We start from the raw sequence: 143,782 nt of genomic DNA on the forward strand, positions 1-143,782 counted from the left end.
AAGCCATTGGCTATATCAGATTCCTCCAGAGTCAAATTGAGGTCTGTGTGTGTGTGTGTGTTTGTGTTTGTGTACGTGTTGTCAGTGGCAGAGAGAAAGAGAGCTAAACTTAAATATCGTTTTGAGACTGTTTAAGAGCACGCAGTAAAAGCTGTTACATTCGCAACATGTTGTCTTCTCTTTCTTTCTTTTTTTCCTGGGCAAACCGGTGGGATAACAACCTGTGTGCTGTTTAGTGTATTATCTTCTATGGGTGTCATGTATTCTCGTGTTTTACGTCTTATACTCCTTACCAACTTGTTATCCCTTCCTTTCATGCAGGCTCTGAGCTCCCCGTACTTAGGCAGTGGAACAAGGAACACGAGGCAGTGTGTAAGTAACTATAAACACCATCCCTTCTCATGTACCCCCCCCCCCCTTAAAAAATAAAGAAGGGGGTCGATTTAGGCTCCTTCCCTTCCACTGCATAGCTGCGCTATCAGGTACTACGAGCCCTCTGTCCGGGGGGGAAACCATCCTTTCTCATTCCTTGTTCCCAATGCTACCATGCCTTCTCTCTCTCTCTCTCTCTCTCTCTCTCTCTCTCTCTCTCTCTCTCTATCTCTATCTCTCTCTCTCTATCTATCTATTTATGTATCTCTAACAACTAGGCATCTAACATCACCAACTGAAACTAAGATTGCTGCTTTTCTTATGTTGCCAAGTTCTGTACACATGCATGATGGGTCTCCCCATCTTGTGCATCAAAAATGAGAAACAGAAAAAAAAAGCATGCCCATATCAAGCTCCTTCTTATGAGCTCTGAAGTCATGAGATTAGTTGCTTTTCGTTAATTTTTTTGAGGGTAAAGGGGAAAAGGAATAGTATGTTAGCCGAAGACCCTAGCCAGGTATGCTTCATTGGATCCAAGACCACTTAAAAAACAAACTTAACTAGTCTTGTAACTGAAACCCCATATATTCTTCTTTTTTTACAACCAAAGTTGTTGAAAGAACAAAGTTTCAACTTTACAGCCTTTAGGGCCACTTTAAAATGGTATAGAAACCATGATCTTTGATATTCCTAATCCCTCTTTGTTATGTTCCCTTGGGCTGTTATTAAATGATATTCGTATGAAGAGAAGGGGAGCACCTGATCAAGTACCATTGAGTAGCTGTAAAGTGGCTTTGTCGATCAATCGATGGTTATGATTGCATGTTAATTATGATATCTTTGCCATCATTGATACTAAAGATGCTATATTTTGTTGCATCATCCATAACATCAGGATGCTGATGATGAACCAACAAAGAAGGACCTGAGGAGTAGAGGATTGTGCCTGGTTCCAGTATCCTTCACTTTGCATGTTGGCGGTGACAATGGAGCGGATTACTGGGCTCCCACTTTCGGTGGGGGTTTTCGTTAGACTGCACCAAATCCGCAGCACGGTTGGCCTTAAGGGTGGATATACCATCATGAGCGGTCACTCTGCTAATTAAACCCAAGGCTGATTGCTCATGATGCTATATATGCGCACTTAAATGGATGGCATCGACTTCAAGTCAGGATGGCAGGATTCTTATACTTCCATGATTCAGAACCCTCTTCCTTACATCCTCCTGCATGTGTGTTTGATCTGGTATGTAAGCATCAGGAGATGGTTTCACACCCCACTTAATCAACATAGAGTCCGATCATCTCCTTGATTTGTTGTAAGCATGTCATTGAGCTTCATTGTAAGGCCACTGAAGTTGCTTAATTTGAAGCAATAGCAGGAACAGCATGTCAATGTTAATATCGACATTATTTTTATATTCATGTAAAGGTTGATTAATAGTTTGTGAGTTGCATGCATGTTGTGATAAAAAATCATTCAAATGGGCGGCAGATCTGTTGTCTATAGAAATATACTGACCATGTTCGAGCATAGTTATAGCCCAGAGATTGCAGCCAGCCTCCTCAATTAGGAGGTTGCATGATCAAATTTCGAGTGGGGTTTACCCAAGTGTCTGGTATTATTCTTTCATCCTTTATGCCAAATGATTGATGGCAAGCAAAGGAAAGATAGATCACCTAGCAAATCCACAGTAGCGTTTATTGTCTTTTTTTCCTTTTAGTCCAGAGAGAAATAATTATAAGATCACCTAGCAAATCCATAGTAGCGTTTATTGTCTTTCTTTCCTTTTAGTCCAGAGAGAAATAATTATAGGATCCCCCATGTAGCTAGGTCAGAAACAATATTCCTTGATTACGCCTTCTACATATGCTTTGATAGCCGATCAGCAGTAGTGGGTTGGGAGTCTATCCTCTGATCAAGCGACGGGAGATCCTTGCGACCAGATTGGCAGTCAGGTTTCTTCTGGAGCCGGAGAGTCTCTGGGGCACTCTGATAAGGACCAAGTATGGGGATCCGGCTGACCCGATAGTCTTCCACACTGGCCGATGCAACTCCTTCATTAGAGAGAGACTTGCGCCCGCGCCCTGGAGGTTATCCCGGCGATCAGATTGGAGATTGGGATTGGACAGGCTATCGACGTCTTGTAGGACAGATGGCTTTCTGAGGTGTCACTGCATGGTTGGCCCACCTTGATTGACCATGGCTGGTTGGAGAGGCACAGAGTCTGCAATTTGTTCGTAGTGGGAGAGCGGAAGTGGAATGAGGACCTCGTTCGGCGGGCATTTGGGGAGCAGCTGGCTGAGCGGGTCCTGTCATTGCTGATTTCTGTAGGAAGATGGTGAACAAGAGGGTCTTGAACGAGGCTGGGAGGTCAGAGGTGAGAGCCCGAGACTTATTCGAGGTGGTCAAGAGGACTTCGACTCGATAGATTGATGGGGGTTGGATCTGAAGGCTGTGCATCCACCTCTGAGTGGCCTTGTCTGAAAGGTGGCATAAGGGTACTTGTCTACTAGAGGTGTGCTGGCTCGGTGAGGGATGAGAATCCCCATAAAGTGTGTGGTTTGCCTGGAGGTAGAGGAGTCTATTTTTCATGTCCTCATCGGTTGTCTACGGGTCGCTCAAATCTGGAGGTGCGCCTCAGACTCCCCTAACCCTCGGCAGGGGTGGATGTCGCCTGAGAATTTTCTAAACTTCCTGGAGGTCTCCTCACGGAGGCCTGGCCTTGAGGAGCGAGGGATCAGGGCTGCCTATTTAATCTATCATTGTTGGCTAGATAGGAATATTCGGGTCTTCGAGGACAACAGAGCATATTCGAGGATGATGGCGAATAGAGCTCTACTTCATGCGGTGGAGGTAATTGGTACTACTGTGTTGTCGTCCTTCGAAATGATTGAAAAAATTTGGGGTTCCTACTCTGCTCCTGCTATCACGCCCCAAGCCCGAGGCATGGTAGACGCCGCACGCCCACACGGCGGACCGCACAGGCATGTAAGGCAGCAGATCATATCAAAGCAAATATAAATGCTTAAAATGACGTAATTATTTAAGTTGTTCAAAGGCAGTTTTACAAAATTTCAAAATAGCATATGCCAACATAATTCAAATGTCTAAGCTAATCTAACTAAAATGTCAATAACTGAAGGAATCATCGAAAAATCTAATGCACTCCCCAATCTCGTGCGATCAAGCCTCTGGATCTGAAAAACAGAGTTAATAAAATAATGAGCTACACTAGCCCAGTAAGTAACAAAATACCCCAAAGTGGGGTTAGAGCATATCAGATCAAAATATAGGATAATGTCTGGAATAAATCATAAATAACATCGTTTTACTGTTTTCAAAACTTATTATCATTTTTTCAAAAACTTTGATACCAGAATCTCAACATAATAGGCTACGGCCACGTAACCCAGTGGCATGGGTTGCACAGAGTGCCAGAAACCACTATTGTTAGTCACTGGTGGCAACGGTGTCCAGAAACCACTATTTTAATTACTGGTGGCGCGGTGTCGAAACCGGTTCCTCATAGATTACAAGTCGACAGGTCCAACGTATAATCCCAATTGGCGGGGCCAGAACAGAACATAACAGGTCATAGCCATGCTGATAATGCATATATATAAAAATAGATTTCATAAATTATCTAATCATATTTTACGGATTTTAGAGCATATAACATAATTTTCAAATAAAATTTAACATGCCTGACCCATTTTACTGAATACAAAACATATATCAAAATTTAATCAATTTATCAAATAATTTGGAAATCACACTTGAAGTATTAAGTTACTTACCTCTTCTCGCTTAACCCCTACTTGAGATAGGCGGATCAGGTTCATCTGTTTAAATTTAATTAATTTCTTGTTAATTTCAGAGCTAAGCAAAATCCAGAAATAACACTACTGGGCACAGCCCAACAGGGCCCAGAGTTAGTCCATAATGACATGGCCCAATAGGGCCCATATCGGATGCGGCCTAATGGGCCCATATAGACCCGGCCCAATAGGGCCCCCAAGGTTGGCCTCTAATTGGTTCATTTATACAATAAAAATTCATTTTAGAGGCCAATACCTAATTATATAGTACTATTTCATAATAAAGCTTGAGTAAAGGGACCAAACAAATATAGTTGGGGACCTTTATGTAATAAATCTTTTCTATAGGGATCAAATATAAATTACAAAAGATCCTTTTGTGAAATAATATACTGCCAAAGGCTTAACTGCAAAATTTCATTTATTGGCCAAACGGGTTCTGGTTTCGGGTTTCGGATCTGAACTGGGTTTCGGGTCTAAACTGAGTTTCGGGTTTCGGATTTTGGATTTGGGTTTCGGGTTTCGGATTCGAGTTTCAAATAGGCCCAAGTTGAGCCCATATAGGATATGGCCCAACTAGACCCAACCGGGCTAGACTGGGCCCAAGTTGGGCCTGTAATGGACAGGGCCCAACAGGCCCCGTTTGGCCCATGATGGGCCTCCTCCTTCCACAACCCCCCCCCCCCCACGGACAGGAAACCGAGAGGGAGAGCGGAAGAGGAGGAGGGCGGCAGGGTGGCCGGCCTAGGTGGCCAGGGGCAGTCGCCTGGTCGACGGCCAGCCGGCCGCAGTGGCGGCCGTCGGCCGTTGCGGTGCCCGGCGTCGGAGGGAAACCGAGTGATCTCGGTTGGGGCCAAAGCAAAGGGAGGAAAATAGCATGGTTAAGGTTGAGATCGAAGAGCGGAAGAAGCTTACCGGTGGTGGTAGAGGTGGTGGGAGGAAGATCTCGGCCGTGGAAGGCTCGATCAGGCGGTCAAGCGGCGGCGGCGGCGGCGCTCGGAACCGAGGTGATGTGAATCTTCAAAACAGGGGAAGGCGTATGGGTGATGGCGATTGATCGGGCAGCATGCCGGCCACTTGAGAAGCAAGAGGAGAGGGAGGAGAAGAAGAAGGGAAAGGAAGAGGAGGAGACGGATGAGAGGGGGGAGGGCTCGAAGGTGTTCTTAGGAAGAGGAAGAATAGGGATTTTATCGCCCCATTTCAACGGCTCTCCACCGCAATTTTCGCGGTGGTGGGGTGAGATCAGCGGCCGCTCATGCGGCCGCGGGGTGGACGCAAAACCACCGCAGTGTAGCCGCGGAGTGTCTGCGGCGTCCTTGTGCCCAGAGAAGTTGGAGGGGCGTCCTTGTGCCCGGAGAAGTTGGAGGGGATCGCGTCTGCGATCCCCTGTTCTTCCCCTTCCAAAAGGGGTGTTGGGCTGAAGTCGGCTGGGGCTGCCGGCTTCAACCCAGTATCTCACATTTTCTTCCCCTTAAGAAAATTTTGTCCTCGAAATTTGAGAGATCTGGGCCTTTCAAATTTAAAGATACTCAGCCCATTGAGTAATATAAATTTAAGATTGTATTCTTCTCGATAAAAATCAGTGTGATAGATAACTTTGAATCAATTATCAAAACTTTCATATAAACTCGCAAGATTAACACTAAATAAGTGACTAACTAAAATCTCAGATTGAAATTATCATCTTGATGCATGTTCACTCGAGATCGGATCAGGATCGATTCACAATAGGATTGATTAAAATTAGTTGTGTTTGGGATAGAACTTGAAATGAAATAGATCTCATACACTTATCATGGTAGTGTGCTGATCCCTCAAACGATAATGACCAAACTTAGAGTCAAATCATTAAATGGCTAGAAATGTAATTCACAAAATGAACATGTACTGATTATCATTAGATAGCAACGGTCTATCTCAAAAATGATTTGCATCAAATCACAAGAGCATGTCTGAGAAGGCAAAGTATTGATACCATGATTCAATATGCCACAAAGCTTTTAACTTAAACTTATAAATCATAAGATGGGAGCAAATAATGCATGGTTTATTTAGATACTTAACAAAATAGACTGTATTTAATCAATAATCAACCAATCCTGGTCATAATATACTCAATTTTTTTTTAGCATACCCAAAAATAGCAAAGTCTATCCAAGAGATAACATAATCATATCATGATTGACCTGAGAATCAATAGTATTCACCTCCCCTTATTAACAAAATCTTTCATTATTGAACAATATAGTCTTTCATCATAACATGTTACCAAAACATAGTCAGTATTTTTATCCAATTTAAAATTGACTCAGTCCATCATACTTTCACTGATCAATATTTTCCAAAATTTCTTAATGATCCCAGATCATCAACATTTTTTTTTCATATATAATATCTAAATAAAATTTTTATTCTTACTTTCCATGCATATTTATCAAGATTAACCCTCGAGATAATTACCATATTTACACCATCATATGATCAAGTAATCATATTCTAGATCCAAATTTGAACTAATGCAATTCTAGTTTCCCTTGATAATTCCATTATATAAGTTGATATTTATTCCAAGCTTCGATTAAAAGATTCTAGATTAACTTACTCAGGAGCTTACTCAATCATCCTGAATCTTTTCTTTTAGGTTAAACTCATTTGGGCCTCTCATGATATCCCACTTGCATTTCTCATATGATGATACAAAATCCATAATCAACTCATGGCCTTGATTTATAAATATTTAACTCACAAGATCTAATAATCTGATTCAAATATTTACAAGAAATTATACTAAGATATAAGCTCTATGATTTTACATTAAGATCAACTCCTCAAATAAGTAAAATATTTTTTATTTGCAATACTGCAAACATTTCGGCCTTGTAAATCTACTAGACTTAGAGAATCTACTAATAACACAATGATATCCATATTGATCAAAATCAAAAATATTATTCTTTTCTTTGACATTGAAATTCTCCTTAATAAGAAAAACCATCAGAAACTATTTCCAAATCACAGAGTTAATATCGTTGATCAGCTTAAAGTAATTTAAACAACCAATATTCTCATAATTTACTAAATCACTTCCAATTAAAATACCAATCTGCATTGTAATTTGAAAAGATCTAAAATTTCAAATTCTAGGTAAAGCCAAAGGAAAATTCTAGAATTTCATCCCAATTATGTTTTCTATCTACACAAGAGTTTCATACATGATCCACATATAGATTTCAATCCTCGAAGAATATTTCAATGAATATTATAAAATATTTTCTAGTCCAAACTTTAAACAACTTTTTATAAATGAACCTTAACTTGCAACCAAAATAATTAACTTGAACTAGAGGCAATATCCACAGTGCTTGATATCAAGTTAAACTTTTAAAATAATTACGTTGCACGATAATATCCTATGACTAATATTCCTTCACTTAGTTTAGTCAAAATTTGATTAATCATAATTTGAAATACAAATTGCTCCACCAAGAAAACTCTCAGAATAGCTTATTCACACTTTGGTTATACCATAATTAGGTTGCATTCTAATTTTAGCATTTCAAAATTCAGATAAAATAACATAAATTTATCAATAGCAAAAGCAAATAATTCGTCTAATGGCCTAATGTCTACCCATCTCTCAAACTTTCCAAATCCTAAAGATCCTAAAACTTAAGCTCCATCCAACTATTTCAAACACAATCCCTAGGAATCTAAAATCTGAGCTCTGATACCACCAAATCTGTCACGCCCCGAGCCCGAGGCGCGGCAGACTAGGCCTGTTAACGAGCCGAGCTGCTCGGGCTCGGCTCGGGCTCGGCCCGGTAAAAGCTCGGCTCGAGCTTGGCTCGTTAGTCAAACGAGCCCGAGCCCGAGCCTAAAATGAAGCTCGTTTAAATTCGAGCTCGGGCCCGAGCTCGAGCCCGAACAGCTCACGAGCCCGTTTGGGCTCGCAACTTCACTGCTTGGTATCAAGCTCCACACGGTTTTGGATTTGGGTCTCTGGGTAGAAGAGGCCGTAGTTCCTCTCTAAGGTGGGCTCCGGCTTCTGGTCCTCGTTGAAGAGGGCGACCAGGTAGACGTCCACATCCGCCGCGACGTCCCGGCATTCCCTGACAGCACGCGCCGCACCAGGTAGCCGTTGTAAGCCGCCGCGTTCGCCGCCCCCGCCTCCGTCTCGTTCGCATCCCCCTTCGACAGCCACCCCGTCTCGGAGACCATGGCTTTGACGTCGCTGTACTTGAGGGCCGATATGGCTGTGAACACGGCATCGATTTGGGCATCGAACGGCGTTCCTGACCTTATCTTTTTTTTTTCTTTCCCTCTTCCCTCCCCCCACCAACCCACCCGCACTTGCCAGCTTTTAAAAGCTCACACCCAGTTGCCGTACGGAACCAGAGCTTGGATATTCGTGTATCGATGGGAAACTCTGGCGCTCCCCCCTCTTCTCTCAAGCAAAAGATCTGCCACTGTTACTCGCCGCAGCAAAAAAGCAATCAAACACACTGCACTCTCCCATCTCCTGCACCCCTCAGCCTAGCTATGGTAGGATGTAATGGCGTCCTCGGCCGTGCTGGTGCTCGCGGCCGAAGCCGGCGGCCGCCGCACGCCGACGAGGTGAGTCCATTCTCCCTTTTTTTTTCTTTCCTTCCTTCGTTCTTCTCTTTTTCTTTCTTCCTTTCTTTCTCTCTCCCCCGCTCGCCCCATTCCCATCTCCATTCCCATCCCGGAGCTCGGGCTCGAGCAAACGGGCTTTACGAGCCCGAGCCCGAGCCTTTGCTGTGCCTACCGAGCCCAAGCCCGAGCCTGAAATTTGGTAAAACGAGCCGAGCCCGAGGAGGCTCGGGCTCGGCTCGGCTCGTTAACAGCCCTACGGCAGACGCTGCACGCCTGCACGGCGGACCACATAGGCATGCAAGGCAGCAGATCATATCAAAACAAATACAAATGCTTAAAATGACGTAATTATTTAAGTTGTTCAAAGGCAGTTTTACAAAATTTCAAAATAGCATATGCCAACATAATTCAAATGTCCAAGCTAATCTAACTAAAATATCAATAACTGAAGGAATCATCGGAAAATCTAATGCACTCTCCAATCCCGTGCGATCAAGCCTCCGGATCTAAAAAATAGAGAAAATAAAATAATGAGCTATACTAGTCCAGTAAGCAACAAAATACCCTAAAATGAGGTCAGAGCATATCAGATCAAAATACAGGATAATGCCTAGAATAAATCATAAATAATATCGTTTTACTGTTTTCAAAACTTATTATCATTTTTTCAAAAACTCTGATACCAGAATCTTAACATAATAGGCTACGGCCACGTAACCCAGTGGCATGGGTTGCACAGAGTGCCAGAAACTACAATTGTTAGTCACCGGTGGTAATGGTGTCCAGAAACCACTATTCTAATCACCGGTGGCGCGGTGTCGAAACCGTTTTCTCACATATTACAAGTCGACAGGTCCAACGTATAATCCCCATTGGCGGGGCCAGAACAGAACAAAACAGGTCATAGCCATGCTGAGAATGCATATATATAAAAATAGATTTCATAAATTGTCTAATCATATTTTACGAATTTCAGAGCATATAACATAATTTTCAAATAAAATTTAACATGCCTGACCCATTTTACTGAATACAAAACATATATCAAAATTTAATCAATTTATCAAATAATTTGGAAATCACATTTGAAGTTTTAAGTTACTTACCTCTTCTCGCTTAACCCCTACTTGAGATAGGCGGATTAGGTTCACCTGTTTAAATTTAATTAATTTCTTGTTAATTTCAGAGCTAAGCAAAATTCAGAAATAACACTACTGGGCACAGCCCAACAGGGCCCAGAGTTAGTCCATAATGAACATGGCCCAATAGGGCCCACATCGGACGCGGCCTAATGGGCCCATATAGACCCGACCCAATAGGGCCCCCAAGGTTGGATCTAATTGGTTCATTTATACAATAAAAATTCATTTTAGGGGCCAATACCTAATTATATAGTACTATTTCGTAATAAAGCTTGAGTAAAGGGACCAAATACATATAGTTGGGGATCTTTATGTAATAAATCTTTTCTATAGGGATCAAATACAAATTACAAAAGATCCTTGTGTGAAATAATATACTGTCAAAGGCTTAACTGCAAAATTTCATTTATTGGCCAAACGGGTTCGGGGTTCGGGTTTCGGATTTCGGATCTAGGGCCGGCCCGAGCCCTAGGCGACCGAGGCGGTCGCCTAAGGCCCCGGAAGGCGGTCGCCAATGGAAGGCCCCCAGGAGGCTGACCAAAAGGAAGCAAAGGCCCCATATAAAACGGGATCTGGAGCTGGCTACGAGTCTTCCCCCTTGATGGAAGGGAGGTGGAGAGTTTCCTGGCCTGCAGAGGGGCAATTTGGAAAGTTGGGGACAGTAGTTTTGTTTTGGGTGGGGAGAGAGAGAGAGAGAGAGAGAGAGAGAGAGAGAGAGAGAGAGGAGGGATTTGGTTGGCTTGATAGACGCCTGAAGCAACTCTTATCTTTCAGCCCTTCTCTTTTTTGGTTTTGGTCTTGGTTTTCCTTCCCTCACATTACTCCTGATCCAGCTGGGCCATCGGGAAGAAAGATAGGGGGATTGGAGATGGACTTCTTGGAGGGTGGAGATTCTTTTAGTTTTCTCCTCTCGGTTTCTTCTCCCCTCTTGGGTGGTAGGGAGAGAAAAGGAGGGAGGGGGTTGAATGGCTGCTGCGCTGTGATGTTTCAGCTGCCGCTTGGGTACTCACTTGAAGGGGAGATGGTGGGATGGGACTTTTATTAATTAGATGAAGTGAATTTCCCATAATGACCCTACTTTCTTTTATAGAGAGGTTCCTTTATCGACAAATTCTTTTATTTACCTTGACCATGAAGTGCTATGGGATGACCTTTTCCTATTCGGCTCTTGCTTGACATGGTAAACAGTATTGCCAAAAATTATCTCGGTTATTTAATCAGTTTCATGACCCTTCATTTAGAGTAATTACTTTTATGTGCTTCCATTCAAGAATAATATTAAATTGAAAAGGCTTCTTGTCTATCTTTGTTAGATATCTTTGTTGAAATAGTGTACTTGATAGCTATCTATTTTTATATATTTTTTAAATATTTTATATTTATTAAAAAAATTATTATTAAAAAAAAGGAGGCCTAGTTCATTAGATTCGCCTTAGGCCCTAGAATGTATTGAGCCGCCCTTGTTTGGTATATGCGGGTTTGACATGGTTGGTAAAAGATTTTGGGCGCTACTTTGTTCCAAGGCACTCAGAAGTCAAGATTCATGTGAGATGAGTGGATTGCTTGGTGATGGTTTTAAGATTAAGTAACTATACATCTTGTGCACTAACTTTAAAAAAATTAGTTCATTGACGTAGATACTTACATATTTTGAATCAATTTTTTCTTTGTTCTTTTCGAAGAGAGAGACTAAACTAAGACAAATAGAGACTATAATTACGTGCAGTGCTGACAGGAGCAAAGCACCCTGGTTGCGACCTTGCTTGCCCGTCCCCGACCCCATCCCAGCTTGACCTGCTGTTCTGTGGCTTTTGCCTTGTGGGTATTGGAGAAGGCGGTGTTAGGCCATGTTCTATAGCCTTTGGTGCTGATCACTTTAGCCAGTGGAAGGGCTCTGAGAAGCAGAAGATCCTGCAGACCTACTTCAACTGGTATTATGCTTCGGTCGGGTTCTCGTTCATGGTCGGATCAACTGTCATTGTGGCCATATGTACAAGATAATTTTGGATGGAAGGTGGGATATAAGGTTCCACTGGTGCTTATACTATTAGCTACTATCATGTTCGTGTTGGCCTTCTCTCTCCACATCAAGGTGGAGCAAAGATCTTGGTGGGTAGGATGCAGCCCCTTTGCCCTCGTCTTTCTTGCCCGAAGCATGAGGATTTTATCGGTGGATAGAGTATTACCGATAATATCATGATAGCCTAGGAGATGATGTGGGACTTGCAGCGAGCTTCACGGCGGAGGTGTTACATCGCTGTGAAGCTTGACATGGAGCGAGCCTACGACAGGGTCCGTTGGCCTTTCTTGTGGAGGGTGCTGGCGAGCCTCGGTTTCCACAAGACCTGGATCTCCTGGGTCATGGGGTGTGTGCAGGGGCCGTCTTTCTCGATCGTGGTCAACGGCACGCCGTCACCTTTCTTCCGGTCGACTGTCGGGCTGTGCCAGGGTTGTCCCCTATCTCCATATCTTTCCATCATCTGTACTGATGTTTTGCCTCGTGCTTTGCGACAAACATGTGGGAAGCGGGCGCTGGAGGTCTATGTCCTTGCGCCTGGTGCCCTGCCGATCACTCACCTCCTTTTTGCAGATGATTATCTTCTTTTGGCTAGGGCCAGACCCAGGGACACCATATTCTTCGGAGGGTCCTAGAAGATTATTGCTTGGCTTCGGGGCAGAGGGTGAATCTCTAGAAATCAATCATTGCTTTTAGCCCGAAGACTGAGGTGCGGGTGCGACAGGAGATCTGGAATCTTTTTGGTATGAGGGAGCATCTGTGGAGCTATCTGGGTGTCCCTATCATTGGGAGGAGGGCACGGATCTCGGACTGCCAGGATATGGTGCACCGGGTGCAGCAGAGGTTGGAGGGTTGGAGGGCGGCCTTGCTTTCTATGATGGGGAGGGTCACCCTAGTTAGTTATGTTCCATATTCCATGCCTGTGTGCTTGATATCAAACATTGTTGTCCCCAAGATGGTGTTGTCGGGGATTAAGAGGCTAGCTCGGGCCTTCATTTGGGGGTCGCGGGGTGGCGGTCGGGGGTGCACCTGGTGGATTGGGAGTCGGTTTGCCGACGGACTAGGGCTGGGGGGCTGGGCATCTAGTCCTTGCTAACCAGGAGAGAGGCTTTGATTGCTCAGCATGCTACCAGGGTCCTCTTGGAGTCGCAGTCTCTTTGGAGTCGGATGATCGTTGCCCGGTATGGCCCCCTTGGGAGCGGTGGGACGCCATCTAGGGGTGGGAAAGTGTTGTGGTGCAAATTTGGCCTGAGGGTGACCACACCGGTGGAGTCGAGGGAGCCGCCGGTAGTTGGAAGGAGAAGACGGGAGCCACCTCCTATGCGACGGCCATGGACCTGCACAAAGCCTCACTGGTATTTTTGGTGAGGGCCTTCCGACGATCAAGTTAGAGTGGGATAAATTTGGTCCAGCCAAAAGTCCCTTAGAAGTTACTTGATCGAACTATTTATAATCCCAATGGAGAGGCCCAGGTGGCAGAGGCACTGTCAGCCCTCATCATGAGGGGGCGTGGCTCTGAGCCGGATGGCGCGCGGCTTAGGCTGGTTGGTGACGTGTAGTACTGTCCGTTCTTGAAAACGGTAGGATGTTGACAGTCACAGCAGGGTATAGCCGGAGTAGTCAAGGTGCCGTCTGACTATTGAAGGTCGGCTATGGAGACGTGGCATGGTAGTGTTGCAATGTACGATCACATTGGTGGGCGCAGGCGCGCACATGGGTGCGGTTGTTGGTGAGACCGAGCTCGTTGAAAGGTCGCATCATGCGTTTTGATGAGGTCGGCTTAATGGATGCTAAGAGTAGCTCGGCTTCTCAGTTTTTGAGGTGTGTTCGGTGGAGCGCCCCGAGCTCGAAGGTCGGGGCGTACCGCTGAGGTAAGCGCCCCGAACTTGATCGGGGTTGGTCGGCGAATACTGGAGACACCCCGAACTTGGTCAGAAGAGTCGGCGAATATTTGAAGTTGGTGGAGCTTTTGGCGGAGTTCCGAAATCGAGCTAACTCTGGGCTGAAGTGAGGGTTCAACCGATTGGCATTGACGCTTATTGGGCCGAAACTGAGCGGCCTTTTAGTTGCGGGCTGGACGATCCATTTTGCCCCCCATCAGAGGGCTTCTCCAGTGTGGCGCGAGATCAGCATATACATACCTATGGTCCTTTCAAGATGCAGGTGGTTGATCGGTGATGGCCAGAGGGTGGATGTGGTGGGGGATGCATGGGTGGACGAGCTCCCGATGATGCATTGGCCGACCCTAGTTAGCTTGGAGTCAGGGGACGGAGTCCGGGTTTGTGACATTCTTCTACCAGGAGGTGGAGGGTAGGACACCCACCGGATCGATCAGTTGTTCGGGGAGCCACTTGCGGAGCGGATTCGATCGCTACTAGTTCCGGGGCACCCTTGCCCTGATGTCAGGTTGTGGAGCTCTTCCTACAGCCCTAGGGTCAGAGTAGCCGATGTTTGCAGTGTTGTCCAGGATGGGGGGCAGTTGGGGCTGGACCTTGGATGGATCTGGCGATTTGGCTTGCACCCCAAAGTGGCCTTATTTCTCTGGAAGGTTGCTTGGAGGAGGCTACCGACTAGACTCCTGCCGTTCGGGAGGGGCATGGGTATCCAGCCCCAGTGTCTTGAATGTCAGAGTGAGGAGTTGCCGGACCATGCTATCTTCCAGTGCCACCGGGCTAGAAGGGTTTGGAGGCAGTCGGGGCATCCCACGGTGCTTTCGTGTCATGTGGCAGTCTTTCTCCAGGTTATTTGCCAATTGGCGAGGACCTTGCAGTCTAGACCGGAGGCAGTGCAGGCGACCTATACTACTTATTAGATCTTGCTTACAAGGAATGTGTGGACTTTTGGAGAGAGATGCCCCCTATCGGGGGTGCTGGTGGAGAGGGCGCGATTGTTGGCGGTGGAGGCCTCTTAAGCGATCAGGTCAGATAGATCTTTTATAGCTCGGAACATCTGGGGCTCGTCATCTGCTCGTGGAGCATCCTGCTTGGTGTTTTTCACTTGGGAGACCTCACCTCCGAGCTCCCTCAAGGTCAACTTCGATGGATGTGTCCTGGAGGGCGGCAGGAGGGGTGGTGTGGGCTTCGTTGTTAGGGGCCTGGACTCCATGGTGCCTGATCTGGTTTGTGCTACGTACGGCGGGCCTTGCAGGAAAAAAAGAAGAAACGACAATAAATCTCATCGTTAAATTGGAGGGCGATTCTGCGACAGTCATCGGATGGATTCTATAGGTTTCAAGGGGTCGGCGATTACTACCCACTTTTGAGAGATATTCGGACCATGATGAATGAGGGAATGGTGCTTCAGACGAAGCATGTGTTTAGAGAGGCTAATGGGGCCGCAGATTGGGTGACGTTTTTTGTTGTCAACCACTCCGGATACCACCTCTGGGTAGGAGAGGCGGAGTTGCCTAGTGCTCTCCGGAATATCTTATTTTTTGACTTCTTGACTGTATCCATACACATTATGTACGGTACTTCTGTTTCCAGCACAAAAAAAAAAAAAAACACAGCCTGCTGCAAGCGATTTTCGTTTGTCCGTGTTGTTACGATTTACAATAATTAAGACTGAGCTTGTCATGTATATGATAAGACAACTTACCTATTCTATGTTGGGGGTTAGCTTGGCTATCGGGCTTATGGGACGCTGGTCCTTTGGCTTTAGGTTCTGAGTTTTAATCCTCTGCTTATAAGACAACCATCCATCTCTAAGATGGATGATATCGCGGCTATCCAAGACGGTATAGCACGCTATGGTACAAAAAGCGCACAGCAGAGGATCCTAGGTCTTCAAATTCCTAGCTGTAACTAAGTCGGTTTTAATGCAGCTCCCCATCATTTTTAGCAGCCAAGTGTTCACGTCGATTTTTTTCATATAACCATAAGGCCCACGTCTAATAATATTTGGGAGAGTTGGATTTGGGGCCTAGAAATTTGCAGGATAGATAGCTTGAAGGTATGCGTAAACAAAGGGAGTTTGCGCCTTCTTTGAAGGTAGAGCCACCTGGTCTGCGACCTAGTCATGCCATCAACCAGCAAAATAATTGGAATCAGATATTCTTGCCATGAGAATGTTTTTTTTGCCTATGCGAATTGATTTATTCATTTTTCTTCTCACTTTTTAACAGCACATAGCAAGTGACTTAGCGGAGTTGTGCTTGGTGAAACCAAAAAAATAAAAGGTCTATTTGAATGGGAACCACAGACCATTAGCGGTTTCAACAAGAGCTCCCACATCCTATGAAACAAGTTCCATCGAGTCCATCAAGTTTTTTGTATTTATGAAGAAATTATTTTGACATTCATTGGCCTCCTAGTTGCTTGGCTGAAGAGTGAGTGCTAATCAATAATAAGCATTGCATACATTATAAGATGCCTGGTTGCCTCCATGTACAAGTCCATCTTTTATTAGAATCTAGACACCATAACTAACCCATCAAGCAATCTTCAGATCATTAATAGATCAATGAGATCCCCCTTATAAAGGCTAGTTAAAAATAAAAGTATGTGGACAAGAGTGATCCGTTGGCAATATTTATACGGGAGCATCAAACCATGCTACGTGGGTAGCATGCAATCCATACCCTGTAAACAATTTCAAGGTAAGGAATATGAAGCCGAATTAGTTTATGGAAGCCACTTTCGTAGCATATGGAGATTGTTTCTTGCTTAGAACTTGCAGATCATTTTAGAGTCACTTCATCAGTTTCAACAACAAATGCATACTGCTCAAGTATCCGTTCCTAGAATCATCTATTTGTACACATAACATGGTACAATTACAATTAGAGGCTGTATTATTGCGAGTCCGAAATTTTGATTTTACAAAAATACAAATAGTTCTGTAACGTAGCCTACTGAACCACATAATTCATCAAGCACCATGACTCACCAAGTTGAGGCACATTGTTGAAGCACTAAAACAATGTTCATTTCCAAGATAACTTGCTTGGAACTTAAACAGCTTTAAGTTGGTATCAGTAACCATTTAAGGATTGCGTCAAGCTGATCCAGGAGGTTCACCATTCTTCTTCTTCTTCTTTTGACTTTTGGACATGAATATTGCCTCAACGGAAGATGACACACTGTGTACATTACTGAGGGATGCAACTTGGATTGGAATCAACTCAAACCTGCCTACTTAACCCACTCACTGAGTAGAGCTACACTGAAGTTTTAAAAATTTCAGTTGTGCATGGATTCAAAAATCCCAACCAAACCTCAAGTAAGGTTGCATTAAGGTTGACCTTTAACCTAAACCAAACACTAACCCAAACCACACCCGACCTAACGGACTAAACCCGACACAACAAGTATATAAATAAGAGGTGGGTTTGGGTTAAGGTTAACCCTTAACCCTACCTAGACCCAACACAAACCCCACCCAGCTGGACTTAACCGAACCAAACCAGTATATAAATAAGAGGTGGGGTTGGGTTAAGGTTGACCCTTAACCCTACCTAAACCCAACACAAACCCTACCTAGCTGGACTTAACCCAACCCAACCAGTGATACAAATAAATAATTCATATTTTATATTTGCAACTCATATCTATATATATGTTCGCATACTTATATCTTTAGTTTTGGTAAATTATTTGTAACCGCACCATCAGATTTGATCGAAGGCTGAGCCTAAATCAACAAATATTAATCCAAAAAGAACGTCCTAACCCTTTTTTCTATTAATCTATCTTAAAATTTATATTTAATCCAATCTACCCCAATTGACATGGCACAGCCCACCTCAATTGATGAATCCCAAATTCAACTTGAGACAGGGTTGGGCTAGAAAACTCCCAGCCCAAGACTGGGTTGATTGGGTTAGGGTTTGCTTTTAACAAGACCTAACCCGCCCATGCGCAGCCCTAACACTACATAAACCAATTGTTCAGTAAGGTGAAACTTTGTGTTCAAAGATCAGTTGTATTGTGTGAATTGGGGTTGCCTCTGCGGTAACACCCTCTGCTTAGCAATTCAAGGTTTTGTTTCCAAGTCCTGGGTATTTGAACCTAATGGGCACTTCCCTCCCTCTCTCAATCCAAAAAGTAAAAAAAAAAACTTTGCAGACCACAGCAAGGAAGAAAGCCTGTCAATCAAAAAGTTATTGAATCGAAGTTTTTTCCAAAAAGAAGAAAGGAAAATTGTTAGGATGTCATAACTAAATTGAAAACAAGTTTTAAACAAGTTCCAGATTGTAAAAAAAATGCACTAGAAGATCTTCCAAAGTAATCTATTATTGCACATTTATATCAGATTTAGCACATGAAGAAGCACAATTTAGTGGAAAAGGTTACAATTTGAGTTCTTTTTGGCAGATCACACAGTAATGGTCTAATATGGTCAAATGAATGTGCCCAAATAAATTAGGAAATCACAAGTTTTATTTATGCTTGTAATAACGTCAATAACCAGTATTATAGCTGATGTCAAAACTTAGTGTCAGTGATACATGAGTATGGATAAATTACAAAGCTTAAACAATCTGCAAGTTTATAAGTATCTCAATTATATGACAAGAAAATTGGAGAGGGCTAATTTTAAAAGATAGTAACAGTCATGGCATTGATTTGTTCAGTTTTCGGTCCAAAAATTGGAACTAATTTGGATTGGGTTGGTTCCAGGTTAGCCTCTAATTAGGAAACCCTGTCATTCCCTAATAAGCATGATTAAAACTTCTATTTGTATCCTAATTACCATTACAGACCGTACTAGCATGAATCCACTACTTCCATCAGTTCATTGCTTTAGCATCAAAACATATAACCATCTACATTCATGATTGTATCCAAATAAGATACCATTTGAAAATCATATATATGCAAATTGTTATAACACATAGATCATCAAAGTATCAAAATCTTTCATATGCATTATCAATAGGATCTGAATGTACAAAATTAACACAATTCTACAGATGCATCACAATGTAAATTCTTAATGCAATTTCTTTAATGGAGATTTTGAACAATTATTTTTGTACAACCATAATAACTGAATACTCTAGAATGTGCTAGCAAATTTGCAAGGAACTACTGAATAAGCAAAAGAACATAATAGAATAGTCTACATTACATGAGTAAATTCACAAGTAAATTCTATAAAAGCAAAACATAATAACCAAATAATCTAGAATGCATGAGTAAATTCACAAGGAACTAGCCATAAAAGCAAAACACAGTAATTAAATAGTCTAGAATGTCCGCGCAAATTTCACAAGGACTATTGTAAAAGCAGAAGGTTGGGAGGCATTATCACCATGAGTTTGAACATTATATTGGTGAAAAATAGAAGCTAGAGCCAATGCCTCCCCCTTTTCCTCCTCTCCACCCTTGGTGCGCATCAACATCCTTGAAACCCTTCGATGTGATCTACCCCCTCCCCAGAAGTTCCATATCATCCATACCGAAAGTTGTAAGCACCTACCTTCACCTCTCCCTTGCGCTGAGAGACCTTCATATTATTTCTCAACCACTTCAAAGACGTGAGAAGAGCCTTTCAAGCCTCTCAAAAACTTTGTACATGGTAGAACTTTCACCGGAAAGAAATAGGGGGAAGGTCATTCATGGGTTGTTGGAACAAGAAGAGCAGAAGGTAGGAAAGAAGCTCCCAAGCTTTGTCAAGCTTATGTGGGCACTCAAAACTTGATCTCTAACACCAATAGGGCAGCAGCTCATCGAGTATCTGAAACTTGATGAGCTATGACCAAGTGCGCTAGTGGAACATTAACGAGCTCCCAAGCAGTATTCTCAATCTCAAGGAGAAAACTAGGAAGTATTTTGCCTGATCCACAAAGCCACAGATACCTTTTTTCTACATTTGTTCTTCTTTGCTCGTCTTTTCTACAATGGGTCTTATATATATATATATAATATCCTCCAAAATAAATACATATATATATACATACATATATGTATGTATGTATGTGTGTGTGTGTGCGTGCGTATTTATGTGTTTTCTTCCACTTCTGTGCGGCATGTGGCGCAATAATAATATCCTCCAAAATGTTTATTTGGATAAGTTTAATGATTCAATAATACTATGAAATATTCACAATTTGTGCAAGAAAGAATTTTAGATTGCAAATTCATAATTTTATCTATTGTTCTGCCATGTAGTCATTGTTGTTACTATCTTTTCCCTTTTTCTCATGCTTATAAATATGTCAAATGATAAACTATATCAACATTCCTTTTTTTATTGTTTCCCTAATTTTTTCAAACTCCAAATTCTTTTCTCACTTTTGAAATGCTATATTTTTCCCCCAACTATGAATCTTTCCTAGTGATCCAATTGTTCGCAAATGTCATACCTCAACTAGCATGCAGAAGGTTTGGGATAGTCTTCTTTTATTATTTTTTTTTTCTTAACAAGACTCTTCTAGTTTTAATATGCCTATTGTGTACAACCAGGTGGGCGTGGTGCCCCCAACCATGAAGAAATGCTCCTCCGTAACGGTGCTTAGACAGTAGCAATGGTTATTGGAAATAATTATGCTGTGCTTAAACAAGGGAGATATAGCTTTTCCAAGCGTTATGCCTCCCAAGTTCTACTCTATAATATGACTAGAAGTTGTAGTGCATTCAATGATTAAAGTATGAAATCAGGTTTTGCTATCAATGAATGGTTAAAACAAGAGAAACATACGACAGACAGTTCTGATTTAATCAATAAAATGATTGGGCCTACAGTACTTCAATCAATTTTTTTTATGGGAATGCATAATAAACTGACATTTTTTTATGCATGTGATTTAAGCTGCTAGTAGATGATGTCAGATTTACCTTAAATACCAATTTAAAATCATTCTGAAACCAACCTGTCAATTTCATTAGTGCATGCGAACTGCTCAAGAATTAGTCTGCTAACAGTATCCTTGTGAAGTTTGACTAGATTATCATTTGAATATAACTCTGAACATGCAAAATTAGAGCCTAAGAATTAATTATCTTCACAATGAGCAATTTCCACAGTTGAATGGTACTATAGGGTCGCATTAAACAAAAAGCAGAATCTTACATTTGTAATACCATTTATCCATTATTCTATTGCGAATAAGTTGACCATTCAAAACCCATTACTGACACAAATCAGTAAGACAAAATCATTCTCGAAGCAGCAAGAAAATCATGCACATTCATCATTAGCTTATGTATATACAAAATTTTATGCAACTCTGCTGATTCTGTCCAAAGGCAAAATTTATAAGTGCTATTTCGTTTATCCTTGAAACACCAATTATCTCAAACTTCGCAAGCATACACCATATTTTCAACAATTATGTGCATCATGAATGCACCAGAACGAGAAATATAAAAATTCAATTCCTTCTATGCGTGAAACACTCAATTCTCTTAAACCTTCACAATCATTCAAGAGATTTCAAACCATTAAGTGCATTAAGAATTGAACAACCTCTAACTGAACTGAAAGAATATATTATAAAAGCACAGTCTAGGGAAGCCTTACCTGCAACCTGATAAGTTCATTAGCAAAGGGGGGATACGAGAGCAAAATGTAGCTCTGCCCTAGTGAACAGGCATTGCCATGGTTCAAGACCTTCAATATGATTCCAACCACCATCTAATGGTTTATCTCCTGCCACCCTTATGTGATGTTGGGAGTCTGCAACTCCACCCCCTCTCCCAGCTCCAAGGGGGACCAAATAGAAGAGATGACATCAAAGCAGAAGCGCATCCCCGAGCAGGTCCACCCATCCAACTGGATACAGCTACAAGTCAGCTAATGGGAGCAGGATGAAGTAGATGATGGAGTGCTTAGCATGAAGGGTCCAACCCCACAGATTGAGTGGAGGATTTGGTTGGAGTCAGTGTATATGTAGAAGATACTGACAGCAATATGGACGTTCTCAATTAGGGAGCTGCGGGAGGCAAGGATGGTGAAAATGCGGAAGATGATTTCATCTGGGAGCTGGCTGATTCAGTCAGGTGGATGGCTTGAGGAGGAATATTCTCCGTTGCTCACTCTCTTGTCTGTGTCTCCATGTTTTAGTCTTTATCTCTGTCCCTTTGGCCCTGCTTATCATGAATAGCAGACTTCAATATTCAGAAGTGACATTATATGTTAAGCAATGCACTGAAAAATAACAGATTCAACTTTATACAAGTATTATGTGTGGTTCACTAGAAGGAAAATAAAGATTATTCTAATTCTTTCATTAGATAAGGATATTTTACATTTTTTTCATTATTTAAGAATACATTGCACTTCTATCACTTCTTTCCTTCTTTTGTCAGGAGTTTTGAAACATCCAGGAGAGGAATGTGGTCGGTTCTCATTAACCATCTCCTAGATTAATTAAAAAGAAAATAAAGATATCACATAATAGGATAGGACTTAGGGGAATTTCTATAACTAAACCGATGGTCTCATGCCTAATATGGACCTTTCTACAAGCAGAACTTTCATTGGACATGGAGATTCGCAGAAGTAAATGTTCAAGTTGTGCCTTGTCATGAGTTGTTTTTAGAAAATGGTTGTATACTATGATGATCGCCTTCTATCTGGCTCAAGGAAACAAGAGTTAAGCAATATATCTATAGTCCATACAGTTTATGCTAAATATTAAAAGAAGAATAACTAGCCCTGCTTGGTTATGATGGCAAATTGTGAAAGCTATTTAAGGGTTATGCAGTTTCAAGATTGAAGGGATATGTGAAGGTGTTGTTTGCATGCTTAAGTGATTTCTAGATGAACAATAAGATTTGAGAGCCAGTTCTGGGAGTACCTAGTATCATAGAAAACAAGTGGATCCATGCTTAAAGCTAGTGTTGGCAATTAATACTCTTGTCAAAGCTGGGCTTTGTGGCAAATGCTTAACTACAAGTATTATTAAAATAGGACCTGATAATATAAGAAGTAATTTACAGACAGAAAAGAGGTGTAATTGAAAAAAATTGAACATTGAATTTGTCTGACAAAAAAAAAACAGAAAAGAGGTGTAATTGAAAAAATTGAACATTGAATTTGTCTGACAAGAAAAAAAAACAGAAAAGATGTTGACTTTTGAGAAGAGGTGCAAAAAAGATTGATACCAGATTGATACCGCTATCAAGTAATCATAACATTAACTTAATCTTTAAAAAATCCATTAGTATCATCAATTGATATCAGACCATTTATAAAAAACACAAGATGAAAGGACCATAGTATGTATCACACTAAAGTTGACCAAGTAATTTCTTCCCAATCACTTCTTACTGGATAATTTGGTAAACAATTTTACAACGTAATGTGGTTGGTAGATAAATGATGATCCGTAAGAGGCACTGCTCACCATAAAAATAAATAAATAAAAATAAAATTGTTACAGTAAACACTTAGTTAATCACTAGAGTTACTGTTAACAGATCATTACACATGGGAATTTTTAGCCCTTATAAAGATAAAATCTGTCATTATGCAGCCTATAGTTATCAAACATATTGCTCAAGGAAAAATGTTGACTTTTGGGTCAAAAACAAAACTGAGAAAAGAATCAGTCAAACACAATCTTCCCTAGTCGATGAATCATGAAACAAATCCCTTTCATTAAGTACCTATCCCGGCTTGAATTTGGGGTAGTCTCACCACCGTATAGTAGAATGGAGCCTTTATTTATTTATTTATTTATTTTTTATTTTTTGCTTAAAACGGGTATTTTATATATTACGTGAATGAATACACCCAGTAGAATCTGCAAAAACTAAGTCAGACAGTGCCCTAGGCAATCCCTTCTCCCTTGCCCATAGAGAGTCTCCTAAGTGGCACGCAACATACGCCGCCACCTAGTCCGCAGCTCCGTTGGCCTCTCGATACACATGTTTAGCCTGAAAGGCTACTACATCACTCACCATATCCCAAATATCTCGAAGTAAGGGATGTACCCTTCCTCCTCTGCTCGGGCCTTTTTGGACCCAACTAATTACGGTGGCTGAGTCACCCTCCAATATGATCAAGGTAGCCTGGAATGCTCGCCTGGCGTGGCATAATCCGATCTAGGCCGCCTGCAGCTCTACACCTGGCACAGAGATGTCAAAGATTATGGGTAAAAAAAGAGCAGCCCCATGCATGAGGCTCCAATACTATTGTAGGGTCTAGGGAGGGTCAGCTATATGCAAATTTACCCCTACATGCAAAGGTTGTTTCTATGTTTTGAAGCCATGACCTCTCGGTCACAATGGAGCAATCTTATCATAGCACCAAGGCTCCCCCTCTATTCACCCATTACAGATGCAAAATAATAATACATGAACATTCTCGAAGCATCAAGATCAATCATACACACTCATCAGTAGATTTCTGTATGTACGAAGTTTATGCAATTCTGCTTATGTGCGCCACTAGAAACTTACAAATGCAATTCCATATGAAATGCCAATTCTCTCAAATCTTTGTGGTCATGCAAAAGATTCTGAGCAATTATGTGCATCATGAATGTGCCAAAAAGGAAATATGCATTAATGCAATTCCTTTTATTTGAGAAAGGACATACCCCTTGAACCTTCGAGATCATGCAAGATATTTCAAGTTGTTACATGCATTTAACATCGAATAATCCCGAAACTGCAAGAAAATATTATGTTTTGGAGAACAATGTGCATCATGGATGCGCTACAAAGAAAAATACATAAATGCAATTTCCTTTACTTGAGAAGTGGTGTTTCTCTTGAACCTTCAAGATCATGTTCAAGATTTCGAATCATTATGTGCATTTAAAATTGAATAATCTTGGAACTGCAAGAAAATATAGGTTTTGAACAACTGCATGCATAAGGAATGTGCTGCAAAGGAAAATACATAAATGCTCGAACCTTCCAGATCATGCAAGAAATTGCGAACCATTATGTGCATTTAAAATCGAACAACCTCGAAGCTCCAAGGAAACTCTATAAAAGCAATGGCTAAGGAAGCCTTATAAGTAAAAATAAGTTCATCGGCAAAGGGAAGATGCCGGAGCCGGACACCGCCCCACCCTGGCGTGCACGCATCCCCATTTTTGAAATCCTTCAATTTGATTCCATCCACCATGTTATGTTTTGTCCCATGCCACCCTTACCTAATGTTGGGAGCCTGCAACTCTACCCCCTACCCCTGCAGAACTGAGAGGCATCCTTGAGTGGCTTCATCCATCCAATCCCCCTCTACAGCCTCCAATAGCCCATGGCAGTGCACATGGACCACCTAACTAGGTGATCGGACTGCCACCCAGCTCCGACAAGATGCAAGAAGAGCATGATCGCTAGAGTAGCCCAAAGAAGGGCTAAGGGGCATACCGACCCTTCTCTTCTGACAAGGATCCAAAAGCAAGAGAAGGGGGCTGTACAAGCATTCGGTAATGCCATGTTTTGGGGTGCTCGGCAAGGATGTAACCGTATCTCTATCAACCTCCTTGATCTTGCAGAGCCAGCCGCGGATCTTCTTCTCTTTTATTTGTCGACATGCAAGGTTTGATATTCTTCTTGTTCCTTCACCTTCAATTCTTGTAGATGCCTCTTATTCTCCTTTTTCATGCATATATCGTGTTGTGATGCGTGGGCTATTCTGCTAATTCCTAACGTGCTCAAAGCATTTAGGGGAACAAGAGGGATTAGAGATCAAAAAAAAGGGCGATTGTAGAAGGGAGATAGAAGGAAGATGGCGAGGGCATCAAGTTCTGGTGCATGATTTGTGAGGGGCAAAGAAGAGAACAAAGGCTCCCACACTGTACTGCAACTCCAAGAAGCACCCGATCTTGAAGAAATGATAGTAGAGATGGCGCGCCACAAGTGAAATCCGAGCATGCCAGATTCAGGCCATGTGGAGGTCGTCGGCGATTGGAGATGGATGAAACCAGAAACAAGGTCAAGCTCAAGATGGGCCAAGGATTTATTTTAATTAAAAATCTCTTGGGTAACCCTACATTATCTATGACTCTATGAGTTCATTTTTAACTTGTAATAAAGCATTTTGCTGAAAAGACCGTTGTATTTTTATTTTTCTAGAATACAGTCAGATTTGTTCATATGTGTATCTCTCATAATTCACATTATATTAGAATTATATAAGTAGTCCCTGGTTGGCCCATAATATCAGAATTCTAGTATTAGAATTATATAAGTAGTCCCCAAGTGTCAAGCCTCATATAACCAGGCAACCAGCAGAGTTTGCAGACTTTATAGGCAAATATGTTGAGGATATAAAATATCTATATGATCCCTGGTCAGTTGATTCAAGGAGGCTTTTGTAGGTGGCTTTGACCCATCAACCAACAAAAAGCATGAGTTAGGTCTTTGGCTTTTTTAATCTTTTGTAAAAGCAGACGATGCCTTTCAATATTAATCCCATCCACCCTCTTATGGTTTGTCCGATTACATTTACCTAATGCTAGGAGTTCGCAACTCTGCCCTTCCCCCAGCAGTACTAATATAGGATCAAATGGCATGTACCTGCAAGCGATTGACTGGAGAGGAAGGATAATCTGCAACCTTTGTGGTTGTCAACATTTCATGAATGATCGATGTTATCATAAGTTGAAAAACCAAATCAAACAAAGTCACTCAGCTGATGTAGAACCTTCCTATTTGTCCCTTTGAACTGGCAACCATGGAGGCTGCAAACATTTTTCTGAGAGAATTAGATCCTGCAGATCCTACGAAGACAAATCAAGAGATGACTAAATATCCTAAGATTCCCTAGTAGATAATGCAGATTTTGATAACTCCAAAACCAATTAAACAGTTTCACCAACACATGCATTTTCCTGAAAATCTAATGTACATCATAACATACTTTTACATCAGTTGCTGAATCTTGATGTACAGAATGTACCAAAGTGGTGTAAGGTGTCAGTTCCACAAGAAACCTAATCCGCAGGGAAACCTAACAGGCCATTTAGGTGGTGAATAAAACCAGAATTCATGGAGCTCGTGAAATATCTACAGCTGTAAATTGTAGCCGTGAAGTCACAAGTTTCATTGACACATGCACTTTGCTTGGGCATTGAAATCAAGGTTCATTTCCAATATTAGAATGCATCAACACAATTCGATGTCACTAGTTCCATTGACATTTCTGGGTTGTATCAGCTTGAAGTCACATGGTTCATTCATTTATTGACCTTTAGACAAGCAGCATCTGAGAGCAATCAGTAGAAACTCTGGCTCAAAACAGAAGTGGAGGAAGATGACTCCTTTTAAAGCTCCAAAATAATACAGATACAAGGGACCTGCTCCAGAGAGCCTTATTGAAGATGACTCTCAGCTGTTTGTACATACAGGAGTCTTATTGAAAGGGAATGTTTGCACCAAACAAGGAGCAACACAACAATGATATAAATTATGAAGATTACACATTCGGTGATCTTGCTATGTTGAAGGGCAATGTTTTCTTTGCTTAGGGGAACAACAGCATAATGATCTATTGAGGAAGATTATGTATTCAGTGATCTTGCTAGATGATCCTTATAATGCATTTTCTATATTAGTAAGATGCACATGTAAAACACATCAAAAAAGGGATCGCGCCTTCAACTCCTTACATAAGAGAACATTCAAAAGTGAATATCTAAATATAAATACTTTTCCAAAATCACACTACTCATCAAATTACCCACTTAAGCAGATGAGCAAATACTTTCACAAACCTTAGAGAGCTGTCATCAAAAATTGTAGCTTAGATTGCCCAAAACTAAAAGAAGATAATAAATAAAAGAAGTGCTAAACACACAAACCTCATATTCAGTGGTGGGGAATAAACTCTAGAAGTGCCCAGAGTATTATCGAAATCAACACCGACTTGCTGCTGATTGTTGATGAAAAAAAGAATACTACCATTCGACTCTCTGTTGGAGACATCAATGACCACCTAAATTTAGTAAAGAGCATAATTTTGGACATCAGAATTCACAGCTCTATGAATTCCAGTTCTAAAAATTAGCATATCAATAGTCACTCAAATAAGAGTGTGAGACGAGCTGAAGTCAATAAATTGACAGTACCGATGGCTAACCACCAAACTTTAATAGACCACAACCACGGCCATCAAGCCTTGCGCAAGCCATTTCAGGTTGGCTAATTCTTCAATAAAAGTAACATGCCCTTAGCTGAGTGTAAAGATCAATGCTGCTGAGCCACTGGCTGACAGTAAAGACTGACTAGACTGATATCCTCCTACAAATGGAGAACTAAGAGTTAAATTAAGTAGGACATAAGACTTAAATATATATCATATAGTGTTTGAACCATGTCCAAAGGACTTGACCATCCTCAATGAAAATTTGGTGTTTTACAAGCTGAATAGGAAGAAAAAAAGAAAAAGCAAAAGTAGGCCCCAAAGACAAGAGATGACACAGGAGGCAGCATGGTCTTCTGAACCATGCTGAACTGGCCGGTTCAGGGTATAACGAATCAAACGAGTCGGCTCCCGGCACGGTTCAATTAAATGGTTCGATATATAAATCACCCCAGCCCCACTGTGCCTTTGGCTTTATTTTTTTTTCGGTTTGATTGTAACGCTCGTTCCCCTCCCTCGAAGCCCTAAGAGCTTCCATCCCTGGTGCTCGACAATGATGCCAAACGATGTTGCACCGCCGACGAGATATGTCCTTCCTCTATCTCCCTCTCCCTCCCTCCCTCTCACTCTATCTCCCTCCCTCTCTCTCTCTCACTCTATCTCCCTCCCTCTCCCAATTCCACTATAGAACGACAATGTATCTCCCTCCCATCCTCTCCCTCTCTCCCTCTTCCTCTCACTCCTCTCCCTCTTTGTCCAACTCGACATGACAGCCTCTTGGCCCTCTCCTTCTCTCCCTCCCTCTTCTCTCTCTCTTTTCCTCTCTCTACTCCCTCTCCGGCTCTTTGTATCGGTACATCCCGAAGCAATACGGTACGGATCTATACCGTGCCGAACTGATCACCAGCAGTTACCACCTCCAGTACTGGTTCGACGAACCTTGGGCGGCAGATTTAATTTGCGAGAAGTGCAAATAAGAAATCTTAAGAGTAAGATAGTGCTCAATTGGAACTTTTACTGAGTATGCAACTAGCGAGAATGTGAGATTGGTTAACAACTGCCCTAGTGGTGACATCAAACTGATGTTGGCATAATTGTCTTGCACAATCATTTGTTTTGACATCACAAACAAAAGCATTCACCCAATGAGAAGCTCCATGTTCCTGTCAATTTAGAAACTACAAGATTCTAAAAGGAATCAGGTAATTGTGATCACAAGATATGCTAAATCTCATGTACCAGTTGTATATTCAATACTCAGAAATATTATGTCATCCATTCTTTTATAAGAAAAATACTGTGTTATTCAATAGGTGAGTACAGCTTAATAAATTTCTTTGAGCAGAACCATATATAAAACACCTCTTGAACTTAGTAGTTCAGATACATATGTAATCATCTCCTTCAATAATGACATAAGCATTAATTAACTAAGTTGGTGAACCTACCAAAACATATGAGTGAGCTCCAACATCTCTCGCTAAACAAGCAGGGGATTCAAAATCCAGGTAAAATTCTACAACTCACTAAGGTATTGTGTAACCATTTTCTAAAAGTATGATAATGGCAATAAGATTTTACAGTACCACAACTAATTAATTTCTAAATCTTGGCCTCCTGCACTTCAAAAGGCTTTATTCATTTGTAAGTTCAGAACAAGAACTTAAACATTTGATATTAAACCAATATGCCCTCTGTCAAAGATAGCATGTTGCAGGACCACATTCAAAAACCATGACTATGAAAATAAAAGTAAATGCAAGCCTGATGTACCACAAAAGAGGATTGACTTTTGTAGTTTGTACAGTTCAGTGCAAAAACCTGATCATTTGTCTATGTACATGAGAGAGAGAGAATAATAGATTAAGTAATTCCAAAGGCATAAACTTCTCAAGACCATGTTTATTCAAAGAATTGCATCAGGGAGAATAGGACAGGGGCGAGAGAGAGAGAGAGAGAGAGAGAGAGAGAGCCAGTTGAAGGGTGAGATTCACAGGGTTTTTTGAATTATCTAAGAGGCTCATGCTTTGGCATCTGGAAAAGTCAATATTTAAAAATAAAAAAAGCATGTTGGCTTATAAATTCCATTACAAAAAGAATTTTGGCTTATAAATTCCATTGCAAAAAAAAATCCAAATACCATGTAAAGGCCTCCCTTGCTTAATTATGACCCTTGGGCCCTTGCTGATAATAAGAAAATCTCCATAACCCTCAACACCATCAAAAGACTTCACCAGGAAGGTCAGTGTTTGCAGGCTTCACCAAGAAACATTCAAATAAAATGTGCAGACTAATTTTGGGTCATCTGTGAAAACAGACAAAAGGACCCTTGAAATATCCCATCATCAGATATAATTCTTGAAGAAAATTAACACTAAAAGAATCTGGAATGATCCAATTATCAGATGATCTGCACTCAAAGATCAATCAGGCAGAGACACAATCAAGAAGAGTATCCAGACGATCTCGTTTATCAACAGAAAATGACAGTATATTTGTCATTAATTTTAAAAAAAGAATAAAGCAAGCATACATCAACATAACCAAAAAGTGATAAAAAGCCTGCATTCAAACATCAATCAGGCGGAGACACAATCAAGAAGAGCATCCAAAAGACCTCGATTATCGAAGTAAATGAGGGTGAATTTGTCATTAATTTCAAAAGAGAATAAAGCAAGTATAAATCAACAAAATTAAAAAAACACAAGGAATTACCATTTAAGAAACTTATGTCAGAACTCAGAAGTACCGATCAAGGTATTGCGCTGTGTAAAGCACTGTTGGTAAGTTACTGACAGGCAACAACTAGCAAGGAACATAGGAATCTTGCAGTTGATGTCCAACGAGACATCAGCTTTCTGATTACATATTTCCCCTGCAAGATACTTGGGTTAATAAAGTACCTGTCTTAACAGCTATAAAGACTACAGGTTATAAATTATAAGGGACTCGGAAAAGTTTGTGCCTAGTTTTTCCCTACAAAAACTTAGAGACTGCGACAATCCAAGTTACCAAAAAATCTGCTTAAATTGGAAAACTGCATATTCTAGGAAATCAATGTCTAATCAACTCAAACCAGCACCACAGTTTCGTAGTACTAATCAACCTTGTTAGCATTACAAAGCACGCAGCAAAGCCTGGTGAAAGTCCCTGAACCACCACTTGCCTTCTTGCTAGCCGAAATTATTGCTACTAGATCTTTTGCTTGAACCAATAATTGCTGAACCGAGCCGAACCGGCTGGTTTAGCCCGAACCGAGCGGACCCAAACTCCGACCGGGTCGGTTCTCCAATGAACCCGAACTGAGTGGACCCAGACTCCGACCGGGTCGGTTCTCCAATGAAAAACGGTTCCAACCCCTTAGGGGTCGGAACCTGGTTGGATGTGGCCGGAACCAGCTGGAAATTGACGGAACCGGACAATTCTGAATCTCAGTACCAGTTCGACAAACCTTGGCCTGAACCACTTCTTGCCTTCTCACCATGCAGAACTATCCCTACCAGATCTTTTGCTGTAAATTTGAAGCAAGTACAGAAAATTTTAGCACTCAAGAGAATGTCTTCAGACCAAAACTTTCCATTCAAATATAGATCTATCCATATGGGCACATTTCACTCAATCATGAGATAGTTACAGAAGAATGGATCATCGGAATTACAAGACAAAACATGGGAAAACTAGTCTACCAAGTTAAGCTCCTGAAGTACCCCTCCAAGGCTTCAGCTGTATTAAAAGACCAAGTCCTAATAGCTGATATTAGCAAAAGTCCATACCTGAACAAAGTGCAATTGCAAGAGGTGAGAAAACACAAGCATGCACAATAAACATCAGAAAAGGCTGCTAAAAATGGGAAGAGAGAGCTTCCAGCTCCACAACCAAGATGGGATAAATTCAGCATCAAATAAAGTGAGCAACAACCTGAGAGACCACACAAAAATAAAAAGCAAACGCATCAAAGAGAAGCATTGAAAATCTTTGTTATTATAAACTAAAGAACTGAGTTGTACCAGGTAATCATCTGGGAAGCTGACCAACAAGATCCCACTTTGTTGAGATATTATTCTCTCTTCGGAAACAGATATATTAAATACAAATCCAATAATGCAGAAGTGCTTATTTAGAAACCCTCAGTAAGACCAAGTAACCTCAATTTAATCATAGCCATCATATGAGAGCAGGTATACTAGTACATGCCTGATGCTAGTTTGACTTATTAAAGCATTATAAACACATCTAATTCCATTACTTTTAGGATATCTACAAGACCTACTTCACCATTAATTCCAGTCCAAGGCCAACTTATGTTAAAGTAACAATAGAAAAAAATCGAGGTTCGCCAAACTGGTGCCAGAGGGTGCATCGATTCGACATAGTATGGGTCTATACCATGCCGCTCTGAAGCATATCAACAAGGGAAAGCCAGAGAGGAAGGAGAGAGAGGAAAAGAGAGAGGAGGACTCGAAAGCCCTCGTTGAAATAGAGGATCCTCTATTCAAAATCGGCAAAATAAAAAAGGGATCCCCAATTTCAACGAGGGCTTTCGAGCCCTCCCTCGCTCTCTCCCTCTCTCTCTCCTCCCTCTCCCTCCGTTTTGAACCGAGGTAATGAACCGTGCCGATAACCGACCGGTCCGGCTTGATGCGCCCCTAACCGGCCGATTTGGCACTGTTCAACAGACCTTGGATAGATTGCTATAAAGAAACACATCCATCCAAATAATTGCAGAATACTATAATTTCTTATAACTAATTATTGCTCATATTGTATCTCGAGAAGGGGGAAAGGTGAACAATAAAGAAGTAATCAGTAAAATGAAAAGAAAGATGGTAGTTCACAAGCATCGCTGCAGCACGTACAACTACCTTTAATGTGCTCATAAATAAATATTTAAACCTCGAATCACATCGTAATCATCATCATACAAACCTTTGCTCCTCATAAATAATAACAGCTAATAGGGGACAAAATGGATCGTCCTGCTCAAGATAGGGGACCACCCTGTTCCGGCCAAGCAGACCTCAACGCCGACCAAGCCGACCTCGGCCAGATCTCTCCGCTGCTATGACCTGCAGCAACCTCCTCTGGAGTCTACAATGACGACGCGCCCCGGCCCAAGGTCAGGGCATCCTGTAGTGCCGACCAAGAGCCGAAGAGGCTTTGTCGATCGTAGGCAATGATGCCCCGACTCGAGCTCGGGGCACCCTACTGAGCAGACTTCAAAGCCAAGAAGGCTAGGCCAATCTCAGAACTCGCCAAGCCGACCTCACCGAACATATATTGTGGCCCCCAAACTGGCCCAACCTCAGCACCCTGCCAAGCGGGCAAGGCCGACCTCGGCCCCCGTCGAAGGCCGAGCTAATCTCGATCCCCGCCAATGGCCGAGCTAACCTCACCCAGTACGCGCCGCAGCCATGCTCTGCGGTAACCTCACCGCACCATGCTTCGCTTGATGGCCACGCTAAGACGCATCGACAAAGGACTACACATTGTTGCCCCAGCCATGCCTGCTGACAAGGGCCATACCCTACGGCACATGCCAGTGTCATACCGCGCGCAGGGACAGCTCAAACCATGTGCCTCAAGCAAGCCGTGGTCGCACGTCACCTGGTTTGCGCCATCTCCTCTCATGATGAGGACAGGCCATACCTCCACCACTTGGGCACCTTTGCGGAGACTATAAATAACCCCATCAGGTAACAACTAAGAACTTTTTGGCCAACAAATACTCCACGCTAACTTAAGCATTGGAGGGCCCTCACCGAAAACACCGGTGAGGCTTTGTGCAGGTACGCTGGTGCGCGGGAGGTGGCATCTTTTCTTCGTCTCAACCGGTAGATTCTCCGACTCCTCTGGCGTGGTCACCCTTGGGCCAAATTTGAACCACAATATCTAGCGCTAGAGGAAAGGCCCGAGTCGTGGACATGAAGTTGAGGAGCCAAGCAGCTTCAAATGCATCGAGGAGCCGGGCACCAATTCCCAGCAACTCGCTCCAAAGTCCTCCCAGCAGAGTCGGGGGACCGAATTTCTCAGGTCCAGCCAGAGCAGTTCAACCTGCTTGTCCAGCAAGTCTAAGCACTCACTACAGTCGTTCAAGGCCTGCAGCAAGTAGTAGACCAGCCTGTGCTCCCTCCTCACGAGCATGAGTCTTCAGGACGCCGCTTGCAGCGTCATTCTCTTGTAAAGCATTGTTGCCACCGAAGCTTCTGCCGAGTTCGGTCCCCAAGCCAGGAGGGCCCGTCGCGTAGCCACTATCTTGAGAGCTTGCACCGAAGTTTGATGCCCCGAGCACAGGAGCAACCCTCAAAGGCGGGGTCTGCCCTAGGACGGGCACCCTGCAGTGCCGACCAAGAGCCGAAGAGGCCCTGTCGACCGCAGGCGATGACATCCCCGCCCGAGCTCGACAGAAAAGTCGAGGAGTTAGAGCGACAGATCCAAACGCTCCAAGATCAAGCCCCAAAACGGGACGCCGACCTCAAGTTCACAACCGAGTCTCCCTTCCCTCGATGGGTTGTCGACGAACCGATCCCTCAGAGGTTTAAAATGCCGCAGATCGAGTCGTATGATGGCTCGTCTGATCCTCTGGATCATCTGGGAGAAGGAACTTCCTCAAAGCACTCGCGCAATACGGAAGTTATCTCCTTCGATGAAGAACTGAAGGGTGTTAAGACCCCTATGACGACGCTGTAGTTATTTCTCTCACCATTGCAAACTTCGATGTAAAAAGAGTTTTGGTGGATAATGAAAGTTCTGCAGACGTCTTATTTTATGATATCTTTCAAATAATGGGAATGACGGCAGAGCAACTTGAAAAAATGAGTACCTTCTGGTCGGGTTCACAGAAGATTCCGTGCCAATAGAGGGAGTCATCGGCCTGCCAATCACGGCCAGGCGTGCACCTCGAGAGAGCACTGTGAAGTTAAACTTTCTCATGGTCAAGGTCGGCTCGGCCTACAACGCCATCCTTAGCCGACCAGGACTAAAAGCCTTTCGGGCTGTGGTTTCCACCTACCACCTGCTCATGAGGTTCTCCACAAGTCGAGGAGTCGGCAAAGTCCGAGGAGATCAGATAGCAGCCAAGCAGTGTAACATGGTTACACTCAAAGGGAAGCAGTCGACCGAGCTCCCGGCTCAAGCACTACCCATTGAAGGGTTGGATGTACGGGATGAACCAAGATAGCAACGAGGTGGACCTGGCGAGCGCCTCCTCTACATTCCCTTGAGGGATGACCGACCCGAGCAGACCGTGCAGATCGGATCTGGCCTGGGTGTAGAGATGCAAGCTCGTATCATCGAGTTCCTTTGGGCCAATACTGACATGTTCGCCTGGTCGCCTGCTGATATGCTAAGAATAGACCCTGAGGTGATGATCCAGCAACTCAAGGTGCAGCCAGCCTATAAGCCTGTCAGGCAGAAAAAATGAACTCTCGCAACAGACCGGCAATAGGTGGTGGCTGAAGAAGTCTACAAGCTCTTCAAAGTCGGCTTCATCAGGGAGGTCACTTACCCCGATTGGCTTGCCAATGTTGTCCTGGTGAAAAAAAGCCAAGTGCATGTGCGTGGACTACACCGACCTGATCAAGGCCTGCCCAAAGGACAGCTTTTCTCTTCCAAGCATCAACCAGCTCGTCGACGCCACCTCCGGACATCAACTCCTGACCTTTATGGATGTCTTTTCGGGGTACAACCAAATTCAGATGGCACCAAAAGACGAGAAGACCGCCTTCATTACTAACAAGGGCCTCCATTGCTATAACATCATGCCTTTCGGGTTAAAGAATGCCGAGGCAACCTATCAGCGGCTTGTCAGTAAGATCTTCAAGAATCAGATCGGGCGGAATATGAAGTTCTACGTGGATGACATACTAGCGAAGAGCCAGGCGGCCGAGCAGCACATCGCCGACCTGAACGAGGCATTCTCCACCCTCCAGAGGTACCAAATGAAGCTCAACCCCACGAAGTGCGCCTTTGGAATCACTTCTGAAAAGTTCCTTGGCTTCGTTGTGACACAACGAGGGATTGAAGCAAACCCCGAGAAGACTCAGGCGTTGCAAAATATGACACCGCCAAAGACAGTCAAAGAGGTGTAGCGGCTCGCTGGACGGGTAGCTGCCCTCAGAAGATTTGTGCCAAATCAACGGAACGATGCCTCCCCTTCTTCAAGGTTCTCAAGAGGCTGAAGGATTTTGTGTGGTCCGAGTGCCAATGAGCTTTTGACGAGCTCAAGCGCTATCTTGCCTCTTCTCCGCTGCTTACAAAGCCCCAGTGCGGAGAACTTCTCTACCTGTACCTCGCGGCTTCCCCGACGGCCATAAGTTCGGTACTGGTCAGAGAAGAAGAAAGATGCCAGAGGCCTGTCTACTACACCAGCCAAATCCTGCGAGATGCAGAGACCAGATATTCCAAGCTGAAGAAAATAATCTACGCACTCGTCACCTCGGCTTACAGGCTTCGACCTTACTTTCAGGCGTATACCATAGCAGTGCTAACCGACCAGCCCATAAAACAAATCTTGCAACGATTCGACTGGGCCGAAAAGATCGCAAAATGGACAGTTGAACTTGGAGAATTTGACATCGGGTATCGCCCGAGGCCGGCGATCAAAGCACAGATGCTGGCTAACTTCCTAGTGGAGTCTACTCTGCTGGACGACCCTCAAACCGAGCTCAGTCTGGAGGAAGAAAAAGGTGTCCCCAAACAACCCTGGATTCTAAATGTAGATGGCTCTTCGACCTTGGAGGGCAGCGGCGCAGGCCTCATTCTACCAGCCCGAATGGAGTGGTGGCAAAGCAAGCCCTGCGCTTCGAGTTCCTCACTTCCAACAACGAGGTAGAGTATGAAGTGCTAATTGCCGGGCTGAAATTAGCCAAGGAGCTTAATGTCCCCCGTCTGAAGGTCTTCGACGACTGCCAGCTCGTGGTGAGCCAGATCTTGAAAGATTTCTAAGCTCGAAAGCCATCAATGATGAAGTACCTCCAAAAGGTACAGGACATCACTTCAACTATGAGCAACTTCGACATCCAGCATATCCCCAAGATGGAGAATGCAAGAGCCGACCTGCTGTCGAAGTTAGCAATGTCTAGCTCGGCCGAACTCCCAAAAAGCACCTTCCTCGAGTGCTTGAAGGCACCGAGCACAGGAGACCCTGAACTGGTACTGTGCACAGAAACCGAGCCGAGCTGGATGGACTCATTCATCGACTTCTTACAACACGGAGTTCTTTCTACGGACAAGCTTGAAGCTCGACGTCTTGAACGTCAAGCCACTCGGTACCTCATGTACGGGAGCAAGCTGTACCGCTGATCATTCATATCGCTACTCCTCAGATGCCTCCGCCCTTCAGAGGCGGACTATGCGATGCAAGAGGTACATGAAGGAATCTGCGGAAGTCATCAAGAGAGTAGAGCCCTAACGCATAAGATTCTGCGGCAAGGATACTACTGGCCCATACTGCAAAAGGATATGGCGGACTTCGTCTGAAGATGTGACCGGTGCCAACGCCACACCAATGTCCAATGCAGACCTTCGGTCCCATTGACGCCGATCAGTGCCCCCTGGCCATTTGCACAATAGAAAATTTATATATTGGGGCCCTTCCCTCCAGCTATAGGACAGAAAATTTTTTATCGTCATTGTCGACTACTTCACAAAGTAGGTCGAGGCAGAACCTGCAGCCCAAATCACCAAACCGAAGGTGCAGAGCTTCGTCTGGAGGATGATAATCTGCCGGTTTGGGCTTCCCCAAGTTATCATATTCAACAATGGCCGCCCATTTGATAATGCTTGGTTCAAGAAATTCTGCTCCGAGCTTGGTATTGACCATCGCTTCACATCAGTGGCTCATCCCTAAACCAACGAAAAAGCAGAAGGGACCAACCACACAATCTTGCAAGGGCTCAAAGCCAGACTGGACCGAGCAAAAGGGCAATGGGTCGATAATCTCTACAATGTCTTGTGGGCATATCAAACGACCTTCCGAGTTTCCACTGGAGAGACCCCCTCCACCTATCTTATGGCACAGAGGTGGTCATTCCCCTTGAGGTCGGGTTACCCTCGCCCCAGGTTGAAGGCTTTGATGCCATAACCAACTCGGCACGGCTTCGGAGTAACCTCGACCTACTTGAAGAAACAAGGGAGGCAGCTCAAATTCGGATGGCGAGATGCCAGGGAAAAGCAGCGTAATACTACAACTCCAGAATTAAAGTCAAATCTTTCCAGATCCGGACCTCGTCTTGAGGAAGGCTGAAGCCTCCCCCGACCTCTAAAGCAAGAAAAGCTCGCCCCGAACTGGAAGGACCATACCGAGTCGTCCGGGTCCAGCGACTTGGAGCTTACAAGCTGGAATCCCTAGACGGTACTTTAGTTCCTAGAAGCTGGAATTCTGCAAATCTTAGAAGATATTATCAATGAAAACAGCCTTTGAGGATTTTTTTGAAGTATCTCTGGAATGTCGTGTCTGAATCGGCATATCTTGGTCATTCTCACGACACGAGCCCACGACCACAATATAATGACGTCCCGGGCCCGAACTCGAAGCGCCTTGCAAGATCGACCGAGAGTCGAAGAGGCCATGTCGACCGCAGGTATCTACAATAACGCCCCTCAAGCCGGGCTCGAGGCGCCCTGCAGGAACGACCGAGAGCCGAAGAGGCCTTGCTGACCGCAGGTATCTACAATGACGCCCCTCGAGCCGGGCTCGGGGCGCTCTGCAGGATAGCTCCTCGAGCCGAAGAGGCTCCGTCGACCGCAAGTATCTACAATGACGCCCCTCGAGACGGGCTCGGAGCACCCTGCAGAATCACCCTTCAAGCTGTGGAGGCTCCGTCGACCGCAGGTATCTACAATGACATCCCTCGAGCCGGGCTCGGGGCGCCCTGCAAGATCGACCGACAGCCGTAAAGGCCCCGTCGACCGCAGGTATCTACAATGACGCCCATCGAGCCGGGCTCAGGGCGCCTTGCAGGATCAGGCTCGAAAGGCGCCATGCGGGATCGACCAAGAGCCGAAGAGGCCCTATCGACCGTAGGTACCTACAATGACGCCCCTCGAGCTGAGCTCGAGGCGCCCTGCAGGATCGACCAAGAGCCGAAGAGGCTCCGTCGACTGCATGTATCTATAATGACGCCCCGATCTGAGTAGGGGCGCCCTGCAATGTCAACCAAGAGCCGAAGAGGTCTCGTCGACCGCCAGTATTTATAATGACGCACCGATCTGAGCGGGGGCGCCCTGCAGCGTTGACCAAGAGCCAAAAAGGCTCTCTTGACCTCGGCTTCGGAAAAAATTTAAGAGCAACCCGAGCTTAAATCAAGCGCCCCAGTTAAAGTTTACAAAGATCTACAACGCAAGAAGGCGCCAAAGCTCATGACGACCTTTTACCTAAAAGGTCTCCCAGCACACTACAGTGCGAAAAGAGGATCACGAGCTCAGTTCTCGCAAAGAGGTCCAAAGCAGACCTAATGCTCGACCTGGGTGCCTAAAGTGCCCCAGCGGACAAGCTTGGGAGCAGCGAGCTCTTCGCCAACTTTGCGAAGTTGGGAGCAAGGGCCGAGCACAGCGACTTGGCCAAAGTTATCTGGCAGTATGAAGGCTAAGCCAGTACCCAAACTATGCAGTTCGGACCTTGTTAGCTGAATACAAAGCTCCAAGCAAGATAAGTTCAAATACTTTGTCAGATTTCAAAATGCAAAGTGTTGAAGAAAATGCACTTTATTAATATTGAAAGGCCAAGGGCCGAGTACAAAACGAGTCGACCTTAAGATCGGGCTGAATACAAAAAGGCCTAAGTGATCGATCTAGCAAGAGCAAAAGGATAAAGAAAACAAGTTGAAAAGAATTGTCAGCTTGAGCAGCTTCTGACCCAACCTTAGTGGCGGCCCCCGCAGCATCCCCAGACTATCACCTTGGCGACGAGCTCGTGTGCCTCGGCAAGCTCGCTTACTCCAGACATCACTCACCCTGGCGTTGGCGAGCCAAGACGAAGCGTATCTTATAGTGGAACCCCTTGGTGATGCCAGTGATGAGATTCTTCAACCTCTCCTCAGACCGAGCTCCATCCGACGCAACCACCCCTTTATTGTGTCGGGCCATCGAGGTATTATTGCTGAAAATCATCCCTGCAACTTCTCATAACGAAGATGACAGCCGGAAAAAAGAAGGATGGAAGCAAGAGAAACCAAATGAGGGCCCTAGGGTCTCCCCAAGACCTTATATATCCTATCCCAACCCCTGATTGGCTAACCTGGGCAGCCGCATAGCCAGGTCTTGCCGCATGGCAGCTCTAGAAGCTCTCCCAGTGGATCTTTATGGATCGTAACATTAAAGACCAAAACGGTCATAAGAGCCGCTTCGGAGAACAGGGCATTAATGATTGACCCCTCGCGTTCCATCCAGCGACGCCTCGAAAAAGAGCGTGCACGCATGTAATAACCCCAAATTTTTTTTTATATAAAAAGGAATAGAATAGTGCTTTAAAATTGATATAACGGGTAAAATTGGAAGGAATCAAAAGATAATGGCATAGTTGCAGATGCGTTCAAGTGGTAAGGGTAAAATTGGAAAGAAATCAAAAGTTAATGGCATAACAGTAGATATGTTGAAGTGTTAGGGGCAAAACGAAAAATATAGCATTGTGATGTGACTTAATTCATGGGTTTGGCTCAGACGTTGGATTTGAGGCAAAGAGGGAGAGGAGTCTCAGGCGGTGGGTTTTTTCACAGAGAAGGAGAGTCACAGAGAGAAAAGAAAGGAAGGAAAAGAAGAAGGAAAAAGAGAGAAGAAGAGAAGTAAAAAAAAGAAAAAGAGAGAAGAAGAGAAGGAGAGGGAGAGTCCGAAAGAAAAAAGAAGAGAAGGGAAGGGGGGATCTCGGTTGTGTGTCGGCTGAAACAAAAAGGGAAGGATCGGTCTCCTTTCCCTCGGTGCAAAAACCCAATCCTCCGAAGAGAAAAAGGTAAATACCCATCCCTACCTAGTTTTTTTTATAAAATTAGGCTATACAAAGGATGGATGTAGTCTAGAGGGGTCGGATAAGGGTTGTAGAGGTGGTTAAAAGATGAAGAATTGGATTTCGACAAGTTTTTCCGGCACTACGGAAAAACTGTGTCGAAGTCCCAACTTCAGCGAATTATTTTGGGGGTCAAACGGCCTCCGATAGTAATGCATGATACCTCTTTGGAATCCTCTCTATGAGTGTAGAATGTTAGGTAAAAATTTCATAAAATTTGGAGTTCGAAAAGTAGATCAAAATCGGAATTAAGTGACCCACTGTCAGTCCGGGTTACTGTTCATCCGAGATGAAAAAAAGTGAGAAAATGGTGGGAGTCGCTTCAAAACATGCCGGAGTTGACTCAAGGTCAACTGGAATCGACTCGGGGCAGATTAGGGGTCGACTCTCTCTGAGAGTCCAGAAAATGAAGTTTTACGGCTCTGTGGTCGGGGTCGACTCTTGAGGTTGGGGTCGACTCACGCTTCAGTGAAATTTTTATTGAAGGAGGATTTTGACTCTTTCTCGCACCTTGACCCTATGACAGTGACCTAAGGTGTGTGTGTGATGCTTTTGCATCATAATACATATAAGAGGAAGATTAATTGATAGGAAAAAAGAAAAAAAGGGAAAAAGGAAAGGATTTAAAAAAGAGAGAGTTGAATCAATTAAAGTTTCCTATATTTATGATTGGCACGTAGATTATGGCCCTTTATACAAAACTAAATGTATTGTAAATGCATGTATCAGTTGGGCTAAAAGCTAGGGAACAAGAGGAAGAAGTTCCTCACTGCCTGCTGTAGATTTTTGGAGGCGTATCAGGGCTGTGCCGGATTGACAGGTGAGTGGGAGTTTGTACTTTGCACCATGAGCACATTCCTTATTCATTTTTATGAATGTTGCTAAGTGTGATTTGATTCCACCTAAGTTTATTGATTAATTGTTGTGGTAGATTTCTCTATGTTTTGTTCTCCATGCTTGATTATTCTGTATATGCATTTGAGGGAACAATGAGAGTAATTACGAGGGGTAGATGAATAATTAAATTGATTTCGAATTGTGAAATGACTTCTTTTGTAAATTGATTTCATTTCCTCTATTTCAAAGACTTGTAGAGCCCCTTTTAATGGTATATTGAGTTGCATTGCACTCCCTTGACCCCTCACTCCCAACCCTGATGTTAATTTATGATTGGGTCGTGATCGAGTGAGTGGTAGTCTTGATTATACTCCTTTTTGGTAGAGTATTGAGAAGGTGCATTATGGCATTTACGCCTGGCTTGGCAGTATCTGCAGGACACCTATAGTCGATGGGGGTTGGACATCGGCCTGTGTGCACATAGTAGCCTTCTGGGTGGGCAGAACCCAGTCCCTTCCTAGGGGGGACACGGCCCTAGGCGTAGGATCGGCCAATCCTATGACTTATATTCTGCTTGCCGACGGGCATAGTAAGACCCCGCGAGGTGCAGTATGGCTTTCCGCGGATGTAGAATTCCCGCGAGGTGCCGTATAGTATATAGATGTGAGATATTTCTATGAATTTCTGTTCTAGATACTGGCCAGCATTTACATTATCAGTATGGTGTCTTATCCTGCATATGCATGTGACAGTAGGAAGTTGTTGTGGTTCGCCTGGGGCGTAAAACCCACCTCCCGATAACTGTCTGGTGATGACTTAGCATATTGACACCCGATTTGCATATTTCAGTGTTATGATCTATTGAGCGTATTCATGATGTATCATTCATGTTTATTTGATTATTCTATATATGATCCCGATGAGTTGATTATGATTGTGGCGATACGGTGATGATTTACTCCATATTTCTTATGTTGAGTTGTGTGCACCCTGTTATTGATGACTGCTCATATACTCTTGAGATTTCACCTCAAGCCATAATTGTATCTTGTCTTATGTGCATAGTACTCTCTACTCCACTCACTGAGTATCCATATACTCACTACCCAGTTTGGTGTTTTTGATTGCATGGCAGGTGTTGTATAGAGAGGAGCAGGATTAGAAATTGCCTGCTAGCTGTACCGCTCCATAGTATAATATAGATAAAGGTTTATACTTTATACATTTTGGTGCATTATAAACTTTCTGTTGTATATAGCGTATAGTTACAGTCATAGATCCTGTTGTGGATATGGGTTTGACCATGGATGGAATGGAAACCAGATTTTTATACAGATGAGTTATATGCCTGAGATGATGTATTGATATATATTGTCCAGGTTCATTATGTGACAGATTATGTAATTACTGCTCTGACAGGTAGTATTGTTGTATGTATTGAGATAATCCTGACAGGTCACTATAGGAAAAGTGATCATTTTGTGCATGTTTCATGCCAAAATTTTTAAAATTTATTGATGATTGATAGATAGTAGGGTTTTACGCGGTGGCTGGTGGCCTTATGCCTACCCGCACCCTAGGATTGTCGCGGCGGCCCGCCGGAACGGGGCGGGGGTCGTGACAACGCAATACTTTAAAGAGCTCCCGCAGCTGTTCTCACTTGAAATGATGTGGCAGCCTGATCCACTCAAGTTCGGCTTGCGGAACTCGTCCTGCAGCCACCAGCCCCTAATGATGGTGTACCCAGCTTGGTGCACACATCTTCATGAGCACTTGGCTACAGCGTAGGATGACCAACAGTCCAGCTACTTCCTTCGCCCGAGCCAAAGAGCAACTCGACCTTGGAAGTCAGAGGGCAAATAATAAGGGACAAAATGGATCGTCCTGCTCAGAACAGGGGACCACCCCATTCCGGCCAAGCAGACAACGCCAACCAAGCCGGCCTCGGCCAGATCTCTCCACTGCTACGACCTGTGGCAACCTCCTTGGGAGTCTACAACGATGATGCGCCCCAGCCCGAGGTTAGAGCATCCTATAATGCCGACCAACAGTCGAAGAGGCTCCATCGACCGCAGGCAATGATGCCCCGACTCGAGCTCGGGGCACCCTACTGAGCAGACTTCAAAGTCAAGGAGGCTAGGCCAATCTCAGAACCCGCCAAGCCGACCTCACTGAACATATATCGTGGCTCCTAAGCCGGCCCGACCTCAGCACCCTACCAAGCGGGCAAGGCCGACCTCGGCCCCCGTCGAAGGCTGAGCTGAACTCGATCCCCGCCAATAGCCGAGCTAACCTCGCCCAGTACGCGCCGCGGCCATGCCCTGCGGCAACCTCACCGCACCATGCTTCGCATGATGGCCCCTCCAAGACACGTCGACAAAAGACTATGCCTTGCTGCCCCAACTATGCCTGCTGACAAAGGCCATACCCTACAGCACACGCCAGCGCCATATCGCGCATAGGGACAGCTCAAACTGTGTGCCTCAAGCAAGCCGTGGCCGGCGCCACCTGGCCAGCGCCATCTCCTCTCATGATGAGGACAGACCATACCTCCGCTACCTGGGCATATCTACGGAGACTATAAATAGCCCCATCAAATAACGCTTAAGGACTTTTTGGCCAACAAATATACTACATGCTAACTTAAGCATTGGAGGGCCCTCACCGAAAACACCGGTGAGGCTGTGCGGGTACACCGGCGCGCGGGAGATGGCGTCCTTTCTCCGTCTCGACAGGCAACTCCCTCGACTCCTCCGGCGTGGTCACCCTCGGGCCAAATTTGAACCACAACAACAACTATAAGCACAAAACTAACAAGATTACAAAGCTATATTAAATTAAAAACTGAAGAAATGAATATATGCATAAAGATAGATAACAAAAATAAAAGAAAATAAACTATAAAACAGAAAACAAAACTGAATTTTGTGAAAGTAAAAGTATAGACCGGAAATTAAATAGAAAATAAGAATCAAAACCAAGAAAGTATAAAACAGAGTTTAAGAATGCCACGGTGAGCCACCCTACCACAAAATATTTCCCATGCCCATGTAGAACCAGCATGGCATACAATTACTTGACAAATGATGAGATATCAAATAAAGATTGAGAAATGGTAAAAGATCTATAAGTGAAAACAAACTCTATGCCTATAAATACATCTTCCATAAAATAACTGGGATGGAAGAAAGAAAGCAATAAAGAAAGGTCAATAATTGGAAGCACTCCACTGATAAGATATCAAATAAAGATTGTCGAATGGTTTCAAACAACAATAAAGAAAAAGGTATGGGAGTATATCTATAGAAGATGTATTTATAGGCAGGGAGTTTGTTGTCCAAACAAAAAAGTTTGCACCACAATAATATCAATAAGACACATGGTATCTGTCTCTATTAGATGCAGGACTATCGAATGGAGAGTTAAGACGATGATTTAAGATAAAGAGAGACAACAGCCCTTGAAAATCCCAAGTCAAGCACAATATTGTACATAACATGATGGGGACATCAGAGCCGTTCGTTCAGATGATCGAGCCATCAGAGTCGCTCGCTCGCACCCGCACCAGGGGATGACATCATTATGGCTACGAGAGGATCCTGAGCCACCGGATTGAGTCAGGCCCAGATCGGGTCCATTCGAGTCTGCGTCATGTTTCTTTTATTGCCTTATTAGTTATTTTTGTTTGAGTCGATTTGGTTGTGTTTCTGTTATTTTGGAGTCGATTTGGTTGTTGAGTCAAGTGATTGGATCAATTGATCAATGTAAAACCTAATTATAAAGGTCCAATTTTGGGTGTGATCAATTGGTTTAGTGGTCTAATGTTAGTAAGGTTTAATTTGGTATGTAATCAATTAATTGACTTAGTCACTTAATTGAACTTAATTGAAGGATCCAAGTTTGGTTAGTTGTTAATTGTTTGACTTGATCAATTCATGATGTAAGGCCTATATAAGGGCCACCCCGCTCATGAATTAGGAGAATTGAATGATTGAATAAAAAACCCTAGCCTCCTTTCAGCTTCTTCTTCTTCTCCCTCCTCCTCTTCTCTTCTTCCTGTGTCTCTATAACCTCTTCTTCCTGCGTCTCTGTAACCTCTTCTTCCTCCTCCTTCCCTTCTTCTTTCTCTTTCTCTCTTCTCTCCTGCGGTGGTCCGCCATCATAATATCCATGATCAAACAAATGATTCAAGGACATAAGAGAAAGATCAATGAAACTTATGGGGAACAAAGAATGCTCATTGTCTTAGAGAGAGAACTGAGGTTTAATAAAGCCTGCATAATAGTCGTGTGTGTGTGTGGGGGGGGGGGTGTTGTGCGTGTGTGTGTGTGTGTGAGAGAGAGAGAGAGAGTGCATGCATTGCATAAGCTAAGTAACACACCACCAGATCATAAGGTTGCAGCCATTCAAATATATCCGAGCGGGCACATGTTTGCCGGATATAAGACGGTTATAGAACAATAGAACATTGCGTGTACAAAATTAAGGGAAAAGAATATACTTTATGAAATTAAAGCTGCTGAAAGACCCCTGCAATGCTCCAACTGTATTAAAAAACCAAGAGTACTAATGAAAGTTCATACCTTAACAAGCACAATTGCAAGAGGTGAGAAATCGCAAGCATGAATAAAGACATTTGGAATTGCTGATAGAAGTGGGAAGGGGGTTTTCCAGCTGCAAAACCAACCTGCGATGAAGTGAGCATCAACCTGACAAAATGGCAGCCCAGTGCATGAGGTTCCCTTCATTGAAAATTTTTATTATTATAAACCACCTGACAAACCAAACTTAAACAAGTAAAGGTATCATACAAAAGCAGTGAAAATCTCCACTATTATAAACCAGAACTTGCAATACTATTATGCAATCATCTACACACCGCCTGCCTTGGTAAATGGAAAGCTGATAAACAAAATTCAGTTTTATTAAGTTATCGCTATCTCATTTGAAAGATATAGCAATACTAAATGCACATCCAATAAAAGAAAACGTGCTTACCAAGAAACCCTCAAAAGAACCACAATAACCTTAATATAATAGAGAAGAGATTGAATACCTAGATTAATGAAATACACGCAATCAATCATAGATAGACAATAAATTTCTAATTGTTAATTATTGCTAATGCTGTTTAAGAAGGGGAGAATTGAACTGTGAAGAAGTTTCAGTGAAACAAAAAGAAAGATGGCAGTTCACAAGCACCTTGCAACATTCGCAGCTTCTTATGGTGTACTCTTCAACAAATATCTACACACATATATACACATAGATACATGCATGCATACATACATATATACATACATATATAATAAAAAACCTAAAAAAGAAATAGAAAACTGAACTTGTGCAGGTAGAAAATGCAAGACTGGAGTAAACAGAAAGCAACAAATATAGAATAAACAAAATATAAAACTAAGTTTTAAAGAAGAAAAATACTATGCAGAGCCACCTTGCCACAAAATTTGTCATGCCAATGTAGCATCAGCATCACAAATCATTACTTGACCAACCTCTTGTTAACGAACCAGCCCCTAAAAATTGCACCAATCCCATCTGCCATGTGGCATAAGGATGTGGTTGAGTGGTAGCCCACATCATTGCTCTTTCAAAAACTGGAATTCCAAGCAAATATACAAAACCAAATACATAAAACCAGATAACAAATTAAATGATAAAATAAAATAGAATATACTAAAAAATTTGAATATATATAAATAGAGACAATAAAGACAAAAGAAAATAAACTAACAGAAAAAACAAAAACAATAGTCATGAAGGTAAATTAAAAGGAAAATGAACAGAAAATAAAGACAAGATTGAACAGAAAAGAAGAATATAAAACTAAATTTCAAAACGGAAAATGCTATGCCACCATCACACAACAAAGTTTACTAGATGACGCAAGAAAAAAGGAGGAGAAGGAGAAAGAAGAGGAGGAGAGAAGAGAAGAGGAGAAGAAGGCAGAGGAAGAGAGCAACTCAATATTCTGTATTCTCAGATCTCAATAATGCAAACTATGTTCTCAATTAACATAGTAATGCATTTACATAGACAACCAAAAACCCTCATAAGAATCTGTATAGAAATCAAATACTAGAGTCTTCATAAAATTCTAGTTCTAGAGTCCACATAAAAATAAAAATATTTTTTAATTTTTATATTTGCACCAAACAGAAGTATGCCCAGATTTTTTATTAGACAGTCCTCCGTCACTAGAAATAACACAATGGTAGCATGAAATGTCATTGTTTGACCCTTCACAAACAGCACAACATGCCCCACAAAGCACACCAATTTCCTCATCTATGGTGCAAGGAACTTTTCATGTGACTAAATGATACCCATAGCATTCCTCTTTAAAATAATAAAATAAAATAAACTCCAAAGAAATGTATAAAACCAGTTCAAAAAATTAAATAACAAACAAACTAAAAAAATGAAGAACTAAATACAAAAACTAATAACTAAAATATACAAAAATAAAATTAAAAAAAAAAAAGATGCAACACTAAATAGTGAAAGTTATAATAAATACCAAAAAACACAGAAAAGAAATTAAATTCAATAAAGAATAATACACAACCCCCAAATTTCAAAATGCAAATTGCTATAGGGTACCACTATCATCCAAAATGTTCTCTAAGCTGACACCATGCTACCATGGCACATCATTATCTGACCAATTCCACTATCAATTGCAGCAGCCCCCTTGAATGATCACAATCTCCTCTACAACATGGAACAAGAAACTCTTTATGAGTTTGATGGGCAACCAAAAGAAATATTCTTTCAATAAATAAAAAAATGAAACTTCAAAGAAGTCTAAACAACCATATCGCAAAAGTGAAATATAAAACAAAATAAACAAAGAAAACTGAATATATATAAAATCATAACAAGAATAAAAATATAAGAAAAGGTGGACACAAACTGAATTTGAGAAATAGTTTGAAAAATAAATAGAAAATAGGGACAGAATAGAATAAAAAGGTAATTATAAAAACTGAATTCTCAAAAAGGAAATGCCATGAAGTGCCCCTCTGTCCCACAAAAAAATCCCCCAACCTGACATGGCACCAGGCATGGCATAAAATAATTCAACCTCCCCCTTCTGAATTGCACCAGCCCATATGAATCACAGACCAATCCTCTCTATGATGTGGGCAAGGGAATTCTGTGTAACTAACTTCGAATTACTCTTTCAAGAAACAAAAAAAAAGGAATTCCAAGCAAATATATAAAAATGGATTGCAAAATAGTCAACAAAAATAAACTCAAGACTATGAATATGAAACACACGATAAAACACAAAAAAATTACAAAACAGAAAATGCAAACAGATTTGTGAAGCAGAGATAAAGACAAAATAACAAGCAAATTTAATAAAAATCCATGTTGCGACATGTATGAAGTTTCCTGTGCCGATGTGCCACAAGCATGATATGACATTGTTTGACCAACCACTCATAAATCGTCCTTAGCCAACAAATCACGCCAATTCATTCACCAAATGATGAGAAATCTTTTGTGTTAATGAGTGGCCTGCCGCAGTATTTTTCCTTCATAAAGTAAGATAAAATGAAATACCAGATAAATATAGGAAACCAGATTACGTAACAATATGTGAAACTAACTTTAAAATGAATATATAGAAACAGATGATACAAAGAAAAGGGAAAAATGAACATCTGAAAGTAGAAAATAAAGATGAAAAGTAAATAGAAAATACAAACAGAGAATAAAAAAAAAATATGACAATGAAAACTTAAAAGTACAAATGTTGTAAGCAATGTTAGCCAAATCATGCTGAAATGGCCGATTCGGGGCATACTGAACCGGACCGGTCGGTTACCGGCATAGTTCAACTAAACCGGACCAGTGAGTTACTGGCATAGTCCAACTCTTCGATTTGATATATAATGCTCGCCCACAATCACCGCTTTGCTTCGCCCATCCCCTGTTTCGCAACTCTACCCCAAAGCCTCCGTGCCTAGCCGGTTCAACGACAACGCCATGATGATGATGAGGTCCATAGCCAGGTAAGTCTCTCTCTCCCCCCCCCTCAATGACGATGATGAGGACTATTCGAGCCCTCCTTCTCTCCCCCTCGACGACGACGAGGGTTGTTCAAGCCCTCTCTCGACCTCTCTCCCTCCCTCTCCCCCTCCCCCTCCCTCTCTCTTTTCCTCTCTCCTCTCTCCCTCTCCCTCTCCCTCTCTAGCTCTTCCTGTTTTGGTACACTCTGGAACGGCACAGTACGGACCTATATCGCACTGAACTGGTAGCCGATTAGTACAACCTCCGATACCGGTATCGATTTGGTAAACCTTGCTCATTAGAAACCACTTAATCACATAAAAAGATTTCTTGCACCAACATGGCATGGGCAATTTGGTGTGGCACGTCATTATTTGACCAACCCCCAGAAATACCACTAACCTCCCAGAATCACACCAATTCCCTTCTACCATGTGGCATATGGGACTTTCTATGACCGAGGGGCACAAAAGCATTTTCTTTCAAAAAAAATTAAAATCAAATCAAATTCCAAACAAACATGCAAAGCTATATATATGTGAAATTACAAAACTAAAAGAAATAGAACAATCAAAAATACAAGGTGATATACATAACTAGATTATAGAAGAAATAAAATAATAAAACAAAAGAAAGAATTTTTAATTTGAGAAAATGAAAAAGAATGAAAAAATACGAGGATGAATTTATGAGGGGATAATAAAGATGGAAAATGAACAAAAAATGGCAACAAAATAAAAATAAAAGAAAATAAAAAGGAATTTTTGAAATAAAAATGCTGGAGGGTACCATATTGTTGCACAAAAGATTCCCCATGATGCTATCTATGAACATTTTTATTTGACCAAACCCTCAAAAATCAAGCCAATTCCTTCTGCAATGTGGTACAAAGATCTTTTAGTGTGTCTAACAGGCACATTGCTCTCTCACAAAACAAAAACAAAACAAAATTTAGAACAAGCATATAAAACCAAAATTAATAAAAAAAATCCACGAAACTAAATAAAAACCGAAAAAATGGATACATAGAAACAATAAAAAATAAAAGAATATAAACTGAAAAACACTAAACTGAATTTTTTGAAGCAAAAAACAAGAAACACAAATTGAAATACAAATGATAATAATGAACAAAGTATAAAACCAAAAATAAAAATACAAAACAAGAAATAAAAAATGAAACGAAAAAAAATATAGAGATATCAGACGGCAGAAAGCATGTGCCATGGACTAAACAAATGCAAAATAAGATAGAAAATAAAGTTGCAGTACAACTAAAAATAGATACAAATAGAGATTCTTGAACCCATCCTTCTACTCTTCTTCCATCGCTAGTCCTAAAACACATTATTTGGTAAAAGAGGAGGAAGGAGTGAAATAACTGCAGTAAAGAGATATCAAATAAAGATTGTTGAATGGTTTTAGACAGAAGTAAGAAGAGGAGAAAACATATGATAATTATAATAATTGGAATATGATAATAGATGTCTGGAATTGCAATGAGGCAATATTTTTTTTGTTTTATGCGCTTAACATGTTTCTTCCCCTTAAAAATAGAGCAAGATCTTAAAGTTAGAGAGATGTATTTATGAAAGATGTATTTATAAACATGGATTGTCCAAAGTCCAAACCAAGGAGTTTTAGTATAATACTAGTTAAAAGGATAAACATTATCTTCACTAGATATGGAACTGCAGAATGGAGAGTTAAGATGATGATTTAAGAACAGAGTTCGCATAATAGCCCTTAAAACCCAACTCATACACCACACTGCCCATCACATACATGGCAAGAAAATGATTTAGAGATATAATATAAATAAAAGGTCAATGGAACTCATGAAGGCATGGAGAAAAGTAATGTTCATTGTCATAGAGAATGTGTGAGTGAGAGAGAGAGAGAGGAGAGAGAGTTGAGATTTAATAAAGGCTGCATAAGGAGATGGAATAATGTGCACGTGTAAGATAGAGGAAGGAGGGAGGGATGGAGGGGAGAAGGGGGGGAGAGAGAGATCCTGACTACAACTGGTCAACAAGTTGGTCGGAAAGAAGCCTATCATATAAATCATTACTAAATATATTATCTGAGTGAGAGCAAAACAGAATTGTGAAAGTGTATATATATGTGCGCGGGCGTAATCACAACAACCCATCAAATTAGTCCTTACATAACTTATTTGCATTACACGAGCTGATTTACATCTCATCAGACTATAAGATCACTGCCATTTATGAACTTATGACTTCTTCATCAGACAACAAAGGTGCTGGGTTCAAATTTACAAAAGCTAACCTCATTTAAGAAGTTCTTTTCACAAATTAAAGTTTGCCATACTTTAATGGTTTTTCAGATGGAATCTTTGACAGGGAAAGTCTTCAAGATGCAATGTTACAAAACATTAAAATAATTTAAATCTTTAGATGAAATCGATGAATCTTATGCTTTTGTATTATTTTTAACATATTTTTCCTTTTCTACATTAGATGTTCCTGTGAAGCAGTAGTTACAATTTAAGATAATCTAAAGCAAGCATACTAACAGGTACCAAAAATATCATAACTAAACCTTAACACCAACTGACACATTAAAAACAAAACAATTACATAAAATAATCAGATAAGTCAATTTACTAAAGGAAAACTATAAGACCTTGTCAGTTCCAATAATCACATGCATCAAGAAAAAACAAGTATTCAATATCAATAACCACAGGATCCCGGATGTTCTAATGAACAGATCATTCTAACAATAAAACAACAACATGAAAGACAGATCAGGAAGAGAATATACAATTAATTTTTAGATATGTCCCCAAACCAACATCCAAAAGCACAAAGTTACGATCTAAAGTATCCTACAATTAGGTTAACACGTAACACATTATACTGACCAACACAACGGGATGCAAAGCAATATAATAAACTCAGATCAGTGTGGGTTAGGGTTAGGTCCCAAAGCATCAGCTGTTTTGCTTTAGACTCAGCCCTATAGCCACCCTTGGTTCACCTAATAAATCAAATCAAGATTTCCACAAAAATTACTGTCAAGATGGAAAAGCTCAAAGCGATGCAGAGGAGAGAGACGATCTTCAAAGAACTATGCCAAGAACTTGACAAGTTGATTGTTACTCACCAAGAACCCTTTGATCTTTAAAAAGCTGCGCCAAGAACCCTTTGATCTTTAAAAAGCTGCGCCAAGAACCCTTTGATCTAATCGAGAACGCAAGAATCGCAGAAAAAGAAAGGAGAAGAGAGAGTGAGGGAGATAGAGGCCTTATTCTGGTGGTTCTTGTAGATGGCATTCCAATGCTAGGTAGGGTATCTCTCGTGCTTGTGGTACTTCGCATATCCGATTGTTCAAGGCGATGAAAGGCTTGAAGCGAAGCGGCTGAGAGGGCGAGGTCTAGAGGCGGCAACTGAGGAGAAGATCCCCGGACCCGGCAGCAATGACGGACGAGGACAAGGGACAAGGGACCACCCAGATGGAGAAATAGATCGCCGGCACTGGCACAAATGCGAGATCGCCGGTGGAGAAGGAGGGAGATCGCCACCAAAACGGAGAGGGAGATCGCTACGCCGCCAGCAATGACAGTGGAGGAGAACGGAACGGGCGTCATATAGGGTTTCGCCCTCATCGCTTTGCCGTTCGCTCCAACGTTCGTTTCGACCGGCGAGTGCTATATAAATAGGCGCCCTCATCGCTGGGCTTTGTGGTACAAATCCTTTAACTTTATATAAATACTTTTTAAAATTTAATATTTGCATATATATATTTTATAATATATTTACTTTCTACTTTTTTTAAAATTTATAAATACATTTTAAAAAATAAGAATTTAATTGCCGGTCCCTTCATAGACTTCACTTGTAATCCATTGACTGACTGCGTGATTATCGCCCCATAGGACAAATGGACAATTGCTTCTTTAACATCCGGTCCTTATCCTTTCCGTCCCCATTCCGAAATCCCAACTCTACCCTTCTCCATCCACCCCCTCGCCAGCGTGAAAAAAAAAAAAAAAAAATCTATCATCGTGTGCTCAACTTCTGCATCCCATCCATCTTCTTCTTCAATTCTTTACTCACCAACTCCGAAGGAAACGGATCTCTCTCCATGAAGTAGGAATGGATCAACGTTGCAGCCGATCGAGAAAACGCAACGCCATGTGCTGGGCTTTGTTCCCTCTCATCACGTTGCAGGCTTGCAGCCGATCGAGAAAACGCATATGTAATCTCCATGATCGGCCAATCATGCCTCAACGTCGTCCGCCCACTGCATGGGATGATGTTGGCTTTGGCCACTAATTAAAGAAGTGAAGTAGTCATCACTTTGGAAATTATTTATCTAGAAAGGGCCTCATCCGCTCTCGATAAACATGAGCAACCTGGATAGAACGACATTCAGACACTAATCTCTGGTATCCCTGAGTAATAGATGGCCATCACCCTGTCGTTCAACCGCTGAATCCAGTCAATCACCATAGTAGAGTCGCCCTCCAGGATGATGCACTTAGCCCCTAGGACACTCCTCGCATAGGTGATCCCCTCTCATGCTGCCCTGAGATCGGCTCCAATAACAGTCATATCACAAGTATGTCGCCCACCTGCCACAACTAGCTTAGAGCTGTGGTTCCAGATCACAAATTCTATCCCTCCACTGTCTTCGCTGTTAAGACGCTACCGTCAAAGTTCATCTTGAGGTAGCCACGGGTGGGGGCTTCTAAGAGACAAGAGTCACTCGGGGTGATGTAGAAGCGATGTGGATGTCCCAGATGTCCCTAATCCACTCTAGTGAAGGTGACTGGATAACGGCGATAATCTCGGTCGCATGGCGAATGGCTCTATCCCCCACTGCCCTCGAGGATGTCCTCATTCCCTCAAAAGTATGGGCATTCCTGTCTAGCCAGATATGATGCGCCATATAAGCAACAATGATGCCCCGCACCACAGTCCTCGATCTACTTACAAGCATCCGCAGGTGGTCCAGCAAAGCCTCCGCCGACCTCACGTTCCATGATAGGGTACCAAGCACACACCGCCAGATCTGCGCAGCCCGGGGACACCCAGAAGAAAGTGGCTGATGGTCTCCTCCGTAGTAGTGCATGCTGCACACATCGGAGTAACCTTGACATCCCTCTGTGGCAACAAACCCTGGGTCGGTAGACATTCCCAAGCCACCTTCCAGATGAATAAGGCCATTTGGGGATGTACACGCAGTCTCCATATCCACCTGGCCTCAATCTGCTGGGTAGCCTCCCTACCCATCAATGCCTACAAATCTTTGGCACGCACCCCTCACCCCTCTTGTTGGGACCCATAGTAGTCTATCACTCACCTCGCCACCAGGCAGCGGGATATCCAGGACCCTCTCTGCCAGCTGCTCTCCGAAGGTGTCCCGAACTAGTGCCTTATTTCATATGCCCCCCTCAGGAATAAATAGGTCCCAGACTTTGCACCCGGTCAGTCTCACCGAATCTACCATCGTGGGTGTCCTATTCAATAGCCGATCAGACACCCAGGCATCCCGGAGAACATCAATTGACTGCCCATCGCCAATCGTCCACCTAATTGTTGGAAGTACCATCGGGGCGTGGTCGCATATCTTCTTCCAGATGAAGAAGGCATGTTGGCCCACCCGGAAGTTAGATATCACTGAGCACTCCCCATACTTACCTCTCATGAGGGCACACCACAGACTATCCGACTCCAGCAGGTATCTAGCCACATGTCTCGCTGCCAGGGCCTCCCATCTCGTTGCTAGAGAGTACACTCTCAATTCGTCTGTCTTGATCGGCTGGCATATCACCTCCCATGCCAGTAGATGGATGCCTCCTCTGCCCTGTTTCCTACCCCAGACGAAGTTTCTGAACATCTGCTCTAAGGACCTCATCGGCGCCACTAGCACTATGGAGTTCGCTAACAGGTATATTAGCATAGAGCTGAGAACCGACCGAACCAGTGTCACTCTGCCCATCATCAAAAGAGCATCCATCTGTCACCCCTCGAGCCTGTGTCTGATATCGTGCTCAATATCATGGCAGTCGTTGCATCGCAGTTGGCGGCCAGTGATCGGAACTCCCAGATAATGTAGTGTGCCCTCTTGCTCACCCACTCCCATAATCTGCTTGATGGCAGTCTTCACCTGAGGCTTGGTCTTTGGGCTGAAGTAGATGGCCGACTTGGCCAGTTAACCCATTGGCCTGAGGTGGCACAATACTCCCCCATGACCTTCCAAATAACCAAAGTCGCTTGCAAGGTAGCCCGAGCCAATATCATGCAGTCATCAGCAAAAAAGAGATGCGATACATGTATAGACTCCGGCTCCGGTCTATAGACCTCTAGCAATTGAGATTCTACAACATGTCGAAGAGCTCTGGACAGTGCGTCGGCACACAAGATAAATAACAAGGGGGACAATGGGCATCCCTACCGAAGACCCATTGAGGAGGCAAAGAAACGAGAGGGTGTTACATTCACCATAATGGCGAAGGACGGAGAACCGACACACCTCATGACCCAACTGATCCACCTCTCATGGAATCTAAAGCTAATAAGCATGGTCCTCAGAAAGCTTCAGCTCACTCTATCATATGTCTTTTCCATATCCAGCTTGATACCCATCAGACTCCTTCAAGAAGGAGCCCTTCGGAGGTCGCACATAAACTTTTATGCAATCAGTACATCGTCGGAAATGCTTTGCTCCCCTGCGAATGCACCTTGCTCCGAGCTAATGATCCTCAGAAGAATACTCCTCAATCTAGCTACCAAAACCTTTGCCGTCACTTTGTATAAGGTGGTGCATAGGCTGATTAGACGGAAGTGGCCTGCCTCCGTAGCATCCACCCTCATTGGAATCAGGGTGACGTAGGTCCGTTTTCAATCATCTGCCATCACAGCTGTGTTGAAGAAGTGCTGCACGGCCTCGATCACATTTCGACGGACCACCTCCCAATATCTACTAAAAAAAAGTGGGAGAAATCCATCCGGCCCCAGGGCCTTATCCACAGCTAGGGATTAGACTGCCTCCTAGATTTCTGCATCAGTCATTGGCCTGATCAGGGCTTCATTCTCCCTCTCGAACACTGAAGTCTGGGGCATCGGCATGGTGGGGGGGCTCTCACTATCTGTCTACTCTATCCACTTGCCTGAAGAACTATTCCAGCACCCATCTAATAGCACTTGGGTCTTCCGTCAGGTGCCCATCAGTTCTCCTAATCACTCTAATCTCGTTCCTCTGCCTTCAGATGACCGTTGCCTAATGGAAGAATCTGGTGTTCCGGTCTCTCTCTGTAATCTACTAAATTTGAGATTTCTGTCTTCACAGGGTCTCCTGCTGCCAAAGAAAAGAGTCATGGCTGGCCAACTAGAATCTAAACTCTCTCAGATCCTCTGCCATCAATCCTCCATTCTGCTCCTCTTGGGCTTGTAGCTTTCCAATAGTAGCTTCGACCTCCTTGAGCCTCCTGAAGATGTTCCCCACCTCCTCCCTGTTCCAGTGCCTCAGCTGCCGCTTGGTAAGCTCAAGTTTACATGAGGCTCTATACATGGCATCCCCTCTCACTAGCACTCGCCATACCTCCTGCACAATCTCCCCTGCCCGGGTGTAGGATAACCAAAATTTTTCAAATCTAAAAGGGCACTGATAAGGAAGAGAGTTGGAGGTACTGATCAGGATTGAACAATGGTTCGAAGCTATTCGGGGCAGATAACTCACGCTGAAGTCTAGATGGTCCTGTACCCACCCCGCCCTGGCAAATACTCTATCCAGCCTCTTCCAGACTCTGGCGCCACCCCGTCGGTTGTTACACTAGGTGAATCTCAGGCCCGTGAAACCAAGATCGACCAGTTCATTAGCCATTATGAACTCCTGGAACTCCCTGATCTCCTTCTTGTGGGTGAAAGCCTTCCCCCCAGCTTCTCCTGTGGGTGATCTATACAGTTGAAGTCCCCTGCTACCACCGTGGGGATGCCTTGCTGTAGCAGCTTGGATGCCTCGCCCCATAATATCCTTCTTTTTCTGAACTCCGTGCTAGCATATACCGTAGCTAGGAGCCATGGTGCCCCACTCCCTTCAGACACCACCATGATAATCTGCTAATCACACACATTGAAGCTATCAATGCTACAACCATCCTGTCTCCAAGTTGCTATGATGCCTCTAGATAGACCTTGGGACTCCATTGCATGAAACCCCCAAGACCTCAAGATGGCTCGTCTAGCTCTCTGAAGACTTCTTCCGGAGAGCCGGGTCTCAAATAGCATACACACCACTAGATTGTGTAGGTGGACCAACCTATGGAAAGCTGGAGCAAAGGAGGGTTTCCCCAGCCCCAGCAATTCCAAAGTAGGACCTTCATCCTTCAATCAGTGGTGCATCCTAGACCTTGCCCCCAGGTCTAGGGTCTTCTCTCTCCTGAAGCATCCTCCTTCCCTCTGTCTCCTGCAACATCCTCCCTGCAAAGCAGCCCTTGAAGTTGAGTCCTTTCGATAGCTCTTGTTACATTCAGTTGCCGGATGCTTATGCATTGATGGGTAGATGGGATGATGCAAGGAACGTGAGGGAGATGATAAAGGGGTAATAAGTGAAAAAGGAACCGGGTTGTAGAACAATTGAAGTGGACGAAGCCATTCATGAGTTTTTTGTGGGTGATTGAACATATCCTAATACCAAGCTAATCTATAGTGATATATAACTAGGTCGTGTAAAGGATTTGAGGTATTCCTAACCATTTGTCAAAATTAACAATTTCACTGAGAGATCCAAGCCTTTTCCAACACATGCCATTTATGGGTGCACAAATTTTGCATATCAGCCGATCAACCATGCATATAAAGTGAATATGCAATAAAATGGTAATCTTATTCACATGTAAACTCTAGAATTAATTAGCTCTGATATGCAACAGAATGTTAAACATGTGCAGACATTACACAATGCAATTCACTACAGCAAAATTGGTTTTCACCGACGCTTTTTTGCCGACGTTTTATACAAGCGTCGGCGATTTCCTTTTTAGCGCCTAAAACGCCCGACGCTTTTAAAAAGCGTCGGCAATATACGACGCTAATGTTGGGAATTGTATCCTAAATGTCAATCGTCAGCATATTGATGATTGAATTTTGTAAATGAATTGACAAATTAATAAAGTATTATTTGGCATGATTCATCATTTCATCTTCAAATGAACTCTTATATGATGAAGTCTTTAGGACTTATATTATGATAAAGGAGGATTTATCTTTGAGTCCTTAAACTTGTTCGCGACCAAATGATATGTTGTTACTAGGACGACAACATTATCGAGATTAGGTCGTTGTGTGACATATACGTTGGTTGTCCTCTTAACCAAGGAGTGTGGAGACACTGGTATGCCATACAGATGAAGTGTAGGAGTACATTTCACTGAACGTGACCAATTCCGGAATGCTCTACTATCGAGAGATGTTCCGAGTGGATATGGGTATAAGTTTGGCCCTCTGACCTGAGACCGCAACCTATGACTAGCAAGCAACTCACTGTACTTTGGTACCGGACTACCTGAATTTCTAATTCAGTGACGGAAGGTCACTGGGTGCAGTCAAGTACTTGCGTAGTCAGTTGTGAGTCAAGATGGAATTGACCCCTCCTGGAAACAGGAATAATGTCTTGTGATTAATTTAGCAAAACCTTGGCCAGGGTAATCCCAGTGAGGAGTCACGGGATATCTAAAGTTAATCACATAATGGATGTACTAATTATAGGGTTGACAGTGAGCTCTAAGTCATCCTGGCATTAAGAGTCAAAGGGATTGAATTATACAGTAACCATAGTTCAGGGTTCCAGAATATTTGCTTCGCATATATTCAGCCTATTCGGACGTCGGGTACCATTGCTAGATGGTCACATCGATTAGTGTAGGAAGTCGTTCCTATACTACTGGCTTAGGTTCGAACCTATGAGGTCACACGCATAGAAGATTCCTGATTGATCAAGAAGGCTGATAAATGATTAAAAATCATTCAGGGATAATTTGGTCAATTCGATTGGCAAATTATCTTATAAAATAATTAAAGTAATTATCAGAGGATTAATTAGTAATTAGATTGCTAATGAACTCAATTAGATTGAGTAATTAGACTAAGGATGAGCCAAATTGAATTAGATTCAATTCTGGGCTCAATCAGGGTTTTTGACCTGATTGGATTAGGTCTGAATCAAGAGGACTTAGGTTGACCAAATTAAATTAGATTAAATTTGTGCTTAATTAGAGATTGACCTAATTGGATTAGGTTCAACCCATGGTAATTGAATCATTCTAATTGTTAGGATTTAATTAAATTAAATGGGTTTGATCTGAAACTGTTCGGATCTTGAAATCCACTTGTCACATATCCATGCATGGCGCCATAAATTGATTTTTAATATGATTAAAAATTAATTTAATTTATTTAATGGTGCCATGGGACACTTGGCAACATCAGGGACCTCTTTCATCATTAGATGGGTCGAAATGGAGAGATAAATTCATGAAAAGAATTGGATAAGATCAAATTCTCTCTCTTCATGACATATGCCATCCTTATCTTTATCTCACTTCTAATTAAGGTTGAATTTCGAATTTAATCACCACAAAATCACCACGTGACCCTCTAATCTGATTAGGGGCATGGGAATTTCGAAATTGAAAGAGGGAAGTGGCAACATGATGAATGGTTTAGATTAGATCAAGCTTCATCATGTAATGGCACATGAACTTGAATTTTGAATTCAAAATTCAAAACCCCACAAAATCCTCCACAAATATGGGATGGTTGGCATGAAGTTAGGTAGGAGAGCAACATTAAAAGGACCTCCATCATCTGGTGGTCGAATTCAAGGAAAAAAGAGAGAAAAAGAAGAAGAAAAAAGGGAAAAGAAAAGAGAGGAACCCTAGTTCATGCATGGAAAAATTCTGCATTCAATCTAGCTGACTTCTTCCTCCTCTAAGTCCATCACGCCATTAGTGTTAGGGGTCCCTGATAAGAGTCTTTAGATCAGATCTAAGTCCTCTTCAATCCCTTTAAACCTTTCCTCCAAGTTCTTCCAAGAAGGCGGATCAAAAGTTGATAGCGTTTGGAAGATCAAATTTCAGCCTCAAGAAATTCTGCGCAAGCTAGCACTTCCACAGGATTGGATCTCTTCAGGAACTTCGCGTGGACTTCTCATAGAGGCCATTCGTGTGCGTGGCTGCGAAGTCGAGGATCAGATCCACAAGTTTCATCCATCATAAAAGGTATTAATCCTACATTAATCTTTTATTATGGTGTCAAGATCTAGGTCTGATTCCCCGAGGTTTTACCCTCTTTTGGGGCTCCTCACGGAGATATCTCCAGAATCCATTCAATGGATATTCGGAGATTAATCGGAATAGAGTTCTTAAGTTTCAGATCTGATAGTTAATCATGCATGAAAGTTTTAGCATAATTGTTTAAACGATTCCGGCATAATCCTATGTGTTCTTAATGTGCTGATTTCTAGATTTGATCTTGTAAGCATGCATGAATTAAATTGTTTGATTTGATTTTTCCGCTGCATTTTAAAACTTAAAAAGAACTACGTATGGCTTGATCCCCCTTATGAAGGGGTACGTAGGCAACTCGATCAGGTTCAGCCATGGTTTTAAAAAAAAAAAAAAATCAGCATGCTTAACACCGAAGAACCTAGGATTCACTTTCAGCTAATTAGCATCGTTGTATTGTAGAACCTAAGACGACGCGTATTCGTGTCGTCGAAAACCTAATTCTAAACAAAACCCAGCGGCCGCCCCCCTTCTCCCCCATCCTCGATCGATATCAAGCCCTAGCCGACCCTAGCTCCTTCCTCCTCCGCCTCCACGCTCTCCAAAACCTAGGGTTTCTAGGGTTTCCTGAGCGCCGACCCTTGTCCCCTCCTCCTCCCTCCTCTCCGGTGGCGGCGGTCCAGCATTCGGCGTCCTCCGCACCCTCTCCTCCAACCGCTTCTCCCGACGAATCTTCGGCCGAAGGTATGGAAGATATTTTTCTTGTTCTGTTCTAATTTCGCAGTTTTGATCTCGTGATAGCGTTATAATCTCTAAATGTTTTTCTTGTTGTTTAGATGGTAAATTTTGCGATCTTTATCAAACTGCAATGTAGTGCTATTTTGCTTATTAAAAGGAAAAGTTCACTGAAGGCGATGAAAACATGAGATTTCTTTTCATGATGAAGAAGCAACAATGCAAATTTATATTCAACTTTTAACTAATAGATTTATTTTTTCTTGGCTAGCAGTAAAGCCAGCATGCAAACATTTATGCCTTCCATTTGCTTTTGTCAAACAAAAAGCAAATGATCTTTCTGAAGATGATGCTCAGTTGATAACTTACCAATCCAATCCATTGCATACACTTTAAATCCATTATCATTCAGTTGCTTCGCAAAATAATTATATCTTCTACTGCAGACCACAAAACATTTTCCTTCAGCAGCATTTCAAAATTTATGCATAAGCTCTTGTAGTTGCCTTAATAAATTTCAGTGGAATGAGATGTTAACACACCTGTGCTCATTCAAGCCATGCAAAAGAACCACCAGTCCCCTGCACCAGGTAAACAATAATCAGCAGGTGTCTTGAATTGAGAGATTTAAGAAATTCCGAATTCTGTAATTTAGATAGGGCGACAAAAGGCAAACCATACAACCCTGCACAATTGTTAGTGCAAGACACAATGGGCATATACAAGGATTCTAAATCGTACATCCTCCATGATTCAGAGCCATAAAAATTCAATGATGATGGTGATTTACATTGAGAACTTTAAATACAAGGACTAAATGTCAGCACAACTTCTAGAACTCGTAGCAAGCTAACAAACCATGCACTGTTGCATCTTGTAAAGTTTTTGCATCAACATGACATATTCTCTGAAAAAGATTATATGGTTTAGTAATTTCTAGGAGATACAGTGTAGTTCCTGTAGTCTGAAGTTGTTACATCCTTCCACTATATATTGGTATTCAAGCATCAAATGACCTTCCCAGTTTCAAGGAATGACATAGAAGTGAAAATTTTCCTATTTTAATTTGGAATTTATTGTCTGATGTAGCTCGAATTGTAGGGCTTATAAGTATCAGTTATGCACATAGAATTATTGCATTAATATGTGCTTTCTACTTAGGACTATTTGCTTATTCTGTATTTTGTCCTTGGGCAATCACTCTCTCCATGTGCATTATGCACACCTGCACATTATTGAATACTATGCATATCATCTGCTTATAGTTTGCTTTGTCCTAATCACAGGTATAGATTGAGAGTTTATTTGCTGAATACCTGTTAATACTATGATGATACACCATTGAAAAGAGTTGGTTATTACCGTTACCTGCTTAGACAGTAGATAGCAGAGGCATCTGTTCTGAGAGAAAGCCTGATGTCACTGCCTTCAGAAATTAAGATGGATCCAGTAAATTCATTTTTGGGAAGATTGCTTCTGGAAGAGCTAACTCCTGTTGTCATGGTCCTCTCAACTCCTCTTGCTGAAGATGCTTGCCAAAAGAATGGACTAAATTTTGTTGCAAGAGCATTAGATTGTTAACAAAGTTTTCAAAACTAGCAGAGGTTGAAAAAGATCTCTCTGAAGATCTTGATACACACGAAACATCGTGTACTGAAATTATGCAGCATACTCATGAATTTTTCCAAAACTAGCATCACTAGTATATCTAATGATAAAATCTTGTATATGGCCTATGAGGTGTCTCACCAAAAGGCCAGCCAAGCTTGATAAAATTGAACTGTGACCAACTGATCAACACTTATCTCTTGAAATAGCAGATGTTGCTAATTTTTATGGAGTCCTCAGTTAGCGGTTCAGAGGGAAAGCCATATTATCTAAATGCATATTTTAGGGGGGATGCCACAGTAAACATCTGAAATTGTGATTTACAAGCATTTTAGTGACAAAAATGATCTATGCTGCCATTTATATGCATAACTTCAAAACAAGATTACTGGCATTTACTTGAGAAAGTTCAGTGAGAGGGGAAGTTAATAAAAGTTTTCAGAGATGAGTGAAACAGACATATTCTATTGCAATTCATTTAGACTTTATTTATTATTTGACTAATATTGCTTCCTTTTGTGCATACTAGGTAACAACATGCCGCGAGGAAAACGATTCAGAGATGTTGAGTTTCAGCACACATCCGTGGGATCTTCTTCCGATCAGTCCCTACGGTCCCAACAGCCCGACGAGCCCCAGCAGCACGAGTCTCAGTCCGCGCACGTGCCACCTATTGATTGTCCAGACATGGATGACGTGCACATCCAGGGTCATTTGATTTACATTTTTTATATTAATTTTTCTTACAATCCATGGATATTTTATTTTATTTTTATAGATGGACTGGGGAGAGTGAGGAGGACACGAGGATCCACTCGAGCACAGCATGTATGGAGCCTACGTGAGGATGAGAAGATTGTCGTCCAATGCAATGAACTGGAGCAGCCTATCAAGAGGGCTGCAAGCATGTTATCGACTTTTCTAGGATCGGTTGCGCAGAAGGGTCAATTGTGTCCGCTCAACTATACGAAATGGAATGAAATGCTTCCTTCGTATAAGGTTGAGCTTCTTAAAGTTATTGAGGTAAAGAATTGAATTTGCTTACTATCACAATTTTATTTTTTGATTTATCATTGTTATAACATTCTTGACTTTTTGTAGAAAAAGTTTGTCCTTCCTAAAGAGAGCTATGATTGGGTGCTGAAGTCCGTCAACCGCAAGTGGAAAGAATATAGGGCCAAGTTAAAGGCGGACTGGAAGCACGATGGTATGACAGAAGAGGAGGTTGCCCATGTTTGTCCTCCTGATGTAATCCCTCATCAGTGGAGGAAGCTTGTTCACTACTGGTTTTCCGAGAAAGCTCAGGTTGTGTATATTTTTTCAATACTTTAGATTGTATTTACTAATAATATAGATTACAAATTTATATATTAAATATATTATATTGTTTATTCTTTTTTTGGGAAGACATATTCCAATATTGGTAGAGCTGCACGAGCCTCTCAGACTGTTCCTCATACTTCAGGCTCGATGAGTTATGCTAGGCGTAGAGCTGAATTCGTAAGTTTTTTTTGAAACTCTTTGAAACTATTTGTAACTATTCTATCATATAGCATGTATCAAGATAACTAGCTTGCCAATATACTTTTTGTTGTAGATGGATGATAATGGGAGGGAGCCTAGTAAGGTGGAGTTTTATAAGATGACTCACACCCACCGAGATTGCAGTTTTGTTCGGGAGGAGTCAAGAGATATAGTTGTATGTATTCATCTTTGAATCTTTCAACGATATTATTATTAGTTCTATTATTGGCATACATTAATTTGACTTTTTTTTTTTAGAGATATAGGACAGGGCAACAACTCTTATTTCAGAGAGCGTCGGAGAGTCATCATCATCCGACACGACCAGTCATATTGAAGCTCGGGTGCTCGCTGAATTATTGGGCCCAGAGCGTTATGGTCGAGTGAGGGGTTATGGTGTTGGAGTTACCCCCACTCAGTTATCTGCAGTGGGCATGTATACAAGAAATGCTGGAGAAGGCAGTAACAATGCAGAAGTTAGAAGACTTCGGGCAACAATTGAAGATATGAAGGATCGCCATCAGGCAGAGTTGGCGGAGCTGAAGCAGAACCAACAAACTTTGCAGTCTCAGCTTGAGCATATTTCATCTATGTTACAGCGATTTCTCCCTCCTCAGGTAAATAACTATATGTATTTGATGACTACATAATTATTATCTTGCATGAATTTATGATTTTCATATTCCTAACTTCTAAAGTTTTTTTTTTTTTTTTGTAGATTCCTGATACTTCAACAGCTCGCAGAGATGATGATGGGGCTGAATCCGGTCCCTGATACTTTTTAGACTGTTATCTAAGGAGTTTAATATGTATCTTTCTTATATTTTTCAAAATACATTGTAATTCTAAACTTATGTAAATTTAATCTTATATGACAATATGAATGTTTCGAATGATCTGTATGTTTGTCTTGATGTAAATGTAATGCAGGTTCATATTGCTATAATATATTTCTTAATATGCTTTTGTTTTTCTTTTTTTTAAAAAAAATCCACTCCCGACGCTTTAAAGCGTCGTTAAAAACCCGCTTTGAAATGTTATCGCCGACGCTTTCAAAGCGTCGTAAAAACATGGCTTTAGACGACGCTATATAAGCGTCGGTAAAAACCCAGCTCGGACGCTGAATTAGCAGTTTACGCCGACGCTTTATTGCGTCGGCAAAACAATGTACGCCGACGCTTTAGGAAGCGTCGGTAAAGCATAGGTTAAGGAAAGCGTCGGCAAAAACTTTCTCTACTCGGGTATCGACAACGCTTTTGTGACGCTTGCCGTTGCGTCGGTGGGGTTTTTGCCGACGCTAAATAGCGTCGGGAAAGGTTATAAAAAACGCCGGAAAAAACTATTTTTCTTGTAGTGATTGTTTGGAAGTAATAGTTTGCAGAGTTGAGCCAATAATTGCAACTTAAAGAAAAGGAGAACATCATTGTAGCATAGTACAAAAAATGTAAATATAATCTTCATGGTGCACATTTAATATACTACAGTACATAGTTTATATATCACAATATATAGTTACTAGATATATGTACATACTTAATAACCATAGTATATAACTAATATAACATAGTACACAGTTAATATCCCATGTATATTGTTATTAGACACATGTACACACTTAATATACCACAAGATACAGTTAATATACCACAATACATACTTAATATAGTAAAGTACATAGTTAATATAACATAGTATACACTTACAAGATGAGTGTATACACTTAATATACCATAGTATACAATTAATACACCACAGCACACATTTAATATACCATAATACATAATGAATATAAGACAATATGCATCTAATATCCCTAGTGCACAATTATTGGATACGTCTATACATTTAATATACCATTATACATACTTTATATATCATAACGCATAATTAATATACCATAATATATAGTTAAGATAATATAGTACACGGTTAATATCATCCTATATACAGTGTACATACTTAATATACCATGAATGATGGACTTTTTTTTATATTTATTTAGCAGTAGGTGTGGCAGATGGGTTAGGATGGAAAGGTGGAAGAAGATATGGAAGAGGGAGAGAAAATAAAGTGAAAAGGGGTATATTAGTCATTTCAAACTTAGAGAAAGTGGGTAGGGACTTGGAGTTTTAAAAATTGCAATTATTGAACTGAGTGTTATAGCTTTGTCATCAGAGATTAAAAGTTAGAGCACCAACTGAATGCTAGTTTTTTATAAAAAAAAATCATTGCTATTGATCTGCATGACAACAAACAAAGTGAGAGAATTCGCCGGAGCTTTCCCTATAATGCTTAAGTCAGGATCCGCATGACAACTCACGCATTTAGTCGGGATTTGAGGTGAGAGGATCCTGATCAGATCGGTGTTGAGCTGAGCGATTATCTAGTCGAATTAAAAGCTCGATCATAGAGGTTGGCAAGGAATGACTCCACCTGATCATGTTGATGAAGTGTCGAAGCTGCCATATTAGCTGTGTTCGGGTCATATCTGACATCACCATGTTTATTTAATGCTACATCGAAGACAATGTAGCTTATTTGGGTTTCATTTTCATCGCTGAGGTTTGCCTGGCCGTCATCCCAACAATTTTATGGGAAGGACAATAGCTACTTGGACCCAGTAAAGTTATTTTGGTGATAAACAAAACTTAGGTCCATGAAGACTCCGCATTTGAAAGCCTATGCCGGCATTTGATATGCACTTGCTTTGTTTTGTAAAACCATCCCAAATGACTAAACATCAGTCTTAATCAATCAAATGAAGTATATCTTCAGACATTGAAAGCAAGTTTATGGATGACGAGGCTTGTTGCAGAGAGGGCAATGGTGCAAGCTGCTGAGATTTTTTTTTTTTTTTTTTTTTTTTTTAAACTGCCGATGTAACTAAGACAGCTTGGGATACATGGGACTCCCTATCTGCTCCCGCAATATCACCTGGGAGCTCCCATTATCAAACTTTCTCAAGGTCAATTTTGATGGCGTTTTGACTGGTAGAGATAGCAAAGGTGGAGTTGAGCTCGTGATCCGAAGCACGGACTCAAGGCCGATCACAGTGGGTGGGTCACCTATTTTTGAAGTCTAAGTTTCGAGAGCGGAGTTGAGAACGGCCTGGGCAGGTGTCACCAATACGAAACAGATTTTGAGGGCGACCATATTGCCATTGATAGAGTTTCAACGACGTTAATTGGCTGAATCCCAATCTAGCTCACAAGGGACTCACCCACTATTACTTGATACTTGGAGGAGCATACGGGAGTATGTCTCCTAGGTGGTCAGGCACATCTATCATGAGGCAAACAGCCAACTGTGTTGCCTCTAATATTTTTCGTAATATTTTATTTTTCTAATTTTATGGAATACATTTATATTAGATATATATGATCTATCTATTATATACATATATATATATATATATATGTATGTATGTATGTATATATATATATATATATGTATATATATACACCCATATATATATATATATATATATATATATATATATATATATATATATATATATATATATATATATATATATATATATATATATATATATATGCGCGCGCGCGCGCGTGTAACTTTCAAGTCTATTCAACGCACAAGCGAAGTCATCCAAGCGGACGAGGGCATTTGCGCTCAACCGAGCCATGTCTTGGCGACCTGGTCATTGGTTGGTTTGGCACAGACCAGGCCCATGTACCTGAGGGCGCGACTAGCCAAAATGTAGGAAGCACACGACAAAAAGCATCGCGAGCGAAACGTTCGGTGCTGTCACCTACGCCGGCCATGATCACCTTTTTCTTTTGAAATGTAATCAAATAAAATCTTTCCATGCCACCTACACTTAGAAAGAGTCACATAAATTAGCCAAAAAGCAAACATTGAACCAGCCTCAGTCTCCGCGTGACAATAGATTCATCGATCAGACGGTAAGCGATCAATGGATCTTACAAAGCAAGAATCATGATTGTCGAGATGCTTTTCGGGTCTGGAAACGGAGTCGAAAAAGACTCCAGCATCCAGCTGGAGCCGGCGTCCGGATTATTACCATTTTCCTTTTTTTTTTTTTTTGTCATGGGGCGGTGGTGGTTTTATTGCATATTTGCATTAGAACATTCAAGAAGAGAGGGAATGGCAGTAGGCCACTGAGTCCATAAATAGTGACCGTCCTCTCCCAAAACCTGGCACAGGCGAATCCTATCCTATTGGAAGAGAAGAGAGAGAGAGCGAGCGAGAGAGAGAGAGAGAGAAGGGAGAGATGGCTCCGATCGCAGTGGGGGATTCGCTTCCGGACGGGACGTTGGGATGGTTCGATGAGAACGATCAGCTGCAGCAGGTGTCGATCCACGGCGTCTGCGCCGGCAAGAAGATCGTCCTTGTCGGCGTCCCCGGCGCCTTCACCCCCACCTGCAGGTCCCTCCTTCACGTCTTCTTCCGCTTTGATTTCCCCCAATCTTACCCTTTTTTTTTGCTTCTAAATTTTTGTTGCCATTATCATTATTATTATTATTCTTGGTTCTCATGGGTGATTTTTCTTGAAGGAGCGATGATAAGAAAAGTATTCGTGGTCTGCGTTTATATACTCGCCTTTTATTTATTTTTCTTTTTTATTATGTTATATTGAATTCTAAAAGCAAGATTAAAAAAAGGGTCCTCTACGGGCTTAGGTTTTACTGGAAGGAACAAAAAGGGAATAATCCTTTCCGAACATTTTTCCGATCGATTTTTTTTTTTGTGTGTGTAAGATGATAGTACGATTTTGGCCTTCTGATTTGATTTAGATGGCCCGATCTAGTTTTTTGGGCGTTGGAGTCAGTTTGAAGTTTTGGATTTTTTTCTGTTTTTATTCGATAAGGAAGTTTTGGGTCTTTTAATTATGCGGTTATTGTTTTATGTGATGCAGCATGCAACATGTGCCGGGCTTCATCCAGAGTGCCGAGGAGCTCAAATCAAAGGGCGTCAATGAGATCTTTGTTATTAGTGGTATATATATTTTTTTAAAATTTCTATTTTTCGTCCTTTTTTCCCCCTCTTATTATTAGTTGGTTTTTGATGAATACCCGGTCTTTTATTATCCATCTTTTTTGTTTCGATTTATTTTTTCTGGTTAAGTTCCTAAAGTTCTTACCTTAAGAATGAAACATCAATTTCAGAGTTTACATTGAACTGAACAACTGAAGATTGAATCATGAGCTTTTGACGGGCATGACCATTCTGTGGCTGTTGTGCTCACTCGTCTATTTATGTTTTTGAAGACTCATTTTAACCAACAGCATTGATTTATTGGTTTCAACCAATTTACTTGGCATGTGCTCTTGTTAGATTTTTATTAAATAATGATTAAAAGTTTTCATACTTAAAATATATATGTTATACATATATGTTAAGAAGGGAGTTTGGCTTGATGGTTGGTGCGTTGGTTGGGTGGGGATGAGGTAATAGGTTCGATTCCCCATTCCCTCCTTTTTATGTCTATTACGTAAAGCTCGGTTCTCTGTGCCTGTGCTTGTCCGACCCGAGGTTCTTTGCGGCCGAGCTGTACTGTGCTTGTCCGACCCGAGGCTCTTTGCGCCTGTGCCTGTGCTCGTCCGACCCACCTCCTCAACCGAAGCACGAGGAGCCGAGGCCGAGGTCGGACCATAGGTGTGATGAGCCCAGAGGACCGAGGTCGGACAACGAGTGCGATAAGCCAAGAGGTGCGTGGGCCGTGCCTCGCACCCATGGCACGAGGAGCCACGTCGCTTCCTCGTTAGCACCTCTTCGCAACCGACCTCGCATCTGCTGGCCCTACTCCCAGTGTTTTTTCAAACTTTCTTACCGGTTTTGACCGTTGGATCGGTTTTGGGTTGCGTCTGTCCCGAAGATGTCTATAAATAGACCTCTTCGGATTAGATAGGATACACAATTGAAAACAGAGAACTTCTATTCTCCCTGTTTGCTAATTTTTCTTTCAATCAACGGGCTTGCTGCATATTGATTCTGGGTTCGAAGGCTTCTTTGATCCGTGCAAATCATTGAGGCAGAAGGAACAGTGCGAGAGGCTGTTGTATCTCAGGAGTAGAACGCCATCTAAGCCTAGTGCACTGTAAGGCGGCGAAATCTACTTCAAGGAAAGTGACCAACATACCACGCCTCAGCATCTCGGGTTCCATTTTTCCACTTTTTCTATTTATTTTCTTTAAGCCTATTTCTGCCTATTATTTGTTGAAGTAGAGTATTATAGATTTAAAATTTTCTAGGACAGTTTATTCCCAACATTCTTGAAGTAGATTATTCCTACATATAATAGGCTAGTACTTAGAGTTACCCCAATGGCCAATGCAAGTGACCCGGTTCCTCCTGAAAAATTTAATGGAAATAACTTTAAGCGTTGGAGACAGAAGATAGAAATCTTCTTAACCACACTTGGGTTATTTTCCATAATCTTTGACTCTCCTCCAAATGAGGAAGAGAATGAACCAGCTAGAACTTGTAATTTGGAGGAATTTAAGAAGAAAGACTACCTGTGTAGGGGAAGGATTCTGTCCTATCTTACTGATTCCCTTTTTGATGTCTACTGCACTTTTAAAACCTCCAAGGAGATTTGGGATGATCTTAATAAGAAATATGGTATCCAAGATGCCGGAATGGACAAGTATGCTGCTAGTCAATTCCTGTCTTATAAGATGGTTGACACCAAGCCCGTAGTTGACCAAGCCCATGAGTTAACAGTGATTTGTCATGAATTAGGCTTAAGGGGAATGGGTATAACTGAGAGCCTTCAAGTTGCTTGTACCATTGACAAACTTCCACCTTCTTGGAAAGACTTTGGATTATCCCTGAAACATAAAATCGAGGATATGACAATGAAAACTCTATTGTCTGCCATTAGGATCCAAGAACAACACCTTGAGAAAGATAATGAGCAACTCATGAATCCCGAGCTTCTAACCAAGGTGAACTTTGTAGAAGGCCAGAATAAGACCCATAAGTTCAAGAACTCCAAATTTGAAAAGGGTGGACCTAGAAACAAAAGAAAACCTATGAAGCCAAAACACCATATCAATAAGAATGATCGGAAGCCGATTTGCTACAATTGTGGGAAACTCGGTCATATGGCTTGAGTATGCCGGATGAAGAGGAAGAAGTATCAGAACTATGAATATGCGCCTTCTCAACCCGTAAATCCACAAACCAACATGGTGCTATCCAGTACTGGTCCTACTAGTACTGATGATCGGTATGTAACTTTAAGTCCAGAATTAAATTTGGCAATTTGCTCTACCGATTGGTTAGTGGATACAGGTGCGAATGTTCATATGTGTACTAATCATACCCTTTTTACTACTTATCAGGTCCGGAACGGCCTAACAGTAACTATGGGGAACTCCACCTCGGCATGAGTGCTTGGAATTGGAAAAGTACTTCTAAGGCTTACGTCTGGAAATGTGCTTACACTATTTAATGTGTACCATGTGCCCGATGGAAGGAGGAATCTGATCAGTGGATCTCTTCTAAATAGGAGTGGTTATTCTTTGTTATTTCAATCTAAGAAAGTGATTATAACAAAGAATGAAACATTTGTAGGCAAAGGCTATGAGTGTGATGGCTTGTATGTAATAAATAATGTATCTTTGGATTTTTCTTCTGATAACAATAATAAAATTGTGCTTTCAATATGTTCTTCATCTCTTTGGCATGCTAGATTAGGACATGTGAATAATAATACTATTAAAAGAATGATTAGCTCTGGTTTATTGCCTAATGTTTCATTAAATGAAAAGGAAAGGTGCCAAATTTGTGTTCAATCTAAACAACCTAGAAAACCATTTAAAATAGTAAAGAGAAATTCAACTTTATTAGAATTAATACATTCAGATGTATGTGATCTAAATGGAACTTTGACTAAAGGGGGTAGAAGGTATTTCATTACCTTCATAGATGATTATTCTAAGTATTGTCAAGTTTATTTAATGAAATCTAAAGATGAAGCATTTGAGATGTTTAAGACTTATAAATCTTTAGTAGAAAATCAACTTGACAAGAGAATAAAGATTCTCAGGTCAGATAGAGGAGGAGAATACACCTCTAATGACTTGAATGAATTCTGTAGAGTTAATGGAATTCTACATGAAGTTACACCTTCCTATTCACCTCAGTCTAATGGAGTGGCCGAAAGGAAAAATAGGACTCTGCAAGATATGGTAAGATCTTTGCTTGCCAACTCAGGTTTACCTGAGGTTTGGTGGGGGGAAGCAATGCTTACTGCATGTTTCCTGCTTAATAGGGTTCCATTTAAAGGTTCTAATGAATCTCCTTATGAACTTTGGAAAGGAAGAAAACCTAACCTAAACTTTGTAAAAGTTTGGGGTTGTTTGGCTAAGGTTAATATTCCTTTAATCAAGAAAAGAAAATTAGGACCTAATACTTTTGATGCTGTGTTTCTTGGTTATTCTCTTAATAGTGTTACTTATAGGTTCTTAGTCATTAGTTCTGATATTAATGGCATAGATAAGAATACTATAATTGAATCTAAAGATGCTTCTTTCTTTGAAGACTTTTTTCCATTTAAGGATAAAATAGAAAAGCATGTAATAGATAGATCTAATGATGCATCTTGTAGTTCGCCATCTAATTCTCTAATTATTCCTAAAAATGAAAATGAAAATGAACTTAATGATATTAATGAACTTGGTAAAGGAAAAAGAATTAGGAAAAAGAAAGATTTTGGATCTGATTTCTATACTTTTATGGTTGAAGATGATCCTAAAACTTATAAAGATGCTATGAACTCATTAGATTCTATGTTTTGGAAGGAAGCTATTAATAGTGAAATGAATTCACTTATGACTAATAAAACATGGTTTTTAACTGACTTACCACCTGGTAGTAAGGCTATAGGTTGTAAATGGATATTTAAGAAGAAATTAAGACCTGATGGTTCTATTGAAAAATATAAAGCAAGATTAGTTGCTAAGGGCTTTTCTCAGAAAGAGGGTATTGACTACTTTGATACATATTCTCCTGTGACTAGGATAACCACAATTCGTACTTTGATTGCACTGGCTTCAATCCATAATTTGATAATTCATCAAATAGATGTCAAGACTGCCTTCCTTCATGGTGATTTAGAGGAAGAGATCTATATGGATCAGCCAGAGGGATATGTGGCTCAAGGACAGGAAAGAAAAGTTTGTAGGTTAGTCAAATCCCTCTATGGTTTAAAACAAGCTCCTAAGCAATGGCATAGAAAATTTGATAAAATAATTGTTTCTTATGGCTTTAAAGCAAATGAATCAGATAAGTGCTTATATTCTAAGTTAGAAAATGATTCATGTATTATCTTGTGTTTATATGTTGATGATATTTTAATTTTTGGTACTGATATGAATATGGTGACTGATATCAAAACTTTCTTGTTTAATAATTTTGATATGAAAGATTTAGGTCAGGCAGAGGTAATTCTTGGTAACAGGATTACCAGAACACCTAATGGTATAATCTTTGATCAATCACAATATATTGAGAAAATATTGAAGAAATTTGATAAGTGCAACTGTAAACCAGTGAGTTCACCTTATGAGCATGGTTTGAACTTGAAGTGCAATAAAGGTGATCCAGTGGCCCAAGAGAAATATGCTCAAATTATTGGGACACTGATGTATGTTGCAAATACAAGTAGACCTGACATTTCTTATGCTATAGGAAAGCTTAGTAGGTTTAATAGTTGCCCTAGTCTTAGTCACTGGGAAGCACTGGATGGAGTACTTAGATACTTGAGAGGTACAATGTATTATGGTTTACATTACTCAAGATTTCCCACTGTACTTGAAGGATACAGTGATGCTAGTTGGATCACTGATTCAGTGAATCGAAAAGGAACTAGTGGATACATATTCATGTTGGGTGGTGCAGCTATTGCTTGGAGATCATCCAAACAAACTGTGATCACAAGATCCACTATGGAGGCTGAGATTGTAGCCTTAGATTCTGCAAGTCAAGAAGCAGAATGGTTTAAGAATCTTATGTCTGAAATACCTATTATGGAAAAGCCTATACCTGCTATTTCTTTGTTATGGGATAATGAAGCTGCAATTAATACTTGTAGAAATACTGAGTATAACAAGAGAAACAGAAGACACATTAGTGTGAGACATAAGATTATTAGATACCTAATTAAAAATGGTATCATAACTTTGGAATTTGTTGGATCTAAAGATAACCTAGCAGATCCTTTAACTAAAGGACTGGCTAGAAGCAAAGTCATAGAAACATCAAAGGGGATGGGACTGAAACCCATAAGGAATCATTGACAATGGCAACCCAACCTATTCTGACTGGAGATCCCAAGATGAAAGGTTCAACGGAAAAACAAGTTGTTTAATGATTAGTTAGCACTATTATAAAAATGACTTTATGTCATTTGGTCTCTCCCTGTGATGTGAGTGCTAAATACAGCAGAGGTATACGGAAGAGTTTAAAACTCTGAATGAGTCCGAGTCTATGGCAAGGTGCTGTGCTGCGAGCACCCTTGAAGGACTCACCTATGTGAGTGTGACTGTGTGGCCGCAGTCTATGGGGATAAGGGTTTAACCCCTAGAGCACTCATGAAACTGAGATATTGGTGCATAAGGCCAGAAAAAGCACCACCTATGATGAACCCAGTATTTGCATTTGTCATGGGTGAAGTATTATAGAAATCTGAACCAAAGGATTTGGTTCAAAGCTTTGTAGCTACCACTATACCTTTCAGATAAAAATATACTTTCGCTAGGTAAAGGTTCAAAGCCGCAAGCTACCTTTATTGAAGTCGTGACATAAACAAGCCCGATTTGACTATTTTCTGATTTTATAAAGTTTTAAAAAACATTTTAATCAGGTGGGGGAATGTTAGATTTTTATTAAATAATGATTAAAAGTTTTTATACTTAAAATATATATGTTATACATATATGTTAAGAAGGGAGTTTGGCTTGATGGTTGGTGCATTGGTTGGGTGGGGATGAGGTAATAGGTTCGATTCCCCATTCCCTCCTTTTTATGTCTATTACATAAAGCTCGGTTCTCTGTGCTTGTGCTTGTCCGACCCAAGGTTCTTTGCGGCCAAGCTGTCCTGTGCTTGTCCGACCCGAGGTTTTTTGCGGCCGAGCCTGTGCTCGCTCGGCCCTGCTCGTCCGAGGCTCTTTGCGCCTGTGCCTGTGCTCGTCCGACCCACCTCCTCAATCGAAGCACGAGGAGCCGAGGCCGAGGTCGGACCACAGGTGTGATGAGCCCAGAGGAGCCGAGGTCGGACAACGGGTGCGATAAGCCATAGCACGAGGAGCCACGTCGCTTCCTCGTTAGCACCTCTTCGCAACCGACCTCGCATCCGCTGGCCCTACTCCCAGTGTTTTTTCAAACTTTCTTACCGGTTTTGACCGTTGGATCGGTTTTGGGTCGCGTCTGTCCCGAAGAAGTCTATAAATAGACCTTTTCGGATTAGACAGGATACACAATTGAAAACAGAGAACTTCTATTCCCCCTGTTTGCTATTTTTCTTTCAATCAACGGGCTTGCTGCATATTGATTCTGGGTTCGAAGGCTTCTTTGATCCGTGCAAATCATTGAGGCAGAAGGAACAGTGCGAGAGACTGTTGTATCTCAGGAGTAGAACGCCATCTAAGCCTAGTGCACTGTAAGGCGGCGAAATCTACTTCAAGGAAAGTGACCAACATACCACGCCTCAGCATCTCGGATTCCATTTTTCCACTTTCTCTATTTATTTTCTCTAAGCCTATTTCTGCCTATTATTTGTTGAGGTAGAGTATTATAGATTTAAAATTTTCTGAGACAGTTTATTCCCAACAGCTCTAACTTGTAAAGGCCATGTCCATGGTTCTAAACAAATATTGCCCATATAACCATCCATCAACTTCAATATCATCAATTTTCTCTCTTCTTTTTTCTTCACTTGCTTTTAGATCTTTTATGTACTTGTTATAATTCTCAGAAAGTCATCCAAATTGTAGCTGCATAGGCAAATGGGTTCAAAACATGAAAACAATCTCTCCGAATGCCCTCTCTAAATGCGGGGGTAAGGCTTGCATATATGTCCCTCTCGACATCCCATTTTTCTCCAACATCCCCTCCTTTTTTTTCCCTCTTCCTCCTTTTCTTTCTGGTGATATCTTCTTAGCAAAAGGGTCAGAATTTAAGTTTAAATTGCAAGCATGTTACAAGTTGCAATTGTAGAAATACACTAGAAATGATCAAGAATGCACTCTTCGAGTTGTTTAGAATATCTTTGAGCTTGGCATAGTAGATTATGCTGTTTTATAGACCTAGTGGACTCTTAACACAATCTGTCATTTATCATTTTGGTCGCTAATTCTTGTGTGGCACTTTGTGGCTTTAGCAAAGATATATCTAGCTTGCCATTATTTAAACTTAACCGCTAGATGGTAAATTTGTCACTAACTTTTCACTCCTGTTATATCCTGTGCAGTCAATGATCCCTTTGTCATGAAGGCATGGGCAAAGACATATGCTGAGAACAAGTACGTAAAATTCCTGGCTGATGGGTCTGGAGCTTACACCCATGCTCTTGGCCTTGAGCTTGATCTCTCAGGGAAAGGGCTTGGTACCCGCTCGCGGAGGTATGCTATCTTTGCTGATGACCTGAAGGTCAAGGTTGCTAACATCGAGGAGGGTGGAGCCTTCACCATATCAGGAGCTGATGAGATTCTCAAGGCACTCTAAGATATCTATTTCTTGTCAGTTAACCGTACTTTCCCCAGTTTCTCATGGTGTTCTGATCATCAGGGACATTTTGAGAATTGGTCTTTAATATGTGCTTTGTTTAGAGTTTGCATCTCTGTGGTTGTATCTGGGATTTAAAGAAGTTGCTGTTTGTTGAAATTTTCTCACATAAACTTGGTGAAACAGGCTTATCTTGAAGAGATGAACTTATTGCAATCTTCACTCTGCCATGCTTGTATTCAAGTTCCCTTGGCTGAGCATATTGCAATCTTCACCCTCTCCTTGTCTTGCATCAAGACCAGCTATCTAATGTCGGTATTTAAGCAGGCACAGGTCCAACCATAAAGCCTACCAACACACATCAATGTGGGGAGAGGATGCTTCTGTGCTGAGAATCATGCTTGAGTTGTAAATTGAGTTTCAGGTTAGTTTTCTGGAACGAGAAATTAAGTTCAAAATGGAATAATCTGGATAAAATCTTAAGCAGAGATGTGGTTGATGTTGCATGCCTTGTGCCTGAGTTTTGAATTGAATTACGGATTGTCTCAACCGCATCGCTCCTGAACGCTTAACCATATCCAACCAATTCCTGTCTATTTGTTAGGCTTTCCTTGCTTTAGTATGATATTGTAGTGCTTTAGTATGATTTTTGAACTCTTTGATCAAATCTCAAAGAATAGGCCGGTTTTGTCTCTCTATCGCATGTGTGTGTGTCAATGCGTGCATGTGTGTATATATAGCACACAGACATGCGCGCACACTTCATCTCTGATAATTCTGCAAAAAGAGGCATGACCATGGGGTGGGAAACTAATGCCTTCTGAGCAACAAATTGCTAACAGGAAATTGAAAAAGATTCGCAACATATAGTTGGAAAAATAAATGCCTTTCGTAGGTATTTTGGCAAAAAACGAACTCTTTACGTACACACACTGTAATGAAGAAGTACAAACAAAAATAAAGGGCACTGTTGATAAATTATTTCTTTCTAAAACAGCGACTTTCCTATCAAGCTAACCCAAGTGGATGGGTAATTAATTATTTAATATAATTATAGCTATAGTTCTTTTACATAAAAGCATATATGACCAAAATTATGGCCGCCTTAAGACTATGAACCTAGAAAGATCCTCCTAGTAATTTTTTCAGCTCCTTTTTGTTCACCTGAAATAGAAAATGATGTGAGTTGTACAGCAGAGGAAGTTGATATATGGATGTTGAAATGAAGAATTTGACAGAGAATATGTCACCTTTCCCATGGCATTTCGAGGAAGGGAATCCCATAAGAACAATTTAGTTGGAATCTGAAAATTGCAATTAAAAACTCACTGATAAGAAATGGATCTTGAGAAATGCAACTAAGCAGAAGTGCAAAATCAAAGAGAGATGCAAATAGATATGAGAAATGTTCTGAAGAATAACCTTATATGGAGCTAGCTTCTCCTTGGACCAGTTCTGTAGCTCTTCTAAGCTAATAGCTGGTTTCAGTTCTTGTTCTGATCTTCTCTTTGCGTCCGCCTGAGGTACAATTATAGCACATACAACTTCCCCATAGTCCTTGTCAGGTAAGCCCAGAACGCAACACTCTGCGATAACTTCATGCTGCATAGAAAGAATACAACTGTGTCGGGTCACTATATTAAAAAAAGGACCTGTTCAAGTAATCTCTGACAATTTCAGTATGACCCCGTGCTTTTCAGTAGCCATCCACAAGTTGTAGATGTTATCGTCAATTCAAATGTGTTCTTTTTTCATGCGAATTGAATGCCTTGCAAGTATTTTGCTTCAATAAGCAGGAACCATATATATGATGATGCATTTGTTAAAATCAACATTCATCTCAAGCCCCAAAAACTGATCTGCAAGCCTGATCTTGCAAAATAACATCTCGTTTTTAAGTGTACTAGGGGAAAAATATTAAACCTGGGTTTGATTTCTTAGGTATCAAGTATGAAAATTTCCAGTTAGACATGACAATGCTAAAAGACAACATGACTACAATCATTCATATATAACAACTGTATGATAATAGAGTTTCTGCAAGTAAATTACAAAGGAGTGGATATCTATTGCACAATTTGTGACAAAAAGGAGTAGGGGTGAATGTAATGATGCTCATTTTTCTAAGTAGAGACAGACTTGGAGAACAAAATGGAAAGATACTTGCCTCTAAAAGCACTGCTTCAATATCTAATGCTGACAGCTTATAACCACCAACTTTCATGATATCAGCATTTGTGCCTGCGAGTGACAAGTACAAGCCCATAGGTGGACGTCAGCACTATCAACTGTATAAGAATAAGAGACTTTGAGATTCAACTAACTGATCTTAATAAACAAGACTAGTAATATATCTTTTGAAGAATCACAAGAACATATCACCGAACCAAATTCTCAAAAATATCACATTTTTTCACTCCCAAACCAGAACCCCGCTAACCATGCCATGGTGCTAAAATTTTGTGGTTATTAATTAAAATCATAAATCCATCACTGATTACAAATGTAAACATTATGAACCACATCAGAACCAACAATTTGAGCTGGTTGGAAGCATCCACATCATGAATAAGATCAAACCAGTATCATATGATTAAAAAAGCTTTTAATATCAGAAGGGAACAAAGGTCGCCGACTAGCTGGCCATCCACGCCACTCAGAGAGGCTTTGATTATACAGATTGATATTGATAGTCCACAGTTAGCTTTACTTGTTCAGGCTGATGCCATAGCATCTACTTATGTCAGACTGGAACAAGATGGGTTGTACCCCCTGCTTCATCCAAAAAAAAAGTTTTCTGATATTCTTCTTGGAAGAATGCCGTCGAAACTTCTCAGAGCTTCTAGCAGTTTGGAGTTTCTGATAGTGAGCACTCTTATGTCTTCTTGATGTAGAACATGCACCGTTTTGTTCACACTAAGAAACACATTCTGTTTCCTCCCTTTTGGAAGCATAGAACATTTTAAACAATCTTATGGTGCTTATTGACTTAAATAATTTTGAAACTGGATTTACGATGCTAAGATGGACCATGCCCACATGTCAGGCATTGATTACTAACAAATTCGTAAGAATGGTCACCAATGAACATACTCTACAAAATCCTGAGTGAGGCAATAATTACTAAAAAATTCATAAAAATGGTTCCCAATGAACATACACGAAATCCTGAGTGTGACATCGGCAGGTCCAAATGCCATAATTCAACATTCAAATGCACCATACCTCTACACAATAAACACAAGCCCAATCCCCCCCCCCCCCAAAAAAAAAAAAAAAAAAAACCACCACAGAAGAAAAAAAACAATAAAATGAGCTATGATGATTATATAAGTGCTATAATGGTCATGTAGAATTTACCTCACTGAATTATATATACATTAGATATATTAAAGAGTTTGCACAAGCTGATACAATATCAGTAATTATTCTCACGTGATTAATAACAAATAAGCAGTGTAAATTAGATTTTAGGCTATTTTGTGTATTTTTTAAATGCTGAAATAAGTAATAAGTAAAGTGCTTAGAGAATCAATGTCTTGGAACTCCTCAAAATTAGGATTTTAAATCTTAGCAGGTAAGGAAGTCATTTTGACCAGGAAAGCCAATACTTTTGACTCACTGGAAGTTGTATTTTATGTTGAGCTGTGTCAAACAAAAAAGAATAATAAAATTGATTAGCAAGGATAAATGAATCATGATATTGGATGATATGCAACAGGAGATCAATCTTTTCCTCTTTCTAGCTTCATAATTTGAATTCCTGTATCCATTACCTTTAAGGATACATCAAAGAGGCTATACACTGTTTTCTTTGGTCCTTTCACATAAAGCTTTACTACAATTTTATGCATTCTGAACCATTTTAATTTAAGCATAAAACTCAGTAACAACATGTTGTTGGATTATCCACAAGGAAGAGTCACGTGGTTCTTCCAATCTTCAAGAACATGGATAGAATGCTTTTAAATTCAGCTTTACAGTTTAATCACCTCTGAAAAACGAAAAAAAACTGATATGCTAACAAATACTGTTGTAAATACTTTTTCAATAGATATGCCAATCAAGATCAGCAGGACATTGAAGCTAGAAATTTGTAAATTACTTCCTTCTTTCCATTCTCTTTGGCAAGTTGCCACAAAAATAAATATGAAGTATAAGCAAGCAAAAAAATTTAAATTGAGAATGAAGTTAAAGCATGGAAATAATATTTTCTTACGTCCCAAGATTATATAGTATCCATCCTCATCCACTGTAACAGTATCACCAGTCTTGAAAAATCCACCATCAACAAATGATTCCTCTGTAATCTATAACCAAAAATGGGAAAAAAGTAAAGAAAAATAACAAAAATACTAAAAAGTTATTGCTTATTCTTACAAAACCTAATTTCACATAATTGAAATCAAGTCCAATTTACACAATTTTGGAATTCTTAATTCCATCGAATTAGCTCACAACCAAAATTACAGAGGATTTTTGTAATGTCAACATGACCAAATAAGTATTCTATTACAAAAAAAACATGAGTTTGTGACACTTTTTCTTTAAATAACCATAGGAGCACCACCAATTAAAGTTACCTGGGTCAAATGCTTCAGTAACAACACCACCATGGTTCAAATCCAGAACCTCCTGCCATTTGGTTGTGGTGTACAATCTCTGGGATATAGTGCAGTTTGCAACTTAAGAAGCAGGAGTAGAATGGCGTTGCAACAAAATCCAATATTGGGAGCAATGCCTTGGAACTCAGGGCTCGAATTGGAGCAGGGATACAGAGGTGGGAACAATTTTGTCGGGAAGTATGATAAGTTTGATTTTACCGTCAAGTGGCACATGGGACAAGGATGTGAGGAGAACACCGCATCAATGAGATTGGCAAGAGTTGGAAAGCTTGTAGGAAATGAGGGAACAAGGTAAGATTTTCCTTACAGAACAGCATACTTCTCCAGGGAGCTAATGAATATTATACAACAAAGAGCAAGAAGCACATCCCTAGATATTAAGTGGGAACATTGAGTGGCTATAGCCGTATCCATACAATATACAGCCACATACATTAGTATATCTGATCTCTGTTTCCCGCATCTACTACGAGCTCAAGTAGAACCAACCTTCAAGAAATTGCCAAGTGAACTTTGAAAGATGCTTCTGGTACCAATTTTCTTCTAGTGTATGAACAGCCTAATGTTCTGTAATCTTCTGTTCTATCTTTGAGTACGTACAAATAAAATATGGCATGTACAAGATGAACTGGATGTATGTTCATTACTTTTTCTTAGTAAGAGAATATCAGTTTTTATTTGGCTTTTACCAGTCACATAAGCATTTTTTTTTCCCATTTTTTCAGTACTGCTATTGGAAGTGCCTATTGATCAATACAAAATTTAAAAGATTACATGTACATGTATAAAACTAATCATACCTTAGGCTGTTTCCAGTATTCCTTGAACAGTGAAGGACTTCTAACACAAAGCTCACCCACTTCAGTTGTTCCAGTTCTACCCTCGTATTCTGCAATGATCTTGACCTGGCAAAAAAAATCCAGGGAGATATAATTGAACCTTTAGATCCATTTTTAAGAAACTGAAAGATTCAATAGTGAATAAGAATTTAAATAATGGTGGAAAGTGGAAACAAATAGTTACTTCCAAAATTATATACAATAACCATCCAGCATGTTACATGTTGCTAAAGATACTAGCACACCAATAAAAATGATTTGGAGTTATCCCATATATTGACTATTCAGAAACCACTTGGCAAAGAATAACAAGTGAAGAATGAAACAAGGAACTATAGAACTAGAAGAATGTATGGGAGGGAGGGAAGCCATTAAGAAGTTGTGTTACAAAACCGGGTGAATTTGTGATCTAACTGCTTAATTTCAAGATAACACCAACAGTGTCCATTATTAACAAAAAATTCAGCCACCACATCAAAGGCATCGATTTCAGAGTTGAAATAAAAGCACTCACATAAAGAGCTCTAGGTTTTCAACAGCCTATGAAGTATGAAATCTTGGTATCATGAAGGTTATTCAATTTAAGTTTGACAATCAGTCTGTGACAGCATGAGCAGCCACCAAATTTCCCTAAACTAATAGGGATCAAATCCACCAGGCTCCGAGTTCCTGCTCGCATGCATGCAAGATTCAAAAGCTCAAAATTTTGCGAAGTTGAGTGCACTAAGTTAGCAAACTAAAAAGCATGACTAACATGATAAATAATCTGCAACAGTGAACTGTAATGATGAAGACCTTTTGAATCACATTGAATCAGAGGAAGAGCAAGTGAACTGAATTAAGTGATGCCTAGATAGTAATTAACATACCTCTACTTGAGGAAGAGGTTTTCCAACCGTGCCTCCCTTTCGAGTACCATGCAAGGGATTGGACAGCGCCATGACAAACTGGAAATCATCATGTCACAACAAAGAATATACGACCAAAGCTTAAATATGTATGCCAGGACAAGGCATGTGTTATGTGTTAACTCGGTACATCCAACAGCATAACTAAGTAGTTAAAATTTGAATTCAGATTATAACCAATGACCCTGACCTCTGTCATGCCATAGCGTTCCAAAAGACGATGACCTGTTATTTCTTCCCACTGTTTCAGGACTGGGAAAGGAAGTGCTGATGACCCACACATCTAGGGGGAAAAAATACTTCCAATTAATAATGAAACGTATCCATTTATCACTAAAAGGCACAAGGTTTGTTCCCAATTAAAAAAAGACAACATTCAAAGAGCTGAAATTTCAACACAAATTACTGCAGCATTTTGATATTACTAAGAAAGATCTACAAAGCAGAGATATTCAGATGGCGTTAAAGCAACCTCAACTCGAGTAAGAATTCGCATTAAGAGCTTTAGGGTTCTTAAAGTTGCCGCCTTTCAGATGTTGCATTCTTATAGTACCAGAATATATAATCACAAGATACTATTGTTAGTTCATTCTTACTTTGAAGAAAATAGAAGCTACTGTGTAATTATTAGAAAGGAAAAGAAGATAAGAATAAAATAATGTAAGAATCAATCAATGTTAAGATCTACTGAAGTGTCTTCCAAAGTAGAACAAAAGGCATGTTGGACCTGAACAAGAATCTATGCCAGTCCATTTGAAAGGAAATCAGTAAATCAGTGTCCGCAATTTCAATTTTATAATTGCACTCTTGAAAGAAAAAACATAACTTTGCCTTCTGCCTCCTCCATCTAAACTATTTTAGTATATCCACATCTAGGGGATTCTTGGAATCTTGATGTGCGCCATGAACTTTAATGGATCATACTTTGACCCATAAACCAAAATCCAGACACAAAAAAAGGTTCGAATGTCAGAAATTAAGGATTTCTGATATTCAAATAAAATGAAAACTGGTTATTGCTTGTTCCTTTATGTACCTCTACACAAAATAATGATTATAGTAGCAACTTAATTTGGTTGTTTCATATTAAACTTTAAAAATAACTATTAATTAAATAAATAGGAACCCCCGAACTATTGAATTAAAGTAATCAAACATTGTTTAATTGAATTGAAATTGATTAAGATTTGTGATAGTCACGAAATACTAAATTGAGTTAATAAAAGCATTACTTTGAAAGTTCAAGTACAAAATAAGTTCAGATTTTTATTCATTAAATTTGTTGAAATATGGATCTTGGGCTTATAAATTTATGTTGTAGAAATGAATGCAATCTCCAAGTTATAACTTTGCCTTCTGCCTCCTCCATCTAAACTATTTTAGTATATCCACATCTAGGAGAATCTTGGAATCTTGATGTGCACCATGAACTGTAATGGATCATACTTTGACCCATAAACCAAAATCCAGACACAAAAAAAGAAGGTTTGAATATCAGAAATTAAGGATTTCTGATATTCAAATAAAATGAAAACTGGTTATTGCTTGTTCCTTTATGTACCTCTACACAAAATAATGATTATAGTAGCAACTTAATTTGCTTGTGTCATATTAAACTTTAAAATAACTATTGATTAAATAAATAGGAACCCTTGAACTATTGAATTAAAGCAATCAAACATTGTTTAATTGAATTGGAATTGATTAAGATTTGTGATAGTCACAAAATACTAAATTGAGTTAATAAAAACATTACTTTGAAAGTTCATTTACAAAATAAAATAAGTTCAGATTTTTATTCATTAAGTTTGTTGAAATATGGATCTTTGACTTATAAATTTATGATGTAGAAATGAATGCAATCTCCAATAGCAAACCTAGCATTCTTCCCTCTTTGTTTAGACTCTTTCAAAATCTAACCTTAAGGGTAGCTCCCAAATGGACGAGCTTAAGAAGCATTACCAGCAAGGTAAGCATCCTATCTACGCCACCGACCTTATAGCATACTTGCCTAAACAAAGAAAACAACACAAATGAGAGATTGAAGTCAGGTTGCAAATGAGCCATGACGTTCTCAAACGTCAAATGAACATCCCTTGACCCATTAAGCTTAACTCCAAATACATAGAATAGGACTTGTTGGTCATAGTTACAGTAATTATTAAAATATGTCAGTTTTCATGCCTATTTTAAACTATATATATAGATGTGCGAGCATGTTTTTATACATAAAATAGCACAATATAATTATCAGTCATTATATTTACGTACAACCACAGCATATAAAACAGTATACAGAAGCAGCTTAACTAGCATTTTGAATCTAGCTTTAAATCCTTACAAGCAGTATATGCAACAAGTATTATAAATAATATTCATTAAAACAACTATAAAGTACCAAGCTTCATACATGCACATCACTTGAGAAGTTGCAAGAGGATCATCAGCGTAGTTACCATGAGACGTAATTTATTTGCAGCAGAAGCAGAAGCTGCTTGTAGATCTGAGTCCATTGTTTCATAACCTTGTAGCAGTCGAGTGTACATTGTTGGAACCTAAAAAAAATCTTAGAAATTCTCAAATTGACTCAATGAAAAGTTGGTATGATACATCATTAATATGGAAGTCAAATAATCCATCAAAATAACTGTAAAATATGCAACTCGAAGAGATCATAGTGGAACCCACAAATCACATATCAGAGACTACATCATTTCCATAGGACCATGATTTTGATATTATCTTTCATAACTATCACATCTGAAAACCTTCTACGCGGTCGATCTTACCAGGACACAGGGTCCGCAGCAGGTAATTGCTCTAAGAGGCAACCAATTGTTGCATTAGGGCAACTACTACATCTAACCACAGTCCACTTATGACTTCCTGTTATGTTTTGGCCTTATTTATTAACTAAGAGATGTTCTAATCTCTTAATATTGTATTGTTTCAAATTTGAAAGTTGAGGCAAATCGTAACTCAGGCAGGAATACGGGCAAGAATTTCATCCAACATTCTAGGAATAGAAATTTTTATATATTACCGAAATACAGAGCTTACTCCTGTGAACAAAGTGATAGCATCATCTGCTTTACTTCCATCTCTTGGGTATGATTCACGCCATCTCTGCCACACACCACGAACGCTAAACTTTGGCATGAACTCAACCTGCAACAAGCACCAGCAGAGCATAGACATCCAAGAAAAAGATATCGCATCATAAAAAGTTATCTGATTAAACCAATGTACTGAACTGCATTGAGTGATGTAACTTCACAGCAAATGTTTGACTAATAGAAATCAATTAAGAATTCCAGAAAAAATAGTTCAAACAACTGCAGTGAACTAATCTCTAACCAACATTTATCTTCTAATGAAAAAAATAACATGTTATTTTGTAAACTGTAAAGACTATTATCAAAAGTCAGATTCATACCACAGATCCTGCATATAGAGGTGCAAGTAAGGCATTAAAAAGACCATGCACATGTAAACCGGAGGTTAAGGATCTCAACTCACTAAAAAAATGAATTATTCCCATAAACCAACAAATGCCTTAATATATATTACTTCCCAAATTTAAACATCTAGCCGTACATAAACCGATTAAGCTCATATGTTGCATTCTAGGTGGATATGGTGTAAAGGTAGACAATGCAGAAACTGATCCGAACATGTATATTCCCATGCCTCTGCCAGAATTTGGACCTGAAAACAAGCCAAGAACAGGGGTAAGCACCACATCATAGGGCAAATATTTTTGCGGACAAAATCTGAAAAATCTTTTACAATTCTCACTTATCCAAAACAAGAAAAGAATAATTTTGCATCAATTCTACATTTCAGAAAGTTGTACATACCACAAAGAAGCAGAACAAACAGAAAGGCAGAAGAAAAAGCTTGGTCCCTAACAAGTCAAAGTGCAAGCAGGATCCAGATATGTACCTGAGCAGTTATGCTTTTGTGTGTGTGCACGACACCTTTTGGTTTACCAGTCGTACCACTCGTATAAAGAATCAGAGCAGGGTCATCTCCTGCATAATAAGAATTGCACTCATTGTAAAATTCATATATATCCACAATACAGAAGCCAAATGTGCAGGGATTCAAATATAGTTACCACTGTCATTTTTTGTGCCATGACGCTACATATGGTAAAGAGTACAGTGGATATCATGAAAGTTCTTTTGCTTCATGAATCATGCCCGGTTTGATAATAAAACATTAAGGTACATCATTTTGTGATTTGACATTGATCGGTGAAAGGGTAACAATTCACCCAACAAATGGAGCAATGTGAAGTTGAATTCAAAGTTATTCTTATGAAAAAATAAGGGCACATTACCTGAAATTGTATATATCTAATATGATTCACTTCTTCTGTCAAATGTATCTTATATATAATTACATAAAAATAGCAGAACATTTGACAGCTTCATAGAATCAAATGGAAAGTTGAAAATTATATAATTTGGGTGACCTCGTATTCTATAACTTTGAGGAAATACAGTATATGTTATTAATTTTCAAATGATTTATAATGATGAAAGTGTGTAATGGTCTAATTACTACTAGGAAATTTTGACATGATTTTCTGAAGATTGAGTACAGTAGAGGCTTAACAGCTAGAATCAAACACACAGATTACCTTCAGCTATTCTTGATTCCTCAATTTCCCCAGTCAACTTAGTAATCATATTGGCTGCTGCACTACCTGACTGCTCCATACTGGTGACAGCAGGAATAAGAGATAAATGAGCAGAACATTTAGAAGCCACATTCTCCATAAGCTGTTGATGCTCTTGAGTGCTCAGGATCATGGAAATATCCTACAAGTAAGAATAACTCAGCATACACACACACACACACACACACACACATATATATATACATATGTATATATATAAATTGCATTATATACAGTCCACAAGAACACACAAACACGGAAAATTAAGAAACATACGAGCCACCCATAGCATAGAGATCATATGAATTTAGTTTTACTTCAGTAATGCTCAATGTACTCTTCATAATGTTTCTCTCAGAGAATAACAAAGTTGCAGATTACATATACCCACAAGATTTTCAGTCTCTACTCACTTCTAGGAGGCTATATGTAAAATGGGTCATAAGAAAAGATAAAAACTCATGCCTATTTCTATAAGTCAAAATCATTTTTTTTGTTAGATGTTAATAATGGTTTCAGAGCCCATTATTGTGTTACTGAAAATCAAAATGTACCTCTGATTAATGAATATGCATATGAATCTCTCTCTCTCTCTCTCTCTCTCTCTCCCCCTCCCTCCCTCTCCTCTATACACACACATATATGTAAGATATGAGCTGCAGATGGGAATATATTTTAAACTTTAGCCTTGTATATGATTTTCACCCAGCATCCTTGTTCTTAACCTCATTTATCTTATAAAACAACCAGGAAGATGGCTGTGCAGGTGCTAGATATCCTCCACCAAAATTGTAGGAATCAACAAATCAGCATCTACTATCAAGAATCCAAATGAAGTATCATAAAAATGCACGTACTGTTCTGGACAGAATGAGATATAAAACTTTTAACTGGATGATGGAAATCTGAGGGTTCCAATAACTATCTCATGGCCGCAGTTTTCCAAGTCTGAACAAGATAGATAATACATGTATAATCACCAATAATACAACGTTGGAACTAAAAAGAAAAAAAGCCAAAGATCTCTTCCACTCCATCTGAAAGTTGGATGCAATAAAGGAAAAGACAAAGCAAAAATTAGGAGAATACTGAACTACTGTCATTTTCTATACATAATTGTACTTGCCCAGTCCAAAAAGAGGTTTGAACAAAAAGCTCATTTGATAAGGTGAGTAAACAAATGCCTGACGTGGTGAGTGATATAGGACAAACCGAATCATTCATCACATGCAAAAGCTCTGCCTCTGGATAACTGAGTGCAAGTGGAACTGCAACACCTCCACAAAGCCAAGTTCCTAGGACCGCAGCAACGAATTCAGAAGAAGGTTTAGCCACAATTCCTACCCGAGCTCCATCAAGGTATCTTGTTCCATTGGTGCCCTGAACAGAAGAGCTTTCATTAATGCACCTCTTGTGTATCTGTATAATTTGAAAAACCATTTCATCAAAATGATCTTGATTAAACAAAAGTACATCACAAAGCATTATCAACATCCTACAGGACTTTAACCATATATTGACTTTCCACCTCGTGTTTTGGCTGTACTCCTACAACATTCAGAGTTTGTTGAATACTGTAGGTAGAAGATTAAAGCCCCATGTAATGATGAGATATCTAAAAGTACTAAAAGGCAGGGGATAGAGTGCAAAAGTGCTTCCAGGATCTTGTATGATAGCCAAAAGCATTTGAGATTTGTGGAAAAAGTACCTGAAAATAGCAATCATGTTCTATGCCATGGAATGTTGGCTAGGATAAAGAGAGTCCATGCAATTAGATGGAGTCTCAGAGACATGAGAACACAGTGGTGGATGTATTGTCAAAAAGAAATAAATAATGAATATGATAGACGTGATGTTGCACCTGCACGAACTAAGGATAGTGGTAATTGACCAATTGAGCTGGGATGGACATGTTGACATCAACAAAAATCCAAGGAGACCCTAGTAAGGAGACAAGCTAAGGTAGTGAAGAAAGAACCGCAGGAAAGAAGAAGACCCAGGTAATGAGTGTCACAGCAAAATATGATTTGAAAAGCTTGAATTAAAAAGGATTTAGCCCTCAATATAAATGAATGCTAAATAGTAACATATAAAGGCATCTTGATAATTACAGTAAGGCTTGTGATTATGCTACGAGGCTAGGGAACAGATTTGTATGAACTTTGTATGCAAACAGCACATCCATAATATGTTATATATGTATAAAAAGTATTTGACGGTAAATCTTCAACATATACATAGCATGGGATGTGGAAGCAGAAGGTACATAAATACAAAATATAAAAAGAGCAGTTAGCATTTGTGTAAGCGATAGCAATATGTATCAATTTTATAACCTGCAAGCGAAACAATACACTGAAGTTTGATATGGCCTATATTAGTTAATAGAAACACTATATATAATTAGATCTAAGAAAAGGAAGCATCTAATATATTATACAGAGACAGCTGGTAACATATGTGTGTCTATGTGTGAACATTAAAAATTAAACTTACTTCAATATCTTTGCTGCGCAATAAGTTAGAAATGTTCAAAGCAGACACACTGAGTTGAAGATAGCTATAGCTCTTATATTCAGCTCTTATGGCAACACGTTCATTAGTTGCTGAAGCTTGTCTAAGAACTGCTTTGACAACTTCCATGAATGTATGAAATGAGGGTCCTGCAGTATTGGCTATAAAGCAAAGAAAATAAGATGTCTCAGAAAATATTAGTTATTTTCCTATAAGAAAAGTGGGATGTACTATGACGAATATGTAAATCTGATAATCATCAGTATAAGTAATTCAACCCTACAGCTTTCACAATCACTCATTCAACATATGAAATGATTACTCTTGCTTCACATGCTTATATTTATTGTTCAAACCACAGCACAGCTATTGGCTTTTGCCACAACAAGTCTACTGACTGATTGGGATGTGATTTTCTCAAAAAGGCTTAAAAAGGCATGCTGATTTTCATGATGAAATAATTATTATAGAGTTACTTTACCTATAGAAATAGTGTTGGTTGAAATCATTTTAATCATTTTGGAAGATAAGGAAACCAACCTGCATGAGATACATGCCACCCTGATTTTCATGAAAACATGATCTTGAACAAGAGAAGTTACAACAGCCTTTGTTAGCAAAAAAAATTACTTGTGATTTCGTAGAACCTTAATACAAAAGATCATAGTCCTAACGTATAACTGCTACTCATATATGATCCATATCCAGAGCATTCGATGATGGCCAGTAACAGTTGATTTCTGTCTGTGCTCCCAATTTAAACTAGCCTTACTAGAACTATTTGGACAACAAGAAAACCTCGATCCACACAAAATATCAAAATAAAAAGTTAAGATCTGATTGTGCAATTTTAAACTCAACTAAAACCTGGGCAGCGCTGATGATTAACCATAAGATGTATTTAATCCCTATGTTGGCATCAGTTGTTTCATTTCACCAGAATCACAATGTAATCCCGTCGTTAAAATATTTTTCTTTAACATATAATTTAGCACCTATTCCAATTTTCAAGTACAAACATAAAAATCTTTAAAAGTAGATAACAAATCAACAAAGTCTTTAAATGTAGTCATAGATATATTATCCTTCTTCCAGAAAACATTATTTAAAAGAAATTAACCTATCTTGCAAAGAGGTGTTGCGTAATCACCATCTTTTCAGTCTGAACTGCCTCCGTACCAATTAACTTGATATAACCTTAAGGGAAAACATTAACAAGAAATTCTTGATCTTTTTCATTAGACTAAAGATATTGTTATATCTCTTCTGTGCTCAACGCAATATACTGTCCAGGTGCGGATGAACTGGTTATCAATATATGTTATTTATTGGCAAGATCATTACCTAACCAGAGCCTGATTTCCTATCAAAATGTCAGCTTTGTTCTTGCAAGATCGTCTTATATATAATAATCCTTATAATTCTTGTCCCGTCCTTGATAACGCGTGAATAAAAAAACTAAAAACCTTGGTGAAATTTATTGTTGAAGAAAATGTTAGGCAAGAGAATGCTCTCAATCAGAATAAACGACTTCTATCAAACCACCGGCCATTATCAGTGATCGGATGCTTCAATTCGATGATACGAATCTTGATCAAAGTTATCTAAAAGAATTCTTGAAGAATAACCACATATCAAGATACAAACTGGACCAAGAAACAGAAACCAATGCAAAACTCCTAGGAAATAAGAAGTCCCAGCCCGCTTCAACTTCTCGATGAAACCTTAACCAAGGGAGCTAGAAGACATCGAGACCAAGAAAAGGAGCTAACCTGAGAAGAGACGAGATGGAGGGAGTGAAAACCCTAGAATTCCCGGAGGCGGAGAGGCTCTCTTTCCATGGGAGGAGAGGAGGCGAATAAGAGGGAGGAGAAAGCAGTTGGAGGCGTAAATGAGCTCATGATAACCGCCACCTCTCATTCAATCGCCGCCACTGGGCCCAAGTCCTTCCCACGAAAAGAAAAAGAAAGAAAGAAAAGAAACAAAAACAAGAACCGGAGAAAAGGAGAAACACGGGCGCTTCGCTCAGTTTCGCCACCTAACTCTTCATCGGTGTTAGTTGTCGCGGAGGAGAACGCCCATTGGGCCGAGAGAGAGAGCCCACGGTACGGCCCGATATCACAGGTTAGAGGAGAGAAAAGAACACCGTCATGAGTCGTATATATACGGTTACACGGGGATCAAGGAACGTAATGCGCTCGCCTTGCAAGTTTTTGCCCGACAGCAGAGCATCGGACGGCTGAAAGATGTGCGCATAGGAATTCAGCGGACGTCTATTCAATAGAGAGAAGCCACGTGTCACTTTTCCACAAATCGGCAAGAGCGGTGCCTATTTCTGGGATCGAGCTTCACGGGCATGCTTTGTTTTATTATTATTTTTATAAAGCTGATCAATCGTACGATTCGTACCTAATACGAGCACATTCACAAATATTAGAAAATGAAACAAGTCAAGAAGAAAACGAATTAACCTCGTTCTTGTCCCACAACAACCATCAGAATACTAAACCACGTACAAGGCAACCTAGTCAACCATATTATTCGCCTTCTGATATACATAGTTAACCCGAAAGGTAGGACAATTCATTGCCTATCCGTGGATATTCTACAGCAGTGTATGCTCCCCACCTGCTCCAGACGAGTTCTAAAACCATCCGACTACCCTCCCCGAGGCATCCTCAGGATGAATACAGTCTACTCTTAGGATGCTTCTTGCATAGGTGATTTCCTCCCAAACTGCTATCAGCTCTGCTTCAGGATCTGAAACATCATAAATGCGCTTACTACCGGCTATCACTAGTCTGGAGTCGGAAGCCCTAATCACGAATCCCACTTCGACTCTGTGCCCACTATCAGACACACTTTCATCGAAGTTGACCTCGAGAAAGTTTGAAGGTGGGGACTCTTAATAGACGAGGATCATCCGAGTCTTTACAGGAGCCGAATGCGAGTCCAAGATGTCCCTTGCTATCCAAGTTCACTAGTAGAGAGAAACTGAATGATCTCGACTGCATAAAGTAAGGGCCTCTCCACCACATGCCCTGGATGCTACCTTTTGTTCTTGAATGCCCGAGTATTTTTGTCAAGCTAAATATAGTAGGCAACATATGCTGCCCTAACACCCTGAGGGACCATGGTTAGCCTCCTCATGGTTCCCTTTAGAAAGGCCAAGAAGGCTTCAATCGGGTCGTTTGCTACAATAAACTCAAGTTGATCCCAGAGCACCTCCACACCTGAGCCACCCTCGGGCAATGAAACAACACATGAACCATAGACTCCTTCACCTCCAAACAACCACGCATGAGAGGGAGAGCCTCATTCCTCTATTGCATAAAATACCTATGGTCAGAAGACAGTCTCATGGCAGCTTCCAAAGAAAAAGAGCAACATGATGGTGAACACAAAGCTTCCAGATCTAGCCTCCATCAATCAACCAAGTGAGCTTAGCTCTATAAAGATCATAAAGATTGCCAACTCTAACCTTCGATCTAGCAGTCAATCTCCAAATCCTCCTATTCGGGACCCCCTACCTAGGCATCGGCACTACTAGGGTCCTTTCCGCCAGCTAATCCCCGAAGGTAAGCCGAACAACATTACCATTCTATCTCCTCTCACCCGGAAGCAATAGTTCGCAGACCTTAAGGACTTCCACACCCTCTAGGTTAATCATAGTAGACCAAAGCCTCAGCGACTACCCGTCCAGATATCATCCATCATATCAATCAGTTGCCCGTCCCTAATTACCCATCTGACCATGGGTAGTACCAGCGGAGCTCGGGCGGACATCTCTCTCCAGATATAAGAGCAGTGGCACCATCCTGGAGTTTCGTTGTAGCGGTCCACATGCCATACTTGGCCCTCATCATAAAGCTCTATAAGCCCTCCGGTTCAAGCACATATCCAGCCACATCCCTGGCAATCAGGGCCTCTCCTTATCATCAGCAAGTGAATTTCCAACCCTTCGTGGTGAAGTGGCTGACAAACCACCTACCATGCAAGGAGGTGCACTCCATCCCTGGCCTCCTGCATACCCCACAAGAATCTTTTGAACATCGGCTCCATTCTGACCAACGTAGCCTTCGGCAGAGAATGCTGGTTAGGAGGTAGATCGGAACAGAGCTGAGGATGGCCCTTGTCAAAGTGACCCTATCCATCATAGAGAGTACTCTTAGCTTCCACCCATCAAGCCATCGATTGATATTCTGTTCAATTATGCAGCATGTCGTCCTTCTTAGCCTCCTCCTTATAATGGGCACACCAAGGTACCTCAATGCCCCCTACCACTCCCTAACCCCCAAGACATCAATAATTTTGCTCCTGATTGGAGGCTTGATCTTCAGACTGAACTAGATAGCCGATTTGGTTAAGTTCACCATTGACTAAAATAGTGAAGGAGGGAGTATGCACACAGCTCAAGATCCACCTGACCCAAACATTTGAAAATGAAAGCTCAGCAACGCTTGAGAAAAAAAATGTGAGCTCATCCGATCATAGGCTCGCTTCATGTCAAGCTTGATTTCCTTCAAGCTACGTCAATAGGGGCCCTCTGAAGGTCATACAAGAACTCCTATGCAATGAGGACATTATCCGAGATACTCTGCCCCCCTCAACGAATGCCTCCTGCTTAAGACCGATGAGATGAAGCAGGACCCTCCTCAGTTTAGACACCATGACCTTCACGACCATTTGTAAAAAGTGATGCACAAGCTGATGGGTATGTAATGGCTAGGCTCAATGACGTCATGTCTCTTCGGGATCAGGGTAATGTAGGTCCTCTTCCAATCTCGAGGCAGAGAGGTCGTGTTGAAGAACTGCTAAACCGCTACAGTCGCCTCATGGCGAATAATGGTCCTAAAAAAGAAGGGAGGAAACCATCTAGACCTGGGGCTTTGTCCTCCGCTAAGGACCACATAGCCTCCTGAACCTCCTCTGCCTCCACCAGACTGATGAGCATAGCATTCCCGGAGTCCGAGATCCTCTAAGTGGGCATGAGTCTGGAGGCGACCTTACTGCTCCCAAGCTGAGCTACCCATTTGGATCTAAAAAACTGCAAGAGCTCCCGATTGATAGCATTAGTGTGGTCCATCATCTGGTCGCTATTGTCCCTTAAGCATTGGATCATGTTCTTTTGTCTTCTGATAATTATCAATTGATGGAAGAATTTAGTATTCCTATCTCCTTCCTTGATCCACTATACCCTAGACTTCTACCTCCAGAGAACCTCCTATTACTGTAGCAGGAAATGGTGCACTGCCAGCTTTCCTCTAAGCTCTGCCATCTCCTTAGGGGGCAACCCCTCATACTAGTCCTCCATAGCTTGTAAATGAGCAATCGAATCCTTCACTTCTCCAATCTCCTAAAGATATTTTCCACCTCCTTTTTTCTTCCACCTCTGAAATAGGCACTTGGTTAACTCCAACTTGCAGGTGACTCGGTACGTAGCATCACCCCTCATCATCATTCTCCAAGCACCCCTCACAATATCCCAGAATTTTGGACAAGAAAGCCAATTTTTTTCCAAAATGGAAGGGACCACAATACAAAATGGAAATGATCAAAAGCAATATGGGACAAGTGGCGCACCTGATAATCTGAATAGCGTTAGATCCAACTAGCCGTGGCAAAGGCTTGGTCAATCCTCTCCCAAACTCTTGCTTTACCCATGTGATTATTACACCACGTGATTCTGGATCCAATAAAACTAAGGTCGACAAAGCCATTGAAAGATATGAATTCTTGAAATTCTCTAACATCCAACTTACTAGAGAAGGCCTTACCCCCCTTTTCTTCCGAGGCCCACCAATGCAGTTGAAGTCCCCAGCCACAATAGCAGGGACCCCTATTGAATCAGACTGGCCACCTTAGCCCACGATATATGACATTTTCTATAGTCTATGTTGGCATACACCGCAGACATAATCCAAAGGTCCTTATTGTATCAAAAATCACCATAATAACTTATTGATTATAGTTGTGAAACAAATCAAAAGTAGCAAAACCCAACCTGCACACTACTATAATGCCCCCAGATAAACCCCTAGATTCCATCTCATAGAAACCCTAAAAGGAAGGGAAACACCACCTAGCCTGCTGTTCCCACCAGACAGGTGCGTCTCAAACAAGACACAAACATTCGGATTGTAAAGCTGCACTAGCCATCTGAAGGAGCTGGCAAATAATGGCTTCCCGGCTCCCTGCAATTCTATAGAAAAAACTTTATCATAACATGGCGAAGTCAGGTAAACAAGCACCACCGACATCAGCGCCTAGATCCTTAGCACTGACGCTCCTGACCACCTCCTCCATTGAGGTTGGCTTGGTGGGGCCCCCAGTTAAGACCAATTTCGCCCTTCGGATTATGTCCTTATGCTCGTCTCCCCCTGCCGTTCAACCAACCGCTCGAGCCTTCTCCTCATCACCCCCACCTAACTTTGACGACTCTTCCTGCCCAAGTGTGTCGCCTCCGCCGACGGCCACCGTCGAGTAGCAGTCATCCTCCCTTGCTGGGTCGGATGCCGTGATCAAGCTCTTTGCCGCACCCGAACTAGGGTGGGAGCCCCCTCCTCCTGACTAGATGGCCTCCAACGCACCACCGAGGACGTCGGGCAGCCCATGGTTCCTAGCTTCAACCTTCGGGGTCGAGGAAGATGGTTGGGGATGGTGAAGAACGTCGCCACCTTCCATCGCACTCGGTGCCGCCCTCCAGGCCACCACATGGGCTAGGGCATGATCACACCCTCCATATGGACAATCACCAAGGAGAGACTAGGCTTCTGGATCGCTTGAGTTGGCCCAGGCCCAAGTCCACCTCTGCCATTATAGTGTCTAGTGCACTCAGCCCGTCAGCCTGTCAGCCCGACCAATTTGACTAACTCCTTGAAGCTGGCTAGCTTCCTCCCGTGACTCGAAGCCTAACTCGGTTCCAGAGCTGAGCTAACTCGGTTCACCACCTAGCTGACGAGCCTCATCATGGGGACAACCTTTCTCCGGCGATGTCCACCATGCCACCTTGGATGGCTTTTGCCACCTATCAGAATTCGGTGGAGACCCCAACGAACTCGATCAATTGCAGGAGGAACTAGGCCCGGATTGAGTCGAACCTAGGCTAGATGTTGGCTTCGGGATTGACTCAGCTTCCTTCCTCAGCCACACCTCTCCCTTTGAAACCCTAGGTGGCTGGATTTTCGTCGTGGCCAACCAGAGTCCAAAGACCGGGCGCTTTCCCACATTTGGACACTCCTCCTCCACCACTGAGGGGATCTCCTTCCCGGTCTCCACCACCATTGGCTTCGAAGAAACTCCACCCAAATCACCACCTCCTACCATCGACGAGGGCAAAGGGAAGCGATGCTCTTTGTCCTTGTGGCCAATCCTTCCATAGTGGTAGGAGAACACTGAAATGTTCTCGTACATGAAGGATTGCCAGAAATCCCTAGATCGCCCCCGAATGGGAATCCCCAGCTTAAGCAGTTTTAGGGCATTAATTTTGATCTCGATCTTGGCGTACCTTAGCTTCTTCAACTAGTCAATGAAGCTATCGAGCGCTAGAGGGCAGGCGGCCACTGCTGTGATAGCCCAGATCATCTCCTTCTCCCAATATTCCAAGGGCAAGCATGACAACTGAAGCCACACAACGGTGGTCTTGACAATGTCTTTACCCAGAACAAAGCCGGGTACCCAGGGTTCCATGGCCAACAGTTGCCCAGCCACCAACCATAGGCCGTCGAATAGTGCAACATCTCGGTCTGCCTCTGTCTTGAATCGGAGGATGCTGAGCTCCTCTAACATAGGATAGGACTCCACATCATAGTCAAGCTTTCCCCTGACCTTGAAATCTCAGGCAACCGAATTGGCTGGCACCCTCCGGCCAAGGCTTCAAGCAATTAACGTTGTGGACTCACAAGCATGTCTCGATGTCTCCACCCTCTCCATCGGCATCTCCAATACCTCCGTGAAATAGAGTTGGAGGTTCTCTAGTCCATCCTTGGAGATCCTATGGCTGGTCCACAATACTTGCAAGTGGTGGCCCTAAACTACTCCCAACCATAACTGGATCTCTTCATTCCACCTTGGGAATGTTTCCAGAGGAACCCTTCGCTACCTTCCTGTTCAGATCGCTCATTGTTTGGGGCATGCCTTTGAAGATGAGTGTTGTCTGGACCTCAACAGCTAAACCTATAGAGCTGCTTTAGGTGCTTCACCACCTAGCAAAGCGCTTTAACCTGTTTAATTTGATTTAATCTATTATAGGTTGGATTGAATCATCTATTTAATAAAATGATTGGATTCTACATTTTTTTCATCTTTGATATGTTAGATAGATAGAGCAAATTCAGATTGATAAACTTTTGGCTTATTCTATATCCAATCCAATCAGTACATAATTCGACCCAACTCGATTACCACCTCTCAGCAATGAATTTCCAATGCGATACATGACACGCAGAGTAATTGTGGGATTTAATAATTTCCATCGATAGCTTAACCCCACCGAACCATTCTAGCCCAATCGTAGGGTTGGCTGAAAGGGCATGGGTCAATCAACCTCAACTCTCTAGCGCGTCAACACACCTCAATTTCTCAAAAAAAAATAAAATTAATATAATAACTAGAATGAGTAGAAAAATTGGTTATATTACACATAAGTTGAGCCTCAAATAGATTAATAGATTGTGACGGTAAGAGTGGGTTGGCTATGGATCAAGTTTGAATTGAACATTTTTTGACTTGTTAGCTTAAACCCGATTTGATCTGATTTGACTTTAATTGATCCATTGATTGTTATCACTTCAAGTAACTTGGTCAGACAATCAAAAATTCGAAATAACTACTTGCATACCTAAGTGATTTCAAATGCCCGTTTACAGCTAACCAAGCACATTTTTAAAAAACTTAAAATAAATAGATAATTTTTCTCACGTAATTCTACTATATGGGGACCATGTTTTTTTTAATTCTATACACGGGGACCATGTTACGGAGCCTGAATACGATGGAGCAAAACCGGTAGGGGAAATCTAGAGCGTGCCATGAGAGGCCAGATCAAGTAATAATGTACCTAACAACGTGGCTGCGACTTTGAATGGACGGTGCCAAAGTTCGCTGAGTCCAATTAATGATGCACGTGACCGGCTACCGCATTTTCCTGCCCATCATAAAAACCGAGATGCCAGTGTGGCAATGCCCGCAGGGGACTTTGTTTTTGGCTTTCAAGCTAGAGGTGGGGACCCTAGGTGTGGGAGGAAGTAAAAGTAGAAATTTTATTTTCCTAAATCCAGTAAGTAATTTTTTAAAACATGTGTAAAAAGAAACTAATTGATCGTTAATGTAAATATATGTCTATTTAAGTAAAACAAGTTCGAGAATAAAAAAATGAATTATAGAAAATGAGTAAATTGTTCCAATAATTATAAAAAATGATGTTACATTTTTTTTTCCTGAATTATATTTGTCATAATAATCGTAATGACCTTATTTTCCAAACATTAGTAGTATTTGTTGTGGTTCAAATTTGGCCCGAAGGTGACCATGCTGGGAAGTCGAGGGAGCTGCTGACTGGAGCAGAGAAAGGGGAGCCACCTCCTGTACGATGGTGCGTCGATCGGGGTGCGTCGGCGAACATAAAGGGCGTCCCGAGCTCGGTCAGGACGCGTCAGCGAATATATAAAGGAGGCGCCCCAGACTCGATTGGGGCACGTCGGCGAGTATAGTCCTGTGGTCGAAGGAGCTCTTGGGCCCGCAGCTGACACAGCAGGGCGTTCTGAGCTCGAGCCCGGGACGTCATTATAAGCATTAGAAGAGTTCACTGCAGGTCGTGGTAGCAGAGAGATCCAGCCGAGGCCAACTGAGCCTTCAATGGAGTCAAAGATTGGGCTAATTTCGAGCAGGACCGTGGTCTTGTCTGAGCAAGACCATGGTTCTGTCTAGTTGGTGTTGTGGTCTGCTCGGCCGGAATGGAACGATCCCTTGCCCTGAGCAGGACGATCCATTTTGCCCCTCATCAGTATTTATCAGTTATATAATAACCAAATGAGTAGCCCGTTGAGCCCATTTTGGCCCGTTTAATAATTGGGTCATGTCATAACCGAATCCATTTAACTCTTTAAGACTTATTTAAAACCTGCTTAATCTATTTCTATCCTATTTAACCCGATTCATTTAATCTGTTTAAATACATTTAATCTGTTAAAAACTTGTTTAATCCAATGTGTTTAACTTAACTTGACCTACTTAATAAACGACTAATGTAGGTCAAGTTGGATACCTGTTTAATAAATAGATCGAATTCATATCTGAATTTTTGACCTGTTTGATGAATAAGTCGGATTCAGATTAACGAATATTTGACTCGATCCGCATCTAATCTGACCCGATATGATCCAATTGCCATCTCTATTGGGAGCATGGTAGAGTGCACAATTTGCTACCTCGCACCTTCATCCTGCCTGGATTTGGCTAAAGCGGAATTTAGGTATGTGAGTCAGTTATTCCTTAACCTTGGAAGTGGGAAGCACAGCTTATCATCAGATCGATTGTAATCTCTAGAAGGCTCGTAAAAAAAAGGCTGATTTTTTTTAAAAAAAAGTTCGAATCGAATATGTAATGCTAGTGGAAAGGCTACAAATAATTTGAAATCAACCAACCACCTACCACTCCCAAATATATTGTGAAAAATCAACCACCTCGCTTGCCTGTAAACCATAGGATGCAGTTCACGTCCTCTACAAAGTGAAAATTAATTTTTCACTGTGGGTCGAGTGTGCGCCAGATTTTAAAGTTGGGAAGCACCATTACAAGTTCCAAGGTACATGGAGTAGTGCATTTCCAAATCTCAAAGCCACCTTGTATGCCGACAAATCCAATGAAGAAATTTAACTTCCACTTTTCATATGGCTTGAATCATAAGTATAGGGCTCTGCCTAAAAACGACAATTTATGATCCGACCTGCAAACGGCTTGCTTTAAACTGCTTTGGATTTGACATAAATAGATTTGAGTCGTAAATAGGTTAATCGATCTAAATCTGTTTATTAAATAGGTTGGGTTCGGATTTAAACCTTTAACTCATTTTACCTATTTTGACCTATTTAACAATTTGGTCAGATTATAACCCGATCTGTTTAACCTATTTTAAATATATTTAATCTTTTTCTGATATGTTTAACCCGACCAACTTAATCTATCTAACTCGTTAAAAATCCGTCTAACATGTTTAACCTATTTAATAAATAGGTTATGTGGGTCGAATCAGGTTACCTATTTAATAAATAATTAAACATATTGGATTCAGATTTGAAATTTTGATAGATGTAATAAATAGATCGAGTTTGGGTTGATAAATTTTTGACCCAACCTGCATCCAACCCAACACGTATCGGATCCAACCCAACCCGATTTCTATCTCTAGCTTTGCCCCTCCTTTTTATCGCCTAAAAAACTAAGGCTGCAAATGGGTCGGTTGACTTGTGACCCGACCCGACCAGCTTAAATCCGATCCAGCTCATTTTAAAGGACCCGTAGGGTCAGGTCAGGTTCTAAAATTGGACCCATTCCATTTTTAGGGCTAGGTTTGGGTTTTTTTAATTCTAACTTGACCAGACTCGATCCAATCAGTTTGAAATTGAGGCAATTTTGGTTTTCCAACCCTACAATTTGACCCAAACTTGGTAAACCATTTGAGCGCACAGGCTACAGGGATGCATCACATGTTTAAGTAGTTGTTCATGAATATCCTGAAATAAGGTTTTATAGGAGTGTCCCATGTTTGATGCACTGGTTTAGCGTTCTATTTGATACATTTTTAATGCAAATCAAGTATCACTATCCTACTGCTCTCTAGTTTACGGAATTTTTGAATTCAAACTCCTGCTTTGCTCCTAGTAAAAAGAAGGCCAGCCAATGCACTAGGTAAAAGGAATAGGAAAACTCATGTAGTTCTGTTTCAGTAGTTTTATGGCCACTTTCAGACATTAGTTACATCTTCAATAGTTATTTTAGATCCATATTTTTTGTTATCAAAAAAAGTTTTAGATCCATATTGAAGCCACCATATGCATTGGGTTTTGAAATATGTACTCATTCAATTTACTCTGCTATCTATAAAAATTTTGATTTCGAGTTGAGCACTATTTATAGACTATCAACTTTTATGGAAAGGATCAATTACTAAATACTAGCATTTGGATATGAATGATATTGACCGAGTGTAGTTTCGATGAATCAGGTCCAAATGTTGCTTGTAAAGTATCTGTTTAAATATTGAATCATTACCTAAGGAAGTTGATAAAAGTCCTTGAGAGCTGTGCAGTGTTGAAATTCCAGGAGCGTACCTAGACAAGCGTCGCAAGGGGTCAAGTCTGATTAAGTTACGAACAAAGATAGGAGAGCCACCAACATTTAAGACAAGCAGGCCATTTATTTGTACGATATAATTTGAGAAAATGAATGCTGGTTAAATAAGAAATCACAACATTAGCAACGAGAGAGATGGTTGGGTTGGACCCGAGTTGGACCTGACTCGGACTCGTCTCAGACCCAAAATTTTATGATTTATGTCCGAATTATATTGGACTCAATCCGACCTGAATGATCCATTGGATCAAAATTTGTGGCCGTGAACTCGATCCGATCTTCTATTAGATTGGGTTTGGATCCAATATTAAAATTCGAATAAGAAACTAAATTAGGTCGGAGTCACTTATGATCCGGTCTGACCTAAACCTATTTGCACCCTTACCAAAAATGAAAAGTGCCTTCCTTGATCGAACCTAGACCGGATTTTCTTGGCTGGAATTAGTCCGATGTTAGTTCCTTCAAATCCCCGAAAGAAGGCGGCTTTTAGTTTCCTCAGCCTGATCAGGATCCAAAGGTTGGGCAGCTGCTATCGTTGGCTCGCAATTTAACGTGCCCTAAAATACTAAACTGTTTCTGTCTTTCTATGTAAATAAATCGATATAGCAAATAAATTTATTTTGCTAGGCCTTTTGGCAAGAGTAAAGGGCTCTACTTGGTTGTCAGTCCAATCTAAACAACCGCACGAAATCAATACAGGAGACCAGTTCCATTTGAATCATGTAGGCAAGACATACAAGATATATAGGACTTAAAGTCCAATTTAGAGAGTTTTTGGAGAGCTAAAAAGTACTTTCTGGCCTTTTAAAAGCACTTTTAAATGAAATAGGAGTGTTTGATAAAAATTTCGGAAAGTTGTTTTATCTTTCTCAGAAAGCTGAAAACAGCTTTTGAAAGAAGCTCCATTTTGGAGCTTTCCAAAAAAGTACTTTTAAGCCCGGCCGGAAAGCTATTTTTGTACCAAAATATCCATAATAAAATATAACAATTACACAAAATGTCATTTTAATAATTATTTAACCAATTTTATCACATAGCTAGAAAATTTATTATATTATAAAAAATTAATTTATACTAATAATTATAATATTTTATATTTTTATTATTGAATTATAATATAAATATAATATTATATTACATTATATCATGATATATTGATATGTAATGTTAAATAATTTAATATTACATTAAATTATTATGCTATAGTATACAATATTATATTACTATATTATAATAATATTATACTACATTACAGTAATATTATATCATATATTTATGTATTAATACATATTATATTTTATTATGCTCTGTTTTATAATACTATGCAATGTCATTTATGGTTATTTTGTCATACCAAAAATATTTTGTTAGTTTGTTTACTAAAGACATGTTAAAGTGGCACAGCACTTTAAAAATGTAGTTACCAAATAGCAAATAATTTTTTATAAAAATTCTACTTTAGAAAATTTTACTTTCAAAAGCTCTATTGCCAATAGTTTTCCCAAACGGGGCCTAAAAGGAACTGCAAGTAGAAACCGACTCATGTTACTTCTTGTCAACTATAATTGTTGCGCACATAGGATATCAGTAGGAAAACAATCCCTTTGATGGACCTCTTTTTTATTAGTCATTCTCAAGAGTGGACTGGACTTTTCATTGATTAATCTCTTTAGGGTTTCATTTCATATATGCTAGCTGGACAGAGGTTGTATCTTTCATGCTAAAAGTAGAATTCACCTTTCTTCGCATATATCCATCGTTGGATCATACGATGGTTGCTTTCAGAATTGTGCGAGCAGATGAATAAAAAAAAATTAAGAATGCTTTGAGATCTATGTGGCACAGCACTTTAAAAATGTAGTTACCAAACAGCAAATAATTTTTTATAAAAATTCTACTTTAGAAAATTTTACTTTCAAAAGCTCTATTGCCAATAGTTTTCCCAAACGGGGCCTAAAAGGAACTGCAAGCAGAAACCGACTCATGTTACTTCTTGTCAACTACAATTGTTGCGCACATAGGATATCAGTAGGAAAACAATCCCTTTGATGGACCTCTTTTTTATTAGTCATTCTCAAGAGTGGACTGGACTTTTCATTGATTAATTTCTTTAGGGTTTCATTTCATATATGCTAGCTGGACAGAGGTTGTATCTTTCATGCTAAAAGTAGAATTCACCTTTCTTCGCATGTATCCATCGTTGGATCATACGATGGTTGCTTTCAGAATTGTGCGAGCAGATGAATAAAAAAAATTAAGAATGCTTTGAGATCTATGTAGAGCACGATCCAACGGTCCATCGTTGTTTCATGCAAAGGTATAACCACCGGAAGCCATCCATGCTGGCCTTCCTCTTATAAATTTGACCTCTCAAGATGGTCCAAGCCACAACAACCAACCATGCCTTGTTTTTACCACTTTGTCGACTTTTAGCATAAAAAATCTTCGACACGTATGTGGTTTGCGCTGAGCTCAGGATTGCATGGGAGGAAGTCACCTATGTGAGGCAGATACTGGGTGCGGACTGCATTGTGCGTGAGGGATAGTAGGCTACGGTGATAGAGTGGATCCAGGGCTGCAGTCTTGACGCGAGTTCAAGCCTCCTGCTACGTGATGTTCGCAGACTGTTAGACGAGGATGGTCTATCGTGGGCCACACACGTCTACAAGAAGGTGAACAGAGCGGCCGACTGGGCAGTGCCGGCTCGAGCCTTAGGCCCTCGGCCCAGGGAAGGCCCCCACCCACGGTCTTCCCTCGGGTCGTCATTTTTCGGTGCGAAGGTGGAGCTGCAGCAGCTGGTGCTCGCCATCCTCGACGACCCGATCGTCAGCCGGATCTTCGGCGAGGCCGGGTTCCGGAGCTGCGACATCAAACTTGTCGTCTTGCGCCCCCCGCTGCCCATCCTCCGGCTATAAGTAAAAGATTTTAGAAGTAAAGTACATCGGTCTCCCTTCCACCATCCTCAAAGATCCTTGGCACGATTAAGTCCTCTTGGAACCGGGAGGTGCTGCTGCTATACAAACACTCGTTCCCCCCCTCATCTTCCTTCCACCATCCTCAAAGATCCTTGCGATAGTTGATGCACGCCTGAAGCCACTCTTATCTTTCATCCCTTCTCTTTTTTGGTTTTGGTCTTGGTTTTCCTTCCCTCACATTACTCCTGATCCAGCTGGGCCATCGGGAAGAAAGATAGGGGGGTTGGAGATGGACTTCTTGGAGGGTGGAGATTCTTTTAATTTTCTCCTCTCGGTTTCTTCTCCCCTCTTGGGTGGTAGAGAGAGAAAAGGAGCAAGAGGGGGTTGAATGGCTGCTGTGCTGTGATGTTGCAGTTGCTGCTTGGGTACTCACTTGAAGGGGAGATGGTGGGATGGGACTTTTATTTATTAGATGGAGTGAATTTTCCATAATGCCCCTACTTTTTCTAATAGAGAGGTTCAATTCTTTTCTTTACCTTGACCATGAAGTGTCATGGATGACCCTTTCCTATTCGGCTCTTGCTTGACATGGTAAACACTATTACCAAGCATTATCTCAGTTATTTAATCAGTTTCATGGCCCTTTTTTTTAGAGTAATTACTTTTATGTGCTTTCATTTAAAAATTATATTAAATTGAAAAAGCTTTTTGCCTATCTATATTAGATTCATGTATCTTTGTTGAAATAGTGTACTTGATAGCTATCTATTCCTATATTTTTTAAATATTTTATATTTATTGAAATTTTTTATTATTAAAAAAAAAGGTCTCATTCATTGGATTCGCCTTAGGCCCCCAAATGTATTGGGCCGCCCCTGCGACTGGGTGGCCTTATTTGCAGCCCACTACTCAGAAGGATTCATCTGGAGTGACCATGCGCTTGTGCTCCGGTCTCTGTGTTATTTGCTTTTTTCTGATTTTGCACGTTTGAGCTGCCATTGTAACAATAAGAAAAAACATGCCTTGTTCTTACCACTTTGTCGACTTTGGGGACCGCCGTCGAGATGAATGGAAGGTTTCCGTGATGGTTCGTGGTTCTGGAGACACTAGGGCGGGTGGTGTCCCTGGCCAGGCCTGCATAACCCTTGTTAGTGGTTTAGCTCTTCCACACCTCTTCCTCCCGGGAAGCATCGAAAAGGACGAGAGCCCATCCCGGGGTTCCGCCACAAGGCCATGCCCATCTTTTGAGCTCTTTCGTGCATGTTAAATATCTATTATTCTTGAAATTTCAAAATATATTTTTTAAGGTAGGTAAGGCTGTGAACCATCCCATCCATTCCATGAGCGAGCCCTGACACGAGAACTGGTCCATGGAAGAATTGCCGTTAGTTTTTGCTTCCCGAGGTTGATGATTCGGTCTTCGGTTACGTTGGACAGTTTGGGACTTGCGAGGCTACACATGGCTCGAGTCTGTACATTGGCTCGTCTCCAAAGGTGGATCCGGACAGTAGAGTTGCCACCGAAAAAACATGCAATCTTTATCTTGGTTGGCTGAAATATAGATGATCTAATTGCATTAGTTTAGAACTTAAGTATCATGATCTATCCAATATATAGTTTTTATGTAATTGTAAATGGGTTGAGTCAACCCATGGCTCAATCCAACGCGCTTAGATTCAATCAGGATTCGATTTAAAAACCCATGAGCTGGATCATGTTCCAAAATTGAACACATTCTATATTTGAGTTGGATCTAAGTTTATTGAGTTCCATTCCGATTCGACCTGATTATTATATGGTTTAATATGGATCTTTTGACTTATCATCTAATTTGACCTAAACCTAATATATCCGTTAATCGAGGTGGGGGGGGGGGGTGGTTAAGCAGTCTACAGTCTATAATCTACTCATCCGAAGTTCCGATTAGAATTAAGTTCTATAATCCACCATCTATAATCCCACTAATCCAAGCTTTTTAATCTGATTTTATTTGCATAATATACAAGATGTTGTGGCAAACTGAGCGATATTTTTGGATGGAAAGTTTGACTTTTAGATTGTGGATCGATGCCGTAACTGGCTTGGCATGTTATCTATTTCAAATTATTAGATAACTTTAAGCATAATAATTCGTACAGTTCATAGGGAATAATAAATTTTTAGAACTCTTTTCAATTATTTTTTGAGCTCCGTTGGAAAAAGATTATCATATCAAATGTATCATAATAGGCTTCCAAAGAGCATTCATATCTTACTATGAAATTAGGATTTTCTTTTAACCAAGTTTAATTTTTTTGCTTTGCGACTCCTTATGTTTTCCAGACTTGATCCAGAGCCGAATTGTTTGCGATGGGATCGGGTTATATATGGACCCAACTTAACCCGAATGATCTGTTGAGTCAAAAATTTTAGCCATAGATCTGATCTGATTCGATATTCTATTTGCTTGATTTGAGTTCAACATTAGGATCCGAATAAGAAATCAGATCAAGTCGAAGTTACTCGGGATCTGATTTGACCCAACCTATTTGCATCTTTATATATATTAGACTAAACTATGCCCGTATGAATTCTTGCACTAATAAAATTGGTTGGCCCGAGTCATGTGCTACCCTAGATTGACATGGCTTATTTATAATCTTGGCGGACATTAAGAGTGCTATCAGGACTCGGCCAACGAAAATATAACAATAAATATGATTCCACACTGTGCACGTAGATCTTGCCAATGGTTGCACCTAAAATAGGGGACAAGAGAAGTTCGAAATATCACTTCATTATTGTTTTGTTGTACATACTCATACAAACGATCATGTTATGATGAATAGTTCTTCAACACATGAAATGCCAAATCCTTACACTTCTCCGGGCTTTGTAAAATTAACAAGAAAAAAAAAGAAGCACCTCCCAAAATGATTAATACTCCAAGTAATTTCTACAATGCGAAATCAAAACATGCAAGTAAGCGCGAAAAGATTATAAGTTGTATGTTATTATACAATTCACAGGGGAGAAAACATGACTAAAAAGAGTATAAAGAATTCGAGGCTAACAAGGACACAAATGAAAAAAATGCAATTAATTAAGATTCCCATTTAATTGAGTCAAACCAGAATTCCAAGATCTAGGGTTTCACTCGCAAGAACTGACAAGGAGTCCAGATTCCGGGAACCAAAGTCCTGAGCGTGCACCGCCCATTTTTACAAAATTATCTTTTCGAAATTTGAATCTGCGCTGGCGGCAGGGACAATCTGGTCATTCTACCTCGTTCCAACGGCTATTATATGATTCGAGCGCGGTCCCCGGACTCGGCCAGCGGACTTCCCACTGAACCAAGTACCTCGTCCAATGGAAATTGTCTAGGGCCCAAATTTAGGTAACGGAACTATTCGATCGCCACGTGTAGCATTATTTCTGCTCCGTTTATTATTTAAACTTGGAAGCGCAGATGGACATCAGAAAGTGGACCAACGGCTATATCTTCCTGCAGCACCAGCGTGGCGAAAGATAATGGGTGAGCTCAGTGCCACGTCAGGCGTGAACTGTAGTGGCTACTACAATGACACGGAATGGCACCTTGTTATGGAGAAAATATAGGAAGAGGGAGGAGGGGGAAGCAATCCAACGCGCAGACCTTGAACCCTCGCCGGCCGTTCCTCCTCGCTCGCTTTTTTTTTTTTCCTTTAGAAGAAAACAGAGCGGCCTAGAAAAGAGTCACCTACGCAAAACTCTGTATATAGACGAACTCTATCTCATTGGAAGGTGCCATTAGGATGAGTCATGTTTACTGCAAGATAAACAAAGCAGCTAATTTGGTCACATCTTTTGTTGTTGATCACTCTAATGAGATATAATTATAGACGGATCGCATGATCATACTATTTTTTGAATATTTTATTTTTCAAAATTTAGAATTATACTCATTTTAATGTACAGTTTATCTGTTTTAGTAAAAAAATCAAAAAATAATAATAAAATAATAAGAAAGAAGAAGAGTTACTAGACTGAGTTTAAAGTTCAAACGTCCGACAGCTTTGGCTTAATAATGTTTTCTTTAATGCCGTGTATCGTCGGATAAGATCGTTACACGTGTCTTCTGTTGGAAGGTAATTTTGAAATTTAGAACTCTAAAATTTTATCAATGGCGAACTCTATTTCGTTCAAACAACCTGCGGAAGACGATAGACCTTTTGATTCTAAATATTTGGCATGTATGGGAGGATGTTCTCTCAGCAGGACGAGTCATGTTTATTGCGAGACAAACAAAGCAACTAATTGCGCTGATGAGATGCTGTTGTGGACGGATGGTATGGTTGTACTATTTTTTTAATATATACTCTATACAGTTTATTCATCTTATTAAAAAAATAAGAAAATAATAAAATAATAATAATAATAAACTAGTAGAGTTACTAGACTAAGTTTAAAGTTCAGACGTCCGACAGCTTTGGCTTAATAATGTTTTCTTTAGTGTCGTGTATCGTCGGATTTGATCGATGCACGTGTCCTTTGTTGCATGAGAAACAGGAAATTTGCTGTCAAATATAGCTAGCTAAAAAGCGGTAAAGATATATGTAATAGGCACCCCACTTTGGCGCTTTCTTTAGTTCCTCATTTTTTTTTTGACTGAAGGGAGGCGATACCACCTTTCTTTAGTTCCTCCTAGTCCCTGTAACAGCACTCATACCAACAAAGCTACAGTTCGCTCTCTCACTGTCTTACCACTACCCTTGTCCTCTTGTTGGAGATAGTACAGTGCTTATATGCCATTCGCCTCCTTTCTTTGCAAGGCTTGGAGACACTGTTTCCTATTCATCTTCTTCCTCTAGTTCTGCTCTCTGGGTCTTTTTATCTGTTCCCCTTGGAGTCTCTCTCTCTCTCTGTGCGTGTGTGTCTGTGTGTTGCTTGCTTTTGCTCTCTCAGGAAGTTTGCTCTCTTCCAGTGGGGAGAGTGAGAAGAGGGAGAGGGATGAGTGCTACAAGGTTCATTAAATGTGTGACTGTTGGGGATGGGGCTGTGGGGAAGACCTGCATGCTCATCTGCTACACCAGCAACAAGTTCCCTACTGTATGTATAGGCCCTCTCCTCTGATGCCCAAACTGAGAGCGTCTCTTTTTTCTTTTTTTTTCCATATATATAAATATATATGTATAAAGAATCTTTAGGTTTATTTTTTAACAGATCTTTCCCTTTTTTTTTTTGGCTCTATTGTGAGTCTACTCTTGTTTGTTTAGTTTTTGTGGTTTTACTCCTTTTTTTTTTTAGTTCATATTCTATACATTTCTACTTATTTTTGCCCCAGAAACCAAACCTCTGTTTTCACAGTTTTCATTCTCTCCTTTTGTTTCGCAACCATTATTTCTGCTGGTTATTTCATAGATCCCAGTCTTGTTTTGTTTGGCATTTTCCCTTTTCCCTTCTAAAATAATCAAATCTGTTTTGAGAAGAAACAATCCATGGTGCTTGTTCTTGTTTCTGCAAACTGTATGGCAATTTAACTTTTTTACCTATTCTAGTTCCTTAAGTTCTTAGGTTTCTCTGAAGGACCAGATGGAAAGAATCATTCTCAATATCAAACATAGATCTCTTTATGCCATTTGCTTGTCCTGAGATTTTTGTTTGTCATAAGCCCCAAGCGAAATAATTATCAGAATGCCCGTGATTTAGATCTTATATCCACTATAATGTGACTTCTGGGCAGGATTATATTCCCACTGTCTTTGATAACTTCAGTGCTAATGTTTCTGTGGATGGGAGCATTGTCAACTTGGGATTGTGGGACACTGCAGGTAATAAGTCCTCTCTTTTTTTCGATTTGGTTTTGCATGCTAGATTTCTATTAATTAATAAAGCTTTAGCTTTCCATGTTTGCCTTTATAGGACAAGAAGACTATAGCAGACTGAGACCACTGAGTTATAGAGGTGCAGACATATTTGTTTTAGCTTTCTCTTTAATCAGCAGGGCTAGCTACGAGAATGTTCTCAAGAAGGTACTGTTTACACTATCGCTTTATTGCTTTCTTTATTACCTCTCCACAGAGGCTATGGCTTCACCTTATCTGAGCAGATGAGTTTGTTATCAGTTTGGAGTAAAAGCTCTAATTTATGGCTTTTGTTTGGTGCTTTTCCTGGGTCTCACATCAGGACATTGACCATGTAACAGTTTTCTTTTGTATACTTTTAACTTGAATTGACATGTTCAAACTATGTCTGAACAATACATGATTTTAATTCACATTTGTGGTGCATATCAGGCATAAATGTCTGCTGTACCTCAATTTAGAATTTCACAAAGCTTTTTCCTTTTTCTTTTCGTCGTTGTTTTTGTGAGGATCCTTGTGGGTATATATTTAGTCCCGCATCAGTTATTTGCCAAGAAGATCTTGGATACTTATACAGAACTAAGGAACCTAAAAAAATACCTTCTGACTAGCCATTTTGGGTGTGGTCTTAGGTTGTTACATATGGTGTCAGAGCGAACTCGGCCCAGCCTAACGTGGCCATCAAGACTTGAACGGTGAGAATATGTGAGGACGACTAAAGAACCTATAAAATATCTTTCGATTAGCCATTTTGGGTGAGGTCTTAGGTTGTTACAGTTTTGTTGGCCATGCTTTCACCATGTTTGAAACAAAAGTGCAAGTTTAATTTTGAAGTGTTATCGTGAAATCTCGATTGGATTTTGACCACCTCCTCCTTTATTCCCTTTTTTACTCGTACATATTCTTAATATGCTTTTTCTATGATGTTCAAGTAAATGTTTTAATTTCATATGACAATATAATCCTTAATTCTTCATGTCTTATGAGTCCTTGTTACATCTGCTAATGCTTTCAATAAGTGCTTGCAATCTTACTATTTTGTTTGTCGATCAGTGGATGCCTGAACTTCGTCGCTTTGCACCAAATGTTCCAATTATTCTGGTCGGGACTAAGCTAGGTGTGTAATCATTTAAATACTACTGTTTTGAGTTTGATATAATCTAAGATACCAAGGCTTGTAGAATTGTAGCTCTTTCAAAAATGTCAAACTCTTTAGTGTCTGATAATTTCAGATCTTCGTGAAGACAGAGGTTATCTTGCTGAACATCCATATGCTACTACAATAACATCGTCACAAGTAAGTTCTCCTGGAACTAATTTATGGGGAACCTATCTCACACCCAAAAATGTAAAGAAAGTTGGGAAATGCTTTATAGGTATCGGTCGTTTGGAACTATCTAATAGATACTTTTTCTTCCTGTTTAGGGAGAAGAACTTAGGAAACAAATTGGCGCAGCAGCATACATCGAATGCAGCTCTAAAACCCAACAGGTATGTGAATCTGACGGAACGAATCAATGATCGAGCATTAGTGCAGAATTATTATCATTTGATTGAACTTGCATGGCACATAATTACGGCACTTATCGATAACTTTGATTTTGCTAAGATTCATGTCTTATATAGCACATATTAATATTATTTTTTGGTTAATTAATAGAACGTCAAAGCTGTTTTTGATACTGCAATCAAAGTGGTTCTTCAACCTCCACGAAAGAAGGAGATGATGCCCAAGAAGAAAAGGAGGAGAAGCTCTGGCTGTTTAATGATGTGAGTAACTGACCATTGCAATCATATTTTCATTGCTCTCTGGACTTGTATAATTGCAGGTTCCTGTTACATTATTATTAGCATCTCAATGTAGGTTCGTTTTTCTCTCCATTAGATGTTTCCTAGTAATTCACATAGGTGGTGCACTTTTCCTGGACGACATTGCACGCGATATGTTTCTCTTCTAATTCATGAGCTTCACATCGCCATCCATGCAATCTAACGCTTGGATTCGTGATTAATCCTGCAGGAATCTTGTTTGTGGAGGAATGTGCACTGCATAGGAGTAAAGAAGCGACCACATTTGGTGTGCTGTGCTTGGGAGCACGCCAGCAGCAATCTCTTATCTTGAGTTTTCAGTTCCTTGGAAACAGCTGACAAAACATTTTGTTTCGTTGGTAAGAGGGAACCGTTGGTTCTCGAACACTTCAGGGAATGAACCAGTTCTCTTGTTTATGTAAGAATGTAATGCCTGAGTACTTTATATGGTTTCCAGCTATCGCTATTTAGTGGGTCATGTTGATCTATGCTGATACTCGTTGAAAAGTAATGATACTTTATGAATGCAATGGTGGTGATTTCAGAAGAACAGAAATGCCTTCTTCTTCCTTACCTCATGGTAGTAGAGCATGCCATCATTAATATGTGTCACGGTGTATTTTCTTTCTGGAAGAGATGAATATTAACTGCTAGAGTAAGTAAAATCAATACAATGTGTCAGATGCCACTATGTGATAAGCTTGTGAGTTCATTGCTTCAAGCAGAGACAACAAACTCAAACTCAGATTCTTCAAGCGCGATCCAAAAAATACATGAACTGTAAGCAAGATGAACTGTCTGATTCTTCAAGCTCAAACTCAGAACAGAGTAATGAAAGTCTATGTTACACAAATCTAAAATAAATGTGAATAAGATGACTCTTCAAGCGCAATCCAAATAATACATGAACTGTAAACAAGATGAACTGTCTGATTCTTCAAGCTCAAGCTCAGAAACAGAATAATGAAAGTCTATATTATGCAAATCTAAAATAAATGTGAATAAGATGACTCGCCCAGCCTGCTGAAAAGACCATAGAATTTCATGCTTTCATGAATTGGCTCTGGGGAGGAACAGTCCTTGTTTCTTGTTGTTTTGCAAGATAACCCATCCAGCCTTCAAAAAGCGTTCAAGTCAGAGGTCAGCTCTCTAAGATGGCTCACTGAAGGCATAATAAATACAGATAAAAAAGGAAAGAAGTGATAAATATCCATACCTAGAGAAGGGTCAATTCCTCTGTTTTGGAGCTCTCTGAACTCCTGGCAAAGAGCGCAGAAGGGGCAGAATAGATGGACAATCCAATCCTCAGCTGGAGCCTGGACCAAGTTATATTTGTTTCTCAGCTTAAGCCTGTAGTTGGAACCTAAAATCCAACAGGTGCAGAGAGCTGGTGCCATCAGGATGAACATGAAGCTGTCCAGTGGGCAACCTACAAAATATATATTATCAAGTGAATGAAACAAAAACCTTACTCTCTTTATAAATGAACAGGTTTACCATTTCCAGCATGCTAATGAAACATAATACCAAAGGGGAACATTCTAATTAATGAAATTATCCTTAAAGTACAGAATAACTTGGTTCATCATGAATAGCCTTATTAAGGCCTGAAAAAGCTCGATCATTTGATCAATCAAATTGGCCAGGTACTTAGCAACAATCCTGCGATATTTTAAAATATCTACCATATTATAGGGTTGTTGTTTGAGTAGCTTAAGAAAAATTGTGATCAAGACTTATAGGGTAATCGGCCATATTTAGCAGGTTCATGAAGAGCAGTGCTATAGTAACACAAGGTCTCAGTCAAATAAGTTCCACAGGTGACATGTAACTGTCCCAACACTCCTCTCTCTATGTATGCACTGCAGAGTCTGATGAAGAGTGGGACAACGGAGAAGTTGCACATTGGCTGAGTCTTGCCTTTCTTGTACAAAATATCCATGCTAGTCTAGCATTTCTTGGTTCATGAATCCTTCCTTTCATGGGCTGCCTCCTTTTTCATTCAATTTTTTTTCAAATCCTTTCATTTTTCTTACATTTCTCCTCATGATGAGCAACTTTTGAGGATTTTATAAGGATCGGGATCGCAGGATAAAATTTATTCATTTATGTAATTGAGGGCTAATCTCTCAGAACTTCATACAAGAATAGGCAGGCTGGTTTCAGCTAGCAATGATCGGTACCATTTAAGTTCAGATAAATCACACAGATATCACTACTTGCATCCACATTTGCAATAGAATGATGCACCTCTATGGTAGGAAGGCTATTCAGTACCTCGCCTTTAAGTGTAGACATGGCTGAGCCTTTAGGAAACATTTCATGGTTGATGGCATGATATTTTACTATGGTCCGGTTTGGCCTTCCAAAAACACTTTTAAATGGAATGGGGGTATTTGATAAAAAAATCGGAAAGCTGTTTTAAGTTATAATTTTTTTTTTGGACCAAAATACTTATGATAAAATATAATAATTACAGAAAATAATAATATTAATATATAATGATAATAATTATAATATTTTATATCTTTATTATTGCATTATACTATAAATATAATATTATATTATATTTATCATAATACATTGATATATTATATAATATAATATCAAATTATGTTATATTATTATGCTATAGTATACAATGTTATATTACTATATTATAATAATATTATATTACATTACAGTAATATTATACTATATCATATATTTATATATTAATGCATATTATATTTTATTATACTCTGTTGTATAATACTATACAATGTCCTTTATAGTTATTTTGCCACACCATAAGTACTTTCTGAGTTTGTTTACCAAACAAATATTAAAGTCTCACGGCATTTTAGAAATGTAATTACCAAATGACAAATAGCTTTTTATAGAAGCTCTACTTCTGAAAATTCTACTGCCAACAGCTTTGCCAAACGGAGTCTATATTGTTGAGCTAATATAGTGCCTTCCCCACTACAATTATGAGCTTTGAGGGCCCCTAAGATGATTTTTTTTTTCACAGTTAAATGGCACACAATCAATCATCGGCCAAATATTGATCGCAGAATCCAAAGACCGAATCTTTAATTTATTTCCTATTTAGGAAGATAAGAAAGCTATACGACAAGAGAGGAATAATTGCAGTTTCTTACTGGTTTGCCCTTCATCTAACATCTCTGCAATCTGCCCGAAGGTTATGCATGGGAAAAAGGCCGTCATCGTAGCTGCAACATAAAGACATCGATAACTTATTAAATTTGCACTCAGAAATTAAACCAATACAGAACATTGAAATGAGCCCATGTCAAGCAAATACTTATCACGCAGAATATGATAAAGATTAGAAACCAGGTTCTAGTGAAATAATGAAGTACTGCAGCTTTTTCATGAGGGCAACATTTCAGTGATTTCTAACAACAGCCTTAATCAAATCTAGTATTTAAGGATAGCATTACTATTTGTTTCATTCATTCCACAATCAAATAGTGTTGTCGTCCATGGACGGCCGATGTTCTGGCCATTTGGTTGGACCGGAGAAGTCCCGGGATACTCTGGCGATGGCGCCTTTGGCTCAGGTGGTGGGTATTCCGGTGGAGGATAAGGCACAGCAGGAGGAGGGTAGGACGCCGGCGAGCCGACCTCCGGCGGACTATCGGATTGCATGTCATGGCCGGAATCCTGGCCGACAGGCTCGGTGTCATTGGGTCGAGGTCTTCCCATTGTGCTACGAAGATCCTTCCACTCTTGTTCTCAAAGAGACTTCAACAAATTAGTCTAATATATATAGCTTGCAGGCTAAGGTGAGGTGCGTTGTGCTTGTCGTCCTCAGAGTTTTTAAAATATGGAAAATAATGGCTCCCTCGTTCTCCAAAGTCGTTTTCCTATTGTAAAGAGTTTGTCTTTGTTGAATGGTTCCATGAACGTGATATTTTCAAAGTAAACCTATGAGTTGGGTTCAACGTTTTAAATTTGCGTTATCAAGCTGATAAGATAGATATCAATGGACTGCCAAAATGGATGGGTCCCTCTGCATGACATCAATTTAATGGCCTCATCCTTGTTGCTTGAGAAGTAACGTCTATTGACCTCGTTCGCATGGCTTCGTTGATATCAATCAGTGGATTCGGACCTCTTCCTGCCGCCCGGAATGCTACCTAAAGTTTCCAGCCTTTTTAAGTGCTTGATTTCTGTGATCATTGGCCCCATGCCCCTCCACCGATGACCAACCTCGAACCTGGAACAATTGATCCCGGTTTTACAAGTTGGTAATATAAAAGAACTTCCATCAGAATCCTTGACCAGCTTCCAAGCTGGCCTTCGATAAGGTATATGCGGAGGATGGAATTCTTGGCACGCCATCACAATCACAGTTCAAGAAAATGGAAGCTTTATTTAACGTCCTAGCTTGCAAACAACTTGCTCACCCTGATTGCAGGCATAAAGCTGTACAATGTGAGCTGGACAGATGGTGAGATCTACATTTGGATGATTAGCCTGTAAAATATAATCTACTTTGAAAAAAATTCACATCAGCAACTTGATCTAGCTTGTTGACCTCCGATGGTCTTGTACAATTATGGTAAAGCTGAGCTGCTGCTGCATCTGAGACAATCGGATCTCTTCCTTGCGACCATAGAATGAATTTCATTAATTTTTGTTCCTTTTGTCGCAATGCTGCACTGAGTCTCATGTTGTGGAATTAAACCTTATAGGATTTAGGCCCTGTTTGAAGAAGCTTTTAGAGGACCAAAAAGCACTTTCTACCCACTCAAAAACACTTTTAGATAAAATAGGAGTGTTTGGTAAAAATTTTGAAAAGCTGTTTTAGCTTTTTTAGAAAGCTAAAAACAGCTTTTTGGGAAAAACTCTATTTTAGAGCTTTCCGAAAAAGCACATTTAGGCTCGGTTGGAAAGCTATTTTTTTAGTCAAAATACCTGTGATAAAATATAACAATTGCATAAAATGTCCCTTTAATAATTATTTAACCAATTTTATCACCTAACTAGAAAATTTGTTATATTATGAAAAATTAATTTACACTAATAATTATAATATTTTATATCTTTATTATTGTATTATACTATAAATATAATATTATATTACATTATATCATAATACATTGATATGTTATGTTAAATAATTTAATATTATATTAAATTATGCTATAATATATATTATTATGTGTTGCCGGAAATTGGACCCGGGGGCGATCGTCGGTCGAGGAGGGGGAGCAGCTGGTGGACACAGAGGAGCGGCGGTCCGTCGGCGGGCGGCGTCCTTCGTCTGGGTGCCTGCAGAAAAGCCGGTGGCCGGATCTTCCGGCGCCGGCCCTCCGATGCTTAAGTCAGAGGGGGCAAGCTGTGTTTGAGGGGAAGAAGGAGAACAGTATCTGTAGAATTTTGTGTGTCCCTCCCCTGAGAAGCAAGAGCTCCGTTTTATAGGGGGGTCGGTTTACCTATGATGTGATGGGGTGAGGCCGCTGTACGGCTCGGCATGTTATTTGGACTGGCGCACGATCGGGCGAATCATTGCATTGGCGTCGGAGGTAAGTTCGCCGTACGACCCGAGCTGGCACGCGATCGGGTGAATCATTGCATTGATGTCGGAGGTAAGGCCGAGATCAGAGACTTATCGCAGTTGACTGGACTCTGCTGAGCTGATTTGCCGTGGAAAGCTGTGGGTCCGTAGATAATAGGAGCCATGCGCATTAATTGTTGAGTAAGCCGGAGATGCGCATTAATTGTGGAGTAAGCCGGAGGTGCGCATTAATTGTTGAGTGAACCGGGGGTTTGCAGAGGTCATGCGCAATAAATGCTGGGGCAGTGGCAGGATATGGCCCTCGGCCGGACCTCGGAGGGGTACGGCCGTAGTAGGTGGTTGACAAGAATAGACCTTGGGTGTCGGGAGTTCTCCAGGTCGGAGGTTCTGAGGCCGGGCGTTCCGAGGTCGGGCGCCGACTTCGGCTGTCCAAGGTCGGCGGCTATGCAGCTTCTTAGGGGCGGGATTACTATACTGCTGGGGGAAAACTGTATTTCCCCCAACACTACCCCCGACTTCCGAGTTCGAGCAGCTTGCAAGCTCGGACGCGGGAAGTAGAAATTGTCATTGTGGTTATTGAGGTCGGAGGGAATTACGTCCGTACCCTTATGCGCCTTGGAGCTTTTATAACGGAGTCTGCGCCCTTTGGCGCTTCGAGGTCGTTTAGCCGGCGAGCTTATGATGGGGTCTGCGTCCTTACACATCCCGAAGCGGCAGCAGCGGGGATGGCCCCTTGGATCTCCGAGATTGCCTCGTACGGCGAACTCATGATGAGGGTCCCTGGGCCCGATGGGGCGGCGCCTCGATCTCGTGGTCGAGGCCCCCCTCATGAATAGGTATGCTGTTTCGCGCTTCAAAATGAACACGCGGCATGATCTGAGGTCGGATGTTTCCGATCTCGTATTAGCAGAATACTGATCTGGGGAGGCTGAGGCTACATCGGTGCTCCACGTGTCCCGGAGGCTTATTAAATGAAGGGAGCGGGGGTGACGTCCGCTCATCTTTCAAGGTGGTCCGGTTTTGCGGACCCATGATGAGGCCGTGAGATCCGATAGGACGGCGCTTCGATTTCGTACCCGACTTATTGATCCGGAGTAAAGGGATGGGAACCGAACCCGTCGATCTGGGCCGTCAGGGGGGTCTATATAAACCCCACGAATCTGCCCTAAGAGTTCTATTTGGTTGCCCTTCATTTTTGCCGTCTCCTCCTTCGCTCTACCTTTCGACCAAACCTTGCCGACGGTGCCCGGAGCGATTTCCGGCGACTTTCCTGTAGGTTCCCACCCTGTGCTAGCTAGGGTTCCTTTTCCTCCTCCTCCTTACTCCCTCTATCTTTAGCTTATTTCGTTTTTCTGCAAAATGGGTCTCGGTCCTGAGGAAGTAGGGTCGAGTTTGTCGGGGGAGGAGTTGGAGTTGATCAGCTCCCGGTTCTTCTTCTAGCCCGGGTTTCGTCTCGAAATTGCGGGACCGGAGGATAGGGCGACGCGGCCGCCCCCAGGTCGGATCGCGATCCACCGCGAGACGCTCTGGGCCGGCCTGCGGTTCTCTGTTCACGAGTTCGTGAACAACTTGCTGGTAGAGTACCAACTCGTCCCAGCACAGCTTGCTCCGAACTCGTGGAGGACCATAATCGGGTTCCTGTCCTTGTGTCTCTCGCACGGGATCCCGACCTCGGTGAGTGTTTTCCGCCAGTGTTTTTTATTAAAGAAAAACCCGGCGGATGCAGGGTGGCTATACTTCGCCTTTCGGGGCGGTATGTCACTCTTTCAGGGTGCCCCTACCTCTATTCATGAGTGAAAGGAGAAATTTTTCTTTCTTGCGTCCGAGGTGCCGTGGGGGTTCAACCCGAGGTGGGGGCACCCTCGGTTGAAGGCTCTCAACAGGCTCTCCGAGCCCTCGGGGAGGGAGCTGAGAGTCTTGGACTCCCTACGGGCCCTCGGGAAGGGATTCAACCTGATCGAGCTCCTACGGGAGGATGCCCTGGCGAGCGTGGGCCTGAGTTCGGCGCGCCCCGAGGGTAAGAGTAGTCGCATCACTTTATTTTTATCTGTTCTCTTTTCACTAACATTGGTCTGACACTTGAGAGAATTTTTGGTTTCAAATATCCCTCACATGCCGACCAGCAACACATCTCTCTTCTCCCGACTGAAGAGGCGGGAGGCCGAGGCTGGGGGGGCTGTTCCCCAGCCTCGGAAGAAGTCGAGGTCGGCCGGTGCTTCCACATCGGCCGGGACGGGAGGCCCGGAGGCGGGGGCCTCCGCAGCTGATCCGGGGCGGACGTGGGCCGCCGGCGATGCGGGGCCAGCGGTCCCTCCTTGTCCCGCCCCCGTCGCCCAGCGCGGGGGGCGGGGGGGGGGGGGGGGGCGGGGGGCGGCCGTGATCCGCTTACGGCGCCCGGGGCCTGAGTCGACCAGAGGCCCCGAAGTCAGCGGCCCTGAAATCTCTAGCTCGAACGAGCCGAGCTCTTCGAGGGTTTTCAGGGAGGAGTCGGCCGAGCCAGGATCCCCACTCCTCGAGGGGAGCTTGGCCATTCACGACGCCGACGTCGCACGCGCCGTATTTCGGCGTGCGATGCTTCCAGCGGACCGGGCCGAGTTCCGGAACTTGCCGCTGGAAGAGGTTGTCGACGGTACTTACCGCAACACCGCTCGGGTAAGCTACTTTCTCAATTTTTCTTTGACTACTGGCAAATATATTATGTTTTTCAACTCGTAATCGCTTTACCCTTTTTCTCTTGCAGCATATTCACGAAGTCGACACTCTGGTATTCATCGCCCAAGGGTGTCAAGAAGAGACTCGGCAAGTCAGCCGGCAATTGGAGCTGGCTAAGAAGAAGATTGCCGAGTTGGGGGCGACGCTGGCCGAGGCCGAGGCGCGGAGGGAGGCCACTGAGGCCGGGCGCCTAGCAATGGTCGAGGTGCTTGAAGAAGAGAGAGCTGCCCACTCTTTGGCGAAGTCGACCCTGCGCGCTTCGGAGGCGCGCCTAGGGGAGGTTCAGTCTGAGGTCGCGGGCCTCAGGTATGAGGGCGGGGTCCTGCGCCTCAAGATCGAGCAACTGGAGGCTCGAGAAAGGAGGGCTCTCGAACGGGCTGAACACGCCATGGAATCCTTCAAAGAATCGGAGGAGTTCCGCGACATGTTAGAGGAGGAAACCGTCGACGGGTTCCTCCGGGGCTTCGACAACTTCTGGAAGCAGATGGCCCGGATCTGCCCCCAGTTCGACCTTTCGACGATTCGTCCGAGGGTGAGGCTGGGTTGCGGCTCTGATTCGGACGATGTTCCCGCCGTCCTGGCATCCGAGGCGGAGTCGGATGAGTTTGGCGCTGCCGAGCCTGCGACGGCGGTGGCCGAGTTGGAGGGCATTCCGGAGGCACCCGCCGAGGCTCCTGCCGCAGACCCCGAGCCCATGCCCGCTGAAAACCCTCCAGTCATCGCCATAGATGACCCTGAGGGTGACGCCAACGAGACCGCCGCCTCTTAGGACTTGGATATTTTTTTTCTTTTCCATTTTACTCGAGGTCGGCTTTCAAACTTTTGAATGGCCGACCTCCAATTCTGTACTTAGCCTTTTGGCATTTTATTAATGGAGAATTCTTTTTGTCACTTCGTGTCTCTCTCTGTCTTCTTTTGTTGTAGATGAGGCCGGGATCTTATCGTTTTACCGGCTTTCACCTTTGTATCTTAATTTTCGAGTTGTTTAATAGAAGCGTGTTTCTTCTTTGGCTATATTTTCGCTCTCCCCAATTCCGATCACACTAACCAGAGGGAGCTCCGGGCTTAGGTTCTTAGGAAGTTTTTCTAAGTCCTATAGCTCGGACTTTAAGATCGCAGAGGTCGCCATATTTGGCTTTTAGGTTTTTGAGGCACCGAACTCGGGCCTTAGCCCTCCAAGCGGGGCCGTGCTAGATTTGCGTAGGCCGCTATCTGGGGGGTCTAGCCGAGCTTCCAAGCTTGGCTCCCGGACCGTAGGACCATAGAAAAGGTTGGTGCCGTCCCCCGTAGGGGAGCATAAGCTAATAATCGAGTTGTCGCCAGGGTTTTCATAATTATTGTCCTCGGACCTTGCCGTGAGCGAGGTCGGAACCTTTAGAGGATACCTCGGTCTTTTTGAACTCGATCAGTGCGCCCGCGGTCGAGGTTATCTTCATGGCTCGACATTGGAGTTTGCGTATGGGGGGCGAGTTGGGCTTTAGTTTACGAAGACTTACGTAAGTTGTCTTGGAGGTTCAATAGACGAAGTATGCATAAGGTCGGTGGGAGATTAGTTTTAAACCGACTTGCGGGAGTAATCCGACTTTGGCCAAAATAAGGCCTCGACCTTAGTCGAGATTTTGCTAGCAACGCGTAGATAAATATGACAAGGCGAGCATTGAGTAGGATGTACCTTTTGCATTTTCAAAGTTGGGCTCCACGTAGCGGAGTGGGTTGCTTTATTTTCTTGCCGATTTTCGGAGTCGTCCCTTGACTTTCGGAGAGCTCGGGCTTCTTACGGACCCGATGGCGCCCGCCGAGGTTGAGAGGGTCTGGGAATGCTCCATTAATCCGCGACTCTTTCCGAGGTCGAGGGAGTTTGGGACTCCACGGTCGAACCTCGGGGCATCCTGACCTTAGTCGAGAAATCTTGCGTCAGGTCGGTGGGTCTGGGAACGCTCTACCGACCTGCGATACATCCCGAGGTCGAGGGAGTTTGGGACTCTACGGTCGACCCTCGGGGCATCCCGACCTTAGTCGAGGAATCTTGCATCAGGTCGGTGGGTCTGGGAACGCTCTACCGACCTGCGATACATTCCGAGGTCGAGGGAGTTTGGGACTCTACGGTCGACTCTCGGGGCATCCCGACCTTAGTCGAGGAATCGTACGTCAGGCCGACGGGTCTGGGAGCGCTCTATCGACCTGCGATGCTTTCCGAGGTCGAGGGAGTTTGGGACTCTACGGTCGATCCTCGGGGCATCCCGACCTTAGTCGAGGAATCATTCGTCAGGTCGATGGGTCTGGGTACGCTCTATCGACCTGCGACGCTTCCCAAGGTCGAGGGAGTTTGGGACTCTACGGTCGACCCTCGGCATCCCGACCTTAGTCGAGGAATCATTCGTCAGGTCGATGGGTCTGGGTACGCTCTATCGACCTGCGACGCTTTCCGAGGTTGAGGGAGTTTGGGACTCTACGGTCGACCCTCGGGGCATCCCGACCTTAGTCGAGGAATCCATCGTCAGGTCGATGGGTCTGGGTACGCTCTATCGACCTGCGACGCTTTCCGAGGTCGAGGGAGTTTGGGACTCTACGGTCGACCCTCGGGGCATCCCGACTTTAGTCGAGGAATCTTGCGCCAAGTCGATACTTCATCGTCCTGCGATACTTCCCGAGGTCGAGGGAGTTTGGGACTCTACGGTCGAGCCTCGAGGCATCCCGATCTTAGTCGAGGAACCTGAGGATCACAGACGATCCGACATTAGAAGAGATAATCATAATTATTGGAATGGACAAATCATTTGTAAAAAGGAGACTTGAGTCCATGTTCCTGATTGTCTTGAACCCCTAGGGGTTTCATTGGTAGTACATTCGTAGATTCTCGGAGTTCCAGCTTCGCGGAATTGGAGTTCCCTCGAAGGATTTCAACTTGTATGCTCCAGGTCATTGTACTCGGGCGATTTGATACGACCCTTCCCAATTTGGGGCGAGTTTTCCCTGCTCGGTTGGCTGAGAAGCCTCGGTTCTCCTGAGGATGAGGTCCCCTACTTTGAAGAGCTTGGGTTTGACTCTGGAGTTGTAGTATTGGGCCGTTTTCTGTTGGTATCTTGCCATACGGACCCGGGCGGCCTCTCGTGTCTCTTCAACGAGATCCAGGTTATTTCTAAGTCGGAAAGAGTTGGTGTCGGGGTCGTAGTGCTCCACCCTTGAAGAAGGGAGGCCGACTTCCAGCGGAATGACAGCCTCTGTGCCATATGCTAGGTTGAAGGGGGTCTCTCCTGTGGGCAATCGGAACGTGGTCCGGTATGCCCAAAGGACGTTATACAAGTCCTCGACCCACTGTCCTTTGGACCGATCAAGCCTAGCCTTGAGTCCCTGCAAAATGGTATGGTTAGTTACCTCAGTTTTCTCATTTGTCTGGGGATGGGCGACCGAGGTGAAGCGTTGGTCGATGCCGAGTTCAGAGCAAAATTCCCTGAAGTGGACGTTGTCGAACTGCCGGTCATTGTCAGATATAAGGATATGGGGAAGTCCGAATCTGCAGATTATGGACTTCCACACGAAGTCCCGCATCTTTTGCTCGGTGATCCGGGCTACAGGTTCAGCTTCGACCCATTTGGTGAAGTAGTCGATGGAGACGACCAGGAATTTTCTTTGCCCAGTGGCCAGAGGAAAGGGCCCCAGAATGTCAATCCCCCATTGGGCGAACGGCCAGAGGGCGGTGATTGAAGTTAGCAGGGCCGAAGGTCGGCGTTGGATGTTGGCGTTCCGTTGGCACCGGTCACACTTCCGAACGAAATCCACCGCATCTTTCTGGAGCGTGGGCCAGTAATACCCTTGCCGCAGGATCTTATGGGCTAGCGCCCGACCTCCCAGGTGATTTTCGCAAATCTCTTCGTGGACCTCTCGGAAGGCGTAGTCCGCCTCAGAGGGGCGGAGACATCTGAGAAGAGGAGAAGTAAATGATCGACGATAGAGTCTGTTTTCATATAGGACATACCGGGAAGCTTGGCGCTTGATCCGGCGAGCCTCTGTCTCATCATGAGGAAGGGTTCCGTCCTGGAGATAGCGGACGAACCCGTCGATCCAGCTCAGCTCGAAGTCGATGCACATGGTGGGCTCGGGTTCCTCCGTGCTGGGTGTCTGAAGGTACTCGAGCATTGTCCCCTTGGGAAGCTCGCTCATGCGGGAGGTCGCCAGTTTGGACAACTGGTCTGCCCTGAGATTCTCCGCTCTGGAAATGTGCTGGATGCTGAAAGAGCTCAAAGCAGACGTGAGTTTCCGCACTTTTTGGAGATATTTCTGCATTGATGGCTCTTTTGCTTCAAAGTCTCCCTGGATCTGGCTTACTATCAGCTGGGAATCGCTGAAGGCCTTCAGGTCTTCCACTTTCAGCTCCTTCGCTAATTTGAGCCCGGCGATGAGAGCCTCATACTCAGCTTCGTTGTTTGAGGCCGGGAACTCGAGGCGCAAGGCTTGTTCGGCCACCACTCCGTCTGGGCTGGTGAGGATGAGTCCAGCCCCGCTACCCTCCGAAGTTGACGACCCGTCTGAGTGTAGGACCCATGGTAGCCTCGGAGTTTCCCCCATGGATGCGGATGGTAGCTCGGGGTCGTCTGGCAGGGTGCATTCTACGAGGAAGTCGGCGAGTATTTGAGCTTTAATAGCCGGCCTGGGCCGATATTCGAGGTCGAATTCCCCGAGCTCGACCGTCCATTTGGCGATCCTCCCCGCACGGTCTGACCTTTGCAGTATTTGCTTCATAGGCTGGTCGGTCAGTATGACTATTGTATGTGCTTGAAAATAAGGCCGGAGTCTCCGAGCTGAGATGATAAGAGCAAAGATGGTCTTCTCAAGTTTAGAATATCGGGTCTCAGCATCCCTGAGGACCCGGCTAATGTAGTAGACCGGCTTTTGGAGCTTGTCCTCTTCCCGGACCAGGACCGAGCTTACTGCGACCGGGGAGACGGCCAGGTATAAGTAAAGAACTTCGTCCCGCTGGGGCTTGGTGAGTAGCGGGGGAGAGGCCAGAAGGCTTCTGAGCTCTTCAAAGGCCCGTTGGCATTCTTCTGACCACAGGAAGTCCTTTGGCCGCTTGAGGATCTTGAAGAATGGGAGGCAGCGCTCAGCCGATCGGGAGATAAATCTCCCCAAGGCGGCAACCCGTCCGGTAAGCCGCTGCACCTCCTTGACTGTCTTCGGAGGCGTCATTTCCTGCAGCGCTCGAATTTTCTCGGGGTTGGCTTCAATTCCGCGCTGGGTCACTATGAAACTCAGAAATTTGCCCGAGGTGACTCCGAACGCGCACTTCGCTGGATTGAGCTTCATTCGGTATCTCCTGAGCTTGGAGAATGTTTCATCGAGGTCAGCTACATGGTGCTCCGCCGCTCGGCTCTTCACCAGCATGTCGTCCACATAAACTTCCATATTTCGGCCGATCTGGTCCTTGAAAATTTGGCTGACCAGCCTCTGATATGTGGCTCCAGCGTTCTTCAGACCGAAAGGCATCACCTTGTAGCAATAGGTGCCCTTGTCGGTGATGAAGGCCATCTTCTCCTCGTCTTCTGGCGCCATTCGGATTTGATTGTATCCCGAGAAGGCGTCCATGAAGGTCAGCAATTGGTGTCCTGAGGTGGAATCGACGAGCTGGTCGATACTTGGGAGGGGGAAGCTGTCTTTTGGGCAGGCCTTGTTCAGGTCGGTGTAGTCCATGCACATGCGCCATCTCCCGTTGGCCTTCTTTACGAGGACTACGTTGGCAAGCCAGTCTGGGTAGGAGACCTCCCGGATGAAGCCGGCTTCAAGAAGTTTATCCACTTCCTCGGCTGCAGCTCATTGTCGTTCCGGGGCGGAGCCCCTTTTCTTCTGCTTTACAGGTCTGCTGGTCGGCTTCACCTGAAGTCGATGGACCATGACCTCAGGGTCAATTCCTGGTACGTCCGCGGGCGACCAGGCGAAGACATCAGCATTGTCTCGCAGGAAGCTGACGAGGTGATCCCTCTCGCGGACGCCAAGGCCGGAGCCGACCTGCACAGTTAGCTCGAAAAAATTTTCTCGTAGAGGAACTTGAACAAGAAGCTCACCGGGCTCTACTTGCTTCTTCCAAAGGTTGTCCCTCGCATCTAGGGTTTCTATGGGTAGTGAGGGTCCCGTTGCTTGAGTCGGCGCCTCGGTCGGTTGCTTTACTCTGTGAGCCGCCATGTAGCACTGCTTGGCAACCAGCTGATCTCCACGGACCTCGCCTACTCCTTGGCTGGTGGGGAACCGCATGAGCAAATGGCGGGTCGAGACCACGGCTCGGAGGGCATTCAACCCTGGCCGCCCAAGAATGGCGTTGTAGGCTGAGGGTAGACGGACCACGAGGAATTCCGTCCTCACAGTACTTTCCTGGGGAGCGAGGCCGACCGTAACAAGGAAGCTGACCTCACCCTCGACTGGGACCGAGTCTCCGGTGAACCCGACTAGTGGGGCATTAATTTTTCGGAGATGTCCTTCTGGCAACCCCATTTTTTGGTAGGCATGGTAGTACAAAATGTTGGCTGAACTTCCATTGTCAACTAGGACACGTTTTACATCAAATTTATTTACAATCATGGAGATGACCACAGCGTCATCGTGGGGGGTCTCAACCCCTTCCAAGTCCTCGTCCGAGAACGAGATGACTTCAGCAGTACGCGGGCGCTTCGGGGAGACTCCTTGGGCTGATCCTCCTGCCGAGGCTCTTCCGATTACGTTGATAGTGCCGGCGATAGGCCTGTTGTCGTCCGGGTTTTCGGGCGGTGTGGCGTTTTCCGCCGGCCTCCTTTCCTCACGTCGGTTCCTTACGAACCGATTGAGTACTCCGCGGCGGATAAGCGCCTCTATCTCGTCTCGGAGCTGAAAGCATTCCTCCGTGTCGTGCCCACGGTCTCGGTGGAAGCGGCAGTACTTCCTGGGGTTGCGGGGAGCTCCTGTATCCCGCATAGGAGGCGGAGGTCGGAAGAAATCCCGGCCCTCGATTTCCATCAAAATCTCGGCCCGGGGAGCATTAACAGGTGTGTAGTTCTCGTACCTCCCTGGGTACGTCCGAGGCCGTGGTGGGGACCTTGGTCGAGGTGGGGTCCTCCGCTGAGGTCATCCCTGCTACGGAGGCGGGCTCCTCAGTCGGGGGAAGTTCTTCTCTCGACGGGGGGATCGGCTTCTTTGTCGGCCGCGCTCCTCGCGGCGTTTTTTCTGCTTCCTGGAAGCGGGCTCAATTGCACCCCGCCTGGAGGCGACTGCCTCCTCGGCCTTTGCATACTTCCGAGCTCGGGCCAGCATCTCGGTGAAGTCGGCCGGGAAGCTCTTCTCGATAGAGAAGAGGAATCGATAAGAGCGAACCCCAGTCTTCAGAGCCGACATGGCTATTGACTGGTCTAGCTCGCGAACTTCCCACGTGGCGGCAGTAAAACGGTCCAGATACTCCTTGAGGGATTCCCCCTCCTTCTGCCTGACGTCGAGGAGGGAGTCCGACGTCCGCCATTGGCGTCGGCTGGCGGCAAAATTGGTAGCAAACTGCCTGCCGAGTTGCTCGAAGGAAGATACTGTGCTCGGCTTTAGTCCAGAAAACCAAAGCCGAGCTGTCCCTCGAAGAGTCGCCGGGAAGGCCTTACAAAGTACGGCCTCCGAGGATCCTTGTAGAGCCATGAGAGCTCGGTAGCTCTCCAAGTGGTCGAGGGGGTCGGTGATTCCGCTGTAGGGCTCCACTTGAGGCATCTTGAACCTAGCGGGGACCGACTCATCCTCGATCTGGCGGGAGAAGGGGATTTGGTAGTGAACTCAAAATCTCCCTCCAGCCTTGCCTTCTTACTGCGGAGCGCTTCGATCTGGCGCTCCAAGCGCTCAACTTTCCTGTCGAGCTCCCCAACCCGTGGAATCGTCACCGTGGTTTGCTCCGGCTCACGGTGGTCTGGGGCTGATTCAGCCTCAGAGGGTTGGGGTCTTCTGTTGAGACCTTCCCCCGGTAGCTCTCTCTGGGGGGAGGTCCGCCCCTCATTGTTGGCTCTGGAGGAGCCATGAAAATTCTGGGCTGGGAGAACCGGGCCGTTAGGAGGAAACTCCGGCAGGACCTGGGCCTGCGGGGGGTGTGTTAGTAAGGCCTCCTCACGCCGCAGGCCTTGAAAGGCGGCGGCCAAGGCCTGGACTTGCTGCACCAGAGCATTGAATTGCTCCGGCTGGACTTGAGGAACCGGGTCTGCCGGAGTAGGCGAATTCTGGACGGAGTGTCCAGGACTCTGTGGGGGACGCCGGGAGATGTTGGAGGCTCCCTTGCTTCTCAACTTCATGATCGCGACTCGGGCCCTTCCTCTAGCGCCAACTGTTGCTGGAAATTGGACCCGGGGGCGATCGTCGGTCGAGGAGGGGGAGCAGCTGGTGGACACAGGGGAGCGGCGGTCCGTCGGCGGGCGGCGTGATGGGGACCTCAGCCCGCCGAGCCCAAATCCGGAGTCCATGACCGAGCCAAGCCCCAAGGAAGCGGACCTTCACTGCTTGGAAGGAGGACATCAGTCTCGGCCACAGCAGCCGCGCGCAGATTCCTGCGCGCGCCCGCAGCAGCGCGCCAGCCACGGCGCGCCCGTGCCAGCCACGCGCGGCCTACCGCGCGCCCACAGGCCACAGCAGGCGTGCGGCCCTCCGCGCGCACCCCTGCAGCGCGCACGCCCGTGCGCACCGGCCCAGCAGCGCGCGCACCAGTCCAGCAGTGTGCGCGCCCGAGCGCACTCGCCCTGCAGCGCGCGCGCCCGAGCGCGACCACCTTGCAGCGCCCGCGCCCGAGCGCATTCGACTGCCAGCGCCCGCGCCCGAGCGCGCCCATGCCCAGCCTGCCGCGCCCGCGCCCAGACAGCAGCTCGCGCCCCTGCGCGCGCCCGAGTCCAGCCAGCGCGCGCCCCTGCGCGCGCCCGACTTCCAGCTGGGCCGACCCGCGCCCAAGCGCCAGGCCGACCCGACCGCGCCAGCAGCGAGGTTCTGCAGCCGAACCTCGCCACAGCCAAAGTGGCCCGGTGCACTGCCAGGACACCAGCACATGCCTCGCCAGCACCCAGCACGCGCGCAGCAGCCTGCTTCACGCATGCCACTGATGGGCATGGTCATGGCCGATGTCCAGGGGCACCAGCCCATGCGCGCGCACCTAGGCACGCACGCACAAGAAGAAATGGCCCGAGCGCAACAAGTCCACAGCCCGGTCAGCCAGCCAAGCGGCCGAGTCCAATCCAAGCCAAAGGGTCAAGAGCGGCAACCCGGCACGAGCCCGCGCACATTGCGCCCATATTAGCGAAGGGTGAGCCAAGCCAGCGCACAGCCAATGGCATGTGTGCGCCCAGCCGAAGCAGCAGAAATCTGGCCAAAGTCCAAGTGGCGCCCGACCAAGCAATGCAGCCATCAAGACAAGTGCGCCATGCCTAAAACAGCAGGCCAGGACACTTGGCAGCGCAGCCAAGCAAGGCGCCCAGCATCACGCCCGGCCGGGACCACAAAGCAGCGCGCCCAGCAGAAGCGCCCAACCCAGCGCGCGAGCAGGGCCAGATGGCAGCGCGCCCAGCAGAGCCGCCCGACCAGGCGCGCGGCCAGTAGCGCGAGCAGGGCCAGATGGCAGCGCGCCCAGCAGAGCCGCCCGACCAGGCGCGCGGCCATAACTGGCCGCGCCACATGGCAGCAGCCCCAGCAGCGGCGCCCAAGGCTCCGCCCAAGCAAATCCCATGTGCGCCAAGGTAAAACCGAAGGGGAAGCCTGCAGGCTTTCCCATAGCTATCCGGCGAGCAGAATCATGGGCGGCCAAGATGCATCCGGCTGCCAAACCAAAGGCCAACAGCATGCCATGTCAAGGATCCGCGTGAAGGGGCAACAAGCACAAAAGAACACCATCAGCCCAACAGCAAGAACCATTCAAACCAGCGGCACATGGCAACCGGCGCAAGCACATGAAGACCTTCCTTAGAAGGATGACATTCAAATTCAAACTCAGCCGGTTAAGCAAGCACATGGCCGAATACATTTGAATTCAAATTCAAATGAAGTCGGCCAATTCAAATTTGAATTCCGAAGGCATGAAGCCAATAAGGCACTAGGCCTATAAGTAGAGGCCCTTAAGGCCGAGTTAGTATCTTTTCCAACATATATCATTTGTCTATCTTGTAAAGGGTTTCATCCCTTAGGTCCCTTAGGGGTCAAGGCCGAAAGGCTTAGGCTAAGGAGGAGCATATCACTCCCCTTAGAGGTTCGTAGGATAGGGCAAGGACACTTCCTGTCCCTTACCCAACCATTCCATGTATTCGTTGTCCTCTTGGAAATTGAATCTCTGATGATTTTCCCCACATCATCGATTTATTCCCTTTGCCATTCCCTTGTGTGGACTTTGTATTGGTGAAGGCCAACGACAACAAGAAGAGCCACGTTACCCACAAGTCGGTCCCAAGCATCAAGGCAACCGAGCCACATCATTTGGAGGATTGGGCCGGGGATCGGGACCGCAAGTCCCCGGGTACCCAACACTGGTGCTTTCATTGAGAGGAGTCATCAAGGAGATCGTCGGGAGCTCGACTAGTTTGAGACCCACGGAAGGTCGATCTCAAGTGGTAACGTAAGCTCTTTCGGATCTACACACTCATTGTAATATCTCTTAGATCTGAAAATTAGATCTTTGTTTTTCTTTTTCATCTTGTAAGATCTAATTGGGGGTGAGTGCATTGCTTGTAATACTACTTTCGGAGGGCTGGATCATCATTTGGGTGACGGCCATAGGAGGTTCGGATTGGTTTTCAAAAGGGAGAAAAATAGAAGGGTTGTCATGGAGTCGGGAGGAGACTCAAACAACCAAAAGATAATTGAAGCCATTGAGGGGAGTAGTGCGAGGTTAGGCAATGTCCTAGAGAGGATGATGGAGACATTGACCGAGATGAGGAGGGAGAGCACTGCCAATGCCGAAAGGCTAGAAGGAAGAAATGGAGAGAGGGAGAGCAATGGTAGTGATGGGCTCCGAAATGAGAGAAGAAGAAGAGGAAGTAGGAGTGGGAGAGAAGAAACATTCGAGAGATGGGCCGATGGTATCCATGAGGAGGATCGGCCAAGAGGTTATGAGGGAGAAGAGAGTGAGCCCCAAAGGAGTCCTCTTCATCGAAGGCCTTATGGCCGGAGAGAAAGAGAGGAAAGGAGGAGAAGAGAGGAAGATGATGATAGGGTTTCGGATCGGCATGATAGGATCCGGAAACCGAAGATAGATTTTCCTACTTTTGGAGGAGGTGACCCTTATGAGTGGTTGGATAGGGTAGAGCAATACTTCCTAGTGTACGAAATTCCTAGGGAGGAGAAGGTGACTCTAGCTTCCTATCACTTGGAGGGGAGGGCCAACCGATGGTGGAGGTGGCTAAGGAACCTCTATGCTAGAGAGGAGAATCCATTGGGATGGACGGAGTTCATGGACGAGTTCTTGAAGCAATGGGGACCGTCGCCGACCATCAATCATCATGGCCAATTGGCCAAATTGAAGCAAGAAGGCAAGGTTCATGACTACATCGACCAATTCCGCCAACTACAAACCATGGTGGAAGGGTGGTCCGAAGAAGCACTCCTTGGAACGTTCGTGGTTGGACTCAAACCGTGGCTATCCAAGGAGATCAAGCTCAAGCAACCTACCAAGCTTCAAGAGGCCATGAGGATGGCCGAAATCATGGACCAAAACACCTTCCATGACCGGCGGCCAACCAAGGAGTCAAGCAACCACAAAGACTCCAAACCTTTGCCAATGAAGCCTCAAAAATCTGCAACAACGACCTCCAAACCACCTCAAAATGAAGTCCGAAAGCTCAACCGGGAGGAGTTGCAAGAGTACATCAAGAAAGGCCTATGCTTCAAGTGCGGCAACAAATGGGAGAAAGGCCACCAATGCAAGCCCGGCCAATCCTTCGCCATCCATCTTGTGAGCAGCGAAGATGAGGCCGATACAAGTGCTACTTCATCCTCCGAAGATAGCACCTTTGACGAAGAAGATGAAGCCACAAGATCAGCCCATGAGAATGCCGAAGTATCCTTGCATGCACTATCCGGAGTGCAACGACCATCGACGATGAGGATGATGGCTTGGATCGGACGACATGAGGTATCACTCCTCGTTGACAACGGATCCTCACACAACTTCATCAACCCGGATGCCTTGCGGAGGATCGGACTCAAGGGGGTAGCCATTGAACCATTTGACGTGAAGATAACAAGTGGAGATCGTCTACAATGCCAATCCATCGTCAAAGATGTGCGGCTCAATGTCCAAGGGGTCCGCATAATGGCTGATCTCCATGTCCTTCAACTTGTTGGCCTAGATGTGGTTCTAGGCAATGCGTGGCTTCGAAGCATTAGTAAGGTCATCACCGATTACAAGACTATGACGATGGAGTTCAAAGTCGGCACCAAGAAGAAGTTATGGACTGCACTACATCCAAAGGAAGTTCGGCCATGTGAAGCCAATTTGCTTGAGAGGCTATGCCGTGGGGGAGCCTTGTGCCTCGCCGTGGTCATGGCCAACCAAGGAGGGGCTGCGGGGGGGCCTCAACCGCAGCCAAGTGAAGACATGAGCAACCTTCCCTTGCAAGTGCGCCGACTACTTGAAGCTCACCAAAAAGTCTTGGAGCAACCGACCCATCTTCCACCACAAAGGTCTTTTGATCATCCAATCCGGCTCAAGGATGAAAGCAAGCCTATCAATGTACCTCCTTACCGGTATGCACACTTCCAAAAAGGTGAGATCGAAAGACAAGTGGAAGAAATGATGAAGCAAGGATTGATCCGGCCAAGCACAAGTCCATTCTCTTCACCGGTTCTCCTAGTGAGGAAGAAGGATGGATCATGGAGATTTTGCACGGACTATCGAGCCTTGAATGAAGCCACCATCAAAGATCGATTCCCTATACCTACGGTGGACAAAATGCTAGATGAACTCCATGGTGCAAGATACTTTACAAGGTTGGATCTAAGAGCCGGCTATCACCAAATTCGGATGAAGGAGGAGGACATCCACAAGACGGCCTTCCGCACCCATTCCGGCCATTATGAATACCTAGTCATGCCATTTGGACTTTGCAACGCTCCATCAACTTTCCAAGCGGCCATGAATAAGGTATTCAAGCTTCATCTCCGAAAGTTTGTCATAGTTTTCTTTGATGACATACTAGTTTACTCAAAGTCCAAAGAGGAACACATGAAGCATCTTGATCAAGTCTTGAGCATCTTGGAAGAACACAACTTCTACATCAAACCTTCCAAGTGCGCCTTTATGCAAGAGGAACTTGAGTATCTTGGGCACATTGTTTCCGGCCAAGGTGTGATGGTGGATCCACGCAAAATTGAAGCCATGACCGATTGGCCTTTGCCCAAGGACATTTCGGCTTTGAGAGGGTTCTTGGGTCTCACCGGCTACTATAGGAGGTTTGTGAGGGATTATGGCCTCATTGCCAAACCCCTTACCAACATGCTCAAGAAGGATGGTTTTGAATGGACTCCTACCGCCAAGCAAGCCTTTGAAGAACTCAAGAGGGCCATGACTCAAACCCCGGTGCTTGCTCTTCCCAACTTTAGTCAACCATTCGAAGTCTACATGGATGCAAGCAATGAAGGGATTGGTGCGGTCCTAGCACAAAACAAGAGGCCCTTGGCCTACATTTCAAAGGCTCTCGGTCCTCAAAAGAAGGCTTGGAGTACTTATGCTCGGGAGATGCTTGCCGTGGTCCATGTGGTCAAGATTTGGAGACCCTACTTGCTTGGGAGACGCTTCACCATTGTGACCGATCAACAAGCACTTCGGCATCTCCTCACTCAAAAGATCGTCACTCCGTATCAGCAAAAGTTTTTGGTAAAGCTTCTTGGCTTCGAATATGACATCATTTATCAACCGGGGAAGGAAAACAAGGTAGCGGATGCATTGTCACGCAAAGAAGGTAGCCCGGTCCTTGATGCCACCCTTGAGGACAAGGGTATTCTCCAAGAAGGGGGGGATGATGGGGACCTCAGCCCGCCGAGCCCAAATCCGGAGTCCATGACCGAGCCAAGCCCCAAGGAAGCGGACCTTCACTGCTTGGAAGGAGGACATCAGTCTCGGCCACAGCAGCCGCGCGCAGATTCCTGCGCGCGCCCGCAGCAGCGCGCCAGCCACGGCGCGCCCGTGCCAGCCACGCGCGGCCTACCGCGCGCCCACAGGCCACAGCAGGCGCGCGGCCCTCCGCGCGCACCCCTGCAGCGCGCATGCCCGCGCGCACCAGCCCAGCAGTGTGCGCGCCCGAGCGCACTCGCCCTGCAGCGCGCGCGCCCGAGCGCGACCACCTTGCAGCGCCCGCGCCCGAGCGCATTCGACTGCCAGCGCCCGCGCCCGAGCGCGCCCATGCCCAGCCTACCGCGCCCGCCTCCGCGCGCGCCCGCGCCCAGACAGCAGCGCGCGCCCCTGCGCGCGCCCGACTTCCAGCCGGGCCGACCCGCGCCCAAGCGCCAGGCCGACCCGACCGCGCCAGCAGCATCCTGGCGAGGTTCTGCCAGCCGAACCTCGCCACAGCCAAAGTGGCCCGGTGCACTGCCAGGACACCAGCACATGCCTCGCCAGCACCCAGCACGCGCGCAGCAGCCTGCTTCACGCATGCCACTGATGGGCATGGTCATGGCCGATGTCCAGGGGCACCAGCCCGTGCGCGCGCACCTAGGCACGCACGCACAAGAAGAAATGGCCCGAGCGCAACAAGTCCACAGCCCGGTCAGCCAGCCAAGCGGCCGAGTCCAATCCAAGCCAAAAGGTCAAGAGCGGCAACCCGGCACGAGCCCGCGCACATTGCGCCCATATCAGCCAAGGGTGAGCCAAGCCAGCGCACAGCCAATGGCATGTATGCGCCCAGCCGAAGCAGCAGAAATCTGGCCAAAGTCCAAGTGGCGCCCGACCAAGCAATGCAGCCATCAAGACAAGTGCGCTATGCCTAAAACAGCAGGCCAGGACACTTGGCAGCGCAGCCAAGCAAGGCGCCCAGCATCACGCCCGGCCGGGACCACAAAGCAGCGCGCCCAGCAGAAGCGCCCAACCCAGCGCGCGAGCAGGGCCAGATGGCAGCGCGCCCAGCAGAGCCGCCCGACCAGGCGCGCGGCCATAACTGGCCGCGCCACATGGCAGCAGCCCCAGCAGCGGCGTCCAAGGCTCCGCCCAAGCAAATCCCATGTGCGCCAAGGTAAAACCGAAGGGGAAGCCTGCAGGCTTTCCCATAGCTATCCGGCGAGCAGAATCATGGGCGGCCAAGATGCATCCGGCTGCCAAACCAAAGGCCAACAGCATGCCATGTCAAGGATCCGCGTGAAGGGGCAACAAGCACAAAAGAACACCATCAGCCCAACAGCAAGAACCATTCAAACCAGCGGCACATGGCAACCGGCGCAAGCACATGAAGACCTTCCTTAGAAGGATGACATTCAAATTCAAACTCAGCCGATTAAGCAAGCACATGGCCGAATACATTTGAATTCAAATTCAAATGAAGTCGGCCAATTCAAATTTGAATTCCGAAGGCATGAAGCCAATAAGGCACTAGGCCTATAAGTAGAGGCCCTTAAGGCCGAGTTAGTATCTTTTCCAACATATATCATTTGTCTATCTTGTAAAGGGTTTCATCCCTTAGGTCCCTTAGGGGTCAAGGCCGAAAGGCTTAGGCTAAGGAGGAGCATATCACTCCCCTTAGAGGTTCGTAGGATAGGGCAAGGACACTTCCTGTCCCTTACCCAACCATTCCATGTATTCGTTGTCCTCTTGGAAATTGAATCTCAGTTGATTTTCCCCACATCATCGATTCATTCCCTTTGCCATTCCCTTGTGTGGACTTTGTATTGGTGAAGGCCAACGACAACAAGAAGAGCCACGTTACCCACAAGTCGGTCCCAAGCATCAAGGCAACCGAGCCGCATCATTTGGAGGATTGGGCCGGGGATCGGGACCGCAAGTCCCCGGGTACCCAACACGGCGTCCTCCGTCTGGGTGTCTGCAGAAAAGCCGGTGGCTGGGTCTTCCGGCGCCGGCCCTCCGATGCTTAAGTCAGAGGGGGCAAGCTGTGTTTGAGGGGAAGAAGGAGAATAGTATCTGTAGAATTTTGTGTGTCCCCCCTGAGAAGCAAGAGCTCCGTTTTATAGGGGGGTCGGTTTACCTGTGATGTGATGGGGCGAGGCCGCTGTACGGCTCGGCATGTTGCTTGGACTGGCGCACGATCGGGCGAATCATTGCATTGGCATCGGAGGTAAGGTCGCCGTACGACCCGAGCTGGCACACGATCGGGTGAATCATTGCATTGATGTCGGAGGTAAGGCCGAGATCAGAGACTTATCGCAGTTGACTAGACTCTGCTGAGCTGATTTGCCGTGGAGAGCTGTGGGTCCGTAGATAATAGGAGCCATGCGCATTAATTGTTGAGTAAGCCGGAGATGCGCATTAATTGTGGAGTAAGCCGGAGGTGCGCATTAATTGTTGAGTGAACCCGGGGTTTGCAGAGGTCATGCGCAATAAATGCTGGGGCAGTGGCAGGATATGGCCCTCGGCCGGACCTCGGAGGGGTACGGCCGTAGTAGGTGGTTGACAAGAATAGACCTTGGGTGTCGGGAGTTCTCCAGGTCGGAGGTTCTGAGGCCGGGCGTTCCGAGGTCGGGCGCCGACTTCGGCTGTCCAAGGTCGGCGGCTATGCAACTTCTTAGGGGCGGGATTACTATACTGCTGGGGAAAAACTGTATTTCCCCCAACATTATGTTACCATATTATAATAATATTATATTACATTACAGTAATATTATACTATATCATATATTTATATATTAATATATATTATATTTTATTATACTCTGGTGTATAATACTATGCAATGTTCTTTATGGTCATATTATCATACCAAAAATATTTTCTCAGTTTGTTTACCAAACATATGTTAAAGTGACACAACATTTTAGAAATATAGTTATCAAACAGCAAACAACTTTTTATAAAAGCTCTACTTTTAAAAGCTTTACTGCCAACAGCTCCCCCAAATGGGGCCTTTACACTGCCATTAGTACATAAATTCAAGATAATGGGAGGAGGAATTGAAATTGATCTTTGCTTAGAGCTCATATAACTTATATTCTAGCATCCAGTTCTAGCCTTGTTTTATATCTCCATAGTGGTTGATCTTTGCTTAGAGCTCATCATAAACCTTGCTAGAATTTCTTAAAATTTTTAATTTATTTTCTAGTATCTCCAGACATTGAACCGTGTGAGAGTATCCCCACCACCTATACCTATAACAGGGTGGCATGGTAAGCACGATATTAGAGCTTTGTATGTCGCTCAGCTTGAGTTCGTCTTATTCATTTAAAAAACAAGCAAGTTAGAGCTAGTCTTAGCTCAACTCAAAATAGTAATACATAAATAATATATTATTTATTTATTATTTTTAATCAATAATAGATAATATAATTATTTTATAATTATTTATTATAATATAATCTAGACTATATACAGTATAATGTATTACAACTGTAAAATTAAATATAATCATGAATATTAGCCCAAAGTATACAAATGATAGCTTCAAATGACTTCAAATTCACCCTAGCTCTTAAACAAATTGTTCATGAGTAGCAGGAGCTCAGCTTGAATATAAAACGAGCTGAGCAAGAGCTAGGCTTGGCTCAGCTAATTTACACCCCTACCTGCAGTACACCTAACAGAATTGATCCGGAGTTGTCAGCCCAGCCATGATTAAATAACTCAATTGCAGCAGCCTCCACTTTTAAACCCATTCTATGACATTGACAAGGGTTAATACAAGCAAACTAAATCCCAAGCATGCATATATACATACATACATACATACATAACCATTAAAGGAATTCAGACGCCTATCGAAACTCTTACAAACAACATCAAGTTTGAAACTCACATAAATCTTCGCTCCTCATAAGCCCTTTAAAGCAGTGAGCTTCATCACTAGCTGCTGCTCACGTCCATCTGGATGAGTTTGATACAGCAGGCTTTTTGGAGAAGGATATATATATCTGGTTCTTGGATCATTGCTCCCTACCATATACTCATCTTCATCAGGTGTAGCAAAGTCAGCAGGGTTTCTATTAACGACACAGTTTCCAAACTCACAGTGACTTCTCAGAGTCTGAACTGCTCTATCCCTATTGCTAGTTCCAGCCTGATCAATCTCATACCTTGCAAGAGACAATGAAGAGTGTGCAACAGGGTCTAAACCAGAAAATATCTCTTTAGAATTTACACCCATGTACATAGAGGTCATAGTTTTTCGAACTTCAGATTGAATGGCTGAGTAAGAGGCATCTGTTTTCACCTTTTTAATAATACTGTGCAGTGGCAAATCATTGGGATGCCTGGCCTGAAAGCCCTGTAGAATTTGACAATAGTTTGATTTAGTAACAATTTCTTTGTGCAACAAAGATCCAAGAACACTGATTATAGGAACTGGATGGAGTGGCTTGCTTGAATTCCCTTGATGCTGATCTTGATCAGAGTACCCAGCTCCCCTTGGATGATTAGGCATCTCTTTAGTTCCGAATCCAAATTCTAACCCCTGTAATTCCTTGAATTGATCGGTACAATTTAAGTAAGACTCTAAAACAGATCTTGATTGATTTGTATTTGATGCACCCAACCCTGCTGTTCGATCCATTAGCCTGAGCAAATGCAATGCTGATATGGTTTCATTAGCATGTAAATCCAATGGCTCGATTGTTCTAGAATGACATCCATTTCCTGCCAAATCAGGACATACACTGATTGATGACTTGGCTTTTTCCTTGCCAAGTAGAAGCTGAAAACTGGTAAACTTTGAATCATGTAAATCATGGCAATCAATCTTTTGATCTACAGTCTTCAGACTTTGGTCAAGGCATGAATCATGTGAAACCACATTCACAGAATTGAAGTCAGCATAATGCTTCCTAGAGATGTTTTCAAAGGCTGTGCCATTTAATGGCACTGATGTCCCATCAGTGTCATTGGAGACAGTAACAGGGTGCTCCAGCCTACTAAGTGGATCTCCACTACATTGTGAAAGTTCCAGGAACTCTGTTGGTTGTTGATTCAGATCAATATGAAGGTTCTGTTTACGAAAATTAAAAGAATCACAGGCTTTTAGTCTGCAATCATCCCTCATGTTTCCAGTCATTTCTGACAGATTATACATGTTTTCAGCAGCAACACCAGCACTCATCAGATGTCTTTCGTGCTGATGTTTGGCTAAGAGTTCAACAATATCCATTGGGATGCCATCTAAACCTTCCTGTACACATATATTTGTAGTCTTTTGCTTCTTTATTGCTTTTTTCTTCACCTGAAAGCCACAGTGCTCAAAAAGTGTCAAAAGAATCCTGAAAATATACATCAATCACTGCCATACATGAATTTTTGCAACATTTATAGGAATTTAGCTATAAATTAAAAAACGCCTTGTTTCGAAGCTAAAAGAAACATATTCCACCATACATTTGCTCCATGAACTCTGTCTGTCTCTGAATCATTGTTGTATAACACATAAATATAACAGTAAGGTTCCTGCTTCTAAGCATAGTCAAGCTAAAGTGAGCTAAGCAATACATCTGATATCTGAAAACTATTATAAAGCCCCCTTTTCAACAATGCCTTAGCAGCGCTGTATCTAAATCTAGCAGATTTATTCTAAACTTGAATTTAATTATCTTAGAGAACCATATTTCATCAAGACTGAGAAATAACAATACTCACTAATAATTTTTCATTTTAGATGCTCAAACAGCCTTGTTATAATTTATATGCTATTGATATGCACACCTCCATAATAGGATACCAAGAAGAATGATGACCGAACAAACTAAAAACTAGAGCAGAGAATTAGTAGAACAGTGACATAAATTGGAAAGATTTCTTGGAAAAAATAACCCTTACCAAGTAGCCTTGAAAATTATTAAAAAAAACAAACTAAATGATAAAACAAATAGACACAGATACACAAATCAAGACTAGCAATAGGAAGAGAAAATCACATACCTTTAACCTATCCTCAACAGGAGTTGCTTTATTCTTCTTATTAGTCAAGATAGCCTTTGTATTGGTCCCTTCTGGAATTTCAGGGCCACGATGCAGGCTCTTCTTAGAGACTATGCATCCTGTTGATTTATTATTATCAATTTTGGCATTGAGAAGTCTGGTTGATACATCTTCGGCATTAAAAATATCCTGTTGGGGCACAAGGCAAGGCCAACCAGGTTTTAGTGGACGCATTTTATTTTCTTTTTCCAAAGCACTTTGTAACTTATATCTGTTTGGTCCTTTCCCAGAAGATGAACCGGAAGATATACCAACTGCAGCATCAATGTGCTTGTTTTCTGAATGCTCTTTATGTCCAACAGCCTTTCTAGACACTTTCTTCAGCCAATCCATTAGGGAATTCTCCTCATCTTCATTTTGGGAAGTCTCCATGGTTGGTGTTTCTTGAATATTTCGGGTAGCTAGATGGCTTTGATTATCTGGATGTTTAAGCTTCCAGTTTGATGTGTCTGGCCGTGTATCATTATCATGCTTAATTTGACTGGTATCTGTATCTCCACTGAAAATGTGAACCTTTTTAGACGCGCATAACTCCTCACTTCTTATGATGTCATCCAATAAACGCACCTTCCGAGACTTTTTATGGTGAAATCTTCCAGATGAATTACCAAGTTGACTGGAAGGATCTTGGTTTTCATTGACATAATTAGGCAAACCCATGCTACAGTCAGATGCTTTGGTGTGCCTCTTGTTCAAACGCATCGAATCATGATCAGACATATGAGCTGAAATAGCAGCTAGAGCATCAGCTTTTGGAATGCTGATGTCTATTCCCAGTGGCATTTCATATTCTTTTGGAGCAACTGTAGGTTCTGCTGCAAAAATAGTAGGTTTCCTCGACTGGTTCTGAATTTCTTCAGATATATCAAGGCCACCTTTGGGAATTTGGAGACCTGTGAAGAACAAGGTATAGGCATTCATATCAGCTCATGAAGTTTCATAGCTGCAAGTGATCAAGGGCCTGAGTTACCTTCTTTGGTCAGGCCATGGCTCGTTGATGCATTTTTTTTCTTGTCAAGGCATAGTGATGGGCTACACTCACCATTACTGACGTTAACAGAAGAATCTGTTTGAACCAATCTTCCATCTAGTATTTTCTCTTCAGATGGTTGTTGAAAGCCAGAAAGCAAATTTGTTGCATCGGTATTTATTAGAAAAGATGTTTTGCAAGTATTTACCTCATCATTCTGAACATTTGTAACTGCTCCATCTGTTATCAAATCTTTGGGAGTACTGATCTCACTAAGACACTTTTTGCAATTCCACCATCTAAATTTAGTAACAGGTAGTGGAGGAAGTGAGCTGGCTAGTTCACCTGATGTCTGATTATGAT

At 42.7% G+C, this 143,782-nt stretch overlaps 9 protein-coding genes and 1 long non-coding RNA gene across 15 annotated transcripts in view; 5 read left to right on the forward strand and 5 right to left on the reverse strand.

The window, feature by feature from the left end:
- Window positions 1-1,826, forward strand: part of LOC103706900 (transcription factor bHLH68-like) — a 4,030-nt gene extending 2,204 nt beyond the window's left edge. The window contains exons 5-7 of the mRNA XM_039125486.1: window positions 1-41; window positions 322-372; window positions 1,268-1,826. The exon at window positions 1-41 is cut by the window's left edge and continues 25 nt beyond it. Of these exons, the coding sequence (XP_038981414.1) occupies window positions 1-41; window positions 322-372; window positions 1,268-1,405 (230 nt within the window). The 3' untranslated portion in view covers window positions 1,406-1,826. The remainder of the gene's footprint in view (window positions 42-321; window positions 373-1,267) is intronic.
- Window positions 1,827-16,685: 14,859 nt separating this feature from the next.
- LOC113462709 lies at window positions 16,686-42,084 on the reverse strand. The gene is made up of 2 exons (XR_005511440.1): window positions 27,941-42,084; window positions 16,686-27,807 (listed from the first exon to the last, which is right to left on the reverse strand). It is a non-coding gene; the product is annotated as an uncharacterized LOC113462709 (long non-coding RNA).
- Window positions 42,085-46,085: 4,001 nt separating this feature from the next.
- Window positions 46,086-53,508, reverse strand: LOC103706843. Of its 3 annotated transcripts, none has more exons than XM_026804552.2 (2): window positions 52,958-53,508; window positions 46,086-46,530 (listed from the first exon to the last, which is right to left on the reverse strand). In XM_026804552.2, exons 1-2 carry the CDS (start codon window positions 53,457-53,459, stop codon window positions 46,493-46,495), a joined length of 540 nt encoding a protein of 179 aa, XP_026660353.2. In that variant the 5' UTR covers window positions 53,460-53,508; the 3' UTR covers window positions 46,086-46,492. The 3 variants fall into 3 exon arrangements, with proteins under 3 accessions (XP_026660353.2, XP_026660354.2, XP_026660355.2); XM_026804553.2 differs by having other exon boundaries at window positions 46,086-46,562; window positions 52,958-53,507; XM_026804554.2 differs by having other exon boundaries at window positions 46,086-46,497; window positions 52,958-53,504.
- Window positions 53,509-69,054: 15,546 nt separating this feature from the next.
- LOC103706844 (peroxiredoxin-2C-like) lies at window positions 69,055-77,937 on the forward strand. Its single transcript, XM_008791094.4, has 3 exons — window positions 69,055-69,359; window positions 69,850-69,929; window positions 77,410-77,937. The coding sequence occupies exons 1-3, from the start codon at window positions 69,205-69,207 to the stop codon at window positions 77,661-77,663; spliced, it is 489 nt and encodes a 162-aa protein (XP_008789316.2). The 5' UTR covers window positions 69,055-69,204; the 3' UTR covers window positions 77,664-77,937.
- On the forward strand, window positions 71,088-72,540 carry LOC120110455. The gene is made up of 2 exons (XM_039125487.1): window positions 71,088-72,165; window positions 72,281-72,540. The coding sequence occupies exon 1, from the start codon at window positions 71,258-71,260 to the stop codon at window positions 72,047-72,049; it is 792 nt and encodes a 263-aa protein (XP_038981415.1). The 5' UTR covers window positions 71,088-71,257; the 3' UTR covers window positions 72,050-72,165; window positions 72,281-72,540.
- A 572-nt stretch (window positions 77,938-78,509) lies between the features above and the next one.
- On the reverse strand, window positions 78,510-93,285 carry LOC103706846 (malonate--CoA ligase-like). Of its 2 annotated transcripts, none has more exons than XM_008791095.3 (17): window positions 93,009-93,285; window positions 91,219-91,397; window positions 89,935-90,141; window positions 88,684-88,864; window positions 87,981-88,069; window positions 87,674-87,743; window positions 87,472-87,524; window positions 87,096-87,203; window positions 86,492-86,590; window positions 84,226-84,318; window positions 83,997-84,074; window positions 83,089-83,193; window positions 81,883-81,973; window positions 79,831-79,904; window positions 79,086-79,265; window positions 78,914-78,967; window positions 78,510-78,827 (listed from the first exon to the last, which is right to left on the reverse strand). In XM_008791095.3, exons 1-17 carry the CDS (start codon window positions 93,154-93,156, stop codon window positions 78,783-78,785), a joined length of 1,854 nt encoding a protein of 617 aa, XP_008789317.2. In that variant the 5' UTR covers window positions 93,157-93,285; the 3' UTR covers window positions 78,510-78,782. The 2 variants fall into 2 exon arrangements, with proteins under 2 accessions (XP_008789317.2, XP_008789318.2); XM_008791096.3 differs by having other exon boundaries at window positions 89,935-90,102; window positions 93,009-93,280.
- Window positions 93,286-111,145: 17,860 nt separating this feature from the next.
- LOC103706847 (rac-like GTP-binding protein ARAC7) lies at window positions 111,146-114,689 on the forward strand. Of its 2 annotated transcripts, XM_008791097.4 has the most exons (8): window positions 111,164-111,569; window positions 112,204-112,291; window positions 112,383-112,492; window positions 113,378-113,441; window positions 113,557-113,621; window positions 113,750-113,815; window positions 113,985-114,094; window positions 114,345-114,689. In XM_008791097.4, the coding sequence occupies exons 1-8, from the start codon at window positions 111,471-111,473 to the stop codon at window positions 114,376-114,378; spliced, it is 636 nt and encodes a 211-aa protein (XP_008789319.2). In that variant the 5' UTR covers window positions 111,164-111,470; the 3' UTR covers window positions 114,379-114,689. The 2 variants fall into 2 exon arrangements, with proteins under 2 accessions (XP_017698205.2, XP_008789319.2); XM_017842716.3 differs by having other exon boundaries at window positions 111,146-111,569; window positions 113,557-113,815.
- A 199-nt stretch (window positions 114,690-114,888) lies between these two features.
- Window positions 114,889-117,850, reverse strand: LOC120110362 (protein PLANT CADMIUM RESISTANCE 8-like). Its single transcript, XM_039125181.1, has 4 exons — window positions 117,580-117,850; window positions 117,277-117,348; window positions 115,350-115,562; window positions 114,889-115,249 (listed from the first exon to the last, which is right to left on the reverse strand). Exons 1-4 carry the CDS (start codon window positions 117,842-117,844, stop codon window positions 115,176-115,178), a joined length of 624 nt encoding a protein of 207 aa, XP_038981109.1. The 5' UTR covers window positions 117,845-117,850; the 3' UTR covers window positions 114,889-115,175.
- A 15,305-nt stretch (window positions 117,851-133,155) lies between these two features.
- LOC120110620 lies at window positions 133,156-139,659 on the forward strand. The gene is made up of 2 exons (XM_039126187.1): window positions 133,156-136,327; window positions 139,592-139,659. The coding sequence occupies exons 1-2, from the start codon at window positions 133,156-133,158 to the stop codon at window positions 139,657-139,659; spliced, it is 3,240 nt and encodes a 1,079-aa protein (XP_038982115.1).
- A 446-nt stretch (window positions 139,660-140,105) lies between these two features.
- LOC103705616 overlaps window positions 140,106-143,782 on the reverse strand; it is a 6,490-nt gene continuing 2,813 nt past the window's right edge. For both annotated transcript variants that reach the window (XM_017842384.3, XM_008789410.4), the window contains 3 exons: window positions 143,420-143,782; window positions 142,390-143,342; window positions 140,106-141,697 (listed from right to left, as the gene is read on the reverse strand). The exon at window positions 143,420-143,782 is cut by the window's right edge and continues 59 nt beyond it. In XM_017842384.3, the coding sequence (XP_017697873.1) occupies window positions 140,297-141,697; window positions 142,390-143,342; window positions 143,420-143,782 (2,717 nt within the window). In that variant the 3' untranslated portion in view covers window positions 140,106-140,296. The remainder of the gene's footprint in view (window positions 141,698-142,389; window positions 143,343-143,419) is intronic.

Source organism: Phoenix dactylifera, chromosome 4, assembly GCF_009389715.1.
Source record: "Phoenix dactylifera cultivar Barhee BC4 chromosome 4, palm_55x_up_171113_PBpolish2nd_filt_p, whole genome shotgun sequence".
Classification (NCBI taxonomy): Eukaryota; Viridiplantae; Streptophyta; class Magnoliopsida; order Arecales; family Arecaceae; genus Phoenix; species Phoenix dactylifera.

Coding starts and splice junctions, on each gene's coding strand:
- LOC120110362 (XM_039125181.1), bottom strand. CDS start 117,844: ATGGGAAGACCTCGACCCAATGACACCGAGCCTGTCGGCCAGGATTCC. Junction 115,563..117,276: donor GTTAGATGAAGGGCAAACCA/GTAAGAAACTGC, acceptor TATATTTTGTAG/GTTGCCCACTGGACAGCTTC. Junction 115,250..115,349: donor AGGAATTGACCCTTCTCTAG/GTATGGATATTT, acceptor CGCTTTTTGAAG/GCTGGATGGGTTATCTTGCA.
- LOC103706846 (XM_008791095.3), bottom strand. CDS start 93,156: ATGAGAGGTGGCGGTTATCATGAGCTCATTTACGCCTCCAACTGCTTT. Junction 81,974..83,088: donor AATACTGGAAACAGCCTAAG/GTATGATTAGTT, acceptor TTTTGGTTATAG/ATTACAGAGGAATCATTTGT. Junction 79,905..81,882: donor ATACTATATAATCTTGGGAC/GTAAGAAAATAT, acceptor TGTCACTCGCAG/GCACAAATGCTGATATCATG.
- LOC120110620 (XM_039126187.1), top strand. CDS start 133,156: ATGGAGTCGGGAGGAGACTCAAACAACCAAAAGATAATTGAAGCCATT. Junction 136,328..139,591: donor TGCCACCCTTGAGGACAAGG/GTATTCTCCAAG, acceptor TTTATTTTCTAG/TATCTCCAGACATTGAACCG.
- LOC103706844 (XM_008791094.4), top strand. CDS start 69,205: ATGGCTCCGATCGCAGTGGGGGATTCGCTTCCGGACGGGACGTTGGGA. Junction 69,360..69,849: donor GCCTTCACCCCCACCTGCAG/GTCCCTCCTTCA, acceptor TATGTGATGCAG/CATGCAACATGTGCCGGGCT. Junction 69,930..77,409: donor TGAGATCTTTGTTATTAGTG/GTATATATATTT, acceptor TATCCTGTGCAG/TCAATGATCCCTTTGTCATG.
- LOC120110455 (XM_039125487.1), top strand. CDS start 71,258: ATGGCCAATGCAAGTGACCCGGTTCCTCCTGAAAAATTTAATGGAAAT.
- LOC103706843 (XM_026804552.2), bottom strand. CDS start 53,459: ATGAGGGCGAAACCCTATATGACGCCCGTTCCGTTCTCCTCCACTGTC. Junction 46,531..52,957: donor TAAAGATCAAAGGGTTCTTG/GTGAGTAACAAT, acceptor TTTTCAATGAAG/GGAACCTCATGCACTGGGCT.
- LOC103706847 (XM_017842716.3), top strand. CDS start 111,471: ATGAGTGCTACAAGGTTCATTAAATGTGTGACTGTTGGGGATGGGGCT. Junction 111,570..112,203: donor CCAGCAACAAGTTCCCTACT/GTATGTATAGGC, acceptor ACTTCTGGGCAG/GATTATATTCCCACTGTCTT. Junction 112,493..113,377: donor ACGAGAATGTTCTCAAGAAG/GTACTGTTTACA, acceptor TTTGTCGATCAG/TGGATGCCTGAACTTCGTCG.